This window comes from Doryrhamphus excisus, unplaced genomic scaffold (assembly GCF_037039965.1).
Source record: "Doryrhamphus excisus strain RoL-2023G ecotype Guam unplaced genomic scaffold, RoL_Dexc_Guam_v1.1 HiC_scaffold_24, whole genome shotgun sequence".
NCBI lineage: Eukaryota > Metazoa > Chordata > Actinopteri > Syngnathiformes > Syngnathidae > Doryrhamphus > Doryrhamphus excisus.
In genome coordinates, this window is record NW_027621862.1 from 507,186 (window position 1) to 648,669 (window position 141,484).

Here is a 141,484-nt window from a genome sequence, read left to right on the forward strand (position 1 = left end):
ATTCAGTTTTCTCCAAAAAGTCACATAGGAATATTGTCCTCTTCATGCATGGATTCATTGTTTACATATGTGATACGATATTGATTCAAAATTCTAACCCCATTATCCGGATGTCTTAGCTTGGCTATGCATATTTTTGGTACAATTTCAGTCGGACTAAGGTGTTTCCTTGTGTGTCCCCTTTGGGAGCAACTAAAGCCACCGTATGAATGACAGAAACATGGCGGGGGCGTCAATAATTCAAACTCCGATTGATAGATGTGCGTCTCTTGAGACTGACACTCCGATTGTGAAATTTTCAGCATGAAGATTGAGGTCAGGGGTCAACATGGGGAAGTGGCGCTACGCTAACACCGTATCTTTGCATAAGATTATGGTGATCTTGCTTGGCTGTCATCATCATGTCAAATACTTTGATTGTTTTTGGTTCTGAACGATCACAAATCACCCTCACTGTCCAATGAAAAGCATCCATCCATCCATTTTTTATGCTTTCTATGCCGCTTATCCTTCTTAGGTGGTATGCTGGAGCCTATCCCAGCTGACTTGGGGCGAGAGGCAGGGTCCACCCTGGACTGGTGGCCAGCCAATCACAGGGCACATATAGACAAACAACCATTCACACTCACATTCATACCTATGGACAATTTGGAGTGGCCAATGAACCTAGCATGTTTTTGGAATGTGGGAGGAAACCGGAATACCCGGAGAAACCATTGACATTACGATGCTCCATTTATACATTTTACGCCCTGATCCTCCAAACTACTTACTGTTTATGCTCCCAACCATTCCAATTATGTCTTATTAATTACGTTTTAGAGAATGAGATAAAGAATAATTACTGGCTTTGATTAAACTGACTTCATTTGATTTGGAAGCGACGTTATGCAACATCAGCAAGGTAACGTGTCCTTTATTTATGTGATAACATACATCCATTCCACACAATAACACAATTAATTGTGTGGGACACGCAGTCATACAATTATGCAGCATCATTTTTCTGCATAATCATCTCTATGTTTTTGTGCACCCCCGCATGCAAGCAAGCGGAGCAAAAGAGGAAAGCGGGCTGATGGACAGATCAATACTGCAGCATATGGAGGCCAAGCAGTGTGGCATTGAAAAGTGGAAAATGGGATGCAGATAATGGGGTGTCAGCGAGTGGCCGGCTGTCACGTCAAACTACAAATTTACCGACGCACAGAAAATGAAACAATTGTGGGTTAAGAGAGGTTTTTTTTTTGCACCTTTTGCAAAAGAGGTTCCACGAAAAATAATTACAGGAATCAATGATATAATGTCATTTATGGTCAATAGAAAGCGGTGAGGTTGTCCTGCAGCTGCATCACTTAAGCATGGCTGACTCCAGCATGTGCAAGCGTACAGACAACTATGTCTACTCTATAGGAATTATTATTACGTTAAAGCAGGTCTGCATGCACCATAACTACTGTCACTGTTGTGTTTATTAAATTAGTTTTAAAGACATCATGTGCGTGTTAAAGATTCTGCTGGGGCCCATTTAGAAATACAAACGGCACCTCAGTGTGCAAAACGCTACTAGGGAGTTGTAGCCATTACAAGCTTGTTACTGATAGAGGCAGATGGCCACCCACATGCTTTTATTTATGCCTTCAATGTATTTATTAAGGTATAAAACAGTGGTGCTCAATTATTTTCCGTCAAGTGGTTGGCGTGCAGGCCACACAGCTAGGAGACCCGAGTTTGATTCCACCCTCGGCCATCTCTGTGTGGAGTTTGCATGTTCTCCCCGTGCATGCGTGGGTTTTCTCCGGGTACTCCGGTTTCCTCCCCCATTCCAAAAACATGCTAGGTTAATTAGCCACTCCAAATTGTCCATAGGTATGAATGTGAGTGTGAATGGTTGTTTGTCTATATGTGTCCTGGGATTGGCTGGCGACCAGTCCAGGGTGTACCCCGCCTCTCACCCCAAGACAGATGGGATAGGCTCCAGCATGCCAGCAACCCTCGTGAGGATAAGCGGTATAGAAAATGGATGGATGGGCCCCCCTGGGGGACAGAAATGTTTTTGCATCGCCTCGATTTGAAAAACTCTCAAGAAACTAATAATATATATTCATTTATCCTTACTGAAAAGACTGAACTTGAAACCGACAACAGTGAAATTCAACAAAATGGAGAGCAGTGAAGAATAGAAGCGTTTTCAAAAGTCAAATTGCATGCTGTCCCCCTCCAGGGGGACCCGCCCCATTACTAACAGAAGGAAACTCATATACAGTATTTGGTCTCCGGTTGATACTCTCAATATGATACTACTTTTTGGGTGGGATCCGGTAAAAAGGAGCTGATTGTAGATTTTTTTTTTTGTTGACATTATGAGATAGAGAACTTTCAAATTCTGAACTTCTTGATTGGTTTGCTCTGTGGCATACCAACTAGGACTCCAATGGGGATATAAAAACCGTGATAGTATAACTTTTAGATTTGGAAACTGGTGCTCCAGGTACCTTGAATTTTCTCCTGCTTCTTGAAGTCATGGGCTTTATCAGCAATGTTTCTTATCAGATGCTCATGCACGTGGATGCTTGCTCCTCTCAGCTCGCTTCTCTGCCTCCATGATATTTTCATACGGACAACGGAAAGCCTGTATCGATATTGTTGACATCCCCATCCGCCCTCTTTGATTGCTAAAACTTGGCCACCTGTTGCTCTGTTGAAGCAAAATCATCTCGCCAGTGACTTCCTTATATGGGCGTGCCCGGGTTCAAGCTTTACAAACTAAGTGGGACCAATCACAGTGGAGCAGGCATGCCCAGATGCGGGCCATGAATGACAGAAAACTGACCATTTTGGAAATCCACGGAACTACAAATGGATTAGGTGCAGATTCTGGAAGATGTGGAAAGCTTTCTGTGTGCGTTATTGTGTGTAGCTGCTCTACAGGAGTCCACAACTTCATACAAAGGGCAGAAAATGTGCATAAATGTTCAATAAAAATGTGTGTTTCAGTACTCCATAAACATTTTGAGCACATGAAACAATAGTGTGATGTGGCAATTTCTTGTCGTTAAATCCCTACCTGATACTGATGATCGATTGGCCGATCGATTGGCCACATGTGACTGATTGAAATGTTGTTGAAGCATTTTGGAATTCAGAACATCTGAGTACTTTTTTCTTCTAAAATGTCATAGAATTACGATGTAGTATTGTTTTTGCAGAGATGCTTTGACCATATGAGCGGGGAGCTGGGAGTGAGTGAGGGAGGGTGGGCTTCTTGGTTTATGTCATTGGTTTGAACGACCCAAGACCCCGCCTTGATAAAAGAGAGGAAGAAGAAAAAAAAGACACACAAGCACACACACAAGAGTTGGACAAGAGTGAGACTTCGAGCAAAGAGGCGGAGAGAACATAAAGCAGCGGAACAGTTGGATTCGTCTTGTGTTTTAATCAACAGGGAGGCGCATTCTCAGCGAGAGCTTAAGAAGAAGCGGGAGAAGATTCCATCTTTTTCTTCGGAGGATTAATAAAGTGCAATGGTGGTGATGATGATGACGGCGATGATGCTGACGACGACGACGACTTGCGCCTAGAAAAGTCTCAACTTAGCCCCCCCGTCATTCGTGAAGGTAAGACGGTTGTTTTCATTTCCAGTTAGTGGAGCAGCAGCCTGGGGGACATTCCGTCCAACTGTCTCATTTTAATGTCCGCCACCTTGTTCCATTAGCACTGGCTAGCTTGTTTTGTGTGTGTGCGCGTGTCGGCGTGTGTGTGTGTGTGTGTGTGTGTGCGCGCGCGTGTGTGTGACGTTTAGGCGAAAATAGGAAGCGCGTAATTAGCAAGCGTGTTAGCATAACATGAGTTGTTGCATCCTGTCCCCCTGTTAGTGCTTCCATGCCCCCAAATAGGTCGCCACTGCACCACCGGACTCGGTTGTGGTGGTCTGGACCTTAACAGACGCCATCCTGAGCCGTCCTCCACTGCCTCTTCCTCCCGCCCGCCACCTCGCGTCACACAGGTCCCCACGGTGGAGCACATCTGCCGGCCAGCCTTCGTGCACACACCGCTCAACTATCTCAAACACACCAATAGGCCATACATTGCTTCTTTTTTTCTTTTTTACTATGACTGCTCGTTTGTCACGCTTTTTTCCCACCAGAATGAAGCCAAATATAGTTCCAGAGCTCCTGACTTGGCAGTTAAAAGTCACACAAACAAGGCGCTAACTACTCTAGCATGTACATTCTTCATACATAATTAGATTTATGTTACATTATGATGGATAACAGCAGAAATGCTCATATGAATGAGACATCCTGTTAGATTGCCTTTGATGTCCCAGCATGTAAACAAAGTTAAACTGTCTACCAGGGCTAGCCCGGCCGCCCATGCATCCATGAATAACATCAGAGCGGCCCGCAAGTTCACTACTAAACTTGGGAGCAGATTCCTAAAAACACAGAAAACTCTTTAACTTGGGTCTTTGCAATAGATCATGAAAAACAGGAGCACACTCCTGTCATGCGGAGGATCCGAGTAGTGATTTTGCAGGGGATCATTGAGAAACCTACCCTCTATCTCCAGGTCAGAGATACGGATCACCTGCATTTTGGACTAAAAGAGCCATACCAAGCTTTTTACCTTACATCCATCCGGGTCAGGAATTCCTGACTGTGTATGTATTCGTATGCACGGTACATGCCTCACAGATGCTTATTTACAGTGGCGCATCATGAGTTATTTGATTATTTTTAGCAAATTCTTTCTTTTTGTTATTGCCTATTTATTGTATATTATTGTCCTGGTAGGTTTTCTTCTTTTTTCTCTTCAATATTGACTGTTAATTGATGGTCGATTGTTGGCATTTGTTGACTGTATGTGTTGGATATTGTGTTGGGTACATGAACAGTACACACATGGATGCTCTGCGCAAATGAAGTCCCTTACGGCAAAAAACAAAAGATGTATAAATACGTCTTTGGGATTGGGTGTTCAGGTTGGAAAAAAACATATGAATATATCTTTGGTAGCGAATGAGTTAAAGCTAAAGGAGAAGTGAGCTATTTGTGTTTTATGTGACTGCCAACATTTAAATTGGACTTTATTTACAAAGCATATCTCCACTCGGTGTCCTCATTTGTCATCAAAAAGAGGCATCATGTGTGAATAGAACATAAAAATACTGAGAGATGAAACAAATATTCTTTGAGCTACTTAACATGAGCCGGCGAGCTACTGCTAGCATACAAGTTGGTGACCACTGAATATATGTAGCTTATTATTTACGCACATATTGACCACAGTTACTTTGAAAACAAAAATCTCATACATGATTCACTACCCATTTGCACTGCCAAGTGGCTATCGCATTTATGCTAACCTACTTTTTAAAGCTACACCGTGAGCACATTACCCCGAATGAAGTGGAAGATCCGTGACATGGTAAACAAATCAGTTAGATTAAGGTTAATGTACCTTACTAACATAACTTTAGCCATGCGGACGGCAAACTTTCTCGTACTTATGACTACTGTCAAATGTGTGGCAGTTTATTCCGATGGTAACGTGACCTCATCCAGTGTTTATTCCGGCAACAGGGAGGGCGAGAAAGCGATGTGCCTGCTCACGGAACAGTCATTATTGCAGGTTAATGCGGCTCAAAGCCCCTCAAACGCTATTGCTCGCTCCCACACCGACGAGCCAAAATGGCTTATACTTTGCTCATAGAGCAGACGCCAGTAGCTCGACCCTGACGAAGATTCACAAAAGTCAGATGGCCAAAGTCCGGCCCTGGGGCCATGTGCAGACCATGGCTCATTTGTCATTACATCACTGCGGAAATTAAAGAATCAGTAAAAATAGAGCAAAAGGCTGAAATGTTGACGGTCATATCCAAAGTGTTGAAGAGTTTGGAGTAGTGATATGACTTTGGGTACACTAGAAAAGTTTTTTTTTGCGGGGGAGGGGGGGTCAAAGCGTGAATCCTTCAACCCTATTTCAAATTTGGCTATGGTACTCCAGAAATCAGAGTATTTAACCCAAGTTTTTCTAAAGTTGGGATCATGTGTTCCATTTGGAGACCAAGCCTGATACTGCAGCTCATCTTTGAAGACCGAAGACAGAAAAAAAACCTTCAAAGGCGAAATAATGTCGTACCGCACAGTCTACGTCTTCCTTTTCTCCGCCATGCAGCAGTTCACTTTTATGACAAAAGCCCACCCATCAAACAGCACATCTGTGTTTTTTGCTGTTTTATTGGCTATTCAATGCGTCAGTCATCAAGAAGATTGGATGGAATTGGCCTGCGCTGTGTACATTAGACTAGCATTAACGTTTTGCCTGTGTTGTAATTTCTGATTTTATGACGACATTAGCGAAAATGACAAAATAGCATAGGAAGAAGCCTGACCAAAATCTGTCCACCAGAACAATTTGAAACACAGGAACAAGTGTTTTAATGTGTTTTGCATGAATCTTGTGTCAAGTGAATAATAACTAGTGGCTAAATGGTTGCATCTGCTGTACCAAGTCGTCACCTTTAGTCTGGCTTTGTGTGGAAGTGACCCTGACCTCGTGTTTGAATGCCATGTCCCTTCCGTGAACTCTCCCTGGGTGGGGTGGGGGAGGGTGGCTGGTGTTCCAGGTCTTTTAACACTTGCTTTGTTGTAATTAGCATGGCTAAAAATGGTATCACCCCACTCAAGTCTTTTTCTTCTTTAATCCAAATCCCGAAGCTGCCCAGTGGGTTACATTGTGGTGGTCTATTTTTCTACAGAGTTGTAAATTAAAGTTGCAGCAGCCTTCCTGTTTTTCCTCACTTTCTCGTTAAAAATGGCTGCTGTTGAGCTTCTGGAGAGGAAATTCAACAGCCCCCATGAAGAATCTGCCCTCTGCCATCCTCTGCTGCGTTGCCGAGCAGCACCCCATCAGTCAAGGCAATTGAACGTCTCTTGAGGAGGGGGGACCCCTGTTTGGCAGCATGCAATATTTATTACCGTCCGTCAAGCGCCGGCCGACTCTCCCTCTCCACGGGTGAGTAAGATTGGGCGCTACGTTCTGTGTTTAAAAAGTTCCCCTCGCCAGCGACCATTAGGGAGGGATTTATGGGTACAGCTTCCTTGGAAGTGCTGGGAGGGAACATGTGTCATGAGTTGTCACATACAGTACTTATGTTATGGCTAAGATGTTTACTAGAGGTGCTTTTCTTTCCTGTAATCGCTTTGTGTAATAAGCCCAGCAATGGACTGTGGGATATTTATGAACTTTTTGAGGCCGGTCTATTGGACAGGTACATTCCACCAATCATTGGTATTGCGTTGATGCTAACACTAACTTAAATAAGGCTAAGTTCAAGTCGTTTTATTGCAGAGGTGGGACAAAGTCAGTATTTTGCAAGTAAGTAAGAAGTCTTTAATCCAAGTCTCAAGTAGAAGTGCAAGTCCAAGACCAGTCTTGAGTTAAGGTCATCACAAGTCAAGTCGAAAGCCATAGACCTGAAATTTTCAAGTCCTTACAAGTCATAAGCACTGTTTACCAAAAAATGTATGCCACACCATTGTTGGATGTTAATAGATGCATTCAATGAGGCACATTCTGTGGGAAAATTGGCTGTTTTACAGAAAAAGGAATAGTAACCTTGGCATAGTAACCGTGTTCCTTGATTACTTTGAATTGGAACACTTTTTCCCAAGTAAGACTATAAAATCCAAGTCAAGTCCTGAGTCATTAATCTCCAAGTCGAGTCCAAGTCTAAGGCATCAAAATTTTGACTCGTATTTTTTATTTTTTTCAGTTTTGAGATTACAATTTCAAAGTCAGCTGAGATAGGCTCCAGCACACCCATGACCGTAGTGAGGATAAGTGGCATAGAAAATGGATGGATGGATGTAGCTTGAAAAATCCTCAGTATGACCACTCATAGCCCACTCACTTCGATATGACCGGGAGAACCAGAGTGTACAGCGAAAGAAGCTGCCCAGCCGGGCTGGGCAAAGTGCTTTAATGTCGGATACCTTATACTGCCTTGCGTCCATGAAGGTTTGGAGAACCGCGACAGTGGCCGGGAGAAGCCACCCACTCTGACCAGGAAAGATGCATTACTGTCGGACACTCTGTGCCGCTGTGCGTCCACGGGTAGCAGATACTTTATTCATCTACAGGAAAAAACTGCATTATATATTGTTTTATATTTAATATGTATATTTACTGTATCTGTATTTTTGTTCATTTACGTTAGCGGATGTGACGGGTTGTCATGGTTGCAACCCCGATGACGTTGAATGGACGCACGGCAGAAAATGAATGAGTCTGGCCAAGACCGCGGAAGGGAATATTTGCTCTTCGGTGATTCCAGGTGTTTGGCATCTTCATTACTCTTCACAGATAAACTGCAGAGAGGAAGGAAGGTATCGGACTTTGTTCCTGTCATCTGTACTCCTCCCGCTTATGCCACTTCACTGACTCTGTTTCTTTGCAGAGGTGAAAGGATAATTGGTGCTATAGATGTCCTTATCATGGTGACAGGGAGCCAAGGCGCTATTCTCTCTTCAAGGGGAGAAGATCCAGTGATAGCGCTGACATAAGGCTATCTCACGGTGGTCTCCAAGCAGATGTATTTTAGGCTGAACCTCAGGCGGCTGGCGAGCAGATGGTGATGGTATGCTATTGAATGTGTCAGCCACCTTACCTCTGCACATTTGAGAGTGAATAATAACGTGGGCGTGCATTGTCTCACAGCCATGCAAAAGGTCAAGCGGGGGTCCCCCGGTGGGCCAAGTCCTCATGACGATTTGGACTGATTCATTATTTTCTTACAACTTCATTTAGTGCATATTAATTAACATGCTCCCAAATCCAACATTTGTGTAATCCACCAAGGATTTCTTAAAGGCGAGCACAAAAGGCTTTTATTATCTTAAGGAGGAAGTGGTCTTTTGGGATGTAAGTGCCCCCCCCCCCCTGCCCCAATTGTGTGATGTGCTCACGAAACAGACAGAAGCGAAATGAAATTACAAGGTATCATGAGCGTATTGAATAATTACCTCGCTGGAGCTATTGTAACGTCAGGCGTGCTCTTTTTATTTGGGGGGGTTGATGAAGGTAAAGAGGGACAGAGGGGAGGTGGGGGAGTTATGGCTTCCTCTCACAAAGAAGACAAATGCGCTTTCAAGGTTAAACTCTGCAATGGCCAAATGTTTTGAGAGGATGGATTAATTTCATGTCCCATAATGTGATTTGCGATATCACCCCCTCCCCCCCCCCTCCTCGTGCTGCCCTTGCTTTCATTGGAGATGGACGAGCCTGATGAGAATTCAGGGCAGGGTGTGTGTGTGGGGTGGGGGCGGCTGCCTTTTAGCCTTCATTTTCAAGTGTTTACAGGACTACTAAGTGTATTTAATGGATGCGTGGCAAGCTTATCATTTTGCCGTCATTCCCCCAACCTTGTTTTTCATTGACTGACAATTCAGTTGTTCCCGCTTGGTTTTTTGGTCCAAACTGTTTCATCGTTGCAGCCTTTCACCCACACAAAAACGGCAAGCGAACAAGCGAAACCTCTGTTTTTTGAAACCGATGATGTCACCGACCCGTCCCCATCCCGTGTCTGCCACGTAACCAGTCGAGAGCGTCAACGACAATCATACATAATACTTTATCTGAATATTTCGACTGGCATGACTCACCACGCTCTACATTCTCCAAAATGACTCAGAGAAATAATTCCACGTCGTCATACAGGACGTCTAGACGAGCCTTGGAAACTGGAAGACGATGGACTTCTGCGCTGGCGTTTGTCATCTTCTTTGGTTTGGTGTGTCACGTGGTTTGTTTTCACCCAGTCATCCGTTACTATCTAGATGCAACAATCTGGCACAGCGGGGATGCGAAACCTGCGAAACCAAAATACAAATTCCAGTAACGTTTCCACGTGGACTGGGCCGAGTTTTTTCCTTCCACATAAAAGCACAACATAGAGGCGCTTCAAGGTGGTGCTTGGAGGAAAATTGCTGAGCACGGTTAATTGTAGCACAGCCTCTGAAGGAGGATGAAGGACCGCCATGGTAACAGCGGCCCGGCTGCACTAGACACCTCATTGTTTGTATCTGCATAGCAATCCGGTTGACATGGATAACAAGGGGAAACAACAAGGATCAGAGAAAGTGATGACATTGTTAGCTTCAGCGGACGTTCAAATGTGGTTTTGGAACACCTGTGTCGGCAGGAACGCCTGCAGTTCCCAGGTGGCCGGCGTCCAAGTCCCACAAAGATGTCGGCATGGCCAGTCTAGTACTAGCCACTATGTGACATCTGCCATAAATCTGGCTCTTGCAGGATGAAGAAGAATTTTCTAAAGAGAATTCAATTACAGTCGGGGGTGGTGCTAACACTATATGGGCATACACATGTTTATATTAAGCTGTTTCATCTTGTTCTTAAAGCCCCACTTATCACCACTTCAAGCATAAATTCTTCCACACTGCAGTCTGTAATGTGACTGACATCTTAAGCGAGGAACCTTTATTGGAAGCCAAGCCTCCTTATCCAATATGCTGGCAATGGTACCAGAATCAGTAGGAGGAAAAATCCACGCTTCCTACTTGCTGTTTACCCATTTGCTAAAATTAGCTTCATCTGTTGTGAGAAGTTGAACTTTGGACTGTGCAGGACTAGGTAAGGGTTGGCCCCTGAGCAAGCTTTATGCTTCTGTCATGGTACATGTTTTTCATTGCTACAGTGAACCGGAATAAAGCGGGAAAACTCCAAGGGATTGATTCGCTGGATTTAATCTTGCAAGATGAGACGGAAATATTGCAAATAGCACAGTGCTCATAATGCAAGTACAATAGTACTCCCTATGTGAGGGGTCTGTTCACGCCACAAAAGTAGAACACAGGGGGAGCGCAATCAAAGCAAAAATTTCGTGGGGGATGCTGGAGCCTATCCCAGCTGTCTTTGAGCGAGAAGTCAAAACTTTTCCAGTTACGCACCCTTTCAAATTGAGCCTCTTTGTCTTGAACTTTAACCTTTACCTGCAGAAAATAGCACAATACCCCGCCTTGACCTGGTAGGGCTATTGTTTGCTTGAATGCACTGCCAGTCATGAGTATAAAAGGACCTCTTACTTTCTTCCCCCTTTCCTCCAGTGCCATCTCTGTTCCCCTCGTCGACCCAAGTGAAGGTTTCGCCGCTTATGTAACGTCTCCAAACATTTGTGCAGCATTAGGGGAAGTCAGGCATGCCAAAGCTGTGCAAAACCCCATAGAGGTGGGACAGATGGCAAGCCTCATTTGCAGCCTTGTAAACTGCCTGTGACAGGAGAGATGGCACACACAGACAAAGTGGGCCAGTGCTAACTAAGGCTTCGCCGTGCCATGGATGGGCGAGATGCTTATTACTGAGGACATAAAGCATCTCAGTTTGGCGCTCGCTGCAGTGTTATGACTGCTAATTGCGCCGTTTGCTGATTTATGGAAACGCTGATTCATATTTTAAGAGCCATGTTTTGTGGCGCTCCACCTGTGTGCCACATTCCGACTCAACCATTACCCCGAGCTATCGGATCCCTGCATTAGATCATCCATCACGACGTTAAAGAAGGTGACCTGGAGTTGTTTTGTAATTCAGTCGTTAATCACTGCCGCGGCATGCTCTGTCACTTTACTTTGTTTGCGTTAACAACTCTTTGGGCAGAGTCCATTACTGAGTAAACAGACAGTGAAACACAGACCAAATGAAGATGCCCAGCCCACAATCCCCCCGAGGGGAGATCAAATGGCCGGCCCGGTGATGATGAGGGATGTTTATGTCTGCCACTCTATTAAGTAGAAGCTCTTCCCTGCTGGTACATAATGAACACCCACCTTGCGAAATGGCTGTTCTGAAGCGCTTTCCTTTCGCTGAATTACTGGTCATTTTCATCAAAATGTGCGGTAATTGTCCTCGGCGGCAGGTTGGGGAAAGGGGCGCTGATAGAGGCGATGAGTTTGAGCGTAACTTGGCAAGGTGACTGGCTTATGGCAACATTAAGCATGTTGATTTGAATTGATCTCCGCCGCCTTCCCTTTTTGTATGGTAATGAAAGCCTGTTACGTCCTTGGGTGGATGACAATTCAGGCTTGAACTCTTTCTGTTGTCTCTGTGTACATGGCAACGCCTCCTCCAGATGTCCCCCACTGCAGGAGGTGCCGAGCCTGGCTCTTGCCGCCAAAAAAACATTCCACGGATCATGTCTGTGCAGCTGAGCGTATGGCCCACGGAGCGATTGTGTGTGCATTCTGTCAGGAAGACGGTTCAAAACGGAAGACGGAAAAGGGGCAGTGAAAACATCTCGAAAAGGAGAATGTTTTGGGGAAAAAACTTCAGACAATGTACCATCTGCACACTGCAGGGCGTATCGAGCGACACTGGACCACTGCTGTGAGCAACGATTGCATTGTTATTAAATGGCTGTTGCCTCTCTGGCAGCCATATTAAAGCCTCTGATCCTTTGCCCGGTGCAAGTAGAGGAGGAGAGAACCGAGCCCCCACCCAGTCTAGTCTGGCCTGTTGGACATGGTGACATAATGTGCAGCTGCAAGATTAGACGATGGCAGTGCAAACAGCAGGAACACGCAGTAAGACAGCAGCTGTACACCGCAATCCTTGTATTTTCTTAAACCGTCAAACTCTGCAATATTAATTAAATCTGCACTCCAAGAGATGTGCGTCTGGCTTCATGATCGAGGAACCTGGAGCCGCTTGTGTCGCAGCTGTGTGCTGACTTCCTGATGTTCAATGGCCTTTGTGTACAGCAAACTAGTGGCAGACGGAGTGTGAAATGTCACAGAGGAGTCGGCCTCGTTCACGTCCCCTTGCATTCAGGACAATGCATTTAGCTTAATAACTTGCTTTGCGCCAGGAGTTATGCTGCATTTGATAGGACAATGTGCTCAATTGTTCTCTCTGTCCTGGGCAGGTATTGCTCTGAGTAATGTTCAAGAACGAAAATACCTTAAACCGCACAGCTGGCAATCCAACTTCAGACAGTTTTTTTCAGGGAACTTAGCGGCACACTGGGTTGGAAAAACAGGCTTGTGTCTGACAGTCGGTCTTCCCGGTACCTTTCTCAAAGGTCCTTCCAAAGACTAGTAATCCCACTTCTGACACCAATTACTGCCAACCTGGACCTGAATCCTCACATACTATTTTGTATTTGCTTTATTCAGATCCAGGTATTTTGCTACTTAATCTGAGACGTAATTCCATTTCAATTTTGCGATCAGTTGCACTCGACTGTGACAATTTGATAATTTTATTGTCAAAAGGCTTTTCAAGAAAAAAAGTATCAGTGCAGTAAACTCAGCCTGCATTTACAGACGTTATTAGGCTGGAAAAGGCCTGATACAGATGCCCCAGTCCGATACTTTCAATACCTCACCCATCGCCGGGGTACCCGTCCCAAGGGTTGTTCAAATCTCCAGGAGTAACCTCAACCTTTCGTCCAATTAAACAGCATTTCTTGCCCATTTTTAGGCCTTTTGCCGCATATCTGTCATTTGATTCCATTTCACTTTTGTAAACGGCGTGTTCCAACATCGGAAACACTCGTCACTCGCCAAAAGAAGAAAGGCTTTTCACTGGTTTTCCTGCTAAGTAGGATGGAATAAATGATGGAAAATCTACACCATGTAAGTTGGATGTTGAGCCATACTTAAAATATTTGGAGTCGGGCGAGTCTGTCAGATCAGTGGCTCAGTCTGTCGTCTCGTTGCAGTACGAGGGATGAATGGTGAAACGCTCATAAATATTCATGCCCGCTCAGACTCCTGTGTTTTGATGACAAAAGTTTCCAAGGTCCCGATTTTTGGAGCCCGTCATTCTGCTTGACGGGACCTGACATTTGGCGAGGTCTACGAGGAGGATTTGTTTGTGACAGCTTAAAATTACGGCAGCACACAAGGAGCTGCTGAGTGGGGAGGATGGGGGATTGAGGAAGAAAATAGCTGCTGCTTATTTAAATGTCACTTCAACAAGGTGAATGCATAAGCTCCCCCAAGCGGTACACAGGCACTCCCCACAATGGAAAAGGGTTTCTCGCCATTCTCCATTCAGCGCATGTCTCTGTGATTGTGTCGGGCTCGGGTTGTGTTATTGGCAGAGGCCTCTAAATCTTATGAAGCCTCGCCAGCATCTTGACAGTAACCACAAACCATTTAGTCGTTTGTTTTGTGTAGGTTGTGACTAAAGCACCGAGCACTTTTGAGGTGCAAAGCTCGAGTCTAAAACATACATTTTCAGGCTCTCCCACTCTCTGCGAGTGCTAAAGAAGCAGGGCACAAAAAAAAAAAACAAGTAAGAAAGAGATCGCCTTAAGTGCAAACCGGGGGAGGAAGGAAACCGAGGGAAATATCTGATTACAGTGCTACAGTTTCTGCACTGTTATTTCGTGACAGCACTCAACACATTTAAGAGCGCACAAGGGAAGCGGAGTGTCGCTGACCCTTTTTTAACAAGGACGCCGAGGCAACGTCACTCAAAGTAAGCGATTGCGGCTCATTTTGAGCGAGGAGTACCAAGTTTCGAGCTCTCCATCGCTTGGTCTTGACAAATAGTGGATTACACAGCTGGATTAGGTCCTCACAAGTCATGCCAAGATGCCGGATGTAGATGACGAGCACCTATGTCTCTACACTTCCAGACTCTACCGCAAATGTTGATGAATTATGCAGCTTGACAACTCCTTTCCTGGAAAACCCTTTGCCCCTTTTGCCTACTTTTCCTTTCATCTATTTTAGCGTTGACATTTTGCGACAATAGAAGCGATGCATATTTTGCCGTGATGGCTCCCCCGATTAATGGAACAATTATGTCATCAATAACACTGAATGAGGTTTGTGCTAATGATGAGCTCGTGTTGGGTAATGATTCCTGCAGTTTGCTTGTGTAAAATATGAAATGGGAGGCAAAGTGGCGAGGGACAAGGCTTGGGTCGTCATTTCCTGTTGGAGAATGATTGCCTTCGGCGCTGTTGGTTACAGCTGCTCTATGTTTGAGTAGAATTACTGATGTTTTTTATCATGAAGAATGAATTCAAACGAGTTTTTCATTGTGTTTACAAAATGTTGCCTTCATTGCGTTGGACAACACTCACTCAGTTTCTCAGGAGATTTTCACTTCCCAGGAAGACCGACACGGCATTATGCATATGGTTTAATGTGATGTAATGTTTGTGCATATGTTAGCCACTGAGTCACTGCCGTACAGTCAAATATTGTGGCGTTTGTGTGACTTACTCATCCCAAGACTTTCTGACTGTTTCGTCCAACTCTGTTTCGTAGTTTAACATGGCAAGCACTTTTTTGGGGGGGGCAATAATCCTTATGAGATATGAAGCTACCAACCTTAAGCCATATCATGAAATACACTCTCAAATTGTGAAATGTATTTATTTGGTACCCTACCTCTCGCCCAAACTCAGCTAGGCTCCAGCATAGGCGCTATAGGCTTTATGAAGCAGTATTGGCATATGCCGATATCATGCTTCTTCATGGAAATCGTCCGATACTCATCGGTTTTTATATCTGTTTTAGATCATACAGAAAACACAAAGACGTGTATTCATGTCTGACATAGCGATTGTGGATTATGGCCAGCATTTTTTTTTAAAGTGCAGTTTTTATTTAATGGTGGGCCTGCGGCCACCATCTTGGTTTTGTACAGCTGATTCTGTTGATAAATGGGATAGGTCAGCTCTATTTGGGCCAGGAACCAGTTGCTTTTGGACAGCCGACAACCCAATCTCTCAGCTTTATCACCCAAGGGATTGGTCACGTTGGGGTGGCGCATAATCGAAATGCTAGCCATGTTCCCATGCTACTGGTATTATAGCCTTTTAGACCAGATATATGGTTGTCCCAGAGACCTTTGGTGATAAAGCAGTGTGAGATCTCCTGTCGTATTCCTACTTCTTGTTTTACCTCTTGACACATGTTGTTGACTTCCAAAGGCAAGGCCATGTAGAGATAAATATGCACCCTTTGGGCCAAAACGGCAGTCAGTTTATCAAAGCAAAGCCGGGTGACACATTACGATAGCAACTACCTCCACTGAAATCCGGTGGACCAGTTGTAAAATATCAGCAGAGATAAAAATCTGGTGTTAAAGGTCGGGAGCTCCAGGTACCTATGAGATGGATAACCGCAGCCAGGGAATTTCTGCATTTGCATGAAACCATCTCAGCTGCTCGTCAGTTTGTTGCTCTTTAATTAACCTGTGGAGGGGCTGAAAGGTTGTCCTCTGACGGGTGTTGTTAACCCCCATTAAAGAGGAGGTCATCATCCTCTTGCTCAGGTGACCTGCATGATGCCACAGTGATACCGCGCTGCATTTCAAAGATAGGGGAAACCGGATTACCGCCATCACAGATGAATAATGATCCTAATTGAAATAATAGTGATTTAAATGGAACGGGGAATTACTGCAGTAAATTCAACTCTACGCGTCACCTTTACAGATGCCACATCGGCTGTGTAGGTGGTTGATTGGGGAACCTATTGTCATTAGAGTGGAGGAAATAATCCAACTCAATTAAGATAGCAGTTCTACTTATGTATTGTATAAGTTCTTAAATGGGAGCACAGATCCTACGAAGGCATTCATGCAGAGGTATGGAATGGCCATCTCAGTCCCCAGACCTAAACATTATTGAAAATATGTGGCGTGGAAACATCAAACCTGACTCAACTGGAGATGTTTTGGAAAGAAGAATGGTCAAAAGTACCTTCAACCAGAATCTGGAATACACTGTTTGGTAGTTGAATTCATCTGAATGCACGAGGTCAACATACGCATGCCGGCCATACTGGCCGTCTTTTATTTGAACTCTTACAGTATTCCACGGTACAGATGAAAAAGTAGCCGCAAATGGCCCGGGGGCCCCACTTTGGACATGGCCCCGCTCTAGCGCCTCTCTCTCTCTCTCTCCGTGTTTTCTTGTTGACGTGCGCTGTAACACAGCGTCAGCATGTTAGCATTACAAGTGTTGGTGTGTTAAGAGTCCAGTCTGATGCTCTTATGTGTGTCATCTCCTGAGTGCAACACCAGCTTGGCCCACTTCTGCTTGACCGACTAGACTCTCTCCGGCTCATCAGGGCTCTTCTCTCTTGTCTCTTTGTGTTTGTGTTCCCGTGTCATGGGTCCGGCAACAGACAACCAAAACAAAACCAAACAAAACCAAAAGCCGCAAAGACTCGCACACATCCCAGGTGAATCCAGCAGAAGGTATTATCTCACATTGCCCCCCCCCAGGACCACCCAGTGCATTTGTACACACACATACACACACAGTTCATAGCCACGCGCTCATGCACATCTAGGTCATAAAGCAAAACGGGGGCCAACCTGCATGTTGACTTTTCAGACGACGTCGGCTCTGAGGCCTTGTGCTCCGTTCCTTCTCATCGCTCGCTAAAACTCACATTTGATGCATAAGGCTTGTCAAAACTGTCAGTACATTTTTTTTGTTTTTAGTCTGCACTCCCACATTTTGTCTCGGAAGAAGACGGCTGTGCATAATTTGCATGTGAGAATATATTACAATGTGTTTGAATAGTACATTCACATGATGATATCAATAATGGCTGACTTTTGTATATCATAGATGAATGTTAATGCATTGGAAAGATTAAGAAAGAGATATTGCTTTTCACAAACTACTTAGGAGGGATCAAATAGAATTATGCATTATTTTACAATAATTATGATAATCCCTTATTGATCGAGATTAATTGGTTCCAGACCAAGTACTGGACCTGAACTTCCTTGAATTTCCAACAGGAACAGTTTAATTTATTCCACCCAGAGCCCGCTGTCATTGGTCCCAACCCCAAACATTCCCGACTTCCGGACTACTGCTGAACCTTTGTAGAGCGCTACTCGAAAAGTTGTTACGAGCTACTGGTTGGAGACTGGTTGAACTCAAAGAGTGGTAACAACATTTATCTCAGTAATAGCATTTTCCAAAGAGTTGTAGTTCTGAAGTACGTAGAGCAGATGCCACAACATTCAAACATGACCACATCTTATTTGTATCGGCTGTATAAAGCGCAGGGTTCAAAGTCAGAGAAAAAAGTAGCGTCTTATACGCCACAAATGACAGTATTTGCTGCGACTGAGCGAGGTGGCCAGCTGTGTCGGAAAGTAAATACGTGAATCAAACACTTTCTTTAGGTCAGGGGTGTTACATGGCGGCAGCTCACTCTCTGCCCACTCACATCAGTTGGTAGCTAGGAGACTGTGCCGGTGAAAACCGAAGACGTGGGTGCGCCTCGGCCCTGCCCCTTGTCCGTGCACCCCCTGGGCCAGAACTGCCCCTCCATGCTGCCTGGGGCTCATTATGACATTAGCTGCCTCAGGCCTCAGTCCATTTGCTGGCCAAGGAAGTGTGACGGAGCCCTTTGACAGCGTCACCATTCCTGCTGGAGGCCAGTTAGCAGAGAAAAGAGTGAAAGAGAGACGGTGTTTTCACTTCACACTGGGATAATGTATTTGACACTAATAATGATCTAGTGCATACATCCACGCTGTTGATAATACCTTAATACCTCATGATGGGAGCCTTGTTGTCTGTCTTCAATCTGTCAATGTAGCTAAGAGCTGAGGATGGGGAGGGGGGCATGGGGGGACTTCTGCCTTCAGTATTATTCTTATGTTGTATGTAATGCTGATAAAAGACTCTTTGTGGTCACCAAACGATAATATGGTTATAAATGAAAACACACGCAATATGTAAACAAAGGAATGTTTAAATTGTCAATGAGTACATCAACTTGCCACAGAGACGCGAAAAGGTACTTTTTTATTGTCATGTATACAGAGATACCTTGGCATATAGTGTCCCAACTAACGAGTCTTTATTTTAGATGCGGGCCATGAGTTTTTGCTTTGAACTACAAGCTAAGACTTGGGTACAAGTTGCGAGTTAACTAACGGTAGGCATAGCTGAGGACGGCTATTTTGGGGCTTATGTCAATGTGACCAAGGCTGGAGAGTGAGCAGAACAAGCACTAGCTAGTCATCAACACATCGTGTAAAAAACTATGACATGAACATCAACTTTAAAGCACAAAATGAATCCAGAATCAGCATCCACCAGTACAGGCCTGGACTTGTATTTTGTATATTTATACTACGTCTTTGTTTTACCCGTGATGGTAAAGCGTAGCTTTGGATTAACATAAGCTTTACTGGCCTTTACAAGCTGGAGATCTTGGGTGTTTTCCTCAAGTCACTTGATACTTTCACTTTTTGTGATCATGGCATTGGTGCGTTGTCTCCACTCCCACGAGGCTGCCAGATCCTCACTTTGTCTGCTCAGTAAACAGCAAATAAGCACACAAACCAAACCCATTGACAACATGTTATGGGGGGGTCCTAATGAGTCTCCCAAGCTGGTTTTTTGTTTTGTTTTGTTTGTGGAGTTCTCGCTCCTCATTTGGCATGCTTCACTTGAGCTGTGTAGACCTCAAACCCCCCAAAATGGCCTAATGAATCTGTGTACACACAAACAAAAGGACAAACTAAACTTTTGTCAGGAAACATTGTTTTGTCAAGCTTCTAATTATCTTCAACATCAGGCCGTAGCTTTCTCAGATGCAGTTTTTCCCGGCTGGCAAGCCATTCTTTTGATCAAAACTAGTATTTTGGCCTACTTTTTTCATCAGCCTGTACCCGTGACCCTGATGAGGATAAGCGTTGGATGGGTGGAATTGATTGTTTGTTTGTACGGCTAATGTAGCAAATCTTATAGCAAGTCGTATAGACTCCACATTTATAGCTGTTTTTCACAAACGGCTTCTCCAACATTGGAGGGTTTGATTCTCCGCTTGGGCATCTCTGTGTGGAGTTTGCAGTTTTCCCCGTGTGTGCGTGAGTTTTGTCTGTCATTCCAAAATATGCATGCTAGCTTAATTGGCCACTCCAAATTGTCCATAGGTATGAATGTGAGTGTGAATGGTTGTTTGTCTATATGTGGCCTGGGATTGGATAGCGAACAGTCAAAGGTGTACCCCGCCTCTCACCCTAGTTAGTTTAAGCGGCATAGAAAATGGATGGATGGATGTTGCAGTGAGTTGTGAATAAAGAAAGCTTCCATCTGGAATACGCTTTGAACCCACATATACCAAATACAGGCGCGGTTGTACCGTAATCATTTACACAAAATGTTAATTTCCGGTGTCCAAATATGAAAAAAACATCTGTTTCTGGCCTATTCTTTTTCCTTTTTGCCAGTGAGTTTATCTTTTGTCATATGAAATGTAGTGATTTTGAGATGTAGTTATTACTCACTGTTTTATTTCACTTTTATTTTCCGTATTACAAAAATCGTTTTTGTTTTAAGATTCCCATTCCCGAACAGAAAATTCAGTGACCAAAATTGACACGAAACTGAAAACGTGACTAATTCATACTAATTCATAGTACACCTTGAAACCGGTAACCCCTGCCTATGCACTACCATTTGTCAGAGAAGTAATCGCACAGGTAGGGGCCGCAAGGGTGCGTGTTTTAACCAATTGCCCCCCCCATTTGTGAGCAGCATTTCAGGAGTAGAAGATGTAAAAGAATGAGGACCCTCCTTCCTTGGGTGTACCGTACAGTACTGTTGATGGCGTGATACTTTACAGACTAATACTAGCCAGCTGTGCACTCAGCTTGGACCGCTTGATGATGTCTCCTGCAGCAGCAGATCCTGGATGACACTTGGATGGCACTCCTGGATAGCATTTGGATGTCTCAGCCCGAGTCTCTCATCTGCCTCACATCTTGTTTACAAGAGCGTCGGTGTGGAGAGGTACAAGTGCGTGGGTGACGAGTAGGTGGACAAGTGGATTCGGTGTCGACCGTCTTCCAAAGATGCTTCTGGTGTTTGGTCATTTTACACTTTTGATAAAAGGCCGCCTTGATGGCTGTTTAATGATACTTGTTTATTTTTTGGTTTTAAAAGGAATGTTTTTTTTCCAAGGGCTTTTGCAGGCAGGTTTTGGTATTATTAAGGAAATTGTGCATTAACTGAAGTCAGCAGTTTTCCCTGCTGCAATCTCATCACATTTACTGGGAGAGGGGATGGAGAGCAACAAAAAAAATTAATTGGAGGCATGCGATAGTTAGGACAGAAGCCCGGGCGAGGGTGGGATAAATCAGCGGTCTGTTTGGCAGCTTTACGGCCATGCGGAGAGGAAAAAGTGGTTAACTTTAATGGGAGGAGATAGAAATGTTGAGTTACTTTATCCACCCCCCACCCCCTCCCTGTTCCCTTGCCACCATGCTGTCCCCTCCACCCCCAATCAGATCAGCCTCCTCACATCTCAACTGTTTGGACTCTGCTTGATATATGGAGTTAATTCGGCTGGCACGGCGCTATAACTCAAGCGCTTTATGCATTTAATGCGATGCAGACGCAGCACCGCCTCGCCCCCCCCCCCCCCCCCTTCGTCGCTAATTCAGGTGTCTGCTCCTTGTTAAACAATGGCCGCCTCCTCGGCTGCGAACCATCACCTCCTGTCAGGGCGGGCACATCCTGCCCTCACCCCACTGACTGATGAGGTCGTAAAAGGTTGCACCCCCACCCCAACTTCCTCGCTGACCAGTTGAAATATTTATCGGCAACGCTGACTTCTGGTCACGTGATGGCGATGTGTTGGTGACGGAACCGTTTCAGGTCACCTGGAACGCTGAAACGATGAAATATTTGCAGTTTAGACTTTAAAACGTTTCCATGTGGACAGCCCCTTAAGCCTAGTGCTTTTATAATGGGGGGGGGGGGGTAGTAAAGCAGGCATTGAACTGGCTTTTGCAGTGTAATGAGGCCCTGCTCTCCATGCAGTTGATTTAATCCGGCCAGACCTCCAAGTGTGGTGAGTGGGGGTGGTGTGTGTACAAGTGTGTGTGTTTGAGGAAGCAGATGGATGGGGAGGTGGGGGAGAGCCGGGGGGGTCACACCTCAGCAAACGTTATGAGTTTTGTGGGGTCCACAACGCTGACTTAACATAGCACACAAGTTAGCCATTATATACATAATTGACTCACCCGGCTGGTTGTCTACTATTCCAACAAAGTCCTCAACTGTCACCGCAGAGCTTTTTATCCCGATTTTACACCCATATTGATATTGGGGGGGTATACAGCCGTTAATGGCTCCCTCGCTCTATTGTGGTTTTGCCAAAATGTATCAATTAATAATGTCTGTTTTGTGGTTGACTACTGACTATTCATTCATTCATTTTCAACCGCTTATCCTCATGAGGGTCGTGGGGGTGCTGGAGCCTATCCCAGCTGTTTTCGGACAAGTGGCGGGGTATGGCCATCCAATCACAATAGTAGCCTAATAGTAGTGACTAGTGTGGCTGCAACTCGTGAGCTTCTGCTGGCTTCCAAGCTACCTGTTGGAGACATGAACCATCACCCAGACTAGCATAGACGAGCTTAGCATGTGACAAGATGCCGTCAATGACCACACATTATACGGGCTGTTGTTCATTCTTCCCATAATAAGAAACAAGTGAAAGGCAACACAAGACGTGTCGTGTATCTGGTCAGAAGATTCCAGTCCAAGCTTATCAAAATAAAGCGCAGTGAAACATTGTTCTACTTCAAATAGTTATGTACAGTATGCGTCAATATAACTTATGCAGTATATCCATTCGTATTTAATGTTCCAAATTGTGGTTCACATCAGTGTTGTAATATTTTGCAGATGATTTACTACCTTTACATCCCCCATACATCAAACTCCAGTGAAAAGCGAGGCATGTCGAAATATAAAAGTTAACTTGTTAAAAGTTAGTGAGTGTTTTAAAAAAAAAAAAAAGAGTTTGGGTTAGAGGTCCTGCCGAGCGCGCTGAGCGTTCCAGGTAGAGGTAGGAAATTGTTGATTATTTTTCCAGTTGTGGGAGTCAAAAAAAAAGGAGGTCATGTTTGTTGGCAGGCAGCGCTGTCGGAGTGCTAAGGCTTTGTGTCAGGAGGCATTTTGAGGCAAGAAAAGTAGCATTGTGACGGGGGCACATGACACCCCCCACCCCCCCACACACACATACACTCACACAACACACTCACACACCCCCTGCGACCCCTCAAACATTCCATGCTAAATAAAATGCGTTTGGCTAGTGACTAAATGAATGGCCCATGTTGAGATGTTGAGGAGAACCGTGACGGATAACAGGGATGAGACTTGAACTGCTTTAGTGATTGTTGATTGAATTGTACTCCGTCAGTGCAGCATCGATTTAGCTAATGAACTGATAAGTCACATTTACCCCATTGAGCATTAAAGGGGACTTATTATGCTTTTTCCATTTTTCTGACCTATAAATGCTATTAGAATGTTGTATTTTCCCGTGAAACGATGCCAACTTTCAGATAATGAGGTTTGTACATTTGGAAGTGAGCCCTGAAAGAAGTTTGGGATGGCTCTGAATGCTGCTTTCAGGGAGCTTTTTTGAACACTGGCTCTCTGTGATGTCACAGTGAGCTGCGCTTCCTTATGTGGGCATATACAGCTCTGCTTCGCTCTGTTTACGGTTTTTAGCTATGGCTCTGAGGAAATCTTCCTACGTGGCAAGCTCAGGCAGCAGTGGTTGGAGTTTGTGATTCCCAGCAAGAGAAAAATATTTTCATTTGTCAACGACATTTCACATGGGATTGTTTTTGTGAAATATTCGTCAAACTGTTGCTTTCGCCGGGAAAGGTGCATTAATGATGCCGTCCATGGAGGTGGAGAAACACAGTGTTGGCCAGGAAGTAAACACTTATTATAATAAACAGTTATTATGCACACCAAATAAGATGTAAAATAACTGACCTTTCAGGAGATATGACCTGTTTGCACGTTTTTGTTTGAGTTTTCCCAAAGTAGCCATCTCACACATTTATACATTTAAAAATTATGAGCTGCACTGCTGAGTTTCGAGTGTCCACAAATGATGTTTAGTAATGGGTGTTTAGTTCAAAGAATAGATAAAAAATGTCAACATTCCTTGAGTGATCAAGTCTGAGCCAAGACATTGCCTTGGAATGAATGTTCTTTCAACGACCTGAGCACAGTTTAACTGACTGCATTCGAGCGAGCCCGAGCCAGTGGCGGCACTTTTTAGTCCAGCCCCCGCTGACTAGCTCACAAGACAAGGTTGGCCCCTTGTTCTCCGGCTTTTTACCACAGCCCATCATCTCAGGCTCGATTAATGCACGGCGCTTCAAGGGACCGCTACTAACACTAACACATATGCACTCGCACAGCTCAGTCAATTAATCCTGGCCCAACCTTGCAGCCGGGAGATAAATGGCGCTGGAGTCTCTGCAGGTTTTTCACGCAAAGCTGCGCTTCTTGTTCAGCGTATGTAGAACAGCTCTCGAGAGGACCACTAGTAGCCCCTCCGCCGCTGCCAAGCCGAGAATCTAAAGTGCATGTGTTAAAAAAAAATATGACCACAAGGACCAGGCATCCCACTGATCTGATCCCTGATGGGTAGTCTGAGATTTAAAGCGCAAGAAGGGCATGGAGGGCGGCAGGCATTCAGGTGGAAAGCCCTGCAAGATTAAATCATGAAGAATGATGCCAATTATGTTGAATTAATCGCGTCTTGAAGCAGTTAAAGCAAGCAGCGTGCTCTCGCCTATAGCGCTGTGCGTCCATGGATGTGAGGAGAACCACAGCGTAGGCCAGGAGAGCGTTCTCGCCTATAGCGCTGTGCGTCCATGGATGTGAGGAGAACCACAGCGTTGGCCAGGAGAAGTGGCTCCTGCTCGCCGGGAAAGATGCATTAATGTCGGACACACTATTCCTGCACTCCGTAAACACGGACCTACGTTACCATTCTTTGAGTTCATACACAGTGAGTCGGGGGTCTCCAACCAGTAGCTCCTAACCACTTTTCAATTAACTCTCCAAAGGCTTTGTTCATTTATTAACTCCTATACCCACAGGCATTCATTTGATTGGTTAAGATTACACTCGCCTGTGTTAAGCCCTCTCTCGCCTTCTTTCGTCCGTCTTTGCCACCTGCGCCGTTGGGAGGGATGGAGGCGTGGGTGCGCCGCACTGCGCCAGACTGCGCTGCTCACAAAATTTGCAAAGTGCGCTGGCGTGGCGAACCTACCTTGTGCTGCGCCTCCGCCTGCGCCTGACCTACGAAATTAGATCCATATGTGTTTATGCTGAACAACCTGGACACACAACTGGTGTTTGGAGCTATTAGTATTGTAATAATAACAAGAGCGTAAGATTGTCAAGTGACACTTAAAAACGTCATTTAGCATGTACCCCATGATGGTAATAGCCACTTGTAGCTCTCCCGTGGGACCAAAGCCAGCTGGCTAGGTGCCACAAGAGGGGCAGAGAGAGACATGTAAAATGTGTAAACAAAGATGGCAGAAAGTGGTTTGATTGAAACCTGACGCATGCTGCCATAGACAGCTTTACTTTTCAGTCTTACTTATACGCATATGCCAACAGTGCAGACACGTGATTCCGGTGCATGTTTAACAAAATAAAACATAGTAGGAACATCTACTATGCTACTAAGCTATATGTGTATCTATATAGAATGTACGTATATCCAGTCATATAATATATTACTTAACATTGTTTTCAAGTAAAGGAAAAAGACATGTGGACATAGATAGCCCCTTAGGTAGAACACAAACCTGTCACGTTTCTTTTCAAATCTATGTACTCTTCCCAGGAATTGTTGACTTTACAGGGGATGGCTGAAGATCAATTTCCTGAGACCGTCCAAGCAGAAAGCCTCCCCTCCATCAGTCATAAATTATGTGGATGTGCCATCGTACGTGGAACAACCTGACAATCCTTTTATTACCCGACACCCCCTGGTACCAGGAATGGTCTCTGCTGTCCAAGACCAGGTTGGCAGGTCTCAGTGTCGGTGACGCCTATTTTTCACCGGTAGATTAAGAGTGGTTCCGGGTTGGTTTAATGTCGGTTTTCCAGCTGTGGGCCGTGGAGGGTTTCGGAGGCGGGGGTGGAGTGCACTTGGCCTGGCGGATTAACTGCGGAATCAAAAGTGCTGATGGGCAACAAAAGGGGAAAAACAGCCATTCATCACCGTGGCGCTGGGATCAAACTCACACACTCCTCAAAGCGTCCTGCTTGAGTTATTGTGCCGTGCCGGCGCGGTGGCAGCTCCAAAGATAAAGCCGCCCTAAACTGGAATTGATTCCGATGGGACGACGTCCTCTCCTTGCTAAAGATGGAGCATCTCCTCAGTGCTGAAGTGAAGATCTGTTACTTAACTACCCGACTTTCTTTTTTCCAGTCTCTTTGGGTGAGGCATGGAGCTGCAGCAGTGTGGTAATTCTCTCAATTTCCTCAAACAAATGCACCCCCCCCCCCCCCCCCCCCCCACACTGTTCTGTTTATGCTGAGCCCGCATTTCCATGGACCCGTGGGTATCTGCGCGGAAATTAAATCACTTTTTACACGAGCAGGCTCCAGAGGCTGATGTTACACTTTACACTCGTATTCCCACCTTCCGAGCTCCCTGCTTGATATTAATGCAACAACTTGCATGAAGGTTGGGGGGCACGGGGGAGGGCATACGGAAGGTCAGGAAACTTCAAAGCTGTTTGGTAAAGTTGGGGTATCCCACTCTGCTCCTCGATTTGAAAGCACTGGTTCATTTGTAGCACAAACAAATTGGCCCCACCCCCGATGGGATGCCCAAAATGCTTCATTAGAGATGGTAGCGTACATGTAAAACCGATTTTTAGTCATCATTGGACAAATGGTCGCTGCCTTGTGGACACTTTGGTCTGAAATGGGACGGAATGTCCGCCCGTGTTGCTCACATTTTACAGATGCTTTAAAGGCGTACAAAATGTAGCAGTGATTCAGATAAACGGTTCAAACAGTTGGGCAAAATTATGAAAAAAGTGCACTTTTCCTTTAAAGTGCTGGATATATAGGTGATAGGATATAAAGGTTTTATGACAGCAGAAGGTTGACCTCTGAAAATGACTTGGAAATCCTAACACATGGAAGGACAGCGAGCCACCATTGGACTTTAGCGGGTCCATTTCATTCATTCATTCATTCATTCATTCATACCTATGGACAATTTGGAGTCATCAATTAGCCTAGCATGTTTTTGGAATGTGGGAGGAAACCGGAGTACCCGGAGAAAACCCACGCATGCACAGGGAGAACATGCAAACTCCACACAGAGATGGCCGAGGGTGGGATTGAACTCGGGTCTCCCAGCTGTGAGGCCTGCGTGCTAACCACTGTATTTTAATGTCGTCCAATACCTCAGGTTTACTGGGTATATTTACTAAACGGGTATGAACTTGGTAGGAGTAAATAGGAGTAAATCCAACATCACAACAAACCTGAATTATCCAATGTTCCTGGCTGGGAGTCCCCCCCCCCCCCCCTCGCCCCAGCCTTGTTTTCCAGCCTGGTTCTGTCTTCCTCTCACCACTTGTACTCTGGACTTTATCAGCACATTATTTGACTTGGCCCCCTCCCAGTGCAAAGCCCAAGTACAGCACCGCTAGTTGACCATCCCCAGTGAGGTTTGTTTGTGGGCACATTCCGGGGAGAGTGGAAGAACCTCAGTTCCTGGACTGGGAAGATATGAATCACTCTTCCTCTTTCTGGATGGACCCGATGGGAGAGGAGAGGAGCTGAGCCGAGCCAGACGGGCTGAACCAGAGCCCGGCCTCTTGTTGACACGGAGCTGGTGAGGAGGGGGTGCCACACCTTCCTTCCTTCCGCTCACCAGGTTGGCATGCTGCAGGCATTTCCCTCTTCTGGGAAGCGTTTTCTGCTCAGGCTTCTGCTTTGCGCAGATAATCTCCACTGCTGGAGAAACAGGAGTGTATCGATCGGATGGAAATAGCACCTGGTAGACTCTCTGCCTTAAAGGTTCCCTACCATGCAAAAGACTTTTTAAAGTAGTATGTGTCCCTAGAGGCCAAACAAGAGTATTTCCCTTACTGTTAAGAAAAGTACACATTTAATTTCTACTACATTACCTTGCATTTACTCCTTACAGGGCTACATACACTCTTCTATATAACTGACTAAAGGGCTCACTCTGTTCATGCCATTGTTCTATGGAACAAATGCGGCAAGGTGCTGAAACCATTGCAGTGAGCGAGTGAACGCTCCTCCTGCCTCTTTGGAAATAGACATGCGTGTATATGACAATTTATTATTAAGGTTATCAATTATCATTCATTATGCATTATGCTGACCTGGTGATTGTGGAGTAATATGAATACATGGGAAAGAAATCCCAAACTTTACACCATTGTGGCACCTCTGATACCTATAATTGGTAAAATAGTTCAACTTTTTGCAATGAGTAAAATCATCTTTCCAAGTTTAACAGTTCTGCAAGTGGGAAACATTTAAAAAAAAAAATTAACTTTGGCACGCATACCCCGCTAATTCTAATTGCTCAAGTTGTCACCTGCCCACGCTATCACAGGCCTCATTTAGTGCATGGAAATCACACTTTCACATGCCCGAGGGGGGGCCGAGGAGCCGGGCATGTAAGGGGATATTAATAGTAGAGTGCGGCTGATGTTGCCGGGTGACCACACCTTCCTGTTTTCTCTTTCTTTGTTTTGGCACGGCGCTGACAGATTTACCTCTGGAGGAACTCCAGTATCCCAAAGACGGCTAAAATGGCCTCCATTGTTTCAACTGGAAGAACAGACTGTTTTTTTAATATATGAAATAACAAGAGGGTAATGGTGTATCTCCGTATCAGTAGTATAAACAAGATTGTCGTTGAGATGTTTTCTTCTGAAAAAATAAATGTTGATGATAGGGTTTTTTTTTTGGTGCATTTCTAAAGTCTGACTAAGGTGTTTTATTTGCTCATGTGCTTTGTGGGGACTCGCACTCCAGTCTCTGTAGCGGCATGCTGAGCTTTTCAACAAATTCAGCTGTATCGTCGTATTGTTGTTCTTCTGGCTCCTTTTTCCTCCCAACCCACGACAAAAATGATGAGTTAAAAACAAACCGTTACCAATGAGCCATTTTAAATATCCCAATGCGGTGCAGATTAAACATTTTCATTTTCTTCTTTTGTCATTTCATCACACGCAACATGGCTTGTTCGTCATTTCATCACTCATAATATGACTTGTCATTTTGTCACTCACAGCATGACTTTTTCGTTATTTCGTCACTCGCAAATATGACTTTCATCTTTTGTTTCATCACTCGCAGCATGACTTTTTCGTCTTTGGTCATTGCATCACTCGGAGGATGACTTTTCGTCATTTCACACCACAAAACATGTCCATATTCTTTTCAATTTCCAGAAACAAACATGTTTTACTGCTGTGGAGTACTCGCCGTTGCGTAATACAACTTAATGTAACTCATTGAACCGCTAATGTCCCGTCTCTCGTTTAATCTTCCTGGTCTTGTTATTTTTACTGGTGATGATGAATGAATGATGAATGAATGATGAATGAAGTGTGACAAACATGCCAAAAAAATAAGACATCAGGAAGGGGGCAGCCATTTTTTCACCCTACTGTATATGTTTGACTTTTTCTCAACTTTATTTGTGAATATTTTGCTATTCTTGTAGTAAAATCACCGCAGGTTTTTGCTGTTGTACCTCGGGCCAATTAAAAAACAATACAGTTGCAGGCTGCAAATGGCCCCTGGACCGCACTTTGGACACTTTGATCTGGAGTGAGAGTGTTTGAAGTACAGCTGGAGATGCTTGTTTCAAACGGCTCTTCAAAGGCTGGTTAGCCACACAGGAAATGAGAACATGCAAGCCGCTACGTAGGGGATGTGATTATGTCATATAAAAGTGAAAGTCCTCATCCAGTGGACAAATATATATATATATATATATAATATACTGCAGTATTTTCTGGCGGTCGTGCTTTGTGACATACCGTGCGAGTCTCATCGATATAAAGACGGACATATATTTGATCTCTTTCTGTGTAGACACTAGACCGATGTCACAGTGATGTATTGCTGTCAGCTATAGGAACGTCTTCTTCTTTCCGCTTCTACAGCGTGATTTATTGGCACAGACCCCGTGGCTCAATGCCAGTTAGTTCCCAAACAGCAACGCATATGAGTGAGAATTGATCAGTCAGTAGTACACTCGCTACTTCTTTCGCTTTTGCGCCTCCCAGGAGCGCTAGCAGGTTGCCGTGACCTTTTTTAATAATTCAGCCGCACAAACTCATCCAGAGACGCCTGCTGAGTGACTTCTCATATTTATGTCCATTTGTCTCCAAGCACGTCTTCTGAAGTATGCTATAAATGACATTATATACAGTATATTTTGTGCATAATTATTAGGCAATGTTTATTTTTGTTGTTTCAGATGTATTAAGCATTTAATAATGATCTTTGGAGTAACAGGGTTACGTTTGCAGGTGGGCAAACAACGGCCCGGGGGCCACACCCGGCCCGCCAGTTGCTTCCAAAGTATTACATTTCAACTTTTAACATACAGTACAAGAGTCAGACAATGTGCTGCCACCTTTCACACTCAGCCATGGCGCCAAACAAACAAGTCAACAAACATGTGACACATAACGTAACCTACCTGTGGGAGGTAAAAAAGGAGGTTGGCATACTCTTTAATAATACATGTTTGATCATTCATAGTTCATATAGTATATAGCATATCCTTTATTCATGTACTGTATATTCCTGGTGTCTTGAAACAACAATCTTGATGTTGTCTGATGTTTGAAGTGCTTCTGAATAAAAGGGATACAAGCACATCGTGCACATCGTGATTGTATGACTCTTTGACCTTTGTATGACCCCTCAAGCCTCAACTTTATTATTATTATTCATTGTAAACAAACAAACTGATGCATTTGTAAGATTTTGGGTCTTTCCTCTGACTGAGAACTTTTCTGTCGTTGCTTACATCAGACAAAAATGTGTGTAGTCTGTCGAGGAAGGCTGCCTCCATGCTACTGAACAAGCAGTTTTTTTAGTGCAACAATTAATCCTTGTTGTGTGCTTTTTTTCCTATTTTGCTGCAGTTGCACTGTATCCGTGCCAGTGTGCTGATAAAAAAAAAAAAAGCTTGTTTTCTCCTGAACAAAGATACATTTGTGTATAATTGGCTGCATGCGTGCCAGTGATTAGCAAACAAGGCACCTGCAAGGAGTGTTTTCACGCTGCACACATGCCTTATTAAAGTTGCTCAGTGAATAGAAATGGCCATTGATTGCTTTATATTGAGTTATGGCGCAAGTGAGATGTGCCTCGAAGCGGCTGTTAACTACCCTCTACTGGTCACAATGTGTCATTACATGTGCTGCTGCTTGGGAGAGTATGTTCTTTTCCAAGGATGAACAGCTTCTGTGACAATACTTCCTTTACCAGACTACTTGGTTTCTATTCAAGCAGGCACTTGAAAGCCTCGCCGTGTCAGACTTGCATTGTGTTGCATTCTGAGTTCAAGCACCTCTTTTTGTGTTTGTTTCCCCGCAGGTTTATGTGCCGAGGCGTTATGCCCCGGGGAGCAGTGCGGACAGTGCACTAGGTGGTCTTGAACCTTAGCAGTCGTTGCACCTGAGGAGGAGAGGCCCCCCCCCCCCACCGCCGCCGCCAAGCCGAGCTGTGCTGTCCTTTGACGCCATGTCTCTCACAGACAAACACAAAGTGAAGAGGCAGCGGCTGGACCGGATCTGTGAAGGTAATCATCCTGGTTTGCGTACTTGAACTACATCAGAAATGCAGTATCTTATTATTTACTCCTAATTAGGACTTAATGGGGATGAATACCAAAGCAACCAAGTGTTGACCTGTCAGTCATCCATTGTGGGTACTGTAAATATGATTACTGCTTTGCTCTATTTGATGAAGATTCTCTAAACCTCAGATTACCAGGAGGATCGGATGCTGACGTAGAACGCAGACATCTTTACTCCATGAGTCGGATGTTGTACATCAGGGGTGGGCAAACTAAGATGACGATATTGTAGCACAGGTGCGCCACGCGTTGTTGCCAATCCATCCTGATTAGCGCATCCAGCTGTTGTTTGCCGCACATCAGACAGCTGAGCTAGTTAGTCACTCCTGAGGGCCCAGAGGGGGAGGGTGCAGGCGGCGCCGAGCCCACGACGGCCGCACTGCTGAGACATGTTAACAGGTGCAGTGAAACAACACACACGGATGGCCGGGGAATCTCGGCGCTACGGTGAGCAGATTGCTATTTGTTGGCGAGCCAGCGACCAGGCAAAGTTGTCCCGCCGATGGCATGTAGCGGCGCGATAAAGCTGCCATGGTGACTATCTGAAGCAGAAGGCGGAGAAAACAAACATGAAACAAGGTTATTGTCTCTGGCGTCAGGTAAAATCCTCACCATCCTGACTCATCTCCGTCCAGGTTCACACTTCAACCACGACCGACTGTTGGCAGGCGGCGGCACGAGCAGATGAAGCGGTGACAGTGGTGATGCTCCTCTTCCTCGGCCCCTTTCAAGGGGGGGGGTCTGGAGCACTGTCTTTGAAAAGCGTCTGCCAAGACAACGCTCTTTCTGCCGTAGCCAAGTGTGTTTTGTTCGCCCCGTCGCCTTAAACGGTTTGAAAGAGTTTAGGCTTTTTTTCAATTATTCAAGAAGATTTCAGTCGCGGGTTAAATCTTAGGCTTGGTTGACCTATGTTACAAACTCTAATGACTCAAAAACAAAAGCAGCACAAACGTTCATTTTACCTGCACAAACAAATGAGACTATTAGAGTTTTGGATGAGGTGGGGGGCCAACTTCACTCAGGTATAAAGCTGGAGGAGTTAACCACCAACTGTAAGGTGGAGCAACTGTGGGAGCTTTTCAAGTGAGGAACCTTTGGAAGGGACATTTTTGTGTTGGTACTAGTACTAACTAGTACTACTAACACAAGGTGTTTTTATTGGAATGGAACTCAGCTCCATACTTGCTCTTATCAAAGCCTCAACTTCAGCGTCATATGGGATGGACAGGGTGTTCTCTCTCGTTCAATATCGGCGGGGAAGACAGATTGGTGTCATCTGACGAGCTGATGATTGATGTTGCTTGGACCGCATCCCGCCCCGCCTCAGGTCCTTTTTTTTTCCACGTTTCCGACTTAGTGCCTGGACTGGGCCGAGTGGTCAGAAGGGAAGACTCTTACTTTCACAGTTTAGTCAGGTTTTTTGGTTCGGATTGGAGACGCTGTGATCTTGATGGTGTTTTAATCAGAAGCACATTTTTATTCATGATGGGTTACATGACGGAACATGGCTTAGCCACATGTAGCTACTTAGCTTCATAAACTAGTCATGAGTAATATAATATGTCAGGTGTGGCCCCCGGGCCGTAGTGTGCCCACCCCTGGGATTGCTCTCTACTGCCTGATCTAAAGTTGTATCCAAGTGTGCTTTATATCATATTTGATATTTGATCATATTATACCCTGAGAGGCTGCACGGCGGATGAGTGGTTAACATGCAGGCCACACAGCTAGGAGACCTGAGTTCAATTCCACCCACGGCATATTCTTCCCGTGCATGCGTGGGTTTCCTCCCACATTCCAAAAACATGCTAGCTTCATTAGCCACTCCAAATTGTCCATAGGTATGAATGTGAGTGTGAATGGTTGTTTGTCTATATGTGCCCTGGGATTGGCTGGCCACCAGTCCAGGGTGGGATAGACTGGGATAGGCTCCAGCACCCTGGTGAGGATAAGCGGTAGAAAACGAATGACTATTCCCTGAGAAGCCTTACTGTATCTTAATGATGCCATTGAACAGCAGTCAGGATGGACACCAATGCCAAAGCAGGTTTCCAGTGTATGATTGACTTCTTCTCATTTGCCCCAATGGTGCTAATCTTCCCTCCTTGCGTATCCGCCACCTCCCTTTTCTGTCACTCAGCTGCACACTCGTCGCCTCTCCAAAAGCAAGTGGGCCGTCGCCGCTGCCTTCTGTCTTTGCCATCTGTGATGCAGTATGGGCCGCTGGCTTGATAGGCAGGCGGAGTGCGAGAACAAGCTGCAACCGCTAAGATGGGACACAAAAAGTCTTCATCGGTGAAATGACCTGGCTGGCCATTGCCTGGGAATATTCTCATTCTTCCGGGTCTTTGTATTGTCAGGGCTTTCAATCCATGGCAGCCGGACTGGTCAGGTTGTCTGGCTTGCCATTGGTTGTCATGGAGCCTCGGAATCTCCCATCCGTGCAAATGTGCAACGCTATGGAGGAATCTCGACTGTGACAACACAACCGTTACCATGTCTGGTATTGATGATGATGTTAAGAACTGTATTTAGAAGGTTGTCAACAGGTTTTATATGCTCTAATTAGGAAACAAATCCTACTTTGCTGAAATTCACTTATTACAGTCACGTCTGGAACCAATTAACTGCGATAAACGAGGGACTAATGCACAGTGCAGCCCGCCTTTGGGCAAGGGCAGTGCCACAAGTCGCGTTTTGTAGTTCATGATGTAGAACGATGTAGTTCACTTGTCTGGGTGCTGCCGCAGGGGCGGAGCTGATCGGCGGATAGGATTGCTACGGATATTGGTGGCCGATCGACCGGAGCAGCGCTAATACAGTATATACGTATATACAGTATATACATACGTACACAGAACAAAACAAGGTATGCACCAAACCATGATAATGCCACATTGTTACACCACTAATTCTAGCGTAGCCAACCTAAATATGATCCGGCGACCACGTATGAAGAAGAACAAGGAAGCGCCCGCAAGATGAAGGCTTTAATGTACTGTACAATCACAGTAATTGAACAGAAATTCCCAGTTCCCCCAGTCATGCTTTCATCCATGACAGTCCCATAAAACTTTCATAGATCAGGAGTGTAGAGCCGCATCTACCTAATCATGCCAATCCCGTTCGCACCCCCGCCCTGGAAAGACGGCCAGATTGCTCCAAAGGCTCGACGTCGTTGCTGCTATTTTGTGACTGTGCTACACTTGGCACCGAATATTCCACTTCGGAGTCCCTTTTCTTGTATTATTCATGCTAGTATGTGCAGGCTCCGTGTTGCATGGGTGTAATATAACATGCTCACTTCATTATGGAGCACTTCTCATGAGAGGCATATCAGGGAAGGCGTACGGGATAAATTTAGTGTCTTCTTGCTTATGAACTGAGGGAAATGAATCACTTGACATGGCAGCAGCTTTAGCAACACCAGCCCGGTGATACTTGGGATTGTATTATTATTTTGTCATGCTCAAGTTCTTGTCGGTGACGGTGAATAGACAGAGATTATTAGAGCGGTTTATAGTTCTGAGACCTGAGCAGTGACAAGGACTCTGAGGCTAAACACATATGGGACGCTCGTCTGATTTCTTTGAATTAAGCAAGCATTTTCCCGTAGGGAAATAATGGAAATAGAAAGAACCATTCCAGGGTCAAACTATCTCTATTCTAAAACCTTGTAAAGGTTGCCTGTCCTGGTGATCAGGGTTTTATGTTGACGATTCTGGTAGCACATAGAGTTGGTGGGTTCCAAGTGGGAGAACCTGGTGTCTTCCACTGCTGACAATCAGATGATCATCTGATTCATTCAATTATTTTGGGGGTTATTTGCTTTTTACGGGCCAGTGTTCAGCATTGGGTACATTAGCTGCTGTTTGACTGATGATCGCACATCATCACCGTCCAGTGTTTGGATAATGACAGCTGTCCTGACAGTATTTTCCGGGTCAAACATCAAAACTGGATTATTACTGCATAATGCGGTAGTCTACCCGAGTCATTGAGCTGTAAACATAAACTTTCCTCCTTTAGTCAAATAATCGCCTAGCTAATTCTGCAGAACCAAGAAGCCCTTCGCCTGGTCTATGAAATCAAAGCCCATTATATCTAAAACTGTTGGTCTTACATAAAAATGCACACATTTTGTTGTATTCCATTTTATTCAAAAATATATAGGCTCTCACGGATATACATTTTAAAATATGTGGCCTTGTTAGCCAAAAAGGTTCCCGACCCCTGCCCTATCACTACACTCTCTATTTAAAAAAAAAATGGAAGCAAAACGGTGAGTTTAGTTGAACTTTATTCTACTGTTTAACAACAATAACACGTAGACAATACATTTAAAGCAGGTACCTTAGCATTATTATTACATTAGCATTATCATGTAACTGGCTGAGGGGGCGTGTCTCTAAGCGATGCTGAGTGTGGGGATGAAGGGCTTGGACCAATCATAACAGAGGAGGAGAGCGTGCAATTGAAGGTCGTCGGCCAATACGAGAAGCAAGCTGACTTACCCTGTACACCACACAAACGGGGGACGGGGGTCCCTTCCCCCGTGCTGGACTTAAGCGAGTCCAGCGTATGTAGTTAGTATTGCTCATAAAGATCTCATGTTTGTTCAGAACGTATAGCCACAAATAGGCTGCTAAAGGTCTTCGGGGGAAAAGCAACTTCTTTTCATTGCATTTGTTATGACCTAGTTAATTGTTTCCAATTAGTTCCAGTGGGTTGTTTTGCAAAATAAGTCACTCTTACGCCAGGATTGCATCACTTAAAAAGAAGCTGAGACCTGACAGGCGTTCTAATGTAAAAAGCCAACGTGGTTCCTGTCACACAATAAATTTAGCCCGTCTCTGTCAAGCTGTCGCATCCAGTCTATGTCCCTCGGGACTTGCCTTAAAAAAACACAACAACTCACACCCCCCTTCTGTGTATGTCTTGTTAGAAATATTGGAAGTAGAACATAGAAAGTAGTTGTCACGGTGGAAAGTCAAAGCTGTCCACTTGCAAACACGTTTATCAGTTTTTCATCTCCTGTTTTTGCTGCCTTGTACAAACAGCACGGATAAATAAATACATATTTTTTACACTTTCTTAACTGTATTTCAAATTCCAGGCGTTTCTGTCCTCCAGTTGTGGCTTAACAGACAATCATTGAGACCCACTGCCGTAAAGGTGTGGACCAAACACCCTAAAGTTACGGTGGGTGCATTGTATAGAGCTTTGTGAGAAATTTCAAGACGATCCACCCGACCGGGATCAAACATTGGGGTGTCAGCGTTTCTTCAGCCAATATCTGTGGGACAGAAACAAAGTTCCAAAGTTAGCGCTACTCCAGGCTTCACAAGCCGAGTACGCTATCTGGTCCAGTGATGTCACCGGGACCAAGGGATTTAAGCAGGTTTTAGTTTGCCACTAATCCCCCTGTGGCAACTTGGATGGATGGCCGCCCCTGCCAATGGCGTACATGGATTACTGCCTCTCGTTCTTCCCAGTATGTCCAGCATGTGTTTCACCCCAATGTCTTCATTTGCACAAGTGGGGGGCGCTCCTCTTTGAACTGTTTATTTGCAATGTTCCTGTCACGGGGTTCTAACGTTACCAGGGCTGAATAATTTAGTTTGGAGCCAGCAGGTAGCCACATGATAGCGTGTACTTAAAGGTGAAGGGAGAAGGGGGGAACCTACAGCCGCAGATCAGGTGATGCCTGCATCCACTCCTCCCTTTTTCATAGGCCGGAATGTAATCGGAGACTTGGAATGCAACACCCGGATCCATTTTCCGCTCCTATAGGTGTCCTTTTTGTCTTCACTCATGCCCAACTCCAGCGAGCAGTCGTGTTTTGGTGGCTCTCTGGGTCAGGGTGGTCCAGAATGGACTGAGGGCCAGAGAGACCACGCTAGAAGTCCTTGTCACTACTGCGGCACCGTTCCCGAACGTCGGAATTTATTTTCATTAGCTGGAAGAGAAAGTGGAAGAGGCTTTCCACATCACCTGGATCTTGAGGTTCCGGTCGGGGGGTCGCAGGGTCTTCAGTTCCAAGGACCGGGGCAGCAGCTGATGAAGAAGCCTGATATCAACAACAGCCTTTACTCCAAGGAAGCAATGTCGAGCCGGGGTTCTGGACCACCCCGGGGTTATCTCCAGGCAGACCCCACTCCAATCGGACAGCCACCTGAAGGGTCTGGGTTCTGTAGGGCGAACCAGCACCTGCTCACGAGATCAGCGCTCCATTATGGGAACGGTGTGACAGAGCTGAGGCCTTCATGGGATCAAGTGCAAGGAAGGGCCACACCTACCGGACAAGCCTCTGGTTCTACACCTATGCCCATGCCTCCGCCCCCGCCTCCGCCCCCTCCCCCTCCACCCCCTCCTCTTCCTGTTCATGAGCTGAGCCGTTTGTACAGAGAAAGTCTGGGATCTAAGATTATCCTGGACGCTCAGCGTATCGCCGGCACCTCGCTTTCTCCTTCAGCCTACAGACCTCAGACCTCCTTCCCGACTCAGGCAGCCGAGCAGTCGTCTAACGCTCCTCACCACACGTTGGACAACTTCAGCTGCTTGTCTCTGGACCCCCGTCAGTCAGCTGCCACCAGTTCCGTGGTGGACCCGGCTTCTCAGGGAATGGACGGAGCTCTCCCTCGTGCTGTTGGTGCCGTACCCTCTCACAGACTTCCTTATGATCCCAGCTATGATCTCAGCTCAGCCATGATGGCGTCCACAGCTGGAATGTCGTCCAACGTGCCTCCTCACCTCCCTGGCGCCACCGACCCCAAGAAGATGGTGGACCCTGCCTTTTTGGCCTTTTTGCGAGCCGAAGGTCTGGCTGAGAGCACCATCACCCTTCTCCTGCAACACGGGTTTGATTCCGCCACCATGCTCGGTATGATGGAGGACCACGACATTCGCTCAGTTGCTCCAAACCTGGCCCAGGCTCGTGTTCTTTCCCGTGTCGTGCTCAGTTGCAAGACTGGCGGGACCGGGACACGGACCCGATCCAGTAGCTTCAGCCACCGCAATGACTTTTACGTGCCGGCCCAAGGTTTGAGCATGGATCCCGGCCTGATGCAGCAACCCCCCACCACCATTCAAACGGTATCTCCCAGAATGGGAGAGTTTCTCGGGAGAAGACCCAGCAGCGCTCCGTCCCAACACCTCCTGGAGACCACCACCTATCCAGGATCTCGTACCCTGGCAACTGGAGCTTTCCCAGTCAGCCCTGGAGGATACAGCAATGCTGTGACCCAGGGAAGACCGTTCTCCATGTACAACGCCCACACTGGCATCGCCATGTCTGCTCTTGGCCAACAGCCTCCGCCGGCCCCGGGCACCCCTGGAGCTGCCCCCAAAACCTTCTCCGGGTCTTACTCCCCTATGGAGCTGATGAAACGAGCCCCCAACCTTCCTCCAGCATCCCCGGTCGCGGCTCAGAGCCCCCTGCACAGCCCACAACTTCTTCGGAAGGGGATGAGCGTAGCGCCTGAAAATAGCATCGCTCCTGCGACTTGTGCCTCCTCTCTCCAAGCACAGAACTTCCACAACAACAAGCTGGTCGGGCGGCGCACGGGTCCACCTGTCATTGTCTCAACCATGACCGCCACGCCTGACACAAGTAATGTTTAACCTCGCTTTCCTCGCTAGTTTCTTCTTTGGCTTTAGATCCTTCAGCTTGACTTTGCCAGTAGCAACTGACCAGTACTAGACCAGTACTATTCACAAGATGGCCTCCAATGCTCAACATGGCAATTGTTTTATGTCGACTAAACTATAAGTGAGTAACTACGTAAAAAACATCCAACTTGTTTTACCCTGGGTACATATTGCTGTCGCTGTTTTACCCCGCACTCTCTCCTAATAGGATGCTTAACCGCCTTCCAATCCAATTAGCCTAATTGGATACATGCCTCCATAGGCTATTATAGGAGGATGTTTTTATAGACACCTTGTTGCTCGCAGTTGCTTTGCTTTGCTTCGTTTAAGGTTGTTTGTCACCTCTGACAGGAACATTGCAACTGAAATAGCAGTTATTTGTTTTAAAAAGGTATTAAAGGCATACTTCTCGTGCTTTTATTGACCTTCCGTAATATAATATTTAGCATAGAGCTCACAAAAATACATGTTTTTACAACCAATTTTCTTTTATTCTTTCATAATTGGTATTTGGAAATCTTGTTTTATGTCAGTGGACTTTTTTTTAATGTTTCTCCACACTGGATTCCTTCTTTCCTCTTGTAGTTGTTTAGTCTTTCTGACTCTGTAATGGTTCTCCAGACTGTTGATGGACTTCTAAATTCATTTTAGTTTGGCAAAAAGGCTTTCCTTCATTTGTCAAAGAAATGAGAAAGGAAGTGTAAAAAAATTCACCAGGCTTTTTTTAATACCCTCACAGCACAACAAGCTCATTTGCATGAAGCTGATATTTGTTGCTTGGGTAACTTCATCTGATAACGGGCAGGCCTCGCAGACAATCACAAGGCATACTTCTTAATTGTGTGTTGCCAGGCAACCTCGGCTCTGGTGGTAATCAGAGGTAGATAATCTTCACGTTTTTAAAGAAAATGGGGAAAAAAACATTGTGCATTTATGTCGTTTTTTTTTCCCTGCTTGGAGCCAGGGAAATGGAGTGAAAATAATTATTCTCGTCTTTGTTGCAGTTTACTTGTCGAGAGAGGGCTTTTTCATGCAAAGGCAAGTGAAGAGCCTCTTCTGGGGCAGACACAAAGACTGATTATGATTAACCCTTTAAGTTGCAACATTGCTGGATATAATAAGCCATTTCAGCAAATCCAGAGTCAGTCGTAGTTAATACACCACAAGATGCCGTTGATCTAAACTACATTTGTTTGCAAACTTTTCACGTTTTAGACTTTCAATTACCGTGTACTTCGACCAGCGAGTGCTTAAACCATGTTTTGGGCTGTGGGGATGGCGGCGTAGCGTCGTGTCTGTGAGACAGTCCTTGACAAAAAACTGCAGTTCTAATTGATAGACTAGACCTGAGAGTACAATAACCTGCGGTTGAGGAAGCAGGGCTGTTCAAGATATTGCTGTAAGTGATGATGATGATGATGATGATGATGATGGCTGGGTGTGTTTGAGAGATGAGGAAGAGTAACACAAGTGGATCTTGCTGGTTTCTTGGAGACAGGGATCTGTCAAGTTCTGAGCCTGGTGACGTAATAATATGGCCATTAGATGAGTTACTCCCGTCCCAAACTTTGGGTCGTACCAATGACCGTATACCTTTATCTCTAACCCGTTTCACGCTATAACCTTTTGAAATAGCTTTTAGATTGTTTGTAGAAGATGGTGGGCGGGCCCCGAGGCGGGTGGCGTCTTGGTTGGCTGCGGCCGTAAGCGGTGTTAATAATGGCATTAAACCGTTGAGTCTGGACTAAGTCGCAGCAGTTCCCGTTCCTACCAACGTACGGTAGTGAGCGCCTTTTGCCGCCCTCTCCATGGAGCTGTCCATTGGTGGCGTCTTGCAGAGCAGCAGTGCAGGTGAGTGACTTCTACGTCACGAGCTAATTGGCTTGGAGATTAGACAAGCTAGCTACTCATGTCATCTGCAGAAGCTGGCACGTGGTTTACTTCAGGAGATAATCCACTGAAGATCTTGCTTTTCTTAGTTAGGTGTATTAAGAGGATGTGTGCTTGGGGGTTGGGCTCTGGAACCGTAAGTTGAATTCCAAGCATCGTAGGACGTTTGTCAAAGTATGGCACTTCCTTTTTGAAAATATCTGGAAACCGTCGATGTTGTGTTATGTAACCCAATGCATGAGCTTGAATGATATTTGAATTATTCTGCTTGTATGTTTAAAGGCTATGCTTTCCAACTGCTAACAATTACACTGTTAAGGAGCGTTAGGGTTTTACAAAAGCAGTCCTTGACACGTTTGGGGAACTGGGCCAGAATTGTACACAACATAGCTCCCCACAAGTTATTGACAGCCACCACCTGTAACAACATCAATAATCAGAAAGACTCAACTAAGACTGGGAATAATCCACAATGTCCGTGAAATTGAAGTAAACCAACAGGGTTGAAGTGATTGCACAAACAAAACAGAACGTAGCATGAATGCTCTGTGTGATCGCAGGCCCGCTGGGTCCAGGGGAGGCATGGTATGCATGGCATACTGTGGCATACCCATAAAAACGCCAACCTAAGCCTTGGAGTCTGGACATAGATACACAGAAGACTCCAAGATGTCATGTTTCTTTTGCAGCAGCAGGAAGTGTTTGTCTTTGTCTGAGCTGACAGCAGGACTTTGAGACCAAACCTTAAACTTCTGCTCTTTCCTATTTTTTAGTCTTTTGCTCTAATGTCGAATTTGAAAGGCAGAAATTGCTGACTTTTTGTGTTTTATGCGGAATCAAGAAACCTTAGTTTTGTAGCTATACCATAAGGTGATGCTAAACTGTTCAAGGTTTGCTCCTGGACAAATTGATAAACGTCTCAGAATAGAATAGAACCAGCGAGCTCACTGCTCGATCGGAGAGATGCCGATCCGGAAGACCTGACCAAGCTTCGGTATGGCACCGTGTTATTTGGGCCCACTGTTTGGCCATAGGTCAATAGGTCAATGCCGATATTGTTATGGACATCTGATCACCTACAGATCCCCTTTGAAACATGGCCTCCTTCCACTGCTGCATTTTTGTCAACATACAAAACAAGTATCTCACGCCCCCCCCCCCCCCCAAAAGCATCGCTTGTGTTCACAGGGGGATTTAATGACTTTGACGATGCTAGCCAACCCATGGAGGGAACAGCGCCTTCCAGCAAATGAGGAACAGCTGGTCTCCCCCTGCTTGTGACAGTTTAGTGTTGGTGTGTGTGTGTGTGTGTGTGTGTGTGTGTGTGTGTGTGCGTGGCAGCTGACCTCTACACTTGTACCGTGTCTACTCCAAAAGTGAATGTTTATGGATGGTCGAGCAACACGTTGAAAGGACCCAAAAGGCATCGTTATTTTCAGAATAAAAGTCCACAGCAATCAGGTTGAGGGACATCTAGGGATCTGAGAGGCTGGATTAGCCTATAGGCTATTCATGCTAACCAACAGGTGGCGCCAAATGACCTAACCGCAAGCCAGTCAGAGCTTTTCTTCTTGTCGCTCACCTCAGCTCCTTGGTTCTTTAGTAGTTTCTGTAGTATTTTTTCCTGTTCTTTTTGGTACCCAATAAGTGGAACTAGTTAGTGATTGTTACTATACTGCATGATGTTAACAGAATACACACCATTTATGGATTACGTAGATGTGTATATATATTTTCAGAGGAGGGAAGCCTTAAATAAACAAAAGTAGATGAAGACTTGTTCCTCCATAATAAGGTTCATAAGCATTCTGTAGGTGTCAAGGGACCTCATAGAATGGACTCCCAGAACAAACCAGTACATTTCCATCCTCGCTTGTGTTTTCCTTCACCTTCAACAACTACCCGGTTACAAATGTACCAAATTTGTTTTGTTTCCACAAAGTTTTTGGCACTAAAATTGGTGATTTTGAAAATCCCAACGATAATGTTCATAGGACCATCTAGGGACCTCAGTGTTGGTGTAAATGGGAAAATAACAAAGAAGACATTTCCATACTGGATGATAATACCCCGGTAGCGATGATTCCATGAACATGGAACATCATCACCTTCAGCAACAGCTTGGCTATCCAAGTGACGTCTAGTAAAGTACCAAAGTGTGCCAAGTGACTTATTTCTACTTCCAATGGAAACCAGACCAGGAAGCTTGTCTTCATATTTTGTATCTTTTTCTCTCAAGCTGCTTTGTTTCCACGTCCGCTTGTGACGTCCGTCTACCGCTTGCCTTTCAAACCATCTCCCCAATTATTCAGCACCGCTTCTGCACGGCAGCTGGTTAGTTTGTGCTTGGCAACAGCTGTATGCGTTAAAAAAGACCTCTGCACACCTTCTCGATTTTTTTTTTTTTTTTTGGAGTGTCTTTCCCTTCCCCCTCTTCTCCCTCTCTCTTTTCTTTTTCTCTCAGTTGTGGGCAGGTCACCCTGAATTATTCATCAGTGTGAAATGAAAAAGCTCATGGATATTGAATATCCTCTCTGAAGTGTTGGCCAACCTTGTGTGTTTTTTCCTCTCTCTCTCGTTCTCTCTCTCTCTTTCTCTCTCTCTCTCTCTCTCTCGTTCTCTCTCTCTCTCTCTCTCTCGTTCTGTGTGTTTTATGTCTGTGAAAAGAGTAAAGAGTGGCGTATCTCACTGCCAGGCTCATTTCAAAGATTGAGCGATTGCTTTACTTGGTGCTCATATTTACCTTGGTCTGCTGGCCAGCGGGGGGTGGGGTGCGGGGAGACAAAGATGAAACAGCCAGAGATGAAAAGAAGGGTAATTATAAAAAACATAAAACGTATAGACCTCCCAAACAATGGTCTACCTCAACAAGCTGATTGGTGTTACTACTTCCTGGAACAAGTGCCGCTTGTGGTCGTCCTGATCGACCACTCTCTCCCCACAAGCAGCCCCCGCACCGTGCTCCTCTACATCCGCCACCCTCTTTTTTTTTCCCTTTTTTTTCTCCATCCTGCGGTTTGATCTGCGGCCCGTGTTGCAAATCAATGCTACACGTTGCCATCCATTCAACTCGACAGCCAACAAACACAGCAGGGACTCTCATGGCAAGTCCCATGTGATAATTGTATGAAATGGGGGTGGGGGGGATAAGCGGAATAAATCAGATCATGTGGTTTGTTTTTTTTCTTGAGGACATTACATTGTACTTTACCACCACCCAGTCAAATGTTGGCTTCACGATGCATCAAGGTTATGCATTATAATTAATTATCGATTAATCGCAGAGTGCCAAAATACAGTCATCTGTCATTTATCACGATTAGTTGCAGATAAGTGAATTAATAATTAATAATTTTGTTTTTAAAAAAAGCTGTTTTTGACTTCCTAGGTACAATCTTTAGCATTATTAGAGCCCTATGGACATGCAATAGCACCCCTACAGTCACTGTTACAGCCCCGTTATTCTTTGCTTACATCACATTGCCCAACTGTGAGCCCGCCGTGGCGTAGTGCTTAGCGTTCTGGAGCGGACACCTCGGGTTCGAATCTCCAATAGTAAGCACCATCGGTATTGGTCAGGAAGGGCATCCGGAATATCAAGGGCTCAATGCTCAATCTGCTGTGTTGACTCCGTAACACACACGCACATACACATTGCCCAACTGGCCAATGTCATGGCTTTATACATTAGCAAGCTAACATAGCTAACTAGCTTCATCATGGCGGACAATTTGCTAAATGTTGTTTTCCTTCTTTGGGCAAACGTTTTGAATGTGACTGGGATGCAGACGTCATCCAAGACCATGCAGGTGTCGGGTGTCTCGGGAAACGTATATCGTGATCCAAAACTCCCAGCTGTAGTTTTTTAGGGAAGTGGGGTGGAGGTGTGAAATATCATCTCCTGAGGTGGACACCTTAGGGTGTCTGATTCTGGACCAGACCTCCAGACCCTGGCCTATTTAACCTCATGGAAGAAGCACAGCTGGGCCACAGCTCCCATGACTTAATAGCCGTATGACAGCGAGGGGGGGGTGGGGGGTGACGGGATGCATTGTGTGCATTTTATTTGCTGGTGTAATAAGGGGGGGGGGGCTTGATGCTATAAGTCTCTGCCAGGCCAGATGGCTCCCGTCACTGTGAGGAGACGAGGAGGAGCAGCCATGTCAGCCAGGAAGGAGGGAGGGGGTGGTGGTCCTAAACAGTTAGAGTGACCCCTCCCTCCCCGCAGTCGCCACATCTGGAGGCCACCTGCAGCTGGCTCTCCTCACTTCCTCCATCCTCTCGTTGTTCTTCCAACGTGGACGCATTCCCAGCTCATCCCGAGGCCACAAGGGGCCTGGAACATAAAGCCCTTCTGTGCCCCCCCCCCCTTTTAATTTGCATTCCCATGCTGTAATTTACGCACCTCTTTTCTGTACTGTTGCACGATCTATGGTCCTGCATCCCCGAGATAGTGGAGGCCATGTGAAAACAAAAGCAGAAGGCAATGTTGACTCAGGTTTGTTACAGTATCTGGACGGCTGTGGGGGCGGCCGGCTTTGGGGAGGGGGGCGGCAGGTGCCTAACAGTGGATAAGACACCTCCAGTGTAAACATGAGCAAGTACAGGATCCAGTACACCCATAGGCTTTTTTATTGTATGTCGGCAGCTGTAGAAAGTACGATCGGAGTAGTTAGTGTACAGCTTGTATTGCAGTATTACAGTATAGATGTACTATCTATTGGCACAGCCATCTTGGTCTAAATAAGGGCTCTTCAATTCAAATAATAAGCATTTATGATTATTGTGACAGACCTAGTAAGCACCGTTGTTAGCTAACTAGATGTGGGATTTATGGCTCTTTGAGGTGAACCCCATCTTTGCGAGTCGCTCCTTTCAAAGAGCCGTTCAAAAACCTTGGCTCATTTGGCTCATCTTTCTATTTATTAAGTTTTAAATGCTCATTTCTGGCCCTTTGTATTGAGTGGTGGACTCCAATAGAGCAGTTTCACACAATAACCCGCATAGAAGGCTTTATAGAGCTTCCAGAATCTGCACCTATTCCAACTGTGTTTTTTGGAATTTCTGAAACCGTCTGTTTTTGTAGGTCATTTGTAGGTCAGAAAAGTGGAAAAAGCATGAATTTAGATATCCCACTAATAGCTACATAGTTATATATAATATTATATAGTTATATAGTTTAGTTAATTATTGTGACGTATTTGAGATGTGTGGAATACATTTAAATTTAAAGATCTACTGTAAATATTCCACAGTGTGGCGCCAATTTTGATTAAAATTCAGTGTTTGTGTGTAAACCATGAGAGATACTGTACTGTGTACCCAACCTCTCGCCGGGATAGGCTCCAGCACACCCCCGCGACCCTGTAACTGTCTAGTATCTTGCTCTAGTCCCCATCACAAACCTCCAGTCCAACACGTTAACTTGTCCTTTTCTACCACTCACTTTCTTCAAATAACTTAAGGAGACTTAACGAGCCTCGTGAACCTCGGCTGCCAAGTTTCAGTGCTGGCAGGAAAAGGGCACTTCCACTGTAATTAGCCAGGCTAAAGAAGAGGGCTTGCCCCTAACGGGAAATCCTCACAGAACGTAGAAGAAGACTATTTGTTGAAGTCTTTGGAGTGAGACTCGTACTTGTGATGCTTCATGGAGTTAAAAGCCGGGGCTTCCACTGAACCCTCCACTCGGAATATGAACAAATGTGTCATTGTTTGACACATTTTCTTTAAAAGGAAGCCGCTTGTTTGAAATTGTTCTCAGGAAAAACGCCCCCCCCCCCACCCCCACCCCCAAAGCATGTGGACATATTTACTTCCAAGAAAGGGCAGACTGCAGTCATTTACAGTCAAAGTACGGTTGGACAATATGTCAGAATTTCCTCATCTGGCCACCATTAGCCCAACCGCTGGTGATTTGTTGAGGGAGGGGAACTGAGCTGTGCCGTGAACTTCATTTTCAAATCCTGACGACTGGATCCTCCTCACTGGCGGACTATATTGGTGTTCTGTGCTCAACTTTATACCGTCTCTGTTCAATAACCACAAGCCTATGGTAGCCGGGGGGCGTGGCCTACAGAAGGAAATAACCACCAGGGTCTATAATTTCATTTTAAAAAAACCAAAACTTGGGCATGACCGTAGTCGACCTCAAGTACCTCCACAAGACGAAAGTAGTATCAGAAGTGGTTAGCATTGAGTAGTTTTACATAGCTCTACATGCGCTATAAATGATTACTCCTCAGCTTTTTGTATTGTTGTTTACAAACGACCTCATCAGTGCTATTCATGCTTTAGAGAGCCCATTGTTGCTATTCCAACACTGGTTCTGTTGCTTCTGTGTTGGGTGGTTTACTTGTTGTTGGTAATAAAGTACTAACAGTAGGTAACCCCACTATAGCAGTCGATGCATGAAAGTATCATGATTGGTCAGCATCTAACAGTTTTATCTAGCTCTGCATGCGCTATAAATGATTACTCCTCAGCTGTTGGTGTAGAACGTGTTGCACTTTTTGTATTGTTGTTTCCAAACGACCCCATCAGTGCTATTTGTGCTTAAAAGAGCAGTTTGGTCATTGTTGCTATTCCAACACTGGTTCTGTTGCTGCTGTGTTGGGCGGTATACTTGTTGTTGGTAATAAAGTACTAACAGTAGGCAACCCCACTATAGCAGTCGATGCATGAAAGTATCATGATTGGTCAGCATCTAACAGTTTTATCTAGCTCTGTATGCGCTTTAAAATGATGCTACTCAGCAACTCATGAGCGGTACTATTAGTGACTGAACCGTTATTCAACTCCTTACTGTTATTCAAACATTGGTTCTGTTGCTAATATTTTAGGTTAAAGGTTAAAACTCCACACTGACCTTTGATTCAGACAACAACAATAACAACAATGCCTTTGTCCATTTTGCTGTTTTTTTATTTTTTTTTGCAAGGAAGTGACACGATCCAAGTGTGTTAAGTTCCCAGTTTGGTCCCTCGGGGAAGGAACGTGATGGTGTGGGGATGATTGACAGATTGTGGTGCCGAATGACTGCGAGGGCAAACATCTGAAAGGAACATTTTTAGAAGAACAATATTGCCGTAGCGTCCCTGCAGCCACGGTCACACGCCACACGCCACACGCCATTATCACGGACAGGAAGGTGGGAAAGGTGGGATGACTTTCACCCAGCAATGATCCTCCACTCTGTGCAATAAATGTCTCTGTGGGTGTGTGTGGGTGTGTGTGTGTGTGTACTCCATGTATGTGTCAGCTGAATACTGCAAAGACACATTGGAGTGTGACCAGCGCAGGCAGCAGCCCCCACTTCCTGTCACGCAGAGGGGGGGTATGCATGCCCCTCTTAATCTTTCCATCTTACTAACGGGATGTACAGGAGAAGCAGACAAGGAGGCGGCTTGGGGAGTGTGAATGACAGCGATATATAAATATGCAAATATGGGAGATGGCGGATCACAGCTTTCCTAAAGATGGACACCAAGACGACGCAAAATGACACCCTGTCTAATAATACTGATTAATACTGATTAATACTGATTAATACTCCACCCGGGGTTGTGGTTGTTTCAGTGTAGTTAAACAGTAAAGAATAATGTTATTTGTATGTTTTATGGTCTGAAAAGGATCTATGACATGACACTAACCTTTTATGCTTTCAAGGATGAACATAAATGCTGTTTATATGGTTATATCGCGTATTTATTTAGCCAAAGAGCAAAGAGGACTGGGCCTAATTGTAGAGAGTTACAGTACCTGGTTGCAACCAGCAGAGGTGCTAATGAGTAAGTCTCAAATAGACGAGGAAGGGAAGTTGAGGGAAATGAACGGTGACGTTCAGAGATATTCTATTAAAAATTATTCAAAGCTGAATAAATTATTCTAGATCATGCATTATGTCCATTATTATGTGATATTTGTCCACTAATTTACCACATTGTTATATTACCTTATTATTTTCCCCTGTATTTAACCAGAAGCGAGTGCATTTGGAATACAGGAAGTGAGCAAACAATGCTAATGTAACTTTTATGCATGTTAGACTACATGAAAGCATTATTCTTTTTTTCCAAGTACATGGTGGATGTATGGATTACGCATGACCGTATCAAGAGATTAATCGTTAAGGGGACAATTGTGTGGAACTATTGATGATTAATCGTGTCTGGAAGAACCGCGTGGAGTGGCGTACAGAGCCGCGTTGCTCTCAAACAGACAGGAAAGGGAGTTTGGGTAATATCCACACTGAGATCCAGCTAAAAAAGAACATTTAAAAGTAGAATGAGGTGATTAATTAATTGTTATTTTTCTTCATGTTCTATTAGAGAAATGAAAACAATGAAAAATAAATGTATCAGCATCACCCTGTTGGGGGGGGGGGGCATTGGATGAAAGTGGAAAAGCAGGAGTGGAAGAAACCAAATAATGATGAGAGACAGGGGGGCGGTAACGCACATGTGGGGGTGAGGGGAGGGGGAGGGGGCGGGGCAGGCCTTCTTAGGACACAATCCAGTCCAGATCAGAAATAAAAGCTAAAAAAAAAAAAGGGCGAGAATAAAACTGAAGAGGAGGGCAAAAAGGGAGGAGGGCTGCTTGGCGGTTGGAGTGCTTGCAGAGCCGATGACGGCGACAGAGTGAACGTGTTTGAGTCCGGCGTGTGAGATCCGCTGTGCATGCTGGAGCTGACGCATTTCATCATCATCATCATCATCATCATCATGGTTATTATTTATTTGTGGTATTATTAGCTGAGTGATGTTGCGGCGCTGACAGGAGAGAGAGGAAGCAGCCTTTTCTTCTTGGGAGATTAAAAAAAGAGAGAGAGAGAGGGGGGAAAAGGAGAGGACAAAAGCCCCCCCCCCTTCCTCCCATCCTGCGTGCACGAGGACGCGGTGGTTGCTTTTCCGTCAAGCATGGAGCGAAGATGATGCAGCCAGGAGCTCAGTGAGCGCTTCCCCTCAACGACAGGACCACTCCTGGGGAGCGGGGTGGGGTGGGGGGGGACCTTTTGGATTATCCTGCATGTTTTTTTAGGGGGGGGTTGTCTTGTACATTTTTTTGGTCCTCTGTTCTCCACCATGCGACGTGTTTAAGGCGGAGAAGGAAGAATGTGGAGGCAACATTTTCCAGGCAAGCGGCATGTTTCCTGTTTTCTTTTCTGGATGTCTAATAAAGTGTGGCATGTGGGAGGGAGACGGAGCAAGGGGGGGGGGGGGCAGCCCAGAGGGAGGAGAGAGAGTGTGTGGTCAGCAATGTAGTGTTGTTGGCATTTTGGCATCCCGCGCCCACTACACTTCATGTTTCCACTTCCCGGGCTGCAAGTTGGTGGAATGCCAAAAGAGTGAAAAAAGCGGGAACATGGAGGTGGAACGGGAACGGGAACGGGAGCGAGAGCTGTTCTCTGAGTGCTTTTGTTTGTGAGGAGTGCACTGGTTTTCTTGGCAGGGGCTTGCCTCGGCGTGGCTGGCAGCCGGGTGGGGCACTCGTGGCGGCGTGGGACAAGTGGCCTTTGTGTGCTACTTTTTGGGCCAAGAGAAGAGAAGGGGAGGGAAGGACTGCCAACAAAGGCTCGCTCACTCAACCCCCCGACACCCCCCACCCCGCCAGCCTCTGTGACCTCGCGCTGCCACCCGGTTGGTGTAGTTGTTGTGTGCGAGCTTGAGTTTAGTCGTAAAATGAGTCGTATTGCCTCGCTGAACTCGAGGTACAAATGCTGGCAGGGCGCCATTAGTTGGAGAAAAAAGGGCGGAAACGCCGCTATGTCACCCAAGTGCAATCTGTGTTTGATGCCAAGCCTCTGCTCCTCATGTTGTGGGCCGGCAGCCAACTATGTGTGTTAGTGTGCCTTGTTCAGGCTACTAATGCAAATGTATAGTACCTGTATGGTAGTCCATCTGGCCTTGATGCTGGAATTTAGGCAGGTTACTCAAAGTCCAATGGAACGTTGCTTCATCAGGTCATTCCACTATTTTTCCATTTTTTGCCCACTGAAAACGCCTCCGCAACCCAGGAGCCGCCAGTTTAGAATCCACGCCATAGATCACATACAGCAACGTGACATTTAGGAGTGGGACGCAAACATTAGCACCACTAGCTTAGCTATCGTGCTGGGCTTCTAACCTGACTGATGTAGTTGGCAGGGCTTTATTTTAAGATGTGTAGTGAAGCCTGTTGACGTCATAGAAGTCCACAACTTCAAACAGTTCACTCATTCATTTTCTAACGCTTATCCTCACTGGGGTCGCGGGGGTGCTGGAGCCTATCCCAGCTGTCATGGGGTGAGAGGCGGGGTCCACCGTGGACTGGTGGCCAGCCAATCACAGGGCACATATAGCATTTGAAGTTGATTACTGTTAGAAGGGCTATATTTTAAGATGTGTAGTGAAGCCTGTTTTGTTTGTTTTACAATGTATTCCCAGTATGCGGTACCCATGAGCGGGAAAGATTGAGTAGAAATATGAAAGAACAACAGTAACGGTCATCTGCAGAAAAAGCCACCTGCAATCAGCAGCTTGTGGTTGCTCGGCAACCAGCAACCACAGATGAAGATAATGTGATGGAGAGATTGTCTGGTCTGGTCTGTTCATCTTTCTGGCCGCAGCATTTTTTCCCCTTCCTCCCAAGCGGCAGCAGCAGCGGTAGCCACATAATAATGGAAAGTCTGGCCTCATCTCGGCCGCGTCCGTTGCCAGACTGTGACTAAGTGTTCCTGGCGGTGCCACCTACCACCGCCTCCTTCTGTCTGTGCTTCCACAGAAGCAGCGCAATTCAATTCCGGGTATACAAAAGTATCGTCATTTCATTTCCAAAATAACTTCCATTGTGACCCACTTTCCTGACAGAGATGATAGTCGTCCTTTTTTTAGGAGCAAAAAGTATTTCATACAAACAAAACACCTCAAAGGACTCCAGAAACCTGAATCCACCTTTTCTTTCCACACCAGCCCACATCTGAATGAGGACACACAGCTTAGGAAGCCAAAATGTTATAAAACGATTCTTATAGCGAGGTTAAAAGGACATTTACGATTCTCCCATTGCATAGAAGTTAGCATAACGGCTAATTTGGGCTACCAATTTAAAACGATGTGCTTGAATTGACCAAAATATTATTTTTTGTTGGCGGAGTGTGGTCCACAGACGCAAATTATTAGCACCAGGTCACATGACATTGTCGTTTTGTTATTTTTTTGGCAGGTATCCGACATCTGAAACTACCTCTGTATGCACTGTAAAAGTGTTGCTGTACTGTTGTTTACCATGAACTCATCAGCGCTATCAATGCTAGCTGAGCAGTTTGCAGCTGACTCAGGGTTCCTCGAAAAGTAAGGCTTTTATAGCATGGAATATGATTTTTTTTTAATATTCCAGTTGTGAAAAAGTATAGAAAAGTCTCCATTCACGCTCCGTAAGAGGCGTTCCCGCCAACGTTTGTCAGTGATGTTATTTACGATGTTTACGCGACGGTCATAGGGACCCACGGATGAAGGTTGGAAGTGGTGCCTGGTAACCGTCAAACGGGATCTGCCAGATTTTAAGAAGAAAAAAAAACGCTTCAATACAAGAGCACCAAACATGAAAGTTTCAAGTTGTGCAGGGGCGTCAAACGCTACAGCTCTGAGAAGGGACTTCTTACCGAAATGGGCACTGCTATTAGTACATTGCTTTTATACTTACAATATACTTGGTTATTTAAAAGAGTTATGTTTTCCTTCTCTCCACTCATTAAAGTTAAAAGTAAAAAATAATAATAATAATAACTTCAGTCCAGTGAACAGCCCCTCCCTTTGCTGTCATTTATGACGTTGATAATGTGAAATGATTTTCCTACAGCTCTCCTGTGTACGTCCTTTCCGATTAACATGACTTTTGTACAATTCCTCAACGTTCTGCTACGTACTTATTTGACTTTTACGACCATGGCAGCTTTCTCGTTCTGTCATAAAATGAGTTGCCAGCGGTCGCAGAATATTTCAGTCATCATAAAGCTTCTAATAGGCAACAATGCTGCTGACTGATATGATGATAGGAGACTGTGATTTGACATTACTGTCATTATTCATGCATGTTGGGGGCTTTCTTGTGGGCTTTTAGTCCCTTGGCGCTCGGCGAAGCGACAGCTGCTGTGAAAATGCATGCGTCCCGAGTCTCACACACACACACACACACACACACACACACACACAAGAAAGGAAAGGACTGCTAAAAGCGACATGAGCTGATGTGGTCGTATTGTCGTGTTGCGAATCTCACCTGCTGCTCTTCCACTTCCACTTCCACTTCCGCTTCCACTTCCACTTCCACAGCCTGCGGTGAACATGCTGAACAAACACACTTTTTTTTTTTTTCTCAAAGGAGCTGTTCTCTTCCAGCGCTGTTGAAACCGACGCTGCAAGAGAGCATTTGTCACTTCACGGTACAAGTAGCAATGTGTTTTTGATATTTATTGCCGGCGGAATTGGAGCCGTGCGGCGACGGCTCGATTCACTGTAACACGTTTACACATCCTAATCCTCACAAATGTTGTTGTTCCGCTGCTGGTGTCCGGTTAAAGGCGGCTGGAAATGTCCAAAAAGGCTTTCTAGGACATGCTAGCATGTTCAACTACCAACTAATCGTTAGTTTCGCCATAATATGATCCCTCATTGATGCCGCTCTACCTGGTATTGACTTGATTGGAATGGCGTCATTGCTTGTTGTCGCCTGTCGCTGACCAGGTTGCATTACAAAATGGTACAGAATAAATTAGCTTTGATATTGATAGAAATTATATTTTATTTCCACTTCAGGTTGGGTTTTATTTTGTTACGCTTCAAGGACTTCAGGGAATGTTGCATGGAATATAAATATTCTCAAAATGTTTAAATCATTAGCAAAACAGTAACTTATGGATTCATAGTTGCTCAGTCACAAAGACATTTTTCTTCATGAGCGCCATATTTTTCCATCAATTTTGCTCAAATTTGACACCCATGCTTGTCAGTCCCTAAAGGTGTGTACAAAATTTTGTGGTGATTGGTTTACTGTTGGCTGCACAGTGGTCGAGTGGTTAGCGCACAGGCCTCACAGCTAGGAGACCCGAGTTCAATTCCACACTTGATTTGCATGTCCTCCCCGTGCATGCGTGGCTTTTGTTTTCTCCGGGTACTCCGGTTTCCTCCCCCATTCCAAAAACATGCTAGGTTAATTAGCGACTCCAAATTGTCCATAGGTATGAATGTGAGTGTGAATGGTTGTTTGTCTATATGTGTCCAGGGTGGACCCCGCCTCTTGCCTGAAGTCACACCCCATCCAGCAGTTAGCGCCCACTGGAGTAGAAGAGTGCAGCATTACACTTCCGATCAAACATTTTCACCAATGCCTCAATACAGAAACATGGAGAAAAATATGTTCACATTAAAAATATTTAAAGAAAAAAACATTTTCTTCATATTTTTTTATTAAAGAACAACATAAAAGACTCCCCGCCTGCTGCTTGGACACCCCCGGAGTAAATCAACACTCATTTAGTGTCCCTGGCTTTGGTGTGATGCTCCTGTCTTTACCAGCTGCCGCTATCATTATTCAACATGGTGTCAGTCACAGATGAAGCCTGGTCCCGGCGCCCCCACCTCTCCCACCGGGGTGGCAGTCATGTTTGCGTCCGTGCGAGTCCGTGCGAGTCCTACGTGACGCGAGGAAGGCACCTGTCGCTCGTGCAAAGGCGATGAAGGGCTCCGGGAAGACGGTGCGCTTTAACTGGCAGCCAAAGCCTGTTAAGTGATCACCATGACAACAGGCGGATGGGAGGCGACACCGCCTCCCCCGATCCTGTGAGACTCCGACTTACTCTTGTCCTCGCTGTCCTTCAATGTCTCACGGGAGCTTTGTTTTTATGTATTTGACCTCCCCGTCCATCCGTTTGTGTCTGTTGGAGAACCCTAGCAGCAAGTGGCCCCTAAATTTGGGTTCAAAGTGGTTCCCCTCCATCAGGCTGCATGAGCACCCGGATGCACGCCGCTGCTGGGGAGTGAAGGTCAGGACACGTGCAAAGGTTTGACGTGGGGCACTTTGCCGGATCCAGAAGCTAATACGCGGGTCTTAGCACCATGGAGAATGGAGAATGGACTTTGGTGGCCAAGATGTGTTAGATATTTCATTCCCATAGACCCAAGCTCACGTACCATCTCATCAATCTTACCTTCTTTTTCTCCACCTGTCTCCAGGCATCCGCCCCCAAATCATGAACGGGCCAATGCATCCACGCCCCCTGGTGGCGCTGCTGGACGGGCGTGACTGCACCGTGGAGATGCCCATCCTGAAGGACCTGGCCACTGTTGCCTTCTGTGATGCACAGTCCACGCAGGAGATCCACGAGAAGGTAGGAACGTGCTTCATAAAGTTCATGCACTTATTTGTCTCTTTGTTTACTTTTATATTCTTAGGAATACTATTTAGTATTTTAGTATTTATAGTATTTCTTTTTACTATTTTATGTACTAATATAATGGAGGGTTACCCAAAGTGCGGCCCATGGGCCATATACGTCCACGGCTACTTTTTTACTGACCCTTTCACATTCTAAAAATAATATTACACATAAAAAGTAAAAAAACAACAACAGCAAATTGGAAAAAAGAGCAATAATTTGACAAAATATCATGAGACATGATATGCATGGTGGATGATGTTGGTCACACGGTCAGGAGTTCGGGAAGACCGGGTTCGAATCCCTCCTTGCATGTTCTCCTGGTACAAAACATGCTAGGTTAATTAGCCACTCCAAATTGTCCATAGGTATGAATGTGAGTGTGAATGGTTGTTTGTCTATATGTGCCCTGTGATTGGCTGGCCACCAGTCCAGGGTGGACCCCGCCTCTCGCCCCAAGACAGCTGGGATAGGCTCCAGCATCCTAGTGAGGATAAGCAGCATAGAAAATGAATGGATGGGGGTTATTATGTGAAACAAACAAAGCAAAAACGACTTTTGCAATTATAGAAAAGAAAAGTTTGGTCGGGTAAAAGTAAAAATAAAGTCAAAATATTCCGATGAAATAATATTTAAAGTAGAAGTTGAAATATTTGTTTACAAAAATGCTAAAAAGTAAGGAGAAAATGTTAGTTAATTCACTTTGTTTATTAATATACTTTGTCACCAATAACATAAAAACGAGACCTAGTGAGGATAAGCGGCATAGAAAATGTATGGATGGATATTTTTATGTATTTTTTGACCTCATAATATTAGCTAATGTCCTAGCCTGGTAAATGTATCATCCATTCTTCACTTCCTGTTCTTGTAAAATCCTATTTTTTTTATTATCATAAGCTACGTCCTTATGTGACGTACTGTAATGTTGGACATAAACTAAACGATCAGCGGTGTTAATATTGTAGTTGCGTGCCGCCAACAGTACTGCAGTATTGCCTTCATTGGCATTAAAAGTACGAGCGTATGAGTTGATGTCACTCGATGGCGCGGCTGATGATGCGGACATGAGTGGCGTGTTCCTAATAGAGCGTCCTGCATGGCGGGGGATACGCTGTAATTACCCGGGCTTGTCCACGCCGTCTTTATTGCTTCTCGTGCAGCGCCGCCGCGGCTGCTCGCCAATATAGGAGACGGCTATCGCTAACGTGCTATCTTTCATCTTTCCCTCCGTCTCGCAGACGCCGCTTTGTTTTTTGCTGCTTTTGTTTATGAAAGTGGAACATATTAAAACAAACAAACCATGGAGGAGATCAATTCAATCAAAGACTCGAGGAGATAGACGCACAATGTGTGTGTGTGTGTGTGTGCGTGTGCGTGTGTGTGTGTGTGTGTGTTTTAATGTCGCCATATCAGCCAAAACATGATTATAATGTTCACCTCGCTAGTGGATTGGCCACTTCCCCGTAATAAGGCGAGATAGCCGGAGGGCGTGCAGGAGATTGGAAAAGTCCAATCTGGTCTTCCAGGGGCCCGGATGCGGCGATGCGGAGAGGCGGGGCTAATTCATACTTCACTTCCTTCCAATGTTCCTTCAGTGTCCTCCGTCATGCCGTTCATGGCATTCCGGGAAGGAAATCCTGTGACATCGTGTCACATGGGGGACTCGGAGGGGCAGACATTGATAAAGGGGGGGGGGGTGTGGTTGGCAGGTGCTGAACGAGGCAGTGGGGGCCATGATGTACCACACCATCACCTTGACCAGAGAGGACCTGGAGAAGTTCAAAGCACTACGCATCATCATCCGCATCGGCAGTGGCTACGACAACATCGACATCAAGGCCGCCGGAGAGCTCGGTATGGACGCCGCACATCATCATCATCATCATCATCACAATGTTATGGACACCAGCATTATGGACGTTATGTACTGAATCTGATCCCTGACACAAATACCAAAGTGAGCGGCGGTATCGAACACCGGATGAATGGCGTCCGGCGTCCGTGTGCTGGAATGTTCCAGCGAGATAGGAAGTAGAAAGACGAGAGTCCTTCTTCTGAAGTTCTCCTATCAGCAGGCGGCCGCTCGCCGCCTCCAAGAGGCTTTTCCAGTTTGGCGAAGCTGCCGATACGAGATTGTTCATCTACCTGTCAGCCACTCAGGAACGACCACGGACTCGTACGAGTGATCTTAGCAGGAAGTAGAAAAGGCGTCCTATTCACTGGAGAGGCTGCTCTCGATGTCCCGTGTGGCTTTTCCGGCTTTTCCGTGTGGTACAGAGCAGGATGAGGGCACAAGGACGCACACAAGTGCAGGAACTTGGAATTAGTCAAGACAAGAACATAGATCCTCTATATCGGACAGAAAGACGTGCTGTTAAAATGCTTGTCAAAGATCCTTTATATCAGTAGTCCCAAAACAGTGGCTACCTATGTACGATATTTGCCTTTTTATCGAAAAACGATATTGTCCAACTTTCAATTTCCGTAAGCAATATTGCATTTTAATGCTGATATTGGACACCCCCCCCCTTTTTTATCTTAATTAACTTGAAAGTCAAACGTCTTAACGTCAAAGATCCTCTAAATGACAGAACCACACTGCTATTTTGAAGGACCTGGGACAAAAACTAACCAGAACTGTTCTGTATGACAGGACCGTGGTGCTACCTACCACTAACACACAGGTCAAAGATCCTCTATATGACAGGATTGCTCAGCTGTTGCTCAGACAGGATTGCTCAGACCCTACGACAAAAACGGTAGTCAAAGATCCTCTATATGACACTACGTACTTCTAATACACGAGTCAAAGATCCTCTATATGACACTACGTACTTCTAATACACGAGTCAAAGATCCTCTATATGACACTACCTACTTCTAATACACGAGTCAAAGATCCTCTATATGACACTACCTACTGCTAATACACGAGTCAAAGATCCTCTATATGACACTACCTACTTCTAATACACGAGTCAAAGATCCTCTATATGAAAGGATTTTGCTCCTCTGTTTTAAAGAACCGACTGCAAAAAGGCTAGTCAAAGATCCTCTATATGACAGGATTGCTCGGCTGTTTTTAAGACCCTACTACAAAAACAGTAGTCAAAGATCCTCTAAATGACACGACCTACTGCTAATACACGAGTCAAAGATCCTCTATATGACGTGAATGCTCTGCCGTTATTAAGACCCATCCATCCATTTTCCTGTTTACCCGCGTCCGGGTCGCGGGGGCAGCAGTCTCAGGAGGGAAGCCCAGACTTCCTGGTTCCCAGCCAGCTGTGAGGCGTAATCCCTCCCGGCTGGGCATGCCCAGAAGCCTGATGTGAAGATGTGAAGATAGGAGCACCGTGCTGTTTATGAGTTGGCGGTCGTGTCCAACAGTCTGGTCAGTCGCCACGTTGTGACCCCCCGCCCCCCACTTCCGCCCCCCAGGCATCGCGGTGTGCAACATCCCCTCGGCGGCCGTGGAGGAGACGGCGGACTCCACCCTCTGCCACATCCTGAACCTCTACCGACGGAACACTTGGCTCTACCAGGCTCTCCGGGAAGGCACGCGAGTGCAGAGCGTGGAACAGATCCGCGAGGTGGCGTCCGGCGCCGCCCGAATTCGGGGCGAGACTCTGGGCCTCATCGGTTTCGGTGAGTAACCGTCCTGTTGCTTTTGGACGTCTTATCACCGCCGTTCACACGCAAGCTAACCCAAGCTAACCCAAGCTAACCCAAGCTAACCTTCTATTCTTCTTTATCATGTCGCTTCTTCTCTGGTGGGCCTTCATATCCTGCTTCCCGCCCCCTTGATAAGGTTCATCTCAAGGTTGTCTGTCCAGGCCCCCCTCGGGCGGCTGTTATATCTCCATTATGGCCCCCTCCCTCTCATGGCGGCAGGCCGTGTCGCTGCTGCCGATTAGCGATGGCGTCACTCTGAGCTCTCAACACGGGCGAGCTGCCAGATGCGCTCCGTCTTCCAGCTTCGTGCCACCTTATCTGGGCCCGCATGCATGTGGTCCCTCTGAGACCTACTCAGGCTGCCCCCCCCCCCCCTCCCAGACATTGTCATCAACGGTAGTCATCATGGCGTGTGTCCCGTCCCCAGGTCGTTCGGGCCAGGCGGTGGCGGTGCGGGCCAAGGTGTTCGGCTTCAACGTGATCTTCTACGACCCGTACCTTCAGGACGGCCTGGAGCGCTCGCTGGGCGTCCAGCGCGTCTACACCCTGCAGGACCTCCTCTACCAGAGCGACTGCGTGTCCCTGCACTGCAACCTGAACGAGCACAACCACCACCTCATCAACGACTTCACCATCAAACAGGTCCGCATCGCCACGCCGCCTCACTAGCTCCGCCTCCAGCCTCACGGGGGGAGGCGGGGAGTACTGACAGAAATAAAGAGCGTTCCTCTTTCCCCTTAAGATGCGCCAAGGAGCGTTCCTGGTCAACACGGCCAGGGGGGGCCTGGTGGACGAGAAGGCCCTGGCCCAGGCCTTGAAGGAGGGCCGGATACGCGGGGCCGCCTTGGACGTCCACGAGACGGAACCCTTCACGTTAGTTCGTCTATTTCTTTTATTAAAGGAAAATGTGCACCTTTTGAAGCTCTATGCGTGGAGGAAGTTATTAAAATTGATAGAATTATGGATAAACTCATAAATCAAATATTACTGGTCTTTTTTCATTTATGATATTTATGATTAGAAGTAGTATTGTTACTATTATCAGGTATTCATTTAGTGTCTGCTTTTATAATAATATATATTCATTTTTATTATTAATTATTATAATTATTAAAGTATATATTGTAAGTAGTGGTAGTATTGTTAAGATTGTTATGGATTATTTTACATGATTTTGTTGTTTTACATGATGAGTGTTATTATTATTATTATTATTATTACAAATATCCTGATTGTTTTTATCATTTTTTTATCATATAAATAGTTTTGGTTTGCATTAGACATGTTTTTGTATTTTTTATTATTAATATTAAAGCGTTTATTTTTGTAAGTAGTGGTAATATTGCTATTATTTTTTATGGATTTACTTGTTTATTACTTTACATAATTATTACTTTGACTTATAATTATTTTTAGGAATGTATGTATTTATTTATTATTTGTATTATTTAAAAAATGCCATTAATTAGTCTTGATTCTTTTTATATGTGTTGATTACATCTTAAACTAAGCATAACAGCATAAAACATGTATTTTTTTTGCAAGAAAATAAGTGATTCATCATATACAACCTGAATTTAAAATATATATTTTAATTCCTCTTGTTCATCATCTCATGTCATACTGTTCCATGAGATAGAAATGATCATTTTTGTTATTTTTACTGTCAAATAAGTCAAGAGTTATAGAAGAATAAATAGCTAGAAGAGTTACAATATTGCAATACTTTGTCGTCTTATAGTATTTTCTCTCTTGTTGTTTGTGTGCGTGGGTGTAGTTTTGCTCAAGGGCCCCTGAAAGACGCCCCCAACCTGATCTGCACCCCCCACACAGCGTGGTACAGCGAGCAGGCCTCCCTGGAGATGAGGGAGGCGGCCGCCACCGAGATCCGAAGAGCCATCACTGGTAAAAAAAAAAAAAATACAAATGAATAAAAATACTGTCAGTACACAGTACTACACAGTACTACTGTTGTGTATTTGTGTAGGCCGTATCCCGGACAGCTTAAGGAACTGCGTCAACAAGGAGTTCTTCGTCACCACGGCACCCTGGGCTGTCATGGACCAACCTGGCGTCCACCCGGAACTCAATGGCGCCGCCTACAGGTCAGAAGGCGAACCGCATCCATCTTCTTGGCTTCCACGTTCCTTTTCATTCGGCTCCAAAACATCCAAGCATATTTTAATAAAACAATAATTCCAGAAGCACCAATAGGAAGGTGCCTCGTTCCCAAAGTCCTAAAGTCGACTTTTTGCTGATGTCAGCATTTGGGCCTCCATGCTTTTGTTTTTGTTTTGTCTTCCTTGCAGCCAGTCCAACCAAACCCTCCCGGCCGTTACAACGGGGGCCCCCCAAGACAAAATAAATGCCTAGATGGGGTAAGCAGGTAAATGCACCTGGCTAGACCCCGCCCCCTCCCCCACTGACGTGTGTGGCCCCCCCTCCACTCCTTTAGCCTCCATGACTATTTGGAATATTGACTTTTTGGGGAGATCCCTCTTCCTGTCCTCCACCCTCTGCAATTCCTTGGAAGTCCTTCCTTGGAAGTCCTTCCTTGGAAGTCCTTCCTTGGAAGTCCTTCCTTGGAAGTCCTTCCTTGGAAGTCCTTCCTTTCAGATCTTTTCAAGGATTAAAACGGAACAAATGTGGATTTTTTTTTTTTGCACATTTAGCTAACATTCTGTCCTCTTCCTTTTAGATACCCACCAGGCGTGGTGGGCGTGGCACCGGGCGGCCTCCCGGGGGCGTTGGAGGGCATGGTGCCGGGCGGTGTGCCCATCGCCCACACCCTGCCCTCGGGCACCCACCCCTCGCAGGCCCCATCGCCCAACCAGCCATCCAAACACGGCGAGCCCAGAGAGCACGTCACCGAGCAATAGCAGAGACAAGAAGGGACCCCCCCACAACACCACCACCCTAACTTGGAATGGACCGTGGAGCCGCCCCCGGCTGGGACCATGAGACAGTCACCTGCCCCGAAAAAGACGGTGGATTTCTACTTTTAAAGTCTTTGTTTTTACTCGTCTCGTTTTGTTTTTTCTTTTCTTTTGTTTTTTGTGCTGGGGGGGGACCCAAGGGGGGGGGGGACCCACCATCACCATTGACACCCCACCTTCGGAGCTCATGACGGGAACTCATACCAACGACAGGAAAAAACACTTTGCTCTCGGACCTTTCCCGATGCCCCCTCCCCCTTGTGTAACTGACATGTTCTTTTAGTCCCGCCCCCTTTTTTCTTCTTTTATCTTATGAATATTTTTACCCAACAACAGAAGGCAGAAAATTGCTGATTGGATATGAATGAAAAGTCTTTCCCTGGTGATAAATACTGAACTGACACTTGATTACCCGAGATGAATCCCAAAAGTAAAGGGTCGATTAAACACTCAGGAATCCCCCCACCCCTCAATTTATTTGGCAAATATTAATGCCTGTTATTATTTAAAAAAAGGAAAGAAAAAAAAAGAAAAAAAAAGAGGTGCATCTCAAGTTTTTGGGTGTTGACAAGTTAAAATCCTGTTAGATTGCTTAGTTGGATGTTCCTATAACCTTCGTCCTGTGTGATCCGCCCACTCCTCCTCTTCCTCCTCCTCGCCTCCTCCTTCTATGACTTTGTTCTGTCCAAACAAGGCCAGACGGGCTTATCTGGGAGGGGGCAGGTCGGGGGTGTGCATCCTGTACTCTGTGAAAGCAATAGCAGACCAACTCCTCCATAGTGCCCCCCCCCCCCGCCGTCGCAGCAGAGCAGAGGCAGCCAGCCAGCAGCAGTATGATGGTGATGATGATGATTTTGATTTTAGCGTGAGTATTTGTATTTGTTTCTCGTATAAGGTGAACATTTAGCATTCAGTGCAGTTCCAATTAAAAAATGTAAAAAAACAAAAACGGGGTTGTTTGGCCTTTTTTTTTTTTTTACACTGCAGCATTTTTACATCAACTATTAAGAGGGTGCACGCTTCATGTGGGCCACAGGAGGGCGCCAAAGTACCTCAACTTAATGCGACTCCTCGTTTCCTTCACAGGTGACCGAATGGTGCTGATTATGACTTATCATACTATATGTCCTCATATAGTGACCTGTGATGTTTATTAATGATAGTCTGTGCAATACATTTTTTAATTAAATGAAAATGTTTGTTTTCCATAATTACAAAGATTGTATTTTAATATATGCAGTATATATGAAATAAGTTAAAATCACCGATCTTTTTGAGTTTGAAATGTTTAAACTTCAGCTTTACAGATGCCGCCGTGCTGGTACCGGTTAAAAAGGTAAGTAATATTATTTTTAATATTATTCCTAGAGATGAATATTTGAGGTGCTGGGCTTATTTGCAGAGGCAGACGCCCCGTCTGGGACTGGCGTGTGGATTTGAGGACATGTTCAATCCCAGGAAAATAAGAACCAGAGGAAGGAAGATGCAAGTGAATGAAATTTAATCACATGACTGCACTCCGTAGAAAGAGAGCGTAGTGTTTGGCTCTCTTTTCGCGCCGCCATTTTGTCAGAATGTAAAAATTGTCAGTAAACTCGGAGGTCAATGCCCCGCCGCCACGCTGCCACCACGACCCCCCCTCCCCCTCCCCCTCCCAGAATGCAGCTGTTACTCTGTGCAAAACAAAGTCAAGTCAATAAATAGGTGGGATGCGAGGAGGGGGCGGAGCTAAATTTCTGTCAGGCAAACCACAAACAAAAGCAAAAGTATCTAGTGCAGTTTTCTCAAGGATTAAATAAGTACTGTTCTATGATGTGTGCTAGTTGTTCTCAGGGGTGGAGCTTCTTGAAAGGTGAGGACGTGACGACCAAGTCGGGGGTTCTCCGCTCTGCTCGAGAACACGTGCGCTAGGAAGGAGGCGGGGGGGTGAAATTGTCACTCGTCCTCGTCCTCGTCCTCCTCGCCGTCGGAGAGCGAGGCGCAGGGTCGTATCTGGCGGTATCGGTCCAGCCACTTCTCCACCATCTGCGTGACCAAAGGGTGGTTGCGGCGGCGGGAGCTCTTCTGCATGGCGGCCAACATCCCGCCTTCCGTCACGCAGCAGTCCAGCCACTCGCGTAGCAGCTTCTCCTGCTGCTCCTCGTTGCCCATCTGCAGGAACATTTCACCCTCACGTTTCATTCCGCAGTGGCGAGAAACGAGAAACCGGCCTTACCTCCTGCGCCGACAGGAAGTGGATGTGCAGCAGCTTCCTCTCGCTGTCCACCAGCGGCAGGAAGGTTATGGTGACGTCGTCGTCCGTGTTGAGGTTGGCGCCCGCGCCCCGATTGTCGTAGCCGTCGTTCTCCATGGCCACCAGGGCCGAGAAGTGGCCGCGGGTGTAGCCCAGAGCGATGGGGCTCTTCCAGCAGAAGCTCTGTTCCCACAGCAGCGGCAGGTACACGCCTACACACACGCACACACACACGCACACACGCACACACAAAACTTATTCCAGCTGTATTTCCTTGGCTTTCTAATACGTTCTGTTTTCATTTATTCCGCACGTTTGTTGTTATTCATCCAAGTAAGAGATTACTTTCATGGTTCCTAACAACCTTTACGCCACTCCTCCACCGTGCAGCCTATAATAAATGATATTATATCTGACATCATACCTTGAAAACGGGTGTAGCCTAACGTCTCCCCTCGGAAGCTTTTGTAGTATTTCACGCCGTAGACGATGATGGGTCTGCGGAGGATATGCGCCAGCACGAAAATGTGGGTCTGCTCCAGGCTCGCCCCAGGCTAGACACGAAAAACAAAGCTAAAAGGTTGCGTACGGTGCCTTCAATCCTGAGGTCATGAGACGCGTGTTGGGTGTGATGCGTTCATGTGCTCCTCGGCAGGTGTGTTACGGATACGTGATGAAACGGGTCGGTCACCTGACTGGCCAGAGACAGGATGAAGGCCCAGTCCTCCTGCCACTGCTCCTCCCGCAGAGAGAAATGGAGGCCGAAGCTCTGCGAGTACCAGGACTCCCACTCCTTCCAGCGGGTGTAAAACCTCAAAAGGCAACAAGAAGGTTCCCAGTAAGAACACGTCACATGACCATGGGTGGAAAAGTACCTTTTTATCTTGGTTTAGAACATTATACTGGATTAGCAATGTTCCTCTCACGAGGAACGCCACAGGAGCGCCAAGTATTAAGGTAGTGAAACTGATTTATTGACTGCTGTGGATTGGAAGGACCTCCATATGAGAGTTGCTGCTAACTCCTAGCCTGTTAGCTTCTCCTGAGCCTGCAGGCATCTCACCAGTGCGAGCAGTCGTGCAAGCTGTCGTGGAGGGTCTTGCGGAGGACCGAGTCCTTGTCATAGATTCCCCATGTGGCCTGCAGAACCGAATCCAACAGACAGTCTCCAGCCGTGCGGTTCCACAGGGCGTACAGGCGGCTGTCCAGACGCGTGCCCAGCTCCATGGACCAGTTGATGACAGGAGACTCCTCCTCCAGCTCTGCACAGGACGCACACACTGATGAGGTGGATGTACTACAGTACGAAGAGGCGGGCCAGCAAAAGTGAAGCACCTTTCTGGACGTCTCGATCCAAAACCTCGTCAAACAGTTTCTCCTGGACGGCCGGCGGCAGGTCCTCGATATCTGCACGGTACAGCCATTAGAAGATGACGTTACCAAGGTTTTAAAAGGCGCAGCATGGCAAAAAGAAGGCGGTCACTGAACCTGCAGGGAGCGTGAAGGTGACCAGGTCGGTGAGGAAGTAGCAGGCAAAGTCTCCTTTGCGCTGGTGTAGCGTGGCCGCAATCTCCCTTCGGATCTGCTCCGTCAGCTCAGGGCAGACCATGGAGGGAATGCACTTGGCCGCCTGCTGGTTCACCTGAAACACAAAGGTCAGAGGTCACCACAGGCTCCACCTCGCGGGTTCCCTCGTTCCTTCCCGTGAGAATCCCTGCTGGGTCCGACCTCGGTGAGGAGGATGGCGAGCATGTCCTGCCTCTGGAAGCGGATGGCCAGGTGGACCAGCGTGAAGCCCACGTCGAAGGCCGACGCGCGGTTCAGCAGCTGCACCTCGTCGGCCGTGAGCTGTCGAGCGATGTCGCCGCCGGACGACTTGTAGGCTTCCACCGTCGCCAGGTCACCTTCCACCACACCTGCGGGAGAAACGGGAAACTCAGAACGACAAAGACGCAGTGCGGTGAGGGGGAGCTAATCAGAAGCTAACCTTTACTATCACTGAAATAACCATGTCACAAAAAAACATTAGGGGTGTCACAAGATTTTTATTGTAGCCACTAGTCCTGAAATGATAATAAATAATAATTCATCACAATAAATGTCAATGAACCGGATCATTTTTGTCTTATACGGGTCTGTTTTCCTCACTTCCTGCCTCCCAACATGCATTGCAATGTTAAAATCTCATCTTGTCTCGTTCTCGTAGACCCAATCTCGTGTGTCGTCTTGTCTCGTGACACGCCTACGGAGCATACATGGCATCTGTAAAGCTGACCAATACCATAAAGTGTACATTATACTATTGGTGGTGTAGCGTGGATCCCCACAAGTCCTTCTGCAGCCGAGTCAAGTGAAGTCAACAACCGATAACGTAAAAGTCGTTGATCCATCCGCCTCTACAAATCACGCTAATATGCTAATGCTACGATAATGTTATCCAATTGTGGCAATAAAACATATTTAAAGCTGATGATGCAACCTCCTCCTCCTACCAGTAGAATTGAAAGTTATTCCTATGTGGTAGAATGTGGTTACAAATCAGCTGATAGATGAGCGTAAACAAACTCTCGGGCAATCTGACCATCCATCCATCATCGTGCCCACCTCTCAATCTGAGAGTGGAGCAGCAGGACAGAATGTGAGGCGTACTGTGTGTGACTGGGGGAAGTGCTCTGCCGGCCTCAAAGGCGCCGGACACTTCCTGTACCGCTTGGGAAAACTCCACCAGAGTAGCGTAAAGCCCTCGGTACCTTCACAGTTCACAAACATAAAAAAACACCAAAATATAAACATGTTACGAGACACCAGTTTGTGTCTAGGAGAAGGAGGTGAGATTAACGTTCTTTTTAAGCAAAGTATGTCAATATGGTGGAGTGAAAAAGTGTTTGACCCCTTCTTGATTTTTGTTTTTGTCACACACTGAAATGTTTCAGATCATCAAACATATTGAAATATTAGTCATGACAACATCTGAATGCAGTTTTTAAAGTTAATATGTTCAAGGGGGTCAAACGCAAGTTTCCTTTAACGTCTGGATTAACATGCATGCTTCCTGTTTGACCCTCGGCCCACACTGTAGTTTGATAGAAGCGTGGTAACAGTATAGCCACAAGTGGGAACAAATATTGAGCAGAAATGGAGAAAAAGTATTTTCACTGATGGCTCTTGTAGCAAGACAAAAGTTATTTGTATCTACTGTCACTGTGTTTGACTTATCACGGATTCCATGGCCCTGCCAAGAGACTGGAGCAGTGCAGGTATTGTTGTATAGATATAGATATTTTTTATTGTCATTTAAAGAGTTGATTTGTGCACTGTTACTGCCAGCTAAAATTTGAGTTACAGCTGCTATTTATAGCAGAAGAGCCAAACATGCTGCTAAGAACGCACCACATGGATCTCCATCAGATCTATATATATATATATATATTTTATTTATTCATTTAGTAAGTCTATTTTGGTCATGTTTACATGCAGTGTTGAGCGCCTTGCGGCCACACGGCTGCTGCCCAGACCGGCCCATTCATGGCCACCAGCTGGGCGAACACTCAGCTTCTCAAAGGCCCTCTCAGTATCGTGGCGGGAGTAGCGAGCGTGGGGCAAATCGCACTCACTCCACCGTTGTTTGTTGTTTATTCTGTCCCCACTCTGCAGCAGCAGTGCTTTGCTATGATAGCGATGTTTGGCGCATGTATGTCATTTATTATTGCTGGAAGGTGAAACCTACAGAGGATGAGACTTTGGATGTGAGAATACATTTGGTGGAGCTCTACCAGGACTTCCAGGTGAGATCGCACTCGGTGAACCCGGTGTCAAAATCGGCATAAGCAAAAACACGCAACATTTGGGGTATGTGCAAGGTCAGCATCCCGTCATTGCAATTAGAAGTCAAACTCACCCGCACACGCACTAAGAAAGAGCCAGTCCATCTTCCTCATCCTGTTCCGTATCTGCTTCAGCTTCTTGAAGTCCATTTCCTGCTCCTCCTTGCCGCTCATGGCTCCGGCCGCCAGTTCTATCCTTTGGAAATCCATTTGGACGTGGTCGTCCCTCTTGGCCAAAGGAGGTGACCTCCTCTGACCCTGGCCTCCGCTGCAGCCGCCACCGCCACCGGCCCTCCACCTCAACCGGTCCTGCTCGTTGATGACGGGCGAGTGATCGACGGGCTGTGCCAGTTCAATGGCCTCGTGGTGGTACGGCTTCGGGTGGTTGCACACCACGCACTTGAGCGTTTTGGGCGAGTTCTGGTAAGTGCAAGACGAGCATGTCCAGTGCTGCTGGTGGGTGTTGAGCCTGTTGCGGTCGTTGTACTCCTCGCAGGGATCCACGGGGGGATGCAGCACTGGGCGGCCGCCCACGTTGGAGCTCGATGTGTGAGGTGATTCCGTGGGGCTGCAGCTTTTGGGGCGCTGACACAGACACTGCGTGCAGCGGATGGCCCGTGGCCAGTTCAAGTAGGTGCACATGTGACAGGACCACTTGGTGGCCATCTCAGCCATGCTGGCTGAGCGTATCCTGGGTCTGGCGCTGGAGTCCGGGCAGATGAGGAGGCTGCTGCCGCCCTCACTGGCGGGGAGGTCCCACTCATGACCGGGGTCCGGGTCGGGGTTGCTTTTGTAAGGTTCCTCTGTGATGATGGGAGCCCTGGACCTCTGTGCGCGACACATTGTGCACTTGGTGGCGGAGGGCCAGTTTTCATATGTGCAGTAGTCACAGGCCCATTTGTCCCTCTGGTCTGTCATTGTGGATCACCTGGTCAGCCTGTGGCACCACATTGACATCATATAATCAGACAAAGCTAATACACCAGCTATCTTCTACAACCTAGTCTGAGATTTTTAGGTTGGTGCGATCGAGTTTTAAACTGTCAACCGCGAAGCGTGTTTACATCGATGCAATATTACAACACTTAGCTCGGTGCCGTTTAAGCTAGCAGTGGCTAGCTTGACGCATTTCGCAATGACTCGCCCAACACATTATGTCATATTTAATTGTGGAAAAAGGCGTCAAACTCTCACCGTTTAGCAGCTGTGCTCCTTCCCAAGTGTTGGAAAACCACAACAAACACTACTCGTCCGGTCCCCCCTTCTTCTTCCTCCTCCTCCTCCACCTCCTGCTCTGTCAAATCTTTCCCGAAGCGACGTATTATGTCGTCTTTTATTCTCTCACATATTTACCTATACGGATACATGAACCACTCCGCAGAACAAACAGCCCCCTCGGCCGGGCCTGTGAACGCCTCGACTCTGCGAGGTTTACATTGCCCCAGTGTTACTTAATGGCGGCGACACGGAGACGAAAGACTAGCGGAGCCAAAGTAAACGCTGGCCCTGCTGACGTCACCAATCATCTGGCGCAGCGCTCATTGTGATTGGATGAGAAGAGACAACTGCGTTGTGTTCGCGGCCCTGGAAAATATGAACACTATGTTAGGACATGTTCACTGGGAGTGGGAGAGTTGCCTCTTGGGAAAGCTGAGTCGAATTGAATTATGTAAACATATTACGTTCTGGTAATAACTTGACAACTTTTCACATTTTGGATCTATGTGTGACTACTTAGTTAGTTTTCTTATATTACAATATTTACTTATGATACTTATTTAACAAAAAGAAAAAAAGTCGTGTGTCAGAAGCAAACACTGCCATCTAGTGATCACAACGAGATACGGCAGATTTCATGAAACTATAACATACAAAACGGAAGTTGTTGCTCCAATGTATTCATTTTCAAATGAAAAAGTGCTAACATGTCACATTTGCGCAATTTTGAGCGTTGTAAATAAAAATACAAGTAGGGTATACGTTTTATAATAATCGTAAAGTCTCGGGCTGGATAACTCAGCATGAAACTCCATTACTGACAATAATAACACTTTAAATATAACCAAACGTGGTGGTTTATTGCCAACATTACCAAAAAAATGACCAGAAGAAAAAAATAAAAATAAAAAAACAAACATATACTTCTTAAGGACACGACCCCTGCCCTACGTCATAACAAACATGGCGACCTACCTGAGGAGGATGCACCACATTTCGCTCCACGTTTCGAACGTGGACAAAATTACCAACGACTTCGTCTCGAAATTTAAGCTTCAGTTAATTGCGACCAGACTGACGGACCGCAGCAGACAGCTAGCCTTCAGAACCGGCTCGTCGGTTTTTGTCGTCAGCGAGAGGGGAAGAAATCAAGGTGCTGCCTTCACGTCGAATGGGAATTCAGCGCTTGTTACAGACACACTTGACCAGAAGCAGAACCGGAACCAGCCGACGGGATGCCTCTACGACATCAGCCCCCACTACCCGGTGGACACAGCGTGTAACGTGTGCTTTGAGGTGGAGGACGTCCATGGGTCGTTCGATGCTCTCCGGCGCATGGGCTGCAGTTTCCTGGTTCCTCCTACTACTGTACACGACCAGCAAGGTCAGGTGATCTACGCCGTTCTTAAATCAATCGTTGGGAATGTCTGCCACACGTTAATCGACAAGACGAAGTACAGGGGTAGCTTTTTACCTGGCTTCGACCTCGTTGACGAGGACCACGGTACCTCTGGAGATGGCTGTCTTGTCACACATGTGGACCACGTCGCCCTTGCGTGCCCCATAGGGATCAGCCAGCAGGTCATGAGGTGGTACGAGCAGATGTTTGGCTTTCAGAGGTTTTTCATTCACAGGTAAGACACTAATTTAACATTGGGATGTTTCTTACCTTTCTCCGTGCATCTCACTGTGTGCCTCTTTGCAGAAATGACAATGTGGATGATGGTTTTGTCATCAATCAAAGTGGGAAGGGACTCCGACTGGCCGCCATGGAGTACCTAAAATGCAGTGAAATGGGTCTCGCTCTAACGAGCGAGGATAAACAGGAGCCCGACTGCAAGTTTGTCGTCGTGGAATCGCTACCTGGTGAAGGTACAGCACCAACTATACCTGTTTGGTTTAAACATCGCTTGGCGCTGCTATTATCTGGCTCTTTCAGGGAGGAACCAGGTGGACACCTTCTTGGAGGAGCATGGGGCTCCAGGAATCCAGCACATTGCCCTGCACACGAGCGACATCCTGTCCACGACGCACACAATGACGGACGCTGGCGTGCGCTTTTTCTTGCATCCTGCTGCCTACTATTCCCAGGTTTGAACGAATACATGCATGTCTAGGACGGGGTGTGTGAGACTGCCTCAATGGGCGCCAATGTTTTGTCCCCCGGGTACTTCAGGTGGGAGTCGGGCTTTCCACACAGGACGGTTTTCAGGCCAGAACTGCATCTCAGCCCGTTCTGGGTGCCCTGAAATTATTAGTGTTATTTTTAAACGGCTTCTAGAGTGGATAAATCTGAATTGTTTGGTGTAGACAAGCAAATCTGCTGCTTTTTAAAAACGATGACATCACCGACCCGTCATGTGACCAGAAGTGAGCTTTGATGGCAAACTAACTTAATATCGGAACATTTGAACTGGACTGGACTGGCATGACTCAAAGCAGTCAACATTCTTTTGATGTTTTCTTGTGTTATTCTCCAAAAGTCCACTTTTTTCCCCGACTCCTACAGAGCAGCTACACAGAAACCTCACAGAAAGCTTTCTAGATCTTCCAGCATCTGTACCTATTCCAGCTGTATTTCCTTGGCTTTCCAAAAATGGTCTGATTTAATTTTATCGGTCCGATAATTATCGTGCACCCTTAGATAATGCTGTATTAAATAATAAAACAATAGATGATAAATTCAGGAATAAGTGATATCAGACACTGCAGATCTCGGCATCAATTTGCTTGTACTGTTTCTTAAAAAACGGCTTGTATCAGGACTCAATCCGTTCCATAATTTTGCTCCTCATACCAAAAGGACTACAAGGCATCATATTGTATGGTATAGTGAAATTGTACTGACCAAACCCCCAAATTAATCTGTATGTTTTTTTCCAATCTGTCCCCTGCGTTGTGTGACAGAGGGAAAAACTGAAGGAGATCGTGGATGCAGGATACGACCCCCAGATGATGCACAAGTTTGGAATTCTTCTGGACACCAACCCGGAAGAAGACTTATTAGCCAGCCAGGCCAGAAAGTGATTACCTGGCTTATTTTGTTTGTTGTGAGCTTTAACACTTTTAACTCCTCAACCGCCGTGTGTCTCCTCCCTCTCAGATACCTCCTCCAGGTGTTTACCAAGCCCCTCTTCGAGGAGGACACTTTTTTCCTGGAGCTGATTGAGCGCAGAGGCGCGACCGGCTTTGGCGACGGCAACATTAGGGCGCTGTGGGCCTGTGTGCAGATGTACATGGATGATGAGAACAGGAAGGATGCTCCAAAAACTGCCCAGTAACTATAGGAACTCTTTAAATGGGTCATTTGAAGGTCATTTTATGTATTTTTGAGATAGCACTGATTCGGATGTACTAAGAAATTATCTTGCAAGGTCAAGAATTAAGAACAGTTGACTGGAATTTACTGAAAAAAAGTGTATTTATTTTATATTTGCTGTCCAACGATGCACGTGCATCTTGCAGAGTGGCTCCTAACAAGAATGTACTAAATTATGTACTACTGTAATACTGATTATGCTCTTAAGTATCTTTTGCACACTGTGGTGGTGTTTTAACGGTGCACGTGTCACTTTGACAGGTTTTTGCTTGAAATGCCTTAATGAAAATGCACTTCCTGTTTCTGTGTGCACTGTAACATAACCACAATCCCTTGTTTGTTTCTTTTTTGACTATTTGTATATAGTCATGTATTGGACCATTTTTTTCCCTATTCTGTGCTGGGTTGGTTACTTAGCTTCTGGACGTACTTATATCAGAATTTGGAATTTTTAAAAATCTCATAAGTATGACTTACCGTTGGGATAACTTTTTTTTAGGGGCGGAAACTAACTTCCGTATATGTCAGACTGCTAATTAATGATTTAACACATTTATACTCAAATATGGTATTAAACGGTGCTATTATCGCAATTATTTTCTGTCATAATTCTAACATTTTTTGTGACCCCTGATTTCAAACAGCAGATAAAATTGATGTGTATTTATCTGAAACGGAACCCAGGAAAAGCAAACAAAATGGAGGGCAGTGGTATAAAAACAATGTTTGTCCTGTTTGTCCCGGATTAAGTGTTCATTAAAGTTGAGAACTCCTGTAACAGGAGTCCTTCAGCCATCTGTCTGTGGGCAGTGCAAGCCCACAGATGGTATTCTGCACCGGGGGTCTTCATATTTGGACAAAACACTCCAATAAAAGTCATAAGAAATGACCAAAGTAAAACAAACAAAAAGTCTGTAGCCTTCACATGATAGGTAGGCACTGCCCCCTGTGGGTGAGACAAGCACATTACACGCTTCAGTCAGCATGCTACTTTCATATCACACTTGTACTTCCAAATAACATGTTTACCCCCCAACACTTACATTGTAGGATGCAAAAGTCCTCCCTGCACCTTCTTAACACCAAGGCAAGGGGTCTTTGGGTTTTTCTAGAAGGGGGGCGGGGGAATTAGTGGCACGACAGATGTTAGTCCTTGATTAACAATAGTGTCTGCCCATGGTCACACACGTCACACACAAGAAAGAGCTCATACTGTACATGAGGTACAGTACATGTGGAGCTGCATGTTTTTGTTATATCATGGTTGGAGGTGCCCCTAATTCCCCCCCAAAAGGATTTTATTGGGCACATTTTGTGACGTTGGTGTCTTTGCTGAAGTTAACCTTCATTAAGGGGGGGGGCTTTTATTGTACTTAGGCAGCTGCACCTCTTCCCGTTTGTTGCTTTGAACATAAGTTAGTTTAGCAGGTTTGGGAGAAAATAATGTTTTCTTTAGCCCCCCCCCCTCCCCGCCCTCCGATTAAGGGGAAAAACAGCCTACATTCTCATTTCAGTACTCATGTGACATCATGTTTTTGGCTTTTTACATGCATGGGAACGCCTGTAGACTACTGCAAACCACAATGTTGTTGGATCTCTCGTAGGTAATTGTACAATGTACAATGCAACCATCTTTACTCCTACAGTAGATGACGACATTCTAACACAATGTGGTTAGAGCTATGTCAAAGGTCACTTCTGGACATCTGTTATAAATGTTTCTTTATGACAACATATCCTTATTATGAGAGATTACTTTCGTGTTTTACAAATACACCAAACTCTATATGACACAGGTATATCAAGTTTCACTGCTGTATATTGTGGAAGAAAGTACCTCGTGTTTGTATACTCTGATTACTTTTTATTACAGTAGGGCGGATCCGTCCACTAGTTTGACAGAAGCAGCGGTAGTGTACAGAGTTCTCTAAAATTCAATTCAAATGTCTTTATAACTCGAATTAATGTGTCACCGTATGTGGTTTACGTCGATTAATTAGAGTGTTGACGTTAATACGCGGACAAAACTGACCGATTTACCGGAAGAAACGTGTCTTCGTACCCCCACCGTCGTGGACAAATGGACTGTTCCAGTGCGTGACGTCACGGACTCTGTAAGCGTGCAGTGATGGACAGAAGAGCAGTGGGTTAGATGGTATATACATTACTCCTCGTCCTGGTTCCAGACTGCTTCTGGCTGACTTTCATTTGACTTTTTTGTGTTGTTGGTGATATGGTCCAGCTGCATTGAAAACTACCCAACAGGTAATGCAAACCCGAGACAAAGTTGTTGCTTTTTAGCCAACAAAATGCTCGTAAATAAGTGTTTGCTAACTTGGGAACTCTTGCTAGCTTGTTTTTAAATCCATATCATTAATGGTTGCTAGTCGGGAACACTGGTCGCTTCGTTTCGAGTAAGTTTCAAGTTGGTTAGGTTGCAACTGTGTTCTTATGTGTCCACAACTTTACTACTCATTTTGTCTGCTGTTTGTTTAATGAATTTGCATAAATTAGTCTACATCTGATCTCTTTTTCGCTGTGTCATCGCCCTTGCATCGCACCTGTGTGGTTGAATACAGTGATAGTGTGCTGAAATGTTCCCCAAAAAGCGTTTATGATGACATAATAAGGCTCAGTTGTCATAAATAAACATGTTTGACTGTGAGTGGAAGAAGGTAAGGTTGGTATCTTCAAGAAAACAATATGTATACTGTACATATGTGTGTTTATTGTCCTTGCAAGCTTTGAGATGTTGTGCCATTACAGTGGAATGTTGTTGTCTTATTTCTAACCAGCCCTTTAAGATGAGCCCAGCAGAAGCAGATATTTAAGCACTCGCTCCGTCAGTCATAAACACAGAGACGACCCATGAACTCCATGATGTGAGGATGCATGTGGAAAATATTACACCCACTCTGCCTTTTTTACAAGTACAGTAGGGCCATTTCCTAGTGGATCATCAGAACCTCGCTAGTGGATTTCAACATGGTGTTTGCCCTGTAGCATGCGTGTAACATTCTGTGGACTCTCGCCACACTATTTTTTTTTTGCCAAACTTGTTTCCTTTTCATGAGGGATCTCAAAGCCGACTCTTAGGGACTGCTTATTCTGGTTACTGGGACAAACTGGAGTGGTCATCTGTTTAAAAAAAAAAACAAAAAAGCACCCCAGAGGCGTTCACCTGGACGTGTTGAATCCAGCGTGTCGAACAGTTGCGCTGGAAGTTCAGGTGGTGGTTGTTACGTCCACATGTCTAGCTGAACGCTACTCTGACCGCAAGCATCACAATTGGACATGATGACATGTTTAAATCAGGGTCGAGCTGCAACAATTAATTGTTGATTGATCGATTGTCCAGTTAATCAACAATTCTTTTGGTTGTATGGTAATCGTTTTCTGATTTAAAAATGTAGATATTCTCTGGTTTCAGTCTCTGAGATTTTTTTTTAAACTTTCTTAGTCATCCATGAAAGTCTAGTTTTACTTTTGGAAAACACTGACAGTTTTGCCTCTTTGTGTTAAGTTGACATTGATTTGGTTCAACGATCACTTCATTTTTTTTTTTTACTGAAAACCGGCGTTCATGATCGGGAAAAAATACAATACCGACAAGCTAAAAATAATTGAATTGAACCCTAATTACAGTGGAACATGTAATACCGTAGAACACCATCCAGGCCGGACGCTCCAATCTCGTCGGATTTGGTAGTCATTGCATGCATGCATAATGGCGGTTTGAACCCTGACGTTCTTTGCAAAAACTGTGGTTGAATTCCAATTCATTACACATCAAGACTATTCAAGTGTCGAGGTGTCATTGCTAGAACCTACTTTTCCATATCAAAAAGTTAGAGTTGGTCCAAGACTTCTCTCTTGACTGACGCGTAGGTTCAGTATAAAGAATGTTTGTATTTTAAATTGCTGGCAATTAATAAGAGTGGATTTGAGACTCCAACTTGTTTGTTTGAGCATCCAAACAAAGAGCTTGGCTCTGGACTATAATGTATACAGTGCGGGTGATTATGTCTGAGATAATTAAACAGCAGGCCCGCTTTGGAGCGCGCCTGTGCTTGGCGGCCATGCGTCGCCATGCTGGGCTTTTGTGTTTATGGTAAGTGGGCAGCTGCAAGCTGGAGACCCCGGCCGCATCACCAAGGGGGCCCCCCTCCACTGGGCCCGAGCATCACAATTGAAGCCTGGCGTCCATGCTCATTTTCGGGCCCATTCAGCGGCCACTTTAAATGGAGAGCCTCCCCTGGACGTAATGTAGCCGTAGCCTTTACTTTCATGCGTTTCCCTTTAGCCCGGCACCTAGCCTTTGTGGTAGCGGCATATTAATAATTAGACCATGAGAAAGAAAGGTGAATATCCACAGTGATTACACACGGTGCACCACAAGAACTGGTTCCATCCCTCAATTAGCATGTGCTCCGAGCATGTCTGACTGCTTTTTATTTATGACACGCTTTGTCAACACACCCTCCATTATGACACGAGACAGAGTCCAAACATGGTTCCTGCGTATGCAACACCATGAAAGTAGGCCAGCTGTTTTTTTTAAAGGGAAATTTGCTTTCCTCAAAAACGTTATATTGCAGTTTTAATGGCATATTTTACCCTCACTAGCCACTACGTTACAAGTGCACAACCTAATCAGATTCAATGTTGTTTTCAAGGAGTTTTTGATGTAGAGTCAATGAGATTGTGTACCCAATGTTTTGGTCGGTGACTCTAACGCAGCTTAAATTCCGCTTTATTCATCATGCGGCATTAACATTATTATTAGTCCATAGATCCATGCCGCTCGGTGGATTCAAGAGGGTTTAATTTTTTTGACCAGCTGCCCCTGGGTTATACAATGGATCAGCATTAACACAAATTGTCAGTCAAGGCACAAAGCTGCCCAAATCCGTATGTACTGTTGGCCTAACAGGCGGGGATTACAGTCCAGCCAATGTATGGGAAAGCTGCTTTAATTGGCAATCGAACTTCTGCTGAGGTTCTATTTCATCCCATTTCTGCAACCTCACCCGCCTCTTTGACAGAAGTGGCGTGTTCTAACCACACAGGAAGTGTTTGAGTCCCATCAGCGAGTTGTAACTTTTCAGCAGCTGTCTGAGGCAACGTCTCGCCTCCATCTCCTCCAGAGATTAGACCTCTCAGTTGTCACGTCGGGTTCTGGCCCGGCCCAGATAAAGAGCTATCAGCCTGCAGCCACTTTATATATTGGAAAAAAAAATGTTGTAGACGTACACGCCAACAAGGGAGTGGCGGCTGTGGCTCTTCGGTGGGGGGTGTCGATCAGCTTGGCTCAAGACGACGAACTTCAAATTCAAAAGGTTTGCAACGTTTTAAATCGATAGGTAAAATGTATTTAATAATCAAATGTCATGTTTAAAATTCCCAATTCTAATTAATATATATTGATCCTATGAATTTTATATTACAGATTGCAGTATATTTTCATATATTATTTCATTGTACTTTTTAGGTTATCTTATTAACACATATTCCACAAGTGTCCTTCCTTTCTTTGCTAATCCAGTCGAGTTTAAGTGACCAAATATTAGGGGTGTGATGCTACAGTATATTCTCACTGTCTGATATGGACCTTATTTTCTGTATTGTAAGAGAACTTTAACATTCTACAGCTGTAATTATAGTACTGTGAAACCTGATATTTTTTGCCCAAGGTTATCATACCGTCAGAACCTCCTACGAGCCCATCCCGGTCAAACCCGATGTATTTGAATATCATGTTTTGCCTAAAACAAAAACAACAAAATGATTAATCTGAAACAAGTTGTAGATTAATTAATATCAATCATCAATTAATTGTTGCAGCGCTAATGTATTTGACTCAAGTTTGCATTGCAAGGTGTTTGTCATACTCCACACTGCAGACATTCATGCCGTACACGTTGCTGGTTCTGTGCGGTACGGCGTGAAGAGGTCTCACTCTGTACCGCCGCACAACTATAGAGCTGATAGAAAAGTCATGAGAATAAATATACATATATATCGAGTACTGATCGACCATGTGATTGAGCCTGATTTCCGATCACACGATCGGATCAGGACATCCCTCATTAAAATGAGGACTTTTGACTGTCTTATGCCTCCCTAAGGCGTTATTTTGTACAGACAGGGTGTAATAGTTAAAGTCCTGTACAGTTCAATTATTTAGACTTTTTCATGCAATATTGTTTCCACTTTTAAAATGAAAATGCCAGGCGAGGAGTGGCTCAGTTACGTAGATCCCTGATGGCTTTGATTGATAAGGTTCGTAAAACAGGCCAACTCAATGATATTTTCCAAATGGTTCTGCAGGCCGCATGAAATTGCTGCGCGGGCCAGATTCGGTCCCCGGGCTGGAGTTTGACATGTACTCTTTCGGGTCTTGTGATACACACATTACACGACACCGGCATCAGCGTCTGATGTCATCTCCTTTCATTCCCACCGTGTCTCATCGTCCGCGGCGGCACAAAGCGTCCCTTTGTTTTGCGTCCTTCAAACGACCTTCTCTTGTCACACGGGCTGCTCTCACCTGGCCGAGCGAGCCTCCGTTCCGAAAGATGCTTGCAGTCGGATCTGGGGTTGTTTTAATAACCGCAAGGTCAGCTATTCCCAGCCCAGGCCTCGAGAGGATTCAATTACACAACTTTGACTTTGCCTCTCAAGTGAAGAACTTTCCCTCTGTGTCTTGGATGGCTGGTAATCCCTCATGTAGACGCACAGCAACAAAACAAGTGTAGGGTTCCACCACGGCCGGACCGTGTGAAAGGGTGCTTTTACCGCCGTTCGTTTTCCTATACTGTTCAGCGTCACATCAGCTGTCAAGATCCCCGCACGAAAACCCACCGTGTAAACCGCTATACTACCAATCACAATGCCAGTATAAAAGAGCGCATTGATCAGGAATCATCCCACGCGGAGTCATCAAGTATGGGAACCACTACCGATTGTAAGGGGTTTCTTTTGAGCTGGAGGTTATGTGATGGTGTGGAGAGTAGCTATGTGAACCACTACACTAGCAATCACATGGTGACTGAAGAGCCTTGAGTAGGGCAGTATGCAATCAGCTTTATTTTTTCCCCAAATTCCTTTTTCAGCATAGTGTCTGATGTTTGGGTTAGTGAATTAAATTAAGTGCTAACATCCTTTCATTTATAATGGAATTTAGCCCAGTAAGTAAGAAATGTGGGAGGAAACCGGAAACCCATGCATGCACGGGGAGAACATGCAAACTCCGCACAGAGATGGCCGTGGGTGGAATCGAACTCGGGTCTCCTAACTGTGAGGCCTGCACACTAACCACTCGTCCACCCTGCAGCCTACCTGCAAATTATGTGAACCACAAAATGACAGGCTTGAGCATAATTCATCCCGGGATTCCATCCCGGCTGCTCCAAAGTCAGCTATGTGAAGCACTGCATTGCCAAACGCAGGGTGACCAGGGATGTACAGCTTCCACTCTTCTGTGCCGCGTCCATCCAACCAGAATGTGGACATTGGTGAGGTCAGAGGTCATGGACTCAAAGGCGACTAGTTCACTCCAAAGGTCTTTTAACCCCCAAAGCTTGTTGAAGCATGTGTAGTAAGGATGGTGTGTTCTTTGCCATGAATGTGAGCAGTACTTAATAAAGCACAAAACGGGAGTTCATAGTACTAGACCTTGGTTGCTCATAGAGGAGAGCAGATGAACAATTGTCCAGCCCAATGTAAGAGTGTGTTTTCCAGAAATGAGAAATGATCAATATGTACAGTTGGTGATGGCCACTGTAACAGATGGCATCCAAGCTGTCATCAGCAACATGTGACCTCCCCAGCTCATTGATGGGTGTACTCTATTTCAGTGCAGCCTTCTGTCTATGTGCTACTAAACATCCAAAATGTATGATCTTCTTGTGTGTCCTTTTCTTCGGCAACCCAAGAGGGAGCTGCACTTTGAAGGAAATGGTGTAACACTTTTGGAGTGAACGCCCCCCCCCCCCCCCCCCACTATGGCCAGCCTGACTCGTGGCTTGGGACAAGGATGGGAGTTGCCATGGTGATCATTTACAAGAAGACGCTGGAGAAGAAGAAGGGTGCGGATGATGTAACGTCCAAAAACACGGTAAGAGGCTGTTTTCTACGTTTGTGATCCAATCAGAATAGTCGGGCGTCTTCTTGCCTACTTTAATCACAGCTTTAGCAAACCTGTTACACAACATTTCAAGAAGGGATGTCAAATGGAGAACGGGGATGCTTGTGTCGCTGTTACATGTAATTTCATCATCGTCACCGTCATCCCCTGCCAACTATCACCAGGGTGTCATCTGCTCTCCCGTATACCTCAGTCAACGTCAAAATGGAATAGTCCATATTCCACGACAGTGACTCGTTTGATTCATTCATACTGGTGTTGTTTCTGCAGTTCCAGGCACAGACCATGAGCCAGGGGACCGCCCTCTTCTCTCCTGGACTCATGGGTAAGACCTCATAAGTGCACGCCAGCTAATGCTAGTATGAATTAGGGATGACCCAACAGCACTTTTTACCATCCAATACAGATACCACAATGTCCCTTATCGGCCAATACCGATCCAATAACGATATCAGCCTTTGGCATGTACTTTGCTGTTGAAAGGGTGTCAACAGTTGAATGTACTGCTAACTGCTATATCGCTCCCACTTCCTGCTTGGAGTCTGCCAACATAACACACATGCACACCTATTACGTTTGTTGACAATTTGGCAAGGTTTAGCTTCAATGTGGCCAGGATGGAAGTTCCACTAATGCTTAAAAGGACCAAAATACTTCATTACATCTTATCAACACAGCATGTACAGTGGTGTGACAAAGTGTTGGCCCCTTCCTCATTTAGTTTTTTTTTGTCATATTTGTTTCAGATCGTCAAACAAATGGAAATATTAGTCAATGACAACACAAAACTTAATAATTATTATTATTTAGAGTGGCGGAAAAAAATCCAAATCTTGGATGTTGTTGTGGGGCCTTTTGTGACCTCTTGGATGAGAAGTCGCTGCACTCTTAATAATAAATTTGGTCATCTGCTCACTCCTGGGAAGGTTCATCACTGTTCCATGTTTTCAGCCTTTGTGTATGATACAGGGCTTCTCAAATAATGGGGCGGGCCCCCCCGGGGGAGCGCAGTGAACTGTTGACTGCTGTTGCTGCCGATCGGAAGAAAATAGAACCGACTGAGACAGAAATACATTGCCAACAAGATGCATAGGACTGTGATGTTTAGCAAAAGACGTGGCTAGACGTCTTTGAGTCAATGAGTTAACTATGACTCGCCCCAGGTGAGGATACAAATATTAGAAGCATCTTTATTCAATCACATGAACAGAAGTTGCAAGTCATTCCCACAGCCTGCGGAAGTGTTTCTCATGTTTGTTTTTCTCCTTGAACCCGAGCAAGATGTTTGGGGGCACTGCACAAAGTACAAATTCCAGGAGGAAGTGCTATTTCCGAATCCCAGATGAAGACTAAAAGACGGTCTTGACTCGTTGTCATCTGATTTGGTGCAGATACAAGCCGGTGGTGCGAGGTGGCACGTGGCTGCGCTGCATCGCAAAGGCCGGTTGGGACAAGCCTGGAGAGCCTGTGGGACGTCCTTCCCGAGGTGCACAGGAGTTCGGCCCACTGGGGCTGGGACGTCGGCTCCGCTCCCAGCGCCATCACCAGCTTGTTGCAGGACCTCAGCCTGACCGAGGCCGCCTCCTCGCTGGTCACGGCTCCGCCCAGCAAGCGACAGTGTCGGTCCTTGTCCTGCTCCGATGAGCTCCATCGCACCACCTGGCGTCCCCAGGGCTCCCGCGTGTGGACCGCCGTGGAGAAAAGGAGGTGCCACAGCGGCGGCAGCATCCAGCGCGGCAGCGCCATCGCCGAGGGCGCTCAGACGGGCTTCCCGGGAATGCAGCGCAGCTCCAGCATTAGCCTGCCCGCACGCTGCAACCCCCAGGAGCTGCCCAACCCCCCAGTCCAGCCCCTCTACCTCTCTCATGAACAGATCCCCGAGCCCCACGGGCCTTCACCCATCAGCTCCCCGGACTCCACCCCTGAGCTGGAGCGCCGCAGTAGCCAGGGGGGTCTCGCTCGAAGCCGCTCGCAGCCGTGCGTCCTCAACGACAAGAAGATTGGCGTGAAGCGCAGGAGACCGGCGGACATGCAGAGGCCTTCGCTGGATCTGGCCAAGATGACGCAGGTTGGTGTTCATGCGGGTTTCACCTTTCATCCTGAAACACAAATACCCAAACCCCGCCCCGGCTCTGGTCTTCATTCACTCATTGATGAAAGCAGTCAGGTTGTACCAAGAGTTCAGGTTGTATTACGTCTTCAACTCTTAAAGCTACGGGGCGTTGACAATCAATTACGTTTTTACGCTCTTCTTACGTGCCAAGGCAGCGTAGCAGCTGCGGCAGAGGTCATGGATGGTTGTACAAGGGTGCGGTGGGGGGGGGCTGATGGCGGCCGAAGATATTGATTTCAGTCAATTCAGCTCAGTGGGTGGATCGGGCCTCCAGAGCTATTGATCAGCTTCTATTGATAGTGAGTCAAGGTCAGTGTGGATGATAACTTCAATGCGGGTCAGTCCTCCCCCTCTGATCTTTTAGGACATGGACGGCCACGGGTCATAGGCGTCCCCAAACACGCCTGTTGGGTTATTACATAAGCGACCTGAGTCTCCTTTGTACTGCAAGCCTCTGGCGTGAGGCACGAGGCAGCTGTTCCGTCTTCTCCGTAAGCGCGAAGATCGGATCATTCCTGTGCGGTGACGCTTCCCACCCCACAGCGCAGCTGTCGGGTTCCGAGCATCCAAAGCGGCTTTGGCATATGTTGATTTTGCCCGACAACCATTCCTGTATGTGTGCATTCATTGTGCGGCACCAGAAAGACAAACACGGTCTGACTGGAATGAAGTGCCTTGATTCCTCAGGCTGTCTTGTCATCACAGTTGCTCCAAAATCCACAAGAGTTCTAAACATTCAACAAATCATGCGTCCCTCTTGTTTTCCTTTGCAGAAACTTCGCAACTTTCACAGCTTAAGCTGCCCCGGAATAACAGGCGACGATCGCCAGGAGTCCTTGGAGGACTCGTCTACCAACGATATTCCGCCTCGGACCAAAGCAGGTGAGACCAAGCTGTCAGGCCTCACCGTGGAGGAGAAACACTGGATCAGGAAGGATAACGCACCTCTGTGGGCGGGTCTTTACAATGTCGGGAAGGAGGAAGCGTACCTCCTCGGAGGCGAACTGGACATCGAGCAAATTGAGAGGAATTGACACTGATCTCGATGCTTGGAAGTCTTAAAGCAGGACGTTATGCACTAATTTTGGAGGGACTTTACTAGTCTTAAGCTGTCCCCCATACGCGGGGTTCTAAGTGCGTCTCAGGCGACACGGCAATCGGAGAGGAGGGGAGAGGGAAGCGTTAAAAGCTACTAATGCGGGCTCACAGCGGGGGTCTTTAACATTTCTTTGTAATCCTGGTTACCTTCACTGTACTACAACATCTGGAGAGAATTCACACCTCAGAACCTCTTGGGTACTACGTGGTACACCGAGGACGGAAATGGACACTTTGGGAAGCTTTTAAGGACCCGACCTGCGAAGCGTATTGAAAAGAAACACGTGTCAGAGGCTCTCTGATGCTATTAGCATTCATGTTTTACGATTTGTAACAAGATTATGTAAAACTCAAGCGTATTTCTGTACGAATAAACATAGTTTTAAATGTGTGCGCTTTTTCCAAGTCGAGTTTGCTTATATGGCAACCTGTGAGGGCCTAGACGGGCTCTCTGTGGGATACCAACTGAAGCATGAGCGTAAAGAAGTAAGTTGTTTTATCGAGTGCAATAAGGTCATTGTTGGAGACGTCTTTTAATGCAACAATGCAGGCTGACCCAATTAAAAACAATCCCGAGCTTAGCTTGTCTTTGTCTGCTGAAGCGGACCAAATGAGGACCATGTCCGGTCGCTTCTTTTTCTTTTTCTGGATGATGGCTCCAGCGATGGAGCTAAGCCCGCGCTTCACCCCAGAGACCCATCACCCACCCTCGCCGCCCCCGTCCCTTCAATGGGGAAACAAAAGGGGCTTTTTCCTCCGAGGAACCCGGTGACGTGTGAGGCAGTTGTGAATGTGGGCCATGTGTCGGGTCTGCTTGCCGCCGTTCCTTTTCCCCGCTTCCCCGCTTCCCCTCCCCTGCCCTCGGCGACGACAATTCCACTGCTCACTTATGATTCATTTCACAAACGGCGTGCCTTCAAGGCTCGGATCGTCACTCACGTCACTCACCTTTCTCTCCTGCAGGTCGTAATGACCATCTTCTCTTTCAGACCAAGATCCCTTTTGGGTGGGGGTCATGAGCCCAAACAGAACTCTTGTGCAGCAGACTGAAACACGGACGGCCTTTAATCAGCAGTGTCACACGAATCAAAGCAGGACTATGTTGGACTAGAAGAGACAGGAGTACAAAAGCCGGAGAAGCTGGTCCACAACCCCCGCTGCCATGACTTGCAAAAACTGCATGAACTGTCATTGCAGGTCATGCTAGGGCGTATCGTCCTGAGTGACACTTCCATGGTCCAGTCATGGAACATCCATTATGTAGGCCCTGAAAGGAGAAATTGCATTTTCAAAACATTGATCCACAATACCGTTCCCATAGTGTTAGCATGTAGCACTAGCGCTAAATGTTTCATTGACAAAATAAGAGCGTAGTAAAACCGTCACTTAAAATGTCCGCTAAACTGATAACGATCATGTCGTTGGGTGGAAGTAGAGAACCGTCATCCGTCGCTTCAGTCTCTCCAGATGTTTAGTTGGTAGCGTGTGGAATCTCAAACTTTTCAGCTCTTCGCCACTACCTCCAGTCCACACGTGAAGCAGGATTCATGACCTAGCATAAACTTCTACATCCTCGCAGATGATGCAGTAGCTTATATTAGCTTGGCAGTGGTCTGAGGTGCTGAAAAGTAGTTCTTTGGTGTTGGCTCCTACGATAACAATATTGTGGTAGTTTGGACCATTGTTGATGCTTTTTGGAGGTTGTAGATCATCCACAGAAAAGGGAAAGTCGTGTGTTCATGTCTCATATGAGGATTGTGTATGATGGGCCAAAAGTCCTTTAACGAGATGCGTTGTTGTAGGGTAAGGCTACAAAGCTACACAAAGCTATACATCCTGTTTAAGCAGGGTTTTGGACATTTTGGTATCAGTGCACAGAAATGGTACAGATGACAGGAAGACTTCTTTGGTGGAACCTTCTTTTGGAGGATCTGGAAAGGTGATCATTTTTGGAACAACCGAGGGGGGAGAAGTCTGGAAGTCTTCAAAAATTGAAGTCAGCTGCAAGTCTTCAAAAACGAGGGGGGAGCAGGATGGGTTTGTTTACACTGCGAGGTGACATATGACCACCTTTGGCCCCCCCACCAGATTATGTTCGTAGGTGTGACATCACTGAGTCAGGCTTTGTTTTAGTGGTAGGCTTTAGTGTACTAATGGGGGGGGGGGGGGTCACAGCCCTCCCTACCGATGTTGTCTGCATGATCAGGCTGACAGAAGATACAGTAGCTTGGGGGCAGGGGGGGCCGGGGATTCAGGTCCAACCTGCCCGATTCCGCCACCTTTGGCACAGACCGCCAGGGCGGGGGTTCACCGACGTTTCCATGTCTGCCTCTGAGGTGCAGGTGTGCAGGAGTTTTAGCTGACACGCCGTTTCCTGTCAAACAGGAAGGAGGCGTATGAAGCAGAAATGGAAGTTCAAGGCAGTGCACACAGCCTGCAGTCGTTCAAGATGGGTCAGTGCAGGCGTGTCCCAAAAGAGGAGCCTAATCCAAATACCTGGCATACTGTAACAGCTAAAAGGAGAAAACCATAAAAACCCTAAGGTGTTTTTATCCAGATTTATGGCTCTTAGCTGCTAGCTACACCTGCACAATCAAAGCAGCTCTATCAAACTAAATACTTTAGGCTAGTTTTGATTGACACCATCCAAAAGGTGTTCATTGACCAACGTTTTGCATGATGAGACAGACTTCCAGACATTGACTTCCCCTAAGGTGTCAATCATCTTAGGATGAAAATGACATCATCGGCTTGATTGTTGTGACTGACAAGACCTCTTACAAAACCTCTCAGTCTTTCTCACAAAGAAATAACAAGCAACCGGTTGGGCCTTCAAGGGTGGAAAGTCCCAGTCAGGAGTCTTGAAGTGTTGAAGTGAATGTAGTAGTAGTAGTAGTAGTAGTAGTAGTACCCTGCAGCTACTGCACTGCTGCATGTCCAGACATGTCTGCAGAAATCAGGTCATCCGTGATATCTGGGAGCTGATCTTGCTCATTCACGGCGCCGGGATCGATAGGCCGCACTAAACCAGGAATAGCTTTACTGTTTACCTATGCAGCTTCACCGTCGCTCATTTTTTATGTGGATATTCATTTTTTTATGCTTATAAGGACCCAACCTGAGCTCAGCATTTTGCACAGAAACACTTCAAGAGACCACAAAGGCTCTCTGATGCTATTAGCATGAATGTTTTATGATTTGTAACAAGATTATGTAAAACACGCTTGAGTAACTTTTCCTAACTATATTAGGAAAGCAGGAAGTGAACAAATGTAACAGTTACTGATTGTAAAAGTACCAGATGGAGGGGTAGGATTTAATAAGCTTTGCTTCTTCCTACTCCTTTTGGACATGTGGAACTGGGAACTGATTATGGGATGCATTCAATTGTAATCTGATGCATGTTCAAATGAAATGAAACCATTACCATTACTTTTATGACAAAATGCAGCCAAGGCGTTGGGGGGGTTTTGGTGTGGTGGCTGCTGGATTGGGTCTCTTGCTTGAGGCTGCTGGGTTCAGGGGTCCAAAACAAACAAACAAAAAAATAATTAAAATAAAATTAAATAAAAATTAAAACAAAAAAACCTTAAACTATATTAGGAAAGCAGGAAGTGAACAAATAAAATAAAACCATTACCATTTAAAATAACATGAACTGGGAGTTTGGGTGCAATGAGTAATTACTTCTAGTTACCTTCCCAAAAAAGTAATTAAATTAGTATTAGTTAGTCTCCTAAATGTAAGGTGATTATTGCAGCCACAGTGGTTAGCATGTTAGCCACAAAGACCTGGGTTTGAATATCGGCTTGGCATCTATGTGTGCGTGGGCATACCCTGAGGAAACCTACTTAAGATGAACCTGCCAGCATATTTCCAACACATATCTACGAGCTTCGGGGGGGAAAGTCAGAATCCCGACTTTAATAGCGGCATAGCGTGTCCAAAAGGCCATAAAATCCTGGCACCAACACAGGAGTCCAACAAGGTCTGAGGTGTTGTAAATCTGTACCAGCTGCTAGCACTTTGCCTTCTACGTTCATGTTTATTCCCCCCCCCCCCCAATCAAAATGAGGAGCGGCACTCCCAGTTTTATAATCCTTCATGGCATTTCATTACCTTTTAATTGGCCAATAACAGTCGAGCTTGTGTCGGCTCATGGAGACGTGAACCGCACAGACCTCAATTAATCGCTCGGCAATGGACTTTTGTTCTGGCTCCGTCTATTTGGGTACGCTGGACCCTCCGGGGCAGCAGGAACCAGAGACAATCATTTGTTTTATGCCCCACTTGGAATGGTCCAGCTGGCACGCCGAAGCCCGATAGCAGCCCCCCCCCCCTTAACCTCGTTGTGGACGCTGGAGCAAATGTTAATGGTGTAACAATCAGGCCTCCAGGAGAAGCTCGCTATGACACCAGTGACGGTTTCAAGTTTGGTTTAAGGACCAAAGAAGGTCCATTGGTCATGCTTGGCCTCACTTTTTCCATCTCTCAGGCCAGCTCCTTTCCCGTGCAAGGCGGGAACTAATGAATTCTGGATAAAGTTCCCAAGACTTACACATGTGGCAAAAATTCTTCATTGATTTGTGACAATCCAAAGTATGGACAAAAGACGCGCCAATCAGGGGTTCCCCTCTGAAGATGCTACAGATGTCAAACGATGCTCCCTGTTCACATCACTTTTGAAGTTAGATCTTTTAATGCCATCAGCTTCGCTACACATCTTAAAAGCTCTTCCTGGTGTTGGTGTTCCAATATTTTGTCCATAGGCTATTTTGTCATGTCTTTACCCAAGCACTTTCTCTAGGAAACACGTTGATGGGCTTTTTGACCGCACGCCAGAGCATCGCCCTGTCAGTTGGCAGCTACTCTACTCTCAGGTGATCGTGCTGTGACACATTTCAGGTGTTCTAGACTATGGCCTTCAACTGTAGAAGGAGGTCTTTAGTGTCACTTCAGGAACGACGACGATGCAACCTTTTCACGACCTTGTTGACCTTAGCATCTCTGACTGAGGATCATGTCCACCGCCTGGGCCAGGTCGTCCACCGTTCCATCCGCCGCCACTGTCGGGTGCTTCTCGTCGCTGGGCCTGTGTGGGGGGGGGGGCATATGATGACGGATCACTTAGAACAAGGGTGTCAAATTCAATCTCATGGGGGGCCAAAAGTTAAAGTCTAGACTTTAAACTGGACATTACCACTTGATTGTTGATTGACAACCTCTTCGTCAAACGCTACACAAACACAATCTGCCAGATGTGTAACCCGGAAGAGTTTTCAGCCGTGCAATGGGCGGATTCCACATTTCCCAGCATGCTTTGCTGTAGTTAACCTCACCCCAGCGGAAGAGCAGGCAGCTAAATAGGCCTGAGTGTTCCCGAGAGATCATAAGAGCCGGCTTATGATCACCAAAGTATGTATGCCGTGGAAGAAAGAACATCCAAAGGCTGTCAAATGAATTTGTGTAGGTGTCAGCGTACCAGCCTGCGGGACGTTTGGGGCCTCTTATCAGCAGAAGCAGCAGCAGTCCTGCCCCAGTTGGAAAAAAAATAGAAGCAAAGGAAGGATTTTCCCACTCTGGAAAGACGATTGGCAAGTTGAAATCAAACAGTCAAATCTAAACACAAGAAAAGCTTGAAAAGTTGTTGTTTTACGGGTGATTATCAAGCATTCTCGGGAATTCATGGCAATGTTGCAGCATTCCTGGAAATTGCAGACAAGGAATCGGAATGTTGCTCCGAGCTAAAGTTCCTACTTGTGATCTAATAAACAACAAACGGCTGACAACACTATAAAAGTCATGTGATACGTAGCTATAGTATGACAAAAAAACAACAATTACTACAGCGAGCCAAGTCAATATTTCACCCCTTGCTGATTTTGCAGGTTGGCCCACTAAAAGGAGTACCACAGGGTATCGTTTTAATGATGGGTTCGTTTTGACTGTCAGAGACGATACCACAAAAAAGTGGATGACGACGTTGTATGCATTTTGGTTGTGGTCCCGAGCTACGGTACTTCAAAGTACAACATTTGGGGATCTGTAGGTGGTGAGTACAGCCTCGGTGCGGATTTGGGAGCATGCAGACACGGTGTCGCACTTCTAGGGAAGGAGGAACTTTGGTTGCGTGCAGGCAAGCGGTCGCTTGTGGATCGTACCGGATCGTAAGTAAGTAAACTTTATTTATACGGCACTTTTGTCAGAGTTGGTTTCCAACTCACACAGTTTTTCTCATTGCAGGAAAGACTACAGGAAAGACTTTGTGGCGTAAGTGGATCGTTTTTTTCATTTTTTATGGGCCTGTGAATGGCACATTGTAGCAAAAGTAACTAAAAAAAAAGAGAGTTGATACTAAAAACTAAAGTTTGACAGATCACTTACACACATACACGGTACATATATAAAATAGAAAAAATTATTACGTTTGATTCATGTTCATGGTAAAGGTTAAATAACTGTTAATAGTTATCCTCCCTATCCGTGTGGAAGTGGTAAGTTTTTGGCTATTTAAGTTGAAAGGAAATAACTCGAAGGCTACCGTTTAGGTGGCTAGCGCTCCAGTTTGCGAGTTAGCATGTGTCTCAAGACCCTGCAGTTGCGCAATATGTTGTAAATAAAAAGAGTATAAATGTGACTATAGTCGTGTTTTGTCATGTCTACAGGGCTCTAATAATGCTTTGTTCATTTTAATCTGAAAAAAATCATTTGTCGGGCTCGCTGCCAAAGCGAAGGCTGGCGATACGGGTATGGAATCAGCTGGTAGGGGAAATGTGATCCCTTTAGACCGGACCCGCATGCAGGCCTCCCTGCCCTGGAAAGACAAGAGATGCCTCCTTCATTCATCTGCATGACTGCACCCCAGACTGCAGCTCATTTAAGAATAGGGGCCTATAGACCCCCCCCACCCCCCCCACCGACCCCCTCCTCCGTCTTGGCCGGCCTCGCTACAAGCCGGAGCTCCTGATGGGCCCTGGCTTTGTCCCTCCATGTGCACGCCGCCATTAATCCTGCGCTCTGAGATCTTGCAGAGAAGCTTTGGCAAATGCGGGGAGAAAGCGGAGGCCGGCGGAGGCTGATGGAGGCCGATGGAGGCCGGCGGAGGCCATTCAGAGAGAAGGTGTTGAATAGTGAATGCGGGGCAAAGTGCTGCCATGTGTTAGCGCACGTCTCTCAGCCTAGCGGCGTTTAGGTTACGTGAGCTGAGCCGCTAATGGGCCCTGTGTTGTCTCCTGTGTGGGCTCAAGCGCACGGCCAGTACCTCGTAAATGCCACTACACCCCCTCACATTATGGCTTCTCAGGGGACAATACTAGAGAAAGTCAGCTCAAATATACTTTAGAGTAGTCAGTGTGCAGCTCGGATAGCGGTGTAGGTTACTAGCCACTGAAAACGAGACACATTCGTTGTTATCGAATAGCTTTGGTGCTTAGCCCCACGCCATCATGTGTACACTGATGTGTACTCTGGGCGAGACTGGGACGCATCAGGTTTTCAAAACATAACAAAAAACGCATTTATTAAAAACAGAAAAATGAATAAACTTTGCTTTGGTTCTGATTTTCTACAAGAAAAGCTCAGATAAAACATTCCACTGTTCTCAAATATCTTACTTTTTATTTTTCTACACAAAATAAGATGAAAAATAAACAAATCAAGAATAAAGAAAATCAATCAGTAATAAATAAATAAATATAATAATAATAAAACGGCATATAATAAAAACTTAAGAAAGCACATATAGTTGGTGGGTAGACAAATGATTTTTTTCAGATTAAAATGAACAAAGCATTATTAGAGCCCTGTAGACATGACAAAACACGACTATAGTCACATTTATACTCTTTTTATTGACAACATATTGCGCAACTGCAGGGTCTTGAGACACATGCTAACTCGCAAACTGGAGCGCTAGCCACCTAAACGGTAGCCTTCGAGTTATTTCCTTTCAACTTAAATAGCCAAAAGCTTACCACTTCCACACGGATAGGGAGGATAACTATTAACAGTTATTTAACCTTTAACATGAACATGAATCAAACGTAATAATTTTTTCTGGGTACATGATACCATACAGCATCCATATCAAACATTAAACTTTCATATCAAGGCGGGGGCCGCAAACTAGTCCGCGGGCCGCGTGTTTGAGACCCCTGGTATACACCATGATGTGTACAGTGACGTATACACCGTATCTTACTGCTCCCTTCCAGTGGACAGGTAATGTATACTGCTATCAAAGCTGTACACTGATGACTCCAAAGTATACGCCAGTAGATATTCTGTAGTATCTCCAAAAGTAAACTCCAAAGCTCCCTCCAAATCTCCCAGAACTGCCACCTTTTGTATTTTTTTTTTTTTGTTGTTGCGCCCGTGGCCATGAATAATGAAGGACAGCGCGACTCGATGTGAGCATGCAAAATTCAGCACAAAGCGGCTTGTGTTACACTATGAGGTAATGTGGCCTTCAGGACTACACAATACGAGCGCACACATGACGAGATGGTACCCGGGTGACACCGCGGTCCTTTCACACGACCCGGCCAGGTTGGCCAAGCATGTCCGAGCATCGAACCGACGGCTAAAGTGGCTAAATGGTCGCATGTATGAAGTATTTGGGTGAAGCTTGCGCCATTAGTAATGCAGTACCTACAGTAAAGTATCACTATGAAGGAATGTTGGACTTTGGAATGTTTGGGATGGCCGCTTATATAAAACGCCAGCAATGGTTAAGACATGACGCTACGTGAGACCAATGTGTCTTCTGTGAGGGATAGTGTGACACTTGGCTCTGTTCAACATGACTGACAATGCAAACTGAAAGCAGATACAAATGACTCACACACTCGGGGTGGGGGGGGGGGGTTAATATTACTGTACGTGCCAGTGGTGTTTTAACCAGAGAGTTGCTGTGATGTGCGGAAAGCAATGCTATCCCTTTGTGTCGCTGCCAGGACTGGCAGGACCACAACTAAATACGCTTGAATCCCATTTATACCGCCAACGTAACCTTTCGCTTTTGCTTATCGGGTAAGCAAACGCAGATAAGGCTCCCCAAGAACACATAAAACCCGCAATGACCTTATTTTATACTTTAAAAGGTTTTGTTTTAGGAACCTGCTCTCTGTTTGGTTATGTTTTCATTTATGGATAGCTTATTCCGTAATATAAAAGGAGTAAAAATTGACAAACATTACATTGTAGTAAATATATACAGGTTACATGATAAGAATACATTCGTAATAATAAATTGGAAGAACAATTGTCAAAACTGACAAAAAAAGAGTTTTTTAAATAAAGTTTTAACACCTAATACTTCTCCGAGTGGGCATCTGCTCACTCACAGTTCCCGCCCTCCCACTACCACTATCTGTAAAGCAGGCATCCCTCATGGCTCAATCCTAAGCCCCCATAGCTTGTCCTTAGCGGTAGTCTCATGGTGGCTAAATAAGGTTTCTATCGGTGTGCTTGTGCCTCAGATGTAAACACTTGACTTCCTGTACATTTCCCTTGTGTGTCTATTTTCCCGTGTATGAGGGTGTCATGGGTGTCATGGGTGTCATTGGCGAGTCTCACAGTTCTGGTCCATACAAACTCACTTCGCTAGAAGGGGAAAAAAACCAACAGTGCAGAGGCCCAAGTTCCCCCCACAAAGCGTCCTGTCTAATGGTAATTGCAAAGGGGGGGGGGGGGGGGGGTGCATCCCTATTGAAACAAGCCAAAGGCCTGTCGAAGGGTTGAAGGGGTCCACCATCTGTGGTGCTTTAGCTTGTCCTCGTCTTTCTCTGTTGCCGTCTCATCGGTGGAAAAGCGGACAAAATCCCAACCACGGAAAAAACCCGACTCTTAATGATGAAGATCTCATTGACTTGTAACACACGGCAGGTTTTAGATGAGGGGGGGGGCCACGGGAAGCTGGCGCTGCAGGGTGGTCAAGGGGACACAGTTGGGTCTCGCTTAGCTATTAAAAGTAAAACTGCAGTATAATCCCCTGGTGAATATATCAATAAATAAATACTCGCTGCTGGTGATATTTTGTAGAACTAGGGTCTCCAATCCGTGGCCCTCAAGCTTGAGTCCAACAGAAGATGTCTTCCAAAGGTGAAGTCAACACAAAACGCTGTAAATCTTTCTCCAAAACAAGTGCCGCAAGGCATGCCGGGGAGCCAAAAGCACCCCAGCAATGCTTCGATATATTCTATTTTTTAGGTTGTATATTTTCTCTGTAATACTAGAAAGTCCTTTTTTGTGGAATAGCTGAAGTTGAGTTTAGGACTTGTTCAGGACTACGTATGACTCCATGTGAGAGCTACGGTCAGGCCAATACTTTTACAATGTTTTCAGCATTCCAACGGACAATGGATTGGCCGATATGCTGCGGTTGGTCTTTTTTTTTTTTTTTTTTTGAGAGGAAGCAGGAAGGCCTCGCAGCGAGTAACCAGTAATTTCAGTGGAATATTCTACCTAAAGCATATTCATGGGGAAAAAAAGGAAAAAGCATGTAAGGTCCGAGTGCCAGCTGGATGAGGACATCATTCCCAGAATTGATTGTGTTTACATTCCGCCCGGAGCTGCCAATTCCAGTGTAAACGTATTATTCCAAGAGTTAATTGGTGTCATTGAATGACGTCACGGTCGGTTCAGCTACTGAGGGCCTCTTATGCAACACATCGGATGCATCAATTGTATCCGTGACGGGAGCGCTCGGATCTTTTTAAGGACAAACCACGACAACACCAGTCAAAGATCCGCCATACGACAAGAACAATCTGGTGTTTTTCCCAACAAAATGGTAGTCAATCTCTGATCCAAGACAAGAGCGCTTGGCTGTTTTAAGGGATGTAATGTCATCAAAGATCCTCTATAACAGGAGGGATCTCCGAAACAAGGCAGCCTTGTGTCTACGTTTTGTTATCTTGAAATAACAGTATTGGTTCTGAACGTGTCCACTTCCTGTCGAGTCCCCGTGTGACGGCCGCTGCCACTCGCAGGGAGCGGTTCCATGGGTGGAAGTGATATCTCGCAGGGCCTGTTTGGGGAAAACCCTGGCTGGCCTCGGCTCACATGTGCAGTCAAGCGGCGGCCATCGGGCGTGATTTACACTGTAAACCGTGGCCGCTGCCGCGTGGAAATGTTTGTTGTGTGCGCTCAACTGCCAAGAGTCCTACGGGAATCCGTGATGACTTTCCTAGCCGTCCGTGCAGCCCCTTTCGGGAAAACAAAAAGTGTTTCCGAAACCTTTTAAAAAGATGTTTGGCGCACAGGACTCTAATCTAAGCACAATCCAAGCCAGTGCAAGAGTTGTGTTGTTGTTGCTACCAATTCCTATTTTTCTAAATATTCCAACATTTTCCAGAGTCAAGTTCAAACTACTAAACTATTCTTCCTTCCATTCACCGTTTTAGAATATTTACCCAGCATTTCAGTTTTTTTAGCATTCATTCTGACATTGAAGTCATTGATTGTAAAACATTGAGATATCTATATTACTAGCATGTCTTTGATAGCATTTTGACTACAACCTATAGGGGGCGCCATGAATGTCATTTCCAGTCATGTGACATAACGACTAAGTCATGTGCTGTAGTGTTGGACCACGGCACATTGTAGAAATATTAAACACAAACATGGGGGAAAAAACAAAGTTCAGATTGTGTAGGTGTGCCTAATATAGTGACCTATGAGTGTATTTGGAATGAAAGTGTTTTCTGGGGGAGGGGGGGGCTGGTGTATAAAGTATATCCATGTCAATTTATTGGGCACCGCTGCAAAGCTCCTAAGTAACGAGGGTCCTGCTCATATTGAATGCATTTGAGGCGCTGCATTTAAGGACCCTCTGGAGGCTGTAATTTCTGGTGCTGCTCAAATCTGCTTGTTTAATTTCCAGGCCGTGTTTGTCGAATCTGGTCTACATTAAGAGCACTCCTCAAGAAACACTCTGTTGAGGACTTAGGACCGTGCCGAGGTTATCTTCAACGGTTTCTCATTGCCATTCGCAGTCATGCTAGTTATTTAAAAAAAAAAAAAAAAAAAGTAGTCCGTGGAATAAGAGCATGTGCATCACATGGAAAAGGTTGGGCGAGCATGTCGAGTACATGTGAAACTGATTAGGCCTCCATTAAGCACCATAATGACACACTGTCAAGCACAATGAAGTGAATCCAAATAACACGTATCCCAAACACATCGTACAGGTCAAACCAGATAATCCCGTCAGAAAAAGCTTGAAGAGGTTGGTCTCATTAAAAGTATGGAAATGGGCCCCCCCTCCCCCGGGAAGGGAAGGAAGATTTGAATGATGTATGGAGTGCTGCGTACTAGATCATAGATTATCTCTGTAGCCTTTTAATCCACACTACGATAAGACCCCACCGTGATTTGTGTCTTTTTTTGCCCTCCCGTCTATTTGCTGTATTTGGTCTATTTGAAGCATCCCCCTTTCTCCCAGCCTGATGGGAACTGGAGGTCTGCACAGCATCTGGTTGACTTGGAAACAGCTGTGTTTTCCCACATCTGACTGGGAGTTTATAGCTGCTCCCAAGCACCACGGGCTCGACGGGCCCCGTTTGACCAAACAAAGCTTCCAGCTCACGTCGCTCGCTGGGAACAGACACGTCCTTGTACTTGTCGCCTGCATCACCTCCACGCGTGTCCCACAGGACAGATGGAATGCTTAGGACAGTCCCGTATTTGCTGCTTTTTTGGCCCTGAGATGTTTAGATGTTTCTCTCCTCATGTTCATACAATCAGCATCACCTCTCCATCTCCATCTCATTCAGGTCACTTTTGGTTCTTGTTATTTCCCAATTGGTGACTCTGTCGTTCTCCTGGGAGACTTCAGCGCCCACGTGGGCAATGACACTGTGACCTTGGAGGAACGGCCTCCCCAGTCTGACCCTGTGTGGTGGGATTTTATTGGATTTCTGTGTGAACCCCAGTTTGCCCATAACTAGCATCACTTTGTAGTTGTAGAAGTAAAATGTACTTCTGTAATACACATACTGTATACTCTTCTAACAGCGGGATTACACATGAATGATGCTCTCCAGGATTAATGTGGTCACGTGACCCAGATTGCTTTACCAATCCAGGGTGGGCGTGGGAGGTCATTGGGACTAATCTCTGGATTGGGGGCCCAAACAAATGGCAGCTAGGCTTCGTGTGTCCACCATCTGTATTGTTAGCATAATTCTCCATTTTGGTCTCATTTCTTTTTCTTCAATAATCAACTGGTCTGGATTGAAAGCAGCACAGCGAGGGCGATGCTGCTACAATAAAATCTGGAATCTTTGAAAAAAAAGTTATGGTTTTGATCTCAAGAGGAGCATGAGCTTTTTTATTGTGAAGCCATCACCAAAAACCACAAAGCTGGACTGATGGCGCCCTCTACTGCCATGAAATGAAAGGATTATTTGCCAACTCTGGAGAAATATTATTATTATTTTATCTCGTTAAATATAAGGAGTGTTTGTTTTCACAGTAACACCGCAGTGTGTGTATTTCGCTGACCTGTATTTGCCCGTTCGAACTTGCACGCCTTTCATTCCGCATTGCTGGGCACCGCCGACGTCATTCACCAGATCGTCGCCGATCATCATCACCTGCAGTTAACAGATGACGGGACAATGTACCTGCAGCAACTATGCTCACAGAAATATTGCACAGTCCATTCCTACTTTGATCAAACATGATCTTCTACATCCATAAAGCTCCTCTTTGGTCTTCCTCCACGCCTCCTACCTGGCAGCATCCTTCTACCAATATATTGACTATCTCTCCTCTGGACATGTCCCAACCATCTCAGTCTGGCCTAAAGGACTTTATCTCCAAGGCCTCTAACATGTAATGTCCCTCTGATGTACTCCTTCCTGATCCTATCCATCCTGGTCACTCCCAATGTGAACCTCAGCATCCTTGTCTCTGCTACCTCCAGTTCTGCTTCCTGTCTTTTCCTCAGTGGTACTGTCTCTAGACCTAACAAATATTTGATTGAATATATTCCGCTTTAATTTTGGTTATTTTTAACTAAATGCATTTATTTAATATCAAAAATTGTGTTTATTATAAGTTAATTCTTATAAAAGTACAATACTTACAATATCTACAGATCTTACTTGCCACAAGCCAATAAACAAACAGCGCACCCTGCTGTATATTACAGGGGAATTTTTTCCTGATTTTTTTGAGACCCCCTGGAGGCCACAGCGCTCTGAGCGTCTTCCTATATTGCCACAAAACTGTTTCTTACAATTCTAATTCAACAAATTCATTGCTGTATAATATAACCAATAAATGCAGAAAAATATAGTTCAGATGGTCTTTGAGGGCATCTTTATGGGTTTTGCCATTGTTTTTTTGTTGAGCAAGCAGGAAGTGTAGATCTGAAGTAGTCAGCAGATATCTTAGTAAAAGCCATGCGTATCTGGAAATGACCCCATCTATCTTATGAGTGTGAAGGTCATCCGCCCTGACCTGAAATAGCCTACAGATATAGAGAGGTACCGCCATATAGCGGCACATCGAGATAACGCGTATACACGAGTCCCAACTGCTTTAGTTTTGATGTGTCTCCTCCTCCTGACCTCATGTGACTGCAGCACCATGTCGTTGAGAACACTTTGAAAGAACGAGGTCGCCGGCTTCCCAATGACTTCAGCCTCCACATCAGTGGCGTACTGGAGCACATCAAGGTTTACGTGTCATCAAATTGACATTATATTCATGCTTGTAGATGCTCCAATTAAGTCCTCTAATTGATGCTTAATTACAGCATTTATGGGAAATACAACTGACCTCCAGAGCCTTCATGTAAACCCCAACATCCAGACTCAAACCATCCATCTCCTTGTAGTATTTCCTGTGAAGACGCGAGAAAAGACAATTTAGGGAAATGTTGACAAAACTAACTTCATTTATGATAGTATCCTTGGTACCCTCTGCCAAGAGAAAACAGCACTGGCTTCTCCAGGCCGATCAGAACCCTGAAGGCCTCATTCAGGTTCTGGTAGGAGAAATTGTCAGCCGCGTCACCGATTACTACGCAGTTGGGGTCGCTCTTGTCAACACTGGCAAACTCTGGGAGGAGCGCTGTGGAAGAGTAAAGGCATGAATAAATTGGTGCGAGCAGTAAAACGGGATTAGGCCGGGATCATATTGAATCCTTTGCGGCTCTGGTCTTGATTCAGTCCCGCTTGCCACAAAGTGGCAAAACTCCCGGATTCAGTGTGAACATATAAACAAATATGCCCCCTAGTGGTTTTGAACTGCATGAGCGATGACGTCAGCTCAAACAATTGGATGCTTAATAATTGCTATGCTCTTCCGGTGATTTCAAGATTTAACACTTAACAATTTAACGAGATGCTTGGCATTCTCGTCATTCACATTGCAATAAATATGTATACAGTATGAGGTATAATATAAACAGGAGTCGATATGACTAGCCCAGCAGTACCGTCATGAACCAGCAGGTGGGGCCGCAGCCCTCTTTGCTTCAACACTGCCACGGCCGCCGGTGCAGGAGAAAAGACCTCCTCCACGGAAATGTCAAATCCCAATCTTTGCAGTTTGGCAACAAACTTATCTCTTGATGCCTGAGTTTCATTGGTGCAGAACCGCAGCTTCAGGTCAGAAGCTTTGAGCCTTCACAAACAAAAACATAGCTCGTGAATGACGGCGTGTGTGTGCAATAAAATATGTGATTTAGTGCCGTTAGACACTCACTTTCTCACGGCTTCGATGGAGCCGGGAATAGCAACCCCGTCGCCCTCCCCGCTGTCATACAAAACTCCACACATGTCAAGAATGACACCTTTTAAACTCCTCGCACAGCTCGACCAGCCTGTGTCCGCCATGATGAGACGTCTCAATGCGCATGCGCTCAGAGGCTCCTTTCAGCTCCCTGTCAATCATTGCCGCTATCTTTCGCCAGTGTTTAAACATTTTAAAACAACAACACGTGTTTAATAATTTTGTTTAGTAAGATGTTTATTTGTTAAACATTTGATGTGTTTTTAATTCGATTTTGACTTTGATCTCGCAATCAAATCGAAGGTTGCAACATGGGGGCGTGTCCTAAAACGTCACACCTACTAGATATTTTTGTTAGACGCAATCCCACATCCATTTGGACCCACTCGGAACCTTCAGTGGTCGAACAAACTTCTTCCCCCGACACTTGACAACTCGCAGTGGGTATTCAACCTCTTATTTGGCACTTGTTTATTTGCCTTCTTGCCATCCTACGAAGCTAAACCTACTGACAGCTAAATGCTAAGCTTGACAGTTTAATAAGTGCGTTAGCTAGCTAACATAATAGCATGTTATGCTAGTCCTAATGTTAGCTTTGATAGTTCACATTACATTTATCGGGTCTTTATTTAGCTTTGACTTGGCGGTGTATGTGAGTGTGGTGGAGGCAGCTCCCTAGCAGCCTATCATCTTCCAGGGCAGGTTGAATGCTGGCCAAAAATGTCTTAACTGCGTTAACACTTGCTGCTTTGTTTGCTTTGCGTGCGCGCGTTTGTGTACGCAACATCATACTGGTGGGAAATTAGTACTCCCTTTTAAAGTTACCCGACATGACTGTGCTCCATCCCTTTTATGGTGTGTATATATAGCAACGTCACAATGTTTTGAAACGAGTAAAACTAAGTTAATCTCGAACCGCGAACAACCGTTCTATAAAATATCTAATGACTCAGTCGACAGTGTAACCATTTACATGTTGTTGATAGTCAAAAGTCCAGGGAAGAAAGTCAAGTGGCATAGTTTTTCATGTACAGTACAACCCGAAAAGCATTCAGTGCTTACGTTTACTATTTTCATGGCTAAATTTTGGGTTTTGTAACATTGCTAGTGTATAACATGCATGCTATATTGTACTGTACTATTGTACTGTATGCTACATTCTAGTTTAGCTGAGCTCACGTCCTGTCAAATTTAAATCCTCTTTTGTGTTCTGTGTGAAAGAAAGGCATTGTTCAGCAGACCTGTGTGACCGCTGCCTTTCTCAAAGCCAGGAATAACTTTCTTGACATTGTAACTGCTGTGAGTGTTGACGTCCTGTTTTTAATGACGCCCCACTGAGGGTTTGGTTTGCAAGATGACTGACAGGAGATCCAGGAACAGGATCATTGGGTTAGCTGAGACAGAACAATACCTAGCGTCCAGAGCTGCAGATAATTACAGAAAACAGGCGTTGAAAGGCTTTGAGTGGACAGTATGAACCCTTTGACTCATGATGACTGACTGTGTTTTTGTCTCCTCAGACTCCATACGACGCCAGGATGAAATCAGTGGTTCTCCAGCTGGGTCGCAACCTGCGAAGGCCCGTTCCGCTGCTCCGCAGCAGCGTCCACTTGGGGGGTCAATGTCCCGCTTCAACCGCGGCCACCATGAAGAAGTTTGAACAGCCGATCACTTCTGAGGAGATCTACGCCCGCGAGGACAAGTACGGGGCACATAACTACCATCCCCTGCCTGTCGCCCTGGAGAAGGGGGAAGGTGAGGTCACTTAAACAGGCTGTCTATCCTGTCTAGCCAATCTTGCGAGATCTTGTGACAGATCACGTGATACCTATGGCCGTACAACGTACCTGCTTTTCTTTTAGGCGTCTTTGTATGGGACGTGGAAGGCAGACGCTACTTTGATTTCCTGAGCGCTTACAGTGCCGTCAATCAGGGCCACTGCCACCCTAAGATCGTCGCTGCCCTCAACGCGCAGGCCTCCAAGCTCACCCTGACCTCCAGAGCCTTCTACAACAACATCCTCGGGGTCTATGAGGAGTACATCACCAACATGTTTGGTTACGACAAGGTCCTACCCATGAACACGGGTAAAAAATGGGCCCACATCCCTTTTACATGGAACATCTTTGCCATGCTCACGTGGATGTCTTGTAGGCGTCGAAGGTGGCGAGACGGCCTGCAAGCTGGCTCGGAAGTGGGCCTACAACGTGAAGGGCATCCCCAAAAACAAAGCCAAGATCGTCTTTGCCCGTAATGAGCTGCTTTATCACGGATTGGCTTTTTCTTTTTTTTTTGACAGTAGAATGCTCATTATTTTATTTCGGTTGGGGGGGGGTGTTTTTTGGACCAGATGGGAACTTCTGGGGCCGCACCCTTGCAGCCATCTCCAGCTCCAATGACCCCAGCAGCTACGAAGGCTTTGGTCCCTACATGCCAGGCTTTGAGCTGGTCCCGTTCAACGACACTCCAGCCCTGGAGGTACAGTACTTTGTTTCTAGAGCGTGTCCCTGAACGTTACACTGTTAAATAAGTCAAATATCACTGTTGCTCAAAATCGACTTTTTACTTTAGGCCAGATCCAATGCTGGTTTCACAATAGTGTATCCCCTCAGACCTGCAGACTACAAATACACAAAGCATACCTTGTCATTGACGGTGTTAAATTTATTTTGGTGCAGGAAGCCCTCAAGGACCCGCATGTCGCAGCCTTCATGGTGGAGCCCATCCAGGGCGAGGCTGGGGTGGTGGTGCCGGATGACGGCTACCTGACCAAAGTCAGGGAGCTGTGTACGCGACACAATGTGAGTATTTCTTCGTGGCTTGCAATGATGCGTGTTAATTGTGCTCAAAATGTGAAAATAATTAATGACAAATTAGTTACCACTGTTAAGGCACTATTTGACAGCCATAGTGTATTTACTATATTTACATGTGTGTCATCCAGGTGCTGTGGATCGCCGACGAGGTCCAGACAGGCCTGGCCCGCTGTGGGCGGCGTTTGGCTGTGGACCACGAGGAAGTGCGTCCAGATCTGGTCATCTTGGGAAAAGCTCTTTCGGGAGGAGTTTACCCTGTAAGATAACTGTCGATTAAAAAAAACACAAAAAACAACAAAACATTGACTAGTGATTGTGTAACATTTGAATGCGTGTCAGGTGTCTGCTGTTCTGTGCGACGACGAGGTCATGCTGACTATCAAACCCGGAGAGCACGGGTCCACGTACGGCGGTAACCCCATTGCCTGTCGGGTAGCCATGGCCGCACTCCAGGTTGGTCTTGACACCCACACAAATCCCAAATCGGAATGCGCCCCCTTGCACAAAATTGGGCCCCACGCACATGGCGTGTATTGTGTGTTTGGAAGGGAGGCACCGATAGCAGCTATGACACAACATGTACTTCCTGTTGTGATTATCCCTGCGGCCCTGAATGACTCGGGCCCCTCTGCTGGTTGACATCCGTCATACCTGCACCGTTACTCGCAGTACAGTCCTTAAACCGCTTCTGTTGGCAGGTGATGGAGGAGGAGAAGCTGGCGGAGAACGCTGAGAGAATGGGACAGTTGCTGCGCGCCGAGCTGCGGAAGCTTCCATCAGACATCGTGACCACGGTGCGAGGCAAAGGCCTGCTCAACGCCATCGTCATCAAGGAGACCAAAGGTGTGTCTGGTTTTTTCACATCGCCAGTGTGTGTTTTCCGACCAGGCCGAGGTGCTTACATCACTTCCCTCCCTGCTCAGACATCGATGCGTGGAAGGTGTGCCTTCTTCTCCGCGACAACGGACTGCTTGCGAAGCCGACCCACGGCGACATCATCCGTCTGGCCCCGCCCCTCACCATCAACGAGCACCAGCTGAGGGAGTGTGTGGACATCATCCACAGGACCATCACGTCACTCTAAAGTATCAAACGGTTCCACTCAGCCACACAGCATCAGATTGACATTGTAGTCTGCTTATTTTGTCCTAAATTACCAAATCGTATTTAAAAATGACACAATATGCACGGATGCCACTTTAGTTCACATAAGCATCATTACTGAATGTAAGGCAGTGCAGGTAGTTATTTTAAATTCATTTTCAACCGCTTTTACCAATGAAGCAACTACCATTGAAATGTTTTTATCTAATATACCAACATAGGCATATACCCATTCATCAAAAAGTGCTTAAGAAGCTTCAAGAGCCTACCTTTTTATGGTTATCACAACTATATTGGCTCGTATGTTTACTAGTATTGGTACTTGGAACCCGTGAATGTATCAGTTAAGTGACGCTACGAATATTTGGAATATTATACAGTACGGGTCAAAATTGTTACACTTGCTCATGCTATTGAATGAGAAACTATGTCCAAATATTTGACTTGGTGTTGTAGCTGTTGTCTTTTTTAAAAGCTAGGGTTTGTTACACAAACGCAAAAAGAAAACAATCAGAATTTCTTCCAATAAATTATTGCAGTCATTCCCTGTGTGAACTGAATAATGCTAACATACTACTGATGATAAGATGTTATGAACAGCTTTAGGGCACCTAACAGCCAACAATAATAGTGTGTATTTTTAAGATGAAGGCTCTGAACAATGTTTATTAGCAATAGTAGTATTATTTTAGGGTTGTAGTATGTACTGCATCATACTGAGAAGTGTTCTAACATTGGGTGATACGATCAGCTGGTTTGTCTGCAATGAATGAAGATTACCACTAGGTGTAGCTGTAGACCTAAAGAGGGGGAAAGAGTTAATATTCGTGCACTAAAAACTAATTGTAATACAAGAATGGCAGTATTTCTTATGAAATGTTACTTTACGAATTTATTCTATTACCATTTTTTTCTTGTAATCTTCAGAATAAACATTGAGAACATTATTAATTTTTAACACTATTATTACACATTATTAGACTTTTTTTATTAGTATTGACGACTTTATACAACGTTGTGGCTAAGCTAGTCACAATAATGGATATATCGATTTATGGAACGATACAAAAAACATGATCCCTCAATAAATTGACAGTGTCTCTCTGTTACATCGAGTGGATGATAAGAAGGTTCACTCTGCATGTATCTGTATGCTTTGGCTCTATATGAAATGAACACAGGAGAGAGTGAACATCCTCTCTGCTATTAAGCATCTTTGTGCCAGGAACGGGGCTACACGAGTGTTAGCAGTTAGCAAGCAGACGCGAATATGAATGAATGCAAAAAGACGAAAATTTGTAAGCCGAATGCCACAGTTTCAGTGTGGTTGTGCAGCGCAGCCTTCCTTCGGACAGTCAACACTAAATATTAAATGAAATAGCGCAAAATTGCACCAGGTGTATGCAGTTTCTAGCATTGCCAGTGGTCACGCAATTAGTTGGGCAATCTGCAATAACCAAGATATACCACTAGGGGGTGATGTTTCACCACCCAATTGCAACTCCTATTCTAGGGGCGCTAACAGCATATGTAAACAACACAACTAATCTAAATTGATGTTAATCCAAGTAAAAGCGTGGGTTCTCTTCCATCTTGAAAATAGATGCAAAGACTTGGCAACATGTGCATAGCAACCTTCAGCTCACTGTCATTACAAGATTAGATTAGAGCCTTGTAGATGAGGACAAAAGTGCACACTGTCTTCTATCCTGCAGCATATAGGACAGGACGGGTCATTATTTCATATGGCAGGTAGCCAAGCCGGGCCTCGGAGTTTGCCTGTGAAATATGTGTGGAATCCAGGCTGGCAGGAGCAATGAGGCTTTTATCACCAGGTGACACCCAGCAGCGCGAAAGGCCTCTGGAAGCTTAGTTTTGCTCCTCACGCCACCAGAGCCTTTTTTCCCCCCACAAATGAGCTCCCGTTTTGGCAGGGTGGTGACAGGGTGCGTGATGTTTGGTAACAAGCTTTGACAGCCTCAGTCAAGCCTTGAGTGAGAGAGAGAGAGAGAGAGAGAGAGAGAGACTCCCAAGGTGTATGAAAGTATCGGGATGCTTCCTTCATTAACGAATCTATCAAGGGGATGAGCTAAACGAATGAATTCATTCATGTTGCACAATTTTATGCTTCCAGATTTACAGGAAGACTTTTGGGAATTTCCAAAGTGCACAAAGCAAAAACCTTGACCCTCACATGTCCAATATACTTCTGGATGATTGGGTTAACATTCCCACTGATCCAAGTATTCCCAGAAGAGTGGAAGCTGTGGAATATTTATCTTCCATTCTCACTTCCCGTCGGACACAAGTTCGGCTCGCTGGTGAACGCACGGCTGCTTCTGTCGTTTGTTAATGGAGGAATCAGATGGATGGAGCTTGGCTGGCGATATGCTCCAATTTTAATATTGGGCTGCCAGCTTGAAAATTACGAGTGAATTCAGGAAATTCAGGAAAAAAAAAATACAAAATCTAATAAATACATAATAATACTAAGATATGAATAATAAAAAAGAGAATTGTAGTGAATAGTCGCATTGCTACAATGTAATTTACATATTTGTCTCACACTACTTTGTGTTTAAATAATATGAATCTATTTCCATAACTACATATTTCTTGACTTAATGACTTATTATATTTTTCTTTTGAGTTGTAACATTCCGACTTTTATCTCATAACTATTTTTTTCTGTCTTGTAATTATCCTTTTTTCCTCCTAGTCAGCCTAAATGTTTGCATGTGGGGGTTTTATTTGAGGTTAAAAGGGGGCGGGGGCATTCTGCAACTCTGCCAAACCATAAAATTTTAACCCAGTGTTCACTTGGTCCACCACACCCCCTAATATAAGTTCCAAACTTCCAGTTCTGGTCCCGTTGGTCAGTTCCAAGAGCGCTAACTCATTTTCCGGTGACTTATTTCCAGGGTCTCTCATGTGGCGAATGTGACGCTGGGACGGCAATAAAAACCAGAAGCGACTGCCATCAAATGTGCCTGTGGATATTCAGAGACGAAGCCCAAAAGCCGCAGACGGCACCAACGCCAAAAGTGGCCGATTCACAAGCGGCAGAACCACCACAGTTTGAACACAGATCATCACGCTTGCAGCTGAAGCGGAGGAAGGTCAAAGGCAGAAGGAGGGAGTGTCGATGGAACTGTCAGCTTCCGCTATTACAAGTAAAAAAAAAAAAAAAAAAAATGGCCGCAGGAAATTGAACTGTAACTGTGCCCACAGGAATTCAAGGAGGCTCCGGCCTGGGAGGATGAGGGGAAGAAAAAAATGGAGCAGTTGTTGTGGATGTCCTGTAGGAAAGGATCCAAGAGTAAGGTGAGACTAACGAGCTGGCGGTGGGCTCGCTGCCACAGAAGCTCTCTAGTGTCATAAAGGATAAATCATCATCTCTATGGAAGCGGCGTCATGAGACACCGACTTGCAGAGGCAAAGAATCTATATCTGTAGTTCATCCTCCCACAAAGGGACACTACTGCACCTTTTTAGGGACATCACTTAGATAGTAGCCTTACCTGCAAGGCCATGCTGGGGATGGGCATCATAGAGTCAACTACGAGCCGCAACCAGCAGAGGCTTGTCAAGAAATCCACTCAAACGAACAAACACTTATTATTTTACCACTGGATATATGTGACCTTTTTGCTAACTGTACTTAAAGGGGCACATTGGGTCCAAGTGCGCATCTGTCACAGTAAATGTGCGACGTAGCAATAAATGCCTCGCCTTTAAGCTTCATTTCGAAACCAAAAAAAAAAGCCATTCCCCTCCCTGTTTTTTATGAAATCCATAAATTCAAGTACCTGCGGACCAAAAGAGAAAAGAGCTTATTAAAAACGGTGATGTCAGGTGGAAGTTTCCACCCAAATTGGCTCTTTTCTGCTTTAAACACAAACTAGAAGATTCAAGTGGAATTCCCAGCAGCCTTCCAGTAATTGTCCTCAAGCCATAAACCCACCAATTCAATATGTTGAAATAATTGTCTCTACAATGCTATCCGTTCTTCCACCTCAGGCTGTGTTTGAAGAATTTGTGAGGGGTATTTATATGTTTATTTTCCAGTCCTTTCCCAGTATTTTTAACTAACACTTGAGTGCATGACTCGAGATACGGAAGTGAAAAACAAGTCGCGGGCCGTGCAGCTGAGTCATTTCAAAGTCTTATAAAATGTGGCTTCTCAGTAAAGAATGGCGGTTCCTTGCTTAACTCTAAAACGGTTTCAGATGGAGCAAAATTCTTCCTAATGCGATTCATGGTTTGGTACGATGGTCAAAATGCAGGGAATTGCAAAACACAACAAACCACAAAAAACGGTTCCCAAAACAAGCCAATGTGCTGTAAATTAGTGAAGTAAGTCAATTCATGCTAGCGTAACTAACTCGTTCAATACCAAAGACAGTTAGGTTTTTGCAAACCCTAATGCCCGATCCCAACAACGTATGTTTTTTTTGTGAGAGTCAAAAAGAGGTGATTTCAGTTCAAAGCAATTTGAAGTCATACATGACAAGTCGAAAAATCACACGTGACAGGACGGAGGAAGAGAGGGAGCTTGGAGGAGTGTAATGTGTAGATTGTTGCGCAATGTAGTGTCCATGTTGTAACATGGGTTATTTACAGAGAAAGGCATACTATAAACCTTGCAATCCTACCTACACCTGGTGCTCAAATGGTCACCAATTTGTTCCGATGATCAGTCTTTATCAGTCTATGCTCAAAGACAAACAAAGGTAGGACAAACACTAGTCTGCTAGCATTGCTAAAATGAACGTTTCCATACATTTGCTGTCATACCCTATAATGACCTTGATGAGTATAAATATTGGTTAGTTTGAAGTGTGAACTGTACAATCTTTTTGTACTTTGCAGTGTATCGTAGTGAGAGCTTTTTCATATATGTGCTCTGCACAAATGTGGACTTTTGGGCCATATGTAGCAGTTTTTCTGTTAATCATAATTACTGTACTTGAAGGCAGCTATCTGCAGCGTAATAGCCCCAGCGTGATGAGTTCACCAACACTGTAAATGAGTAATAAGCAATGGCGGTCCATCACACAGTGGCGAGCCACCTCCCTGCTTTGTCACCCCTGCATGACACACACCTCGCGCGTGTGTGTGTGTGGGACAGCGAGGTTCTGTGATGTTTCATAATCAAGCGGACCCGTCCAAGCATGGAGAGCAGCTGGACTGGTCTCATATTTGTATGCCCCCGGTGTGGCGCTCGCTCTCGCCCCCGTCACAGTTTAATAGCAGGCACAGGCGGCTCGGACTCTTCTAGCTTTCACTGCTTTCAGCTCGCAAAACATCCTCAGGCAAATGTGGTCTTCAGCACCATGCTGGACCAGGACCATGGCAAGACCTCTACCAAGAATACTGTCATATAAACAAAGGCGCTTTCGCTCAAAACCAGTTGAACATTTTTTGCATAATTAAAGTGAAGACCTCCACCAAGGCCAAACAGAAGCCATGCTCGATTGCAGTTGACACTCAAAAACGTTAACAACATAGAAACATAGAAAAAACATAGGCAACCCTAGTGAGGATAAGCGGCATAGAAAATGGATGGATGGCTAGAAAGACCTTCAGCAGGAGTGGTTGTAGCTGTGTTTTTATTTTTTTGGGAAAAAGAAAATCCAGGAAAAACAAGCTACTGGAATGCTCCACAATTAGATGTGACATTTTCGACGCGTCACCCGGAACAGCACCCCTCACCCCTCACCTCCACCGATCCCTTCCTCCTGCTGTAATTAGAGCCAACATGGCCGTCTATCTCGCCAAGCATCACGGTGCATCATGTGAAAGAAACCTTCCGCTTACCTCGCAGTTGACATGCCTGACACATAAAGACGCTTTTAAAGATGAAGCCCCTCTCCGCCCCCGCCCCCAGCCCCAGCCCCCGCACGCTCATTACATCAGTTCCCAGGCGGGGGGTAGTAAATGCCAATATCCTCCATCCGTGGCAACGTGGACCATTAAGGCTGTGATTGGTCTGCTTGAGGCCGGTATGAGATTGTTCCCATAAGATGACCTTAGGTTTGATGGTATTAGAATAGCAGACCTAAAATGTGATATTTACAAATATCTATTGAAAAGGGGAAACAAGTCAATTTTTTAAACCCTATCACACGATAACACAAGGTATCTAACAACGCCTGTGCTAGCTATGCCCAACATGGATGCAACACAGCACATGTTAATATTTAATTTAATATCTAATATTGTAGGAACGGTATGACGCCAAATTCTTGTAGTTCCGAAACTGACTTTTTTTGTACCGTGGTATACCTTGTCGGCTAGTACAGAAAATGGATGGATGGAGTGTAAAAGTGACTATAGGGGTGTTATTTCGTGTCTAGGGAGCTCTAACATTAATAACCTTATATTTAGAAGATAAAAGAGAGATTTCTGTGTATAAAACCATAAATCAGGGTTGTGTTCATGGTTGGCTGAATGAAAGGGTACATTTTTCTTGTCTTTTGTGAAATACTTGTAGTTGTACAAATGGCTTACTTGATGATACTTTGAAATATTAAGGCTATTGTTCAGGTTAACTTCTGTTTTGTTCTGAAGTTTCAGCACTTTTGCCATGGTTGACTACTCTATATGTTGATTGTAATTGCATAACCAACGTGATGTTTTTGTCCTAACGAATGCTCATTAGAATCCATAACACCAAAACGGTGCTTTGTTTTGAATTGCACAATGCAGCTCCAAACATTGCATCATTTGTAAATTAAAGAGTGAAGCAGATTGGTGGCTTTCCAAGTCCATAAAATGTACAAAAGAGCATTAAAAAAACCAAGACGGGACTAAAAGGCATCACAATAATGCTTTTCTTTTGCTTTTCATTACATTGGAAGCAGCCTCAGCCTTTTCCCCCTCCCTTGGTGAAATAAACCCCCCTGACATTATAGCAGTCGCTTTTAATAATAACATCCCGGGCTTCAAATGTACAGCAGCATAAGCGAAGGGTACAGTTGGAATTGCTTGTTCTCTCGCCTCGAGCATCACTTTGAGTTGTTGAGCGCGTTTGGTGTCTTTTAGGGGACAAAAAACCAAAAGCATCTCGGAGGAGGGTTTGTGATTTTGGCATCACAGAGCAGAAAAGAACACTAATGAAGAACGTAGCCGGCTTGGCCGTCTCAGGGCTGCTGTCGTTTAGTCTCTTGTACTTACAAGTACTTTCCTGTTCACGTACAAACAAAAGAAGTGCAAGGTAACTAAAACATGGCAGGACATAAAACCAGGCCCTGGAAATTGAGAGCATGAATTAAACATTACCTGCTTCGTTTTTTTTTTTAGTCCACACAGAAGCAGGACGTGGGTGATGAGTCACAATGGGCACCCACTTTGATTAGAAATATGAGGATTTATGTTAATATGCAGCTGGTGGAGGTTTACTTTATCCTTACCCAGTACCTTCACAGCCCGGCTTTCACTAATAAGGTGTTTTTCCAGGCTATTTTGCAGGCTTTTTAACGAGGAAGTCCAGCTTGTGCAGCGTGACACACGCCAGAGGTTTCAACCTTTAGCATGCAGCTGCAAGAAAAGCTGTTTAGTGTCAAACACGGCGCACACCGTACACTCAGTCTTTGTGCAAACTTTCAAAACATGAGAGGGAGGACTTGAAAAAACATGTTGGAAAATGTACACACCGGGCTGCACAGCGGATGAGTGGTTTACGTGGAGGCCACACAGCTAGGAGACCCGAGTTCAATTCCACCCTTTGTGTGGGGTTTGCATGTTCTTCCCCCTTGTTACAAATATGCATTCTACACTGGTCACTAGACTAATGTCACTAATGTTAGTGTAATCCTCGGTGAGATACACAAGCACCAGAGGCTTTTTGAAGGTTCACTTCCATCACATCACGTCACTACCACTGGAAGCCATTTCATACGTGATCACAAGTCTTATTTATGTGTTAAATTGTTTATTTACGCTTATGATGTCTACTATGTTTGGTAATAGGAGTGTAAAGATGACTATAGGGGTGTTATGTCATGTCTAGAGGCTCTAATAACAAAACATATTAGGGCTTTTTAGGCCTATTTATGAGTGGCTTGCATGCAGGCCATACAGCTGGGACACCCAAGTTCAATTCCACCCTCTGGAGTTTGCATGTTCTCCCCCTCGTTGCATGCGTGGGTTTTTTTCCTCCCACATTCCAAAAACATGCTAGGTTAATTAGCCACTCCAAATTGTCCATAGGTATGAATGTGAGTGTGAATGGTTGTTTGTCTATATGTGCCCTGGGATTGGCTGGGGTAGGCTCCAGCAGTATAGAAAATGTCTGGAATGTTTCATTATTTCTATTTACGGTGGGTGAAAGTGCCCCCCCCGTAAACCTTGCAATTTTCCCCTCTGTTGGCGACGTTGGCTTTTCCACCGGTGCCTCGTTCACCTCGATGACGGCCCCAAGCCGGGTTGACATCCACGAGCGGCCGAAATGACCGCACAGCACAGTGCGCCGTCTGTCGGCGGCCCCCGCCTATATTTAGTTCACAGGTCCCAGTCTTAAAATAGTACGGTGGGAGACCCTTCCATGGCGCTGGGGGTCCCTCGGGCTTGCAAACACGGCTTTTATTGTGCTGCCGTGGAATCTTGGCTTTGGGACATGACCTTAATTTGTACAGAAGCATTCGGAAACACTTTGGAAACACCGGAATTTGAATGCAGTAGATGGGATACCTGAGACTTTAAAGTGAGGCTGGAACCGGGCCAGTTTGATGGCGGAACGCCGAGTGACGGGCGGCAGTGAAAGTCGATGCTGATACTTTTAATGAGAGGCTCAGGCTGACAGACGTCAGACAGCTTTGTGCATTTTAGATGACGCTGTTGCCTGCACAATCAAAGAGAATTATTGGAGGAGAGATAAAAATGGGACACACCTTCTCCGTGGAGTTGCGGGTTCTCACCATTTGGCCCTGATTTTATTTTTGTATTTTTTTGTATTTTCCTCAAATACCAGAACTCAGAGATGGCACAGAAAGTATTGAAACCCTTCTAGTTGTTACACAAGAACATAAGTTAGATATGGTGAAACCAGAAAGCACGAGCGAGTGTGGAGTGTTTTCTTTATTCCAAATTGAAGTATTTCTCGCCACCATATGTTGAATATTTTTAATGTGAGCTTTTTCATGGAATTACTGTATTGTTTGAAAACCAAGGCAAAACCTTCAATGAAAACCAAACGACTTCATAATGACCAACTGTGTTTATATTGCCACAGAATGCCTCCATCTGCTGTAATTCCAAGCTGTAGTGTTAAAGGTGGAGGACATTCGTTCAAGTAGAACGCTGAGCGAGAACCACACATCCGGCAAACTCCAAAAATGCCATTTTTCTCCTAATTCCAGCACCTTTTTATCCATATCCTGCTAAATTCCCACACCCAGTGGAGCATTAAGAGTAATTGCAGTGCAAACGCTCGTGCACCGCCTGTTGCCAGAAGGCAATAAAAAAAGGCAGATAACAAGCCGCCTTAAGTGTCGAATGGATCAAACGATTGCTGGAAGCGTCGATAATGAATAATAGATGGTGGCTATGCTATCATAGCAACACTACATTGACTCCGCAAGATCCCACTGAGCCACATTGAACTCTGATTCTGGATTTCGTATCATAGGCAGGAGAAGATAATAATATCGACCCTTCCTGGGTATTTTACCTCCGCTGCAAGAGTGGAGTAATCTGCACCTAAAGAGTCTGGCCAGACGAGCCCTGCGGCTGCAAAACACCTGCTTGGTGTTCTCGCCGCCAGAAGAAGACACTCGGTTCTTTTTGCACCACGTCCGCTCATATGGAATTTGGCGAGGGGCAATTTTCCTAGGAGCAAAAGGTTTTCTGATGTATTGCCAGCTCGGATACATTTCCATGTGGGGTGGACCCTCCAACTTTATGGGTTTGGGAGCAAGTCGGACTACAAATCTACTATAATATATCGACTATAATATCTACCTCTAGATGCAGTTTAAAATATTGCTACTCCTGCATATAGCATAATGGCATGCCATGTCGTCATAGTTTTTCAGAAATATATTCATAAATCATGTTTTGTGTTTCAATATAGCCTATTAATACCCAGAAATATGCACCTTTGACCAAATTTTACATGTTTTTTTTTTGGCCTAAATTAAGCATTTTCAAATATAAAAACTGCTAAATGAAGTAAAATACAAATATGTATTCTACACTCTCACTAATCTTACTATAATTCTCGGTGAGATACACAAGCACCAGAGGCTTTTTGAAGGTTTGAATGACACAATAATCAATTGTTAAATTGTTTATTTAAGCTTATGATGTCTACTCGGCTGCACGGCGGTCGAGTGGTTAGCGCGCAGACCTCACAGCTAGGAGACCCGAGTTCAATTCCAACCTCGGCCATCTCTGTGTGGAGTTTGCATGTTCTCCCCGTGCATGCGTGGGTTTTCTCCGGGTACTCCGGTTTCCTCCCACATTCCAAAAACATGCTAGGTTAATTACTCCAAATTGTTCATAGGTATGAATGTGAGTGTGAATGGTTGTTTGTCTATATGTGCCCTGGGATTGGCTGGCCACCATTCCACGGTGGACCCCGCCACTCGAGAAGCTTGTACACAGATATTTGATGTGGAGAGTAAGTAGCAAGGAAAAACATGGCGGCCTTTGACCTTGTGCAGTATATTGCACAACACAGCACCAACAAAACCAATGTTGTAATAGCGGTAATGAAGAAACTGATTCATTTTGAATGTTTTTGCATTTGGATGTAAGCCCTGAGAGAAGTTTGGAATGGCTCTGAACTCTCTTTTTTAGAGTTTTTTTTCTAAGGCCGGCTCACTGTGATGTCACAGGGAGCCTCGTACCTGTGTGTAGCTGCTCTATAGGAGTCCACATCTGAATACAAATGTCCGAAAATGAGCATAATAGGTGCCCTTTAAAAAAAGCAGCATAATAGAGGTCAGGGTTTGTTCACCTATGCACCTCTTGAGTTAGCATTCCGTGATTGGATTGATGCGGCAAGAGATAAAAAAAAAAAAAAAGATGGCGACACTTTGACCTTTCAGAGCCTCCATGCTGTTAAAAGCCTCGGTGACACTTAGCTGGCATCACACACACACGCTCCTGCGGTGTTGTTTCGATTGAAAAGGCATGAATTGTTGATGATGACTCGACGGTCCTTTGCATACATTTGATTTGGAGAGTAAACGACAAGTCGCCTGACGCTGTGCATGAGCTGCTAATGTGCACATTAGGATGAGTGAACAGTTTATGCTACTAACACTGAATTATACATTTATTCATTTGTCATCGCTAAGAACCTCTGTGCCGGGGAGTTTTTATTTTTTATTTTTTTTTACTTTTCACAATTTGTTATTGTCGCCACAAACCACAATTCGCTTCATCACGGGTGCTTCCAGACTCGTTTGGAATAAATATATCCATTTCACTTTCCGGAGGAAACTAGACGCCTTCCCCGGAGGCGTCAAGCTCGTAATGCTCGTAGTGTCTTTGCTCCAAGGCAGAAAAACAATCATTGAAAAGGGCCGGAGGTCTTTGCAAAACTCCAATAATAGAAAAACCGCAGCATGTCTAAAGCAAAGGGAGAGGTGCAAATTGAAATGTGCGGTCGTACTACGTGCTTACGGTCACACAAAAAACAAATATGTCTACAACTACGTACATGCTAGCTTTTTCTGGCTAATCCTTGTCTCTTCTTCTTTCTTCTCATGTCACAAACAAGATGGAGGTGCTTTGAAGTGGGACTGAATAAGACGTTTGACACCACCCACCAGAGGATGAACTCAGGTAACGTAAGTCTGCCTTTATCGAGCGCAAGCTATCTGTGGACATGTCCCGACCATCTCAGTCTGGCCTGAAGGACTTTATCTCCAAGGCCTCCAACATGTAATGTCCCTCTGATGTACTCCTTCCTGATCCTATCCATCCTGGTCACTCCCAATCTCATCTCTGCTACCTCCAGTTCCGCTTCCTGTCTCTAGACCAAACAACATGGCTGGTCTCACCACAGTTTTGTATCCCTTTCCTTTCATTTTAGCTGAAACTCTTCTATCACATCACGCCTGACACTTTTCTCCATTCTGCTTCTTCTCCTCCTTTTCACAATCTCCATTCTTCTGGACTGTTGACCCCAAGTGCTTAAAATTATCCACCATCTGTATCTCTTCTCCCTGTAACCTCACTCTTCCACTCGGGTCCCTCTCATTCCCACACATATACTCCGTCTTGCTGCGGCTCATCTTCATTCCTCTCCTTTCCAGGGCAAACCTCCACTCTTCCAGCATCTCCTCCACCTGGTCCCTATTCTCACTACAAATCCCAATGTCATCTGCAAACATCATAGTCCATGGAGGTTCTTGTCTAAGCTCATCTGTCAGCATCACCATAGCAAAACAAGAAGGGACTCAGAGCTGATCCCTGATGCACTCCCACTTCCGCTCTTGGTCTGCAATATAATGAATATGAAATAATATTAACAAATAAATTACTGTTGCAAGTTCCGTTATTGATCTTATAATTAATTATAAAGGCTGAAATCCAAAACTTCTTTGGTTTCATCCACATCAGGTGGTGGGCGTTTCATCGCTGTTGGGGGCGTGTCTATGACGCCTGCAAGGGCGCCCGTTTGCCACGTGCTGACTCCATGAGGATGTGGTGCGTGCTAAGCATTAGTAAATACATTTTCTTCCTTTCCCCCTGCAGCGGCGCCCCCTGGAGAATCCCGCCCGGGGCAGTTGCCCACATGGCCCATAGCTAGAACCGCTACTTCATGCAGGTACGACGCTGCCTCTATGCACCCTTTGTCAAGGGAAACACTCATTCCTTAAATCAGCCAAATGTATTTAATTGCTTTAAGTGTCTTTAAAATAAGATCAAAGGGGATGAAGTCATCATTTTTCATGCGTTTTTGTCTGTGGGGCGTTCGTTAGCGGTGACATCCTGAGCGTTAATCAGGATTGCGTCGTTCCAGGTTAGCACAAAGTCTTCAGTAAACATTACCTATAAATGGAACATGCAGGGGGGAGAAACAACACAAGGGATTATCCACAATTAGTGATGCATCCTCATGAATATTAATGAGCTTGAAGTGTAACAGAATGTCTCTTTATCAGCTCCGTGCAGAGAACTACCTTGGGCCGTTTTTTTATTATTATTATTTGAAGGGACACGGAGGCCTGCTTTAATCACGCCTCTTATCTCCTCATCCAATTTATCTCTCCTCAAAGTCTTGACGGATGATTTTGTGCGATGCCGTGGGCCCCCTGAAGCGCCCCATCTCCTTTCATGGCGCGTCGTGGCGTTTATCTTCTCAATAAGAGACACAAACAATAAAAGCTGTTTAGTATCGCCCCCCATTTAATCACAGTGAGCAAGAGCCCTATTGATTTTAGCTCATCCGAGATTATAAAAAGATAGAAAACATGTTTTTTTCTCTATTGGATTTACATGATTGATTTCTTATGGGAAAACTTGCTATGCTTAGCGTCCCTTTTGTTTAGAGGCAGACATTTCACGCAGTTGAATGGACAAATAGTTGACAGCTTCAGAGTAGCATCACCCGCCCAAGGAGGAGCACTCATTGTCGGACACACTTTGTCAGAGGCGCTCAGAAGCCGGACACGAGGACGACGTGTTCCAGATAGTGGGCACCATGGTTCTCAACACTTTCCAGCACGCTGCTTCTGGCTTCAGCAACAGTTTGGGTATTTCACATTCATGCCGTGGACGGATGAAAATATTTTTCCTCTTGCTGGGATTCACCAACGCCAATAACTCGTGCTTGAGCTTGTTTAGCAAACAGAGAAGCAGAGCTTGGGGAAGAGTAGAGAGTTTCATGCCTACAGCCACGCCCATATAAGGAAGGCTGCTCCTCTGTGACATCACAAAGGAACAGTTTTTGCAACAACCTCTGAAACCAAGCGTTTTGAGGCATCCCAAAGTTCTTTCCGGGCTCACTTCCAAATGCGCAGACCTCATTATCTGAAACTTGGGCGGGTTTAACACCAGAATACAACATTCTAACTACGTTTATAGGTCAGAAAAGTGGAAAAAGCTTATACGCTATGTTCATCGTGTGAGTGCAAATTGCTTTTAAATCACTACACTGAGGCCATTTATTTATTTTTTAGCAAGGAAAAACCAATAGACTTTAGCGTGACTCGTTTAAAATCAAAACCTTTACGTCGTTGAATAAACATGAGAAAGTCCCATGGATACAGAACTCATGTTTGTTCTGTGCATAGACCCTGACCAGAACCGGATCCGGCACTTATAGCCTCACCATGACGATATCTATAAAGTCATTTGGTACTACAGACAAGGTCCAATCACAACAAAAAGCGACCCCCTTGCCGTTCCCAGTGGGTTCCACTGGTACCTACCTGCCCAATGAATGGTGCCCAGTGTGAGCTCAGGACGTGAGGTCACCAAGTTGGAACAGCGGCGTCGGCACCTGCAGTCGTCTCGCTGTCTTTGCAATTACACGTTCTGGAGTTCCACCAGAACAGGCAGACAAGCCTTTGGACCCATGCCAGTCCATTCATCTCCGCCTGACAAGAATCCTGCTGGAGCACACATTTACTCACCTGCCTCACCCTTCGCTGTACGCCCGGGTGCAGCCGCTCACATCCACAACACATTCCCATTTCCCAGCTCCGCTCTCTCCACAAGCCGATGCGGAATTCATCTCCCGGACTCTTTAATTGAATGGATTGACTTTTGACAGGCCTCATAACTCACGTCCACATCTGCTGTAATTTAATCAAAGTCACGCTCGCGCAAAGCTACTTCCTCAGCGAGAAGACACGTCCGGGCGCCTGCACCCGCGTCCGTCAACCTGACGACCTTTTTCTCGTCTTATTCTGCATCGCATCGGGGCCAATAAAGTTTGGGAATTCTGCCAGAATGTCAGAAATGCTGCACAACTTTTTTTATTTTAATTGCAATTAAAATTTTGACTTTTTATTGTAATATTACAATTTTATTCACCTTCACCTCAACACAACCCATGCAAAATTATTACTTTCTCTTGTAATATTACAAATGTATTTGCTTAATATTCTGATTATATTCTTGGAAAATTGCAACTTTTCTCTTGTAAACCTATATTAACATGATCTTTTACAAAAGTACAGCTTTATTCTTATAAAATTATGACTTTTTCCACATATAATTTCTTGCAATATTACAAATGTAAATGCATAATATCATGACTCTAATCTCGTAAAATTATGACTAGGGTTGTCTGATAATATCGGCCTGATAAATAAAGCATAAATTTGTGATATCAGTAGATATCGATATTGGGATCTTGACTTTAATGATACCTGATGTAGCACAAACGTCGCAAAATTGCAAATTTGCAGAAAATTCAGCATAACACAGTCAATATTGTGCCGCTCGAAAGTTGAGAAAGAGGTAATTCTAGAAATATGGGCATGCCTTGCGGTGCTTTTTAATGATCTGGAAATGGAATGACGGTAGCTTACATGTAAATAGAACTCAAATGTGAACATTGTGTTTGCAGGTCCTACAAAGGTTATGCAAAGGTGAGGCGATCAAAAGCTGCTTGGACATGTCCCAACCATCTCAGTCTGGCCTCTCTGACTTTATCTCCAAGGCCTCCAACATCTGATGTACTCCTTCCTGATCCTATCCATCCTGGTCACTCCCAATGAGAACCTCAGCATCCTCATCTCTGCTACCTCCAGTTCTGCTTCCTGTCCTCTCCTCAGTGGCACCGTCTCTCGACCAAACAACATGGCTGGTCTCAGCACAGTCCTGGGGGGGGTCCAAAAGGTCAGATACAGCTTTTTTTGTGACTTGTATTGAATTGAATTGTATTATTACTCCCAACATGAAAGGTGATTGGATGCCTACAATCACATAGTGTACCTTTAATAAATGTGATGAGGGTCAAGGTATAATGGCGATATTGGCAGTGCGGCCTTGACACACTCAACCCCCCCCCCCTTCCCCCCCAGGGCGCTAAAAGCCGTTCTGTAATAATAATAAAATAAAATAAAGACACCCCCCCACGCGGGTGAATCATATTGTCGTGTTTCTGCTATTCCTTTGTGGAAACACGACTTTATCAGACATTTTTTCCACCCGCTGTCACTTCCTCACAAAGCCAGCTTGACTCTTCCAAAGTCTTTTAACGCCGGCGGTGTGCTCATCATGCTAATTCTGATTTGGGGGGAAAGCCAACATCAACATGTGACTCACAGCCAGACAAAGGATTCATAAAAGCATATGACGATGAAAATCCATACGGGGGCAACCCGAGCCTTGCCCCCTCAGGATGCTTATTTATTGCAATAAATGGAAGGACAAGGGGGGGGGGGTATGTGCCCAGCATGCATCACTAGACCAGGGGTGTATTTCGTCATTTGGGGGCCCTTTAAAAACCTTTTATGGAGCAGAAAGTCCGCCGTGATGGTGAGGAAGAGAGGTGGGCGGGGCTTGGCGTACCAAAGTGTACGATGTATTAACGAGCTGAGACCTTGTAGGACAATTGAAGCAACTGACACGTATCATCAGACTCCGGCGGTGGTCGAGGCCAAAACTCGGGTCTGGGAGTTCGGTTGGCCTTGAAGGGGTTCTGGCGAACCGTCCGACGATTGGATCAAACGGGCAAGCACGCAGATAGTCCCGCCCTGCAAAAGGAACAGTGAACTGACTCTCTTGCCAATCCAAAAGGTATTTTAGGGGCGGTGACCTCGTTCATTCCGTTCACAAAAAACAACAATGCGTGCCTTAGGTTGGCCACAATAAAAGGCCACTCTAAATCCTCATGCAAACATCCTCTTTCAATACACTGTGTACCAACAGATATAATAACACACTGTTGATGTGCATACAAGACATGTCTATTACAAAGACCGTGGTGGAAGTAACCCACGTAATTCGGTGCTCCCATAAATCCCGCTTTCCCCTCATGGAATGAATAGGAAGCCATTGAGCTGCAGCTGTGATGGTGGCTCCCCTCCCCCACCGTCACTCCCACCCCCAAAGAAGCCCTCCATCCACCCACCATCCATCCTACAATGAATATTATGTCTTAATGGCTGGAATAGACGGATGACATTTCATTTCAAATATATTACAATACATCAATGCATGGAGATGACTTTCTGGAAGAATATTAAATCATGACTTCAAATTAATAAAAATTCAAAAAGTCAGCTGGGATAGGTTCCAACATAATAAGCAAAATAAACTAAAATATCTTTTAAAACAATTGAAAATAAAACCTAAAAAAACATAATATTTTTAGGAAGCTATATATCATATATATATATATTTAAATGTATTTTTTTTACAATCCAACATTTTCCAGACTCCATAAGCCCTTTTGATGGTCTGCTCCATCCACAACATCCAAAAAAGAAAAACAAACGGTCGACAAAAGTGTCTATTCACGTTTATCTATTATTATCTGGAGGAGTCTGTGGGGTCCCGCCCCTCCCTCGCTGCACCCCCCTTCCCCTCCCCTTCCTCCCATGACGGGGGGGAGCCAGAGCGCCTCTCGTCTTCAGTCGGTGTTCACATCGCAGGCAGGCTGGAAGCAGCAGCAGCAGCAGCGAACCATCAGCTCGGGAGTACTTAACCGACATTTTAAAAAGAATAACAGAGTAACTGCTGTTTTTTTTTTTATTGATTTATTTATTTTTTTTTGCATTATCATTGCAAGTGGTGTCAGGATCGTGCCCGGGATGGGAATAAGAGAGCCAGCTTTGGGAAGTTGCTTGATCCGGGAGGCAGCATGAAGGCTGCTGGCTTCATCAAGACGCAACTGATGGTAGGCTAGTCCTGATATTATTATTTTTTATATGATTTGCATGTTTTTGCTTCCATATGTCAGCACATACTTTTCTTTTTTTAAACATGGGTCACTCTGAAGTGAAGTGTGTGTGTGTGGGGTGGTCAAGCCAGCCAGCCAGCCAGCCAGTCAGGCGTGGAAAAGTTTTGCGGGCGTGTGTACGCGTATCACGCTGTATAAGAGCATATATAACGGCCCCCATTCAGCCGGCACCATGAATGACCGGCTATGTATTTTAATCTAAGCCAAATACTCTGCAGCTGCAGCTTGTTGAATCAAACAAATCCCCCAATATAGAGATCACAACAAATCATCGTTTGTTTTGAGTTGAAGGGGCGCCCCCTCCTTCACTCCCGTGCATGCATGCATGCACCCCAAACACAAAGAAGGCCCCCCTGCTGACCAACAGAAGGACAACATTGTCCGACCGACCCACAAGCCACAACATTAGGCACACCCGCACACCCGTCCATTTTACATCTCACCTATCCTCATTAGTGCACACCACAAAAAACCCAAACATTTTATTTTTAGCCCAGTTATTAGCACGCAGGCCTCACAGCTAAGAGACCCAAGTTCGATTCCACACTCTCTGTGTGGAGTTTGCATGCATAGGTTTTCTCCGGATACTCCCACAAATTGTCCATCCCTCCAAATTGTCCATAGGTATGAATGTGAGTGTGAATGGTTGTTTGTCTATATGTGCCCTGTGATTGGCTGGCCACCAGTCCAGGGTGTGAGACAGCTGGGATAGGCTCCAGCATCCCTCGTTGGGGATAAGCGGCATAGCTGATGTAATGTGCATTATCGCTACTTTGTGGGATGAATAAAGTTCTTATCTTAACCACCCAAGGAGATTGAATACATCGTTTTTGGTGCCTCAAAGTATGTTTCCCAAGTATATTAGTGTGTGTGTGAATGTATAAACGAGAAGAATTAACTCAAAGCGGGAGTTAAATCCCACACACACGGGCTCTATTATAAGCCCTCTTTTCTTGGTTTCCTTAAATTATCCTAACGTTTTTGGGTTTTTTTTTTTCACCACTGAAAAACTACAAAGAAAAGCATTTGCTAACAAGATACGATTGGATGGATGGTATTTTTAATCCTCTAGATTAATTAATTATGTAGGGACACTACTCTGCTGCCATAACAGAGGAGTGGCATGACATGATGCACAGCCACCGTTTTCTATGCCGCTTATCCTATCAAATCCGCTTATCCTATGTATCAAATATGATGGAGCCTATCCCAGCTGTCTTGGGGCGAGAGGCGGGGTCCACCCCGGACTGGTGGCCAGCCAATCCCAGGGCACATATAGACAAACAACCATTCACACTCACCAATTAACCTAGCATGTTTTTAGAATGAGAAAACCCACCCATGCACGGGGAGAATGTGCAAACTCCACACAGGGATCCCCAAGAGGAGACTGGAATCCAGGTCTTGCCGATCTCCTGACTGTGTGTCCTACATAACCACTTTAGCACCGTGCGGTCATACTCTCAACACCTCTCAGTGTTTGCAAACCACAGCAATGTTCATCAAAAGTGTGCGTTGCAAAATTGTAACCTTTTAAGAACGCAAGATTGTTTCTGTTTTAAACTTTAAGTCCAAGTCTACATTAAACGTGCTGATAGTTCCTGACTTTCTGCACAATCCAATCACTTGTTGCCTAACAAGCAGCAAGGCACGTTACTCGAGGGAGAGCGAGGGCCGTGTGCTCATGTGACCGAGTGAGTGTGGGATGCGGAGACGTAGGTTGCTGCAACATGTGATTACACAGCCAGCCAGCCAGCCAGCCAGCCAGCCAGCGCAGCAGCAGGATGCTGGGTCGGTCAGTTTTCCATGTCGGGATTGGGTGTGTGGAGCTCTTGTGGTGGCTTTGATTCCATGGAACGGATTGGGATGATCAACATCTGCCAGCGTAGCAGGATGAGGAATGCTGAAAGTCGGTGACACAATCACAGAACTACTAAGATTTGCTTTAGCCCAAGGGCCTTGAACTCAACATAACATAATCATAATCACCTATAGATCATAGGAAGTGTGCAAAAGCTTTTGATACATTCAATCATGACATCCTAATAACAGAATTAGAAAGGTACGGAATCAGGGGATTAGCTTTGAATTAGGTCAAAATCTCCTTAGCGATCAGGAAGCAAAATATATAGCAAGGAGAACAAACATCTGCAAGTGTGGAGTACCCCAGGGGTCAATACTGAGACCGATATTGTTCAATATCAATAACATCTCTAAACCCTTACTTATGAGCAAATACAAATAAACTATATGTAAACATTGAATGGAAATACATTTCTATGGATCATAATCATAATCGATTTAAAAAAAAATCATCTGGAAATATACAACATAAGGTACGGAGAAATATTTCAAATATGATCTCAAGGAAAAACTAAACTTAAAACACTTCTATGTGAGACCAACAAAAGGTCATCGCTTGTGTTTATTCTGCTAGTTTCCCCCCACTGCTCTTTGATTACACAGTCAAGTGATCACAGTAGCATGAAGTTGCCCTCCATTGCGCATCTCTTCGCGGCTCGAGCCGCAGCATCAGCATCAGACTCCTAATTATAACGGCGATAAAGACAGTTATTGAATGTTTCTCCAGGGAATGCTCTGCAAATGGAAAATTGAATTTTTTTTGTGCACATACGGTGAGATCAAGAGGTTGTCATGTTGTTGGGGATATTACCCAGCATGCACGTGGGTGACGTTTGATTATGCAACATGCTGGCCTGAAAATGAACGGTTGGAAGGGGTGTAATCATGTTAAAATGCATATTTAGAAGGTTGTAAACCATTTTTATGCCTAATATGGCTTACTTTCCCTTCTGATATTTACCATATTGGGTAAGTGAAGTGTAAAGGTGACTATAGGGGTTCTGGTTCATGTCCAGGGGGGTCGAGCTACGGTATTTCTATATGGGACCATTAAGAACTAAGCATCCCGGTCCATTCCCTGATTGGTTGATTAATTAAGAGGTATGTCCCAGTACTTTTTTCCATTCCCGCTGACTCCCACATTCCAGTCGTGCTCTGATAACCCGCCTGTGGGCCCAACATCTTCATTTCACAGGACCGAGAGCCTGAAGCCGCCGTCTGTGTTTCTCAAATGAAGCGTTTGACCTCTCTTTGGAAAGTTCAGTCACCCAGGTTCCTCTGGTGCCGGTGCTCACTTTTTAGTCCGCACACACGGATACCCGGTTCTTCCCGATGTCCGGACTGTGTGGCCAACATGATAACCACTCGTACACCGTGCGGCCCCTATTTCGACAATAATAATGCCAATCTTAACTATATCACTTTGCCATTCTGCCGGACAAGCTGAGATCGGCGCCGAGTTCCTCTTTTTGTTGGCCACAGGTCCCACAGTCGGGTCAAAGGTCGCCTGTATCTTTGCAACCGCCCAGTTCAATTAAAAGCTGCAAAGCTTCAGCGGATATGAAACTGGCACATTTGTACACTTAACAAGACAAATGCCACTCCCATTTATAACATTTGTGCGTGGATTTCATCTGCTCTAATCTATTTCCAGAACATTTGGAAGATGACAGAGGTATTACTGGGATTTATGCTCCAGCTTGCACTCAATTAAAGCACAAGTGATGCTTCTCCCGACCTTTAAAATTAGGATAGCACACCATTAATCCTCGGTTTTAACCTGAGACGTCTTACCGCTCACCTTGCATTAACCCGTCTCCTTTTCTGAGGAGCCATCACACATTCATTATTTCAGAGGGGGGGCGGCTGCTCGTATTATGCAGCAGGGAGTAAGATAAAGCGCAGCATCTTAATAAAAAATCCAAAGTTAATATTATGTGTCTGCTGGGATGCCCCTTCGTGCAGCCTCGCTTAAAACGTCTGCGGCGCCAATAGATTTGGTTTATTTGCCACTATCTGCACGCTGCTCATACATAAGACCTTGGCTGACCTTTACCGATATAGATCCTCTGTTCGGCAGCAGCGTACGAGCGCCAGCGTTTTTGCCTAGCAACAGCAGTAAACAAATATAAAGAATGAACACGCGTGTTTAGTGGTATTGATTTCAGTGAAATGCATTCCCTGGAAACCGTGAGTGTGATTCCAAGCATCTTTCTCATTCTGATGTGTCATACGTAATGTTATTTTATGCCATGTAATTATTATTATTACGTCGCCTCATATTTGCTCAAAACAAACTCCAGGCTTGTACTGGTGGAATTTGGGTCTGCGTTCATGTTGTGCTTTTGCATTTGTGCGAAATGCTAGCTAGTGTGCTGTGTATCGGTATGATTACTGGTACGCACGTACGGGCAAGTCATCTCTAATTTCCTGCTACGCTGATTTGTGTCAGAGTCGTCAGAGTCGTCAAACATTCCCATCGGATTCATTACCCAACACCCGCAACTCCTCCTCCATCTCTTGTGTGAAATTTAGCTGGAATAGGTGCAGATTCTGGAAGATCTAACATTAAGATTTAACATTACTTATGAGTAAAATGCGAATTCAAAACATCAATTTATTCAATTTCTACTCTTCCGCCTCTGCCTCAACCCGAGGCAAAGAGACTGTATGACTGATAAAAGGGCTCACTCCGTTCATGCCGTTGTTCTATGAAACAAACGGGTCAGTTTGCTGAAAGCCATGCACAGAGTGAACTCCCGTCCGAGGAAAACAGACATTGTTTGATGGTCGGGAATTGGATTATTAGCGCCGATACCAGCCTGACGTTTACTCAGTATCGGATCGTAAACAGAGTCAGTGGTATCGCACATCACTCGTATGAGGGGTCTTCCATCGAGATCCGGCCCCCGAAATCCAATACCCAGTTGTTTTCCTTGTAGTCACCAGATATTGGACGGATCAATTTCACGCTTGATGAGTCGGCTTTATTTGCTCCCGCCGCTGATGACGCCCCCCCCCCCCATCCGATTCACATCCACATTGATTTCATGTGTTGAAACGAATACCACGTTTCATTCATCCTGTAGGTGAAGAATATAAATAAATATACATTATTTTCTCCAGGAAGCCTTCATGTTTAGTAACGTAACAGTCAGTGTATCTTCAACCAATCACAAGGTGGCTCCACCATCACAATTTCCTAGTGCAGCTGACCCCCCCCCCCCACCCCCCATCTGTCCATCTCTTTTCTTTGTTTTTCTTCCTTGTCCTTTAAGGCTACTTCCTGTGGAATTCCACCTAAACCCACTTCCTGGTTTCTGCTGAAAAACATTGTTTATGCTGACTGCGATGAAAAATCCATCAAGTGGAACTTCTGTCGGGTCCAGTCATGACCTCATTTGCTCGCTCTTTCATTTGTTTTTCTTTATTTTTACGCAGTTTTAGCCCGAATGCATTATTGGTCTCATTTGTAGGTGTTATTGTGTTCTATACCAACATGGTATACACAAATAGAAAGATTAGCCTCCCATCTTGTTTCTACATCTTTACTCATCAGCAGTAGAACAAAAGCAAAATATCACTTCTCAACAACAAAAGGGCTTCTCGTGAAAATATATAAAAATAAAAAAATATTAATTAAAAGTCAATAGGAGCCCAAAACCTTGACTATTCCTCTCTCACATCGGAATTATATTCATTAGTGGTACAATATTGTCTCTCTTAATGCTATGAATTCAACCTTGGAACTTGTGAATGGACACTTTTTAAAGGGATGGCTTGATCGTCATGTGAGTGTGCTTGTGTTGTGATGAGTGGTTCGCCATGTCTGCACCAGCCGTCCATTTATTCATTAACATTAATAAGAATCGCTATTTTTGTTACCTCTGTCTGGTGATGCATTTCATGCACTAATGTAGATGGATGGATAGATGGATGGATAGATAGATAGATAGATAGATAGATAGATAGATAGATAGATCGAGTTTCTTGCAAGGCTGCCATGTTGTATAAACATCCTTGCATAATACAAGAGGCTCTCAAGAGTTGAAGCGAGACCAAGAGGAAGAACTTAGTTCATAAAAGCGGTTGAGGCTGTCTTGTTTCTTTGTTTAAGTATTGAGCTCTTTTCTTTCAGTCCAAACTAAAATGAAAAAAAAAAGGTCACTTCAGGGCCCATCGGCTTGCAGAGCAATTAGTCTACTTGCGTTGGAAATAGGAAGGAAGTAGGACATCATGTTCTCACTGACTGTAAAGTGATGACTTCCTGCTGTGGTTTTGGCCACTCACTGATTTCTCTGTTGTGATTCATGTGGAATATGACTTCATAATAATAATAATAATAATAATAATAATAATAATAATAATAATAATAATAATAATAATAATAATAATAATAATAATCATATGCTGGAACACAAATGTAAAAGTGGAGGTCTAGTTCTGATGAGACAGACGGAAGGCGGTCACCGCAGGTTGTTATCATCTTTAAGTGGTTACAGTATACTTTTCATAATATTGTGATTTAATTCCTATAATATTCCAACTTTTTCCCCAAGCTAATTTCCCCCTTCTCTTCTTTTTCTCGCTATCAATAAAGGAATTTGTCTCTTCCAAGGAGGCAGGGTAAGCGGGCTGGTTATTTCTCCAGCTGTGATGGAGGTAAATGACATCCTCCTGTTATCTGATCGAGGGTGGGGTGCGGGGGGGTACCTGTGGGAGGGGGGCGATGAGTCACCCCGGTGGTGGTCTTATCTTATGATGAATGGACGCAGGTGTAGCGCTCTGTATGTATATGGGAATGAATCATCGTCCTGTGGAGTGTAGTGAGCTGCCTTCGTGTTGCATTCACTGACCTCCTCCGTGTGGGCATAAAAGAGCATTATCTTTTCAAACATTCTTGGCTCTCGTTAAGACACAGGGCCTTCTTTCATCTGCTCCTGATCAGTGTGACATTTTTTTTTTTCTGACGGCATAATCCCACAGTGGGTTTGTTTGATTGGTGTCTGCCCCCCCTGCCCCCTCCGCCCCCAGCCCCACTACTCCTTCCCATGAGTCCAGTCTGGTGGCTTCTAGCCTGAATGCATTCCCTTCCTTATCGCTGCTTCCATATTGCCACTCCAGGGTGGAAGTGTTGGAGATTAACCCTCACCAAATTACCATATTGAGGCCTCCCATCTTATAGACGCCATACCTCTATTAATCACCAGATGCAAGGTCGACTTAAACGTACAAATAGTGTCATGCATTCCAAGCATAACATCGTTTCCTCTCACATTCCACATGTGTCTATATGTGCCCAGTGATTGGCTGGCCACCAGTCCAGGGTGGACCCCGCCTCTCGCCCCAAGACAGCTGGGATAGGCTCCAGCACCCCTGGCAGAAAATGAATGAATGAATGAATGAATAGTGGTCCCCTTATTGAATAGACGCCGTACCTCATTTAACCACCAGGTGCAAGGTCAGTTTAAACAAATAAACCACTTCCACTAAGCTATATTTCCTCAAGTACAGCCTCCATGCAAATAGACACCGTGATTAACCTTAGTAAATCGCAATTAGATTAATTTTTTACTTGTCAAGGCTGTCCCATGTACAAAAATGTAATCTCCTTCCAACTTTCAGGGATTATTATTATTATTATTATTATTTGGTAGTTTATTCTACCAAGTTTATTTTAGGCCCTTTTTAGTGGAAAATGACAGGAAGTGACTAAAATGATGTCAACTCAAAGGTTAAATGGTTCCACGCTTTCCGAAGGCTTAAACAGGAAGTGAAATTCAGATTCTGCAAGATGATCGTGACGCATAAGCGCTGATGTCGCCGAAATCTGCTTTGATTGCACAAAAAGGTCCTTGTTGTGTCAGATGCGTGCGGCCATTTCTATGAATGTTTATCAAGTTCTACAAATGATTTCAACATCTCGGTTGACGTGTCTTCTCTTCCTCTCAGGGAGGTGTCAGCTGATGAGGTGGTCCATTCATCACCACCTGCCATGGACGTCAGCTGTCGCCTACACCCCCTTGCCAGAAGCTCTTCCAAGCTCAGAGCACCCGCGTCGTGGTAACAGCTGCCGGGGTGGACCATGCCGGCCGCCGACAGCATGACACACATGGACTACAAGTACACGCTGCTGGGTTCCTCGGGAGAAGACTACCGGAAGAGGCCGCTGCTCCTGCAGGTGGACGAAGCGCCTGTGAACCTGTTTGCCATCCTGGAGGTGAAGCAGGAGCTCCCGAGGAGATGGAGCACGCTGGGCGGCTTCTGCAAGATCCGCCTCTACAGCGTCTTTTTCGGCGTCGCCGTCATGTTCCTCATCATGGCCTCCTACGTCCTGATGGGGGACAAGAAGGGTCTCCTGCTCACTCCATCCCCGTATCACATCAGCGGCCTGGCGAGCCCCGGACCTTCGGCCTTCAATGTGTCGTCAGTCAAGGACTACGCGCACGTGCAGCTGGTGGTCAAGTCCATCGTGTCCAAGGTGGAATTCCGCAGCGGGCGGCGGCTTCCGGAGCTCAAGGTGTTGGCTCACAGCGAGCAACATGTGAGTAACAAGACTCCAATCCAACTCAAAAGTCATTCCGGGTTTTTCCTTCTCCTCGCCTCACCTCCGCTTCAATTAGCTCTTCATTGTAATGATAATGGCTCTCGCCTCAGCTGTTTGTGACATAACTCATTTTTCTTTGAGCGAGGTAATGAGAAGGAGCGAGGCCGCGAGACAATCAATACCTCGTCTGCTATTCCGATGCCGTTAATTGCATTTGGAGGCGCTCCTCGCCGCGCTGGCAACAGGCTTTGGTAGGCCTTTGATCGCCCCGAAGACGATCACCGCTCTCAGGAGATTGTAATCAGTTGTCTACGTCACAGACCAGTCCAGGGTGGACCCCGCCTCTCGCCCTACGGCAGCTGGGATAGGCTCCAGCATAGCCCCGAGACCCTAGTCAGGATTAACGGTAGAATATGAATTAATGAATGAATCCATCCATCCATTTTCTATATCCTGACGAGGGTCGCGGGGGTATGCTGGAACCTATCCCAGCTGATGTAGGGCACCCCGGACTGGCCAGCCAATCCCAGGGCACATATAGACAAACAACCATTCACACTCACATTCATACCTATGGACAATTTGGAGTGGCTAATTAACCTAGCATGTTTTTGAATGGGGGGGGGAGAACATGCAAATTCCACACAGAGATGGCCGAGGGTGGAATTGAACTCAGGTCTCCTAGCTGCGAGGCCTGCCAGCTAACCACTAGGTGGATGGATGTTTACGCCAAATGAAAAATGACTGAGCATGTGGTCAAATGAAGTTTTCTTTTCCTTTCCACTTTCTCATGCACTCCAAATCATTATTAAAGTACAACCATTATGGTTTTCCTATTTGTTTTTTTTCCCTCTCCATAGATGTTTTCAGTCATCCCCCGCAAATTCCTACCCGATGTCCGCAACCCCTGCTGGTATGAGGAGTACGCCGGGAACGCCACCTCGGACCCGTACGGGACAAACTTATACGCACGCTACTCACGGCGCTTTCGCACTGTCTTCACGCACTTGAGGAGCTCCTTCAGGAAGCATTTGTTCCGCCAAGATGGGAAGCTTTACCGCATTCGCTGCCTGCCGTATTTCTACATCATCGGACAACCAAAGTGCGGCACCACGGACCTTTACAACCGACTGCGGCTGCACCCCGATGTCAAGTTCACCCCCTTCAAAGAACCACACTGGTGGACCCGCAAGAGGTTTGGTGAGTGAAGCCCAAATCATCGGTTTCTATGCCGCTTATCCTCATTAGAGTCGCGGGGGCGTGGTGGAGCCTATCCCGGCTGACTGGTATTGGTGGTCAGCCAATCACAGGGCACGTATAGACAAACAACCATTCACACTCACAGTCATACCTATGATGATCAATGATAGAAATCCTAATATAAACGATATCTCTCTTTAGTGTAATAATGTTAGAAATGAATATTCCCACCCCGTGGGTGCTGTGCATGTTTATTTCTAAACACTTCTACTCGACTCTGACTTGACTCTGATTGTCTCCTGGTCCTCCTATGTGTGCTTTTACTCCCACTCACCGCCGACGCCTCCTTAGCTGCTTGACACGGAGATATCTTTGCTCATCATTGCGTGTGACGCAGATCTGCATGGAAGCCACTTGAAAGGAAGACGTGGAGAAATGCAACATCTGCTTCCCCCGAATGCTTTGTAGTCGTGTGTGTGGGTGAAGCCTCTGTCGGCTTCCTGTGTTGTTTTTTCGTGTTTATACCTTCAGGTTTTTGGTTTTGTTTTTTAATCCTGAAACTCTTTTTTTTAAATGAAAACAATCTCAGGTCAAAGGTCGCATCAGCACTAATCTGCAAAGCGTCCCCCGCAGCTACGTGAGGTGTCACGTCTTCTAAATGAAGCCGCTGTGTGATTCAACAGCAGGAAGTGACGAGACGACGTCAACTTCACATGAGATGATGATTTAATGCTAACACCGTGCATTGATAATCGACCAATGCTAATACGACTCCTTTCGACTTCTTTTTGCAATAACCGATGCGTAGAATTTGTTCGAACTTGTCACACTCCCGAGTACTTCCGGACTACTGCCGATACCCATTTTCTAATTTTGTGGGTGTAGGAGTTTATAATAAATTAATAATCCTATTGGAAGCTTCTTGAAAAGTGGTTCGGAGCTACTTATAGCTCATGTGCTACTGGTTGGAGACCCCTGACTTACCATGTATGGGCTCAAAGAGCGCTTTACTGAATGCTGGCAAAGTGTGTCTGACATGTATGCTCACTTCCTGGCGAGAAAAGAGTCCCTTGTTGAGTCCTATGACGTTGAGAGATGAAAATATTTTTGACATCACCAACTCCAACCTCTTCTGCTTGAGCTTGCCTCGTCATAAACAGACAGTAGAGCGAATCTGGCCTACAGTGCATGCCCATATAAGGTTTATATTAACCACGATAAACAAGGCATTAATGTATGATATTTCAGTATCGGTCCGCACATCACTTCCTCATTGGAATGGAAGTGACAGGAGAGTCTGTCCTGTAGCAACATCGGGTGGATTCAATGACTTTATTCCTACTTGTTATTGGGATCAAGGTTCCGCTATTGTAGGAGGCTTCCTAAGATGCACAATATCCACCAGGAATGAGCAGAGTTGGAAAAATCCTTGTTTCAAAAAAGCAACAATATGAAACCAAGAAAATCCCTGCAGCAGCAGCAGACACTTCTGTTGGAATAATGATGCAGTTTTCCCTTATTTTTTCCCTCTTCTAAGTGGAACGAGATGTTGCACGGCGACATCATTATCCCGCCTGCACACCTACACTGCACAATTACCCTGCATGCTTTAATGGGAACCAGTGTTGGGCATGAACGTGTTCTTTTTTCTAAGAACGTAGAACTGAACACAAGGTATTTGTAAATAAGGAACTTGAACGTGAACTCGTTCAGATTAGGTGAGAATTAGGGATGAACGAGTCCGCCACTATTTGTATCTGTTCACCAGTCAAAATGATCTGGATCTGGACTCGGAATGGGCGGAGCATAAACTGGGAGTGAGTTTCTTGGAAATGAGCGGTGCATTAACCAGAAATGGGCGTGGCGTAAATCGGTATATTATTTTAAGTTTGAAATTAACATGGATTGATGAAATGTTGCTATATTTGTATCATTCAGCGATACGTGTACTGTGTATGTGTGTAAGGGACTCGTTAGTTTTTAGTATCGAGTCTTCTACAACTGTCATTTTTTTCTTAGTTACTTTTTCTACAATGTGGTGTTCACAGGGCCATAAAAATGTCTCACAAATGGCCCGTGGACCACAGTTTGGACATCACTGATTTACAAATCATCCACATACCTGGTCGGCAGGAAGCCTCTCATGAGGATTACACAGTTTACATGATGAAACACTTCATACCGCTCATCCTCACGAGGGTTGCAGGCGTATGCTGGAGCCTACTCCACTTCAAGCCTGGACTGGTGGCCAGCCAATCAAAGAGCACATCGAAACCTGATTGGAGCACCTTTCATTTTGACTCATTTTGTCCAACGCAGGCATCATCCGTCCGAGCGAGGGCTTCCACGATCGCTACCCGGTGGAGGACTACCTGGACTTGTTCGATCAGGCCGCTTACCTCATCCAAGGCAACCTCACGAGCAACGACAGCGGGGCGCTCAGCCAGCCCAACGTCATCATCGGTAAGACCGAAATGTTATTTGAATGGAATATGTTTTATGGCAAATTATTAGAATTTAATTTGGGGATGGGAACATTTTTCAATAGCTATTAGTCAGGGCCGCCATTACCCAATTCCAAGGTGCCCTAGCCAATAGGTAATGTTCATTCAACAACAACACACAGATAGCGTCTGGAGGACAAGACATATAGCATAATGACAACAATAGACACTTTATTATAAACAGATGACGGGAATAACAGTCATTTATTTTCCATGGACTTGTTGCACCTTTCAGAGTCTTTCAATGCGTTCCGCAGGAGAAGCCAGCGCCTCCACCATGTGGGATAACAACGCCTGGGTGTACTTCTACGACAACACCACCAAGGGAGAGCCGCCCTTCCTCATCCAGGACTTTGTTCACGCCCTGCAGCCCGACGCACGCTTCATTGTCATGCTCAGGGACCCGGTGGAAAGGTACCGTGGTTGGCTTTTTACCCCAAGCTGCTTCCTTAAAAGCTTCCACTAAAAACTGACCTCAATAATTATTATTAATAATAATTATTATAAAGAGACTGTGTGACTGGCGAAAGTGAGAGAGTCATTTCAAACTTCTTCAAACATCTTGAGGGTTATGGAGGAAAAAGGTTGTAGACCCCCCCCAAAAAAGCCCCAGGTTGTGCAGGGGTGTCAAACGGCAGCTGGTTATGTGTTATTATTACCAATAAGCGTACTGCTCAGAGTTAAAATAGGCATCCTTGTTGTACTTTTCAGACTCTACTCGGACTACTTGTACTTCGGCATCGCCAACAAGTCGGCGGAAGATTTCCACGAGAAAGTGTCGGAGTCGCTTCAGCTGTTTGAGGGCTGCCTGGGGGAGTACACCATGCGTTCCTGCGTGTACAACACCACCGTCAACAACGCTATGCCAGTAAGTGGTGGGGGGGGTGTCACGTAGCAAACATGACAAATAAATAGCAATTATCCAGCTCTGCGTTCTAATCATCTACTTTATTGTTTTTGTCACTCAACATTTTCCAGCAGGAAGATGCTCTGACAAGATGTGATTTTTTTTTTAAGTGTAACCTATTTATTTAACATTTAAATTATATTACATATACATGCATATAAAAAGGCAACTTTGGGGGCTTTTTATGGGTGCATTATTACGGCTCATTTATGGGTGCCTCATTACGGCCGTGAAAATACGAGTACAAAGCAGAGAGGTCCACTGCAGGACAGAACAGAGACAACAGGGGGCGGCAGACCAAAACAAGTGCAGATCATGACAATTATTATCCCGTGCAAATTGTAGAAATCAAATAAAACAATATCAAAAAAGTGTGTCAAAAGTCGCCCAGGAAGTATAAAGATCTGATAAAGTCCATTTCCTTTCCATTCAGGTGCGGCTTCAGGTGGGTCTCTATATCGTCTACTTGCTGGACTGGCTGAGCATCTTCAGCAGGGAGCAGATTCTGGTGCTGAGGCTGGAGGACCACGCCTCCAACAGGAAGTACACCATGCACCAAGTCTTTCAGTTCCTGAACCTGGGTAAGTGTATGCGTTATAGATTGCAACTGTGCTTTCTCCTTGTTATTGTAATAGATTTGTGTGCATGTACTTATTCGTTATATACATTAAAAACTGTGCAACAAATATATACACACATCCCTGAAGGGAGATTGGACGTCTCCCACAATGCAACACTGCTGCTGGTGTGTGCAATCAATAGAACCCAAACATAGTCATCACGTAGACAACGTGGATGTCATGTTAACTGCATCCCATTGACCGGAACACGGGAGCATTAATGACTTTTTAGCTCGTCTCGCCAAAGGACACTCATTACATAAACACATTAAAAGATGACACCGAGTTGACGCTGTTTTGCTTTTGTTTTTAATAGGGCCGCTGACAAAACAAATGGAGTCGGACATCACAGAAAGCCCCGCCTCTAACACCAGGAGGCCGGCAGACAAAAATCTGGGCCCCATGCTGCCCATCACGAAAGATATCCTTCGCCATTTTTACACACCCTTCAACCAGAAGCTGGCCCAAGTGTTGCACAATGACTCTTTCCTCTGGGACTTCAAACCCTGACACCCCCAACCCCCCCCCCCCCAACCCTTCGTATGTATTACTCAGTAGGAAAACCACTGACATCATCAAGTGCCCATCATGTTTTTTATTTAAATGATTTAACTTATAAGAGCAGCAGAAATTAATCAAAGACAGAAAATAGCACAAGTGTGTGTTTGGGTGTTGAATGTGTGTACATAAAAGTGTGCGTGTTTGTGTGTAAAGAGACTTAATTGATGATTGTTTTAATGTACAAAGTAAACAGAAATTGTTTTTTTAAAAAATCTTTGTTGTATTTTCCACCATAATTACCAAACTATCGATAAACAGACCAATGGAAAATCTTAAAAGATGATGTTGGGTTAGAATCAGGGCAAGTGCAACACTGCCCTCTAGTGTCGTATTTATGCACTTGCAGTTTTCCAGACGATTTAGCAACGCAGTTCTCACTCGCTCATAGTCCATAGAGGTTTATAGTCCATAGAGGTCCGGGACGGGGGGAGAAAAAAGTCATAAAACTTATTTTGTACTTATTTTGAAACCAAAGCCCTAACAAAAAATATTAACCAAGCCACAGCGATATTGCTATTATAGCAGCTAACATGAAAAACTATATCTGACTCCATGCTAGCTGCTAGCCTCGGCAGCCTCACTCACAGATGGAAGACTGGATCCTACTGCTTCTCAATTTTGCTATGAAGACTCAACAAGATGCTTGTTTGTTGTCGGCATTTTTTTACCCGAGAACTGGAGCACAAGTCTTGTGCTGGAAGACACAGTCATCCAAAAACAGGTAAGTCCCAATGACATGCATTGTTAGCTAGCTCATGCTAACTTTCTCATTCGAGTGTGCAGAAAAAGGAAGGAAATATGTCTTCATATGATATATTTTGTAGGCTTTTCTTGCAATTTATATTTTTTAGCTTTTTGTTTGTATGTTCTATCTTTGTAAAGACAAACTAGTCGTGCAGTTAATTGGCATACATGATACAGGATTCAATCATTCATAAATTAAAAACTTTGGTATGACTTATAAGTGTGGTTTTTAACACTATTAGGGACCTTTTAGATTTGAAATAACATGCCTAGAGTCACATTTATTCTCCTATTCGTCATTGTTTGCAGAGAATGGAGACAGTCGCAAGCTAGCGAGCTAACCAGTTAGCAAGCTAACCGGTTAGCATACCCATCATGTTGGACGAGACATGGCTGACTTGGTGACTTCATGCAGTGTTAAGGTAATGTCTCAATGCCACCTAGTGACCGGAATACTACATATTAAGCACTTGTATTTCAATGTTATGACTAACAATAGACATTTATTAATTAATGACTTTCTTGAAAACCACGAAACTCCAGCTGTGTCACTGAACACTGACAACTCATTGCTGCACTTCACAATTACTATGTGTTGTATCCTCTTTGAACACTAGAGGGCAGCAAAGAATAGTTTGTGAACAAAATCCCTACAGTTTTTTTTCTTATGTTTTCCCCACTCAAGTTTTTTATTCTATTTTTACACACAAGGCAGCAAGAAAGCAATGCTTGTTTTTTTTTTTTTTTTATCCTTTTTTATTTTATTTCAGTTTTTATAAGGACATGTACTGTTGACCTCTTGGCCAGATCACCCTTGTAAAAGACTTCTTGGTGTCATCAATGGGATTTATCTGTTTAAATAAAGGTTCCATCCTTTCCGGGTCCACCGGCAAATAGCAGAAAAAAAAACGAGAATACAACATTCTAACTACATTTATAAGTCAAGAAGCAAAATAATCTCCAAATTTTAATTTTAATTAATGTTAAACATTTGTTGGATAAATGATAAAAAACTGACCATGTCACTTCCCACCACGGTGGATGCTGTGAGCTTTTGGGAGGGAGTTGGGAATATTAATAAAGCCCACCTCAGGGGAACTTTGATTTTCGGAGCTTCCAGGTTGGACCCATGTGGAGACCGAGCTTTTGAAATGCCACCCGAGCGCTGGAACAGAAGCACAACAACAGAACAAAGGTCGCGGTGGAGCCTCAGGTTCACTTTTTGGCTTATTTGTTACAATTAAATGTGACGAGAAAAAAACGTGTAACTTTTACTAAAGTCTTATGATTCCAGGTTTTAATTTAAAGTTGTAATATTATGTGTCAGAGGGAAAATAGAGCATACTGTAGCTCGTCAAGAACAAAGAAAACTGTCCTCATGCTTAAGGCTAGCTTTTATTTCTAACGTGGCAGCAAAACAGAGCAGTTGAGCACAAACATACATACTAGCATATCTAGCCCTTCTCAGTTTTGCCTTTTTGCCAAAGGTCACATACACCCAACAAAAATATTTTCCCTGTATATCCAGCAACTTTGCACGGCCATTGAAGAGGAGTGGACCAACATTCCACAGGCCACAATTGACAACCCGATACTGACTGGTTTTAGTCCCCAGAGTCCCCCAATGAAGTTAAAAAAAAAAGCCAATTTCAGGGTGGCCTTTTATTGTGTACAGTCTAAGGCACACCAGTGCACTAATCATGTTTTCTCATCAAGTGTTGGTTTATATTTTTGTTGAGTAAGTCCCTCCTATTCGTCGCTGTCTAAGGTGCCTATTACGACCGAGTATTAAAATAATCAAAGATTTTAAGAATGAAGTAAATTTATGACTAATATTCCAAGAGTAAAGTTGTAAATGTATGAGAGAAAACTTGTAACTTTATATTTCTGTATAACTTGCGTTTGAATGGAAGCGTTGCACTTGAACGTGACATCATTGTCAACTGTTGGGATCAAGCATCTGCTTTAGTCGTCTTTTTTCTGTGTACTACGTGGAACCTGTCCCCCCCCTCAATGTGGATACTAAATTACAAAAGCAGGTGTTCCGGAAATGGGGGGAGAGAGACAGAGTGTGGGCGGTTGGAGTGAAAGTGACAGTGTTGCTGCAGCGACCTGTGACCGCCCATCAATAAACACTCTGTTTTGTCATTTTCTGCAGGGACACACTCACGTGACAACTTTGTTATCAAACAGAGGACTTATTAGAGTGATGCCCCCCCCCCCCAATACACACACACACACACACATATAGACAGCACAAACAACACACGGATCTCTGCCGTGCAGGCCTGCTGGTCTGCGTGTGTGCCGATAAAAAGGAAATGGAGTGGTTGCCATGGCTACGGCAGAACTATACTGCCATGATTAAACACACCGGGTCTCCTCTCATCACTGATCTACCGTCTGCATTCATGCTAGTTATGCTTTATTTCCAACACGCTTATCAAAGTTACATGGAACAAAGAGAAATAACTGGAATTGCTGCGGACACGGAGAAGGGGTCGGATTTAATAAACGATCCTTCTTCCTGCTTAACATATTTGGAATATAGTAAAACATAGCCATTCATGTACTTATACTCTCCTATTATTCTTTGTTTGGATCACATTTTTTTACTTTGTTTACCATCCGTGCTACACACACCCTGCGTGGTCTTTTTGGGGAAATATGCCAATCCTTTGGGATGTCCCCTCCTGCTGCTTCCTGGACTGCCACCAGCAGCTGTGGATCCCGTGGACAAGGCACTTGAAACGCATTAAATTCCTAAAAAAAAACACACACCCACATTGTTACTCATAGGAAAGTCACATATGTCCGCCATCTCCTGGTGTAAAATAGTAACTACATAATGCATTATACAATATAATAATACATAATATACAATGCATTATATCTATGCTGTGTTAAATTCAGTACAATAAAATTACAATAAAAGTATTTCCCCTCAGGGGAAGTGACGTCTGGGTTGCATGGGGGAAAGGCCTCGAGAGGGATTTTTATTAGCCGCACAGTGGACCAGTGTTCACCCAACTCGGAGACCTGGGTTTGATTCCCCACTCAGGCATCTCTGTGTGGGGATGCTGTACTTTTTTAATTAATTTTTACTTTAGTGTTTAGGTTTAATTTAGGTTTATGCTTAGTGTTTGCGTTTAGGTTTAAGGGTTATGTGTAGTTTAGTTTTATGTGTAGAGTTTAGATTAGTTTGATTTAGTTTATTTTACTTTAGGTTTAATTTTGTTTGTTTTTTTTCCATGTAACTAATTAATATTTACTGTATGTTTAACTTTGGATGTGGGAGTTGAAGTTTTGTTTACTTTAGTTATGTTTTTTAAGTTTAACGTTTGTGTTTCATTTATTGTTTGTTTGTTTTTTGTTAGGTTTAGTTTTACTAGATATATTATTATTTTGGCCCACGTTTCCACCACTGAACCTTTCTTATTAAAAAAAAATGAGAACATGATGTCGTGATCATCCCTTCTAAAAATAATTCCTTGGAATGTTCGGCTCACGTAAGCCAAACTTTGAAGGAAAGCCACAGATAGTGGGGAAGTGATCAGGTTGTTTTGTTTTGTTTTTTAATAAAAGCGCAGATGTCTTTGTTGAAAAAATACCAGAAATCTGCAAATCGAAGAACAAAATGTTTACCACTTGACCACCATTTGTTCTCCGTGTGGGGGAGGAGGAAGAGGAGCAGGAGTGGGTGAATTTAGTGAGTAAATGAGCGTGCCAGTCCACACACTCCAAACTCGTCCTTCTTCTGCAGGTCCAAAGATGGATCTCTTCATTCCACATCACCAACGTGCAACCAAGCAGCTCATTTCCTTTCAAACTGCTTGAGAGACGTTGACTGGAGTCCAAGTTTGTCTTTGCCTCAGCTTGACGAAATGTCAAAATCTGTGATGATTCCATGTGCAAATGCTCCATGGAATCCCTCTTCTTCTCACGCCCCAGGCCAGACTTCCTCTCTCTCTCTCTCTCTCTCGCTCTTTCTCTCTCTTTTGGGTCCAGATAAAGTTCTGGAGACAACACTTTAGGAGCCTATCAGGTGGAGGAAGGTTTCCCAGGCTTCCAGCAGACAGAGTGGGAGGAAAAGCGGATGTTGAACACTTCCCAATTAGTGAAGGAGAAAAATGCAAAAAAAGGATTCCTTTTGGAGTCACTTGCCAGTCTCTAAACTTTTTCCCCCCTCATCTTCTGCCTTAGCACCTCTCCCTCCCTCTCTTCATTTTTCACAGGCGGAGGCGTCCATGGACCCGCTGGCTCCGCCACTTCCCTCAGTGACTTGGAAAGCTGGGAGAACTTTGTGAACTCTCCCGTCTCCGAACGGAGAGGAAAAGACGGGAGGTGTGCTGGAGGGGAGCATTGGATGGGAATCGGCGTGGCGATAGACCACGGCAACAGCAGCAGGCTCCTCAGGAGACACCGTCAGGTTCCTTCGCTGGAGATTAACACCTCATCCCTCTCTGCCTGGGCGGCGCCATGACAGGTCAGCACCCCGGCCTCGTCTTCCCCCTGGCTCTGCTGGGACTCCTGGTCGCGCTGGCCACCCTCAGCGGGGGCTCAGCCAGCGACCAAGAGGACTACTACATGCAGGAGCTGCTGACCAGGGAACAGTACGCCCGGGTCCAAATACCCGAGAAGCCTGGGGCCCCTGTGACTAATATACACGAGCAGCCCAGACCGTACCCAGGGAAGAAGACGTCCAAAGGGAAGCCAGGTAAAAAAAACCA

General features: G+C 45.2%; 8 protein-coding genes and 1 long non-coding RNA gene across 20 annotated transcripts in view; 7 read left to right on the plus strand and 2 right to left on the minus strand.

Annotated features, from left to right (window-relative positions):
- Nucleotides 1-3,317: 3,317 nt before the first annotated feature.
- ctbp2l (C-terminal binding protein 2, like) lies at nucleotides 3,318-63,289 on the plus strand. Of its 8 annotated transcripts, XM_058062598.2 has the most exons (11): nucleotides 3,318-3,617; nucleotides 31,484-31,688; nucleotides 55,493-55,647; nucleotides 57,408-57,552; nucleotides 59,140-59,346; nucleotides 59,801-60,015; nucleotides 60,116-60,246; nucleotides 61,151-61,278; nucleotides 61,361-61,478; nucleotides 61,683-61,759; nucleotides 62,072-62,220. In XM_058062598.2, exons 2-10 carry the CDS (start codon nucleotides 31,631-31,633, stop codon nucleotides 61,744-61,746), a joined length of 1,221 nt encoding a protein of 406 aa, XP_057918581.2. In that variant the 5' UTR covers nucleotides 3,318-3,617; nucleotides 31,484-31,630; the 3' UTR covers nucleotides 61,747-61,759; nucleotides 62,072-62,220. The 8 variants fall into 8 exon arrangements, with proteins under 8 accessions (XP_057918581.2, XP_057918578.2, XP_057918579.2 ...); XM_058062595.2 differs by lacking the exon at nucleotides 61,683-61,759 and having other exon boundaries at nucleotides 62,072-63,276; XM_058062596.2 differs by lacking the exons at nucleotides 3,318-3,617; nucleotides 61,683-61,759 and adding an exon at nucleotides 27,564-27,719 and having other exon boundaries at nucleotides 62,072-63,276.
- Nucleotides 63,290-63,569: 280 nt separating this feature from the next.
- On the minus strand, nucleotides 63,570-69,889 carry zranb1a (zinc finger, RAN-binding domain containing 1a). Its single transcript, XM_058062600.2, has 10 exons — nucleotides 69,561-69,889; nucleotides 68,441-69,303; nucleotides 66,271-66,458; nucleotides 66,031-66,184; nucleotides 65,878-65,949; nucleotides 65,606-65,804; nucleotides 65,234-65,354; nucleotides 64,967-65,096; nucleotides 64,525-64,754; nucleotides 63,570-64,460 (listed from the first exon to the last, which is right to left on the minus strand). Exons 2-10 carry the CDS (start codon nucleotides 69,282-69,284, stop codon nucleotides 64,245-64,247), a joined length of 2,154 nt encoding a protein of 717 aa, XP_057918583.2. The 5' UTR covers nucleotides 69,285-69,303; nucleotides 69,561-69,889; the 3' UTR covers nucleotides 63,570-64,244.
- A 628-nt stretch (nucleotides 69,890-70,517) lies between these two features.
- Nucleotides 70,518-73,226, plus strand: hpdl (4-hydroxyphenylpyruvate dioxygenase-like). Its single transcript, XM_058062601.2, has 5 exons — nucleotides 70,518-71,218; nucleotides 71,290-71,456; nucleotides 71,524-71,675; nucleotides 72,492-72,607; nucleotides 72,688-73,226. Exons 1-5 carry the CDS (start codon nucleotides 70,548-70,550, stop codon nucleotides 72,863-72,865), a joined length of 1,284 nt encoding a protein of 427 aa, XP_057918584.2. The 5' UTR covers nucleotides 70,518-70,547; the 3' UTR covers nucleotides 72,866-73,226.
- A 1,766-nt stretch (nucleotides 73,227-74,992) lies between these two features.
- fam53b (family with sequence similarity 53 member B) lies at nucleotides 74,993-84,677 on the plus strand. Of its 2 annotated transcripts, none has more exons than XM_058062602.2 (5): nucleotides 74,993-75,168; nucleotides 80,841-81,022; nucleotides 81,323-81,377; nucleotides 82,444-83,120; nucleotides 83,939-84,677. In XM_058062602.2, the coding sequence occupies exons 2-5, from the start codon at nucleotides 80,942-80,944 to the stop codon at nucleotides 84,197-84,199; spliced, it is 1,074 nt and encodes a 357-aa protein (XP_057918585.2). In that variant the 5' UTR covers nucleotides 74,993-75,168; nucleotides 80,841-80,941; the 3' UTR covers nucleotides 84,200-84,677. The 2 variants fall into 2 exon arrangements, with proteins under 2 accessions (XP_057918585.2, XP_078644897.1); XM_078788771.1 differs by lacking the exon at nucleotides 74,993-75,168 and adding an exon at nucleotides 77,807-78,242.
- Nucleotides 84,678-88,808: 4,131 nt separating this feature from the next.
- lhpp (phospholysine phosphohistidine inorganic pyrophosphate phosphatase) lies at nucleotides 88,809-100,152 on the minus strand. The gene is made up of 7 exons (XM_058062728.2): nucleotides 99,987-100,152; nucleotides 99,718-99,905; nucleotides 99,197-99,350; nucleotides 99,057-99,120; nucleotides 98,846-98,938; nucleotides 97,773-97,864; nucleotides 88,809-89,355 (listed from the first exon to the last, which is right to left on the minus strand). Exons 1-7 carry the CDS (start codon nucleotides 100,115-100,117, stop codon nucleotides 89,262-89,264), a joined length of 816 nt encoding a protein of 271 aa, XP_057918711.2. The 5' UTR covers nucleotides 100,118-100,152; the 3' UTR covers nucleotides 88,809-89,261.
- A 152-nt stretch (nucleotides 100,153-100,304) lies between these two features.
- On the plus strand, nucleotides 100,305-104,475 carry oat (ornithine aminotransferase). 2 transcript variants are annotated; one of them, XM_058062720.2, is made up of 10 exons: nucleotides 100,305-100,453; nucleotides 101,534-101,768; nucleotides 101,876-102,100; nucleotides 102,168-102,263; nucleotides 102,364-102,491; nucleotides 102,692-102,814; nucleotides 102,958-103,086; nucleotides 103,169-103,282; nucleotides 103,528-103,672; nucleotides 103,753-104,475. In XM_058062720.2, exons 2-10 carry the CDS (start codon nucleotides 101,552-101,554, stop codon nucleotides 103,911-103,913), a joined length of 1,338 nt encoding a protein of 445 aa, XP_057918703.2. In that variant the 5' UTR covers nucleotides 100,305-100,453; nucleotides 101,534-101,551; the 3' UTR covers nucleotides 103,914-104,475. The 2 variants fall into 2 exon arrangements, with proteins under 2 accessions (XP_057918703.2, XP_057918705.2); XM_058062722.2 differs by having other exon boundaries at nucleotides 100,309-100,457.
- Nucleotides 104,476-106,504: 2,029 nt separating this feature from the next.
- On the plus strand, nucleotides 106,505-116,719 carry LOC144895250 (uncharacterized). Its single transcript, XR_013625744.1, has 3 exons — nucleotides 106,505-107,257; nucleotides 115,665-115,729; nucleotides 116,645-116,719. It is a non-coding gene; the product is annotated as an uncharacterized LOC144895250 (long non-coding RNA).
- A 2,750-nt stretch (nucleotides 116,720-119,469) lies between these two features.
- Nucleotides 119,470-136,195, plus strand: chst15b (carbohydrate (N-acetylgalactosamine 4-sulfate 6-O) sulfotransferase 15b). 2 transcript variants are annotated; one of them, XM_078788665.1, is made up of 9 exons: nucleotides 119,470-119,740; nucleotides 121,638-121,745; nucleotides 129,624-130,215; nucleotides 131,079-131,418; nucleotides 133,738-133,881; nucleotides 134,180-134,336; nucleotides 134,634-134,790; nucleotides 135,263-135,410; nucleotides 135,766-136,195. In XM_078788665.1, the coding sequence occupies exons 3-9, from the start codon at nucleotides 129,757-129,759 to the stop codon at nucleotides 135,957-135,959; spliced, it is 1,599 nt and encodes a 532-aa protein (XP_078644791.1). In that variant the 5' UTR covers nucleotides 119,470-119,740; nucleotides 121,638-121,745; nucleotides 129,624-129,756; the 3' UTR covers nucleotides 135,960-136,195. The 2 variants fall into 2 exon arrangements, with proteins under 2 accessions (XP_078644791.1, XP_078644792.1); XM_078788666.1 differs by lacking the exon at nucleotides 119,470-119,740 and having other exon boundaries at nucleotides 121,557-121,745.
- Nucleotides 136,196-137,060: 865 nt separating this feature from the next.
- The window catches only part of cpxm2 (carboxypeptidase X (M14 family), member 2), a 21,305-nt gene continuing 16,881 nt past the window's right edge, over nucleotides 137,061-141,484 (plus strand). Inside the window, exons 1-2 of one of the 2 annotated variants that reach the window (XM_078788663.1) lie at nucleotides 137,061-137,176; nucleotides 140,990-141,471. In XM_078788663.1, the coding sequence (XP_078644789.1) occupies nucleotides 141,234-141,471 (238 nt within the window). In that variant the 5' untranslated portion in view covers nucleotides 137,061-137,176; nucleotides 140,990-141,233. Of the gene's footprint in view, nucleotides 137,177-139,924; nucleotides 141,472-141,484 lie in introns of those variants that run through there. The other variant, XM_078788664.1, reaches the window with a different exon arrangement.

Bases quoted from the DNA above. Each gene is read 5' to 3' on its own strand.
- oat (XM_058062720.2), top strand. From the start codon at position 101,552: ATGAAATCAGTGGTTCTCCAGCTGGGTCGCAACCTGCGAAGGCCCGTT. The intron at 102,101-102,167 runs GTAAAAAATGGG...GATGTCTTGTAG, and splicing joins GGTCCTACCCATGAACACGG to GCGTCGAAGGTGGCGAGACG. The intron at 103,673-103,752 runs GTGTGTCTGGTT...CTCCCTGCTCAG, and splicing joins CGTCATCAAGGAGACCAAAG to ACATCGATGCGTGGAAGGTG.
- fam53b (XM_058062602.2), top strand. From the start codon at position 80,942: ATGGGAGTTGCCATGGTGATCATTTACAAGAAGACGCTGGAGAAGAAG. The intron at 81,023-81,322 runs GTAAGAGGCTGT...TTGTTTCTGCAG, and splicing joins ATGTAACGTCCAAAAACACG to TTCCAGGCACAGACCATGAG. The intron at 81,378-82,443 runs GTAAGACCTCAT...GATTTGGTGCAG, and splicing joins CTTCTCTCCTGGACTCATGG to ATACAAGCCGGTGGTGCGAG.
- zranb1a (XM_058062600.2), bottom strand. From the start codon at position 69,284: ATGACAGACCAGAGGGACAAATGGGCCTGTGACTACTGCACATATGAA. The intron at 65,097-65,233 runs GTGACCGACCCG...TTTCGTGTCTAG, and splicing joins TCCTGTCTCTGGCCAGTCAG to CCTGGGGCGAGCCTGGAGCA. The intron at 64,461-64,524 runs GTAAGGCCGGTT...ATGTTCCTGCAG, and splicing joins ACTTCCTGTCGGCGCAGGAG to ATGGGCAACGAGGAGCAGCA.
- hpdl (XM_058062601.2), top strand. From the start codon at position 70,548: ATGGCGACCTACCTGAGGAGGATGCACCACATTTCGCTCCACGTTTCG. The intron at 71,457-71,523 runs GTACAGCACCAA...TGGCTCTTTCAG, and splicing joins GGAATCGCTACCTGGTGAAG to GGAGGAACCAGGTGGACACC. The intron at 72,608-72,687 runs GTGATTACCTGG...CCTCCCTCTCAG, and splicing joins TTAGCCAGCCAGGCCAGAAA to ATACCTCCTCCAGGTGTTTA.
- lhpp (XM_058062728.2), bottom strand. From the start codon at position 100,117: ATGGCGGACACAGGCTGGTCGAGCTGTGCGAGGAGTTTAAAAGGTGTC. The intron at 99,906-99,986 runs GTGAGTGTCTAA...TTGTTTGTGAAG, and splicing joins TCCATCGAAGCCGTGAGAAA to GCTCAAAGCTTCTGACCTGA. The intron at 99,121-99,196 runs GTACCAAGGATA...GCGTCTTCACAG, and splicing joins CTGTTTTCTCTTGGCAGAGG to GAAATACTACAAGGAGATGG.
- chst15b (XM_078788665.1), top strand. From the start codon at position 129,757: ATGCCGGCCGCCGACAGCATGACACACATGGACTACAAGTACACGCTG. The intron at 133,882-134,179 runs GTAAGACCGAAA...TGCGTTCCGCAG, and splicing joins CCAGCCCAACGTCATCATCG to GAGAAGCCAGCGCCTCCACC. The intron at 134,337-134,633 runs GTACCGTGGTTG...TGTACTTTTCAG, and splicing joins CTCAGGGACCCGGTGGAAAG to ACTCTACTCGGACTACTTGT.
- ctbp2l (XM_058062591.2), top strand. From the start codon at position 37,560: ATGCCCAACTCCAGCGAGCAGTCGTGTTTTGGTGGCTCTCTGGGTCAG. The intron at 55,648-57,407 runs GTAGGAACGTGC...TGTGGTTGGCAG, and splicing joins CGCAGGAGATCCACGAGAAG to GTGCTGAACGAGGCAGTGGG. The intron at 59,347-59,800 runs GTGAGTAACCGT...TCCCGTCCCCAG, and splicing joins TCTGGGCCTCATCGGTTTCG to GTCGTTCGGGCCAGGCGGTG.